The following is a 122,427-nucleotide window of genomic DNA, read 5'->3' on the forward strand; positions in this document are numbered from 1 at the left end:
CAGAGATGCCCACGCGGAGATTTGAACCCATGTCTTCCCAATCTCCTGACTGTACCTACATGCTAACCCCTCGGCCCCTGTCTTTTCTTATTTACTGTATGTGTATTCATATGTCTACTGTATTGTTATATAAAGGTGACTATATGGGTGTTATTTCATATCAACAGGGCTCTAATAATGGTTAATTGATCCTATTTAGAAGCTCATAAATAGGGTTTCTGAGCTCTCATTATGAAAATATTCCATTTATTAATATTGAATCCTACTTTACGGAAATTTGCTTATCTCGGTCAAGGGACAAGTGTATGTATAAATGCTAATGGAGTAAATCTCTTTTTGGTCGACATTTTGGAAATATGGTCCATAATTTTATTCAAAAAACAACCTACAGTTATAAATCCCACAGTTTTTGCATTTTTAAGTTGGTCCTTGAAGGTACCATCTCCCTCTCTTACGGTGCGCAGATAGACTACCGTACTGTAATTTCCTATTTTTCATTCACCTCATATTTGGTACAAAATGCTGATAATGTGTGTGAATGCATCAAGGTAAGATTTCATTACGTTATTATTATTATTATTATTATTATTTGTTTGGTGCACCTCACTGAAAAAAAAGTCCAGGCTCCTACTGGTGGATGATGGGTCTCTTAGTGCTTTTAATTTGACGTTGTTCCTGTCTTAGTTTGGCATTAGTTAAGCATAATTTGCATAATAAAAAAATACTGTATATAATAATATAAGTTGTTGTTTTCATGATATGAACCTTCTCCGTCTGTGTGTTGCCCTGCAGGGATGTCTTCACTGGTTCTTCACTATTTGATCAAAAGATGCCGCAGTTACTATTTCGGTACATATGAATTAGGGTGGGTTGTGTTTCAGTGTGTTGTTGTGTCTGCACATCCTTGGTGTTGCCCTAGAATCCCGACAAATGGAATGCTGGGACTTCTTGGCAATTTTTGTTGATGATGCCATTGTTTGGGTTACCTGTCTGACATGATGAACATGTGAGAAGTCTCACACAAAAAAGCCTGAAGGGAACCATCTCGGAACGGCACATAACACAAGCTTTAACAAGAAAATAAAATGTCTGGACATGACAAGGAGTGTCAATGAAACAGCGTGTGTTCTCTAATTGGGAGTATTACAAACAAGCATTGCATGCAGGTAGGTGTGATTTGCAGAAATATCGAAGTATCATACTGTAAGTATAGTGAAAGGAATGGCTCATACATGCAGTCTGGTAGAAGATCTGTAGCAGCTTCTTGTATATGTTGAAGGACGCCAGCCTTCTGAGGAGCATCCATGTTGGCCCAGTCTAGTTTATAATCCAGACTCCCAGGTATTTATAAGTTTGTCCAGACGGTCACCTTTAATTTTGTGTCTTGATCGTCCTTCTGGTCCGATGGCAGTTGTTGGCCAATGAACCACTCAGCTGGTACTAATGCATTATGGGTAGAGATTAAATTTGTTATTTAAAACTCAGATTTATTCTTGTTTTGTATATTTCCTAGCTACCTTTTCAGTGTTAAGTTGCTGTGTGATAATTGTAGCGTGTTCTTTGGAACATGACACCGTGAGTCAGACTGTTATGTTGAGTAATGACCTCCTGCAATTTCCAATGGGTTGATAAGCCTGTGGTGAGGTTTCTCATATCTCATGATGGGTTCCTGTCAAACAAAGAGCTGCCTGGTCCTCGCGGACTTGTGCCCATGACTATATGTCATTTTAGGGCTGGCAAGTGATTAAAATAATTAATCATTTTTTTAATCTAACTAACCATATTAATTGCCATTAACAGGCTGAGTGGTTAGTGCGCACTCCGGTTTCCTCCCACATTCCAAAAACATGCTAGGTTAATTGGCCACTCCAAATTGTCCATAGGTATGAATGTGCGTGTGAATGGTTGTTTGTCTATATGTGCCCTGTGATTGGCTGGCGACCAGTCCAAGGTGTACCCTGCCTCTTGCCCAAAGACAGCTGGGATAGGCTTCAGCACCCCCATGATCCTCGTGAGGATAAGAGAATGAATGAATGAATGAATTACCATTAACAATTATGTCTGGAATATGTTCATTTTTTAACTGTATTTAATGAATAGAAAGATAGATAATTATATGTATTTGTATGTATTAAGAGATCCAAATGAACTGAATATGTCAATCAAGCTAAAAGGATAGCACACAAGTCACCAAATATTTGTCTAACACTCGTCTGTTTAATTTTAGTAGAACACTTGAATCACACTTTAAACCATGTTATTATGAGCAATTAGGGGTTGCGTTCGCAGACATCACGTAATTTAAGGTTAATGTTCTTTCAATATAATTTCCAGCATACTTAAATGTAACAAATTGTACATCTGAGGCACTTGAGTTTCTTTCAAGAAGATATTCAGTTTCGGGGTGTCCAAAGATTTTCCACCAAGGGCAACATACAGAAAAAAATATATATATATTTGATAAACAATTACATTTTAGCTTTTTCCCTTTGCATTCTACCTTTTTGCTTTATTTTCTATTTTTGCTCAGATGTGTTTTTGGGGGGTAGAATATATGCCACAGACCACAAAAAAAAGGTTTCATCATAGCCCACGCAAAGGTACGCATTACTGGAGAGCATCCATTAGTAACCCTCTGACACACAACCAACCATGAGGTAATAATAATGACAACGTGAGCACACTTCCAGGAATGGCAAAACGGAACAGCGCTACAAATAGCACCGTGTGTCGAGTTAATGTTTACGTGTGATCATAGCTTCCATTTGCATAGAAAGCACCATGACACGCTTCATTTGGGGGCTTGTAAACGGCTCAGTGAGTCTGCATTAGATCCTAATTAGGCTATGTGGAGTACGATGCTGGTAGGCATTAACCTGAAACATGACGCTTAGCTTTGCATTATAATAACACATAATGTAAGGCCTCCAATGAATGCCCTTTTCAATGAACTGCTCAGTCTCCTGTAGTCACTGGGCGTGTGCTCTACAAGAGCAAATAACTGTCAGCGTCTCATATTAGGTCCAAAACATTTGCATTAATGACAACATTTGTATTTTTTCATTAGTAGCTGGATGTGAAGTATCAGTAGCTTTATCTATCTCTGCATGCGCTTTAAAATGTTGGTTGCACTACTCAGCTGTTGGTGTGAAAATCGTGTTATTATTGCCGCACTGTTGTTTACATTGTACTCATCAGTGTGCTGGTCAGTGAACTCAGCAGTTTGCCCCTTACCACTAGTACAACATTGGTTCTGTTGCTGCTGTGTTGTGCAATATACAATAATGGGGCATTTAAGGAACACACATTTTGAAAAGTATTAAGTAAATTTCCATTGTCAAAGTTATTTTACAGGCGGCATGGCGGTCTACTGGTTAGCGCGCAGACCTCACATCTAGGAGACCAGGGTTCAATTCCACCCTCTGCCATCTCTGTGTGGAGTTTGCATGTTCTCCCCGTGCATGCATGGGTTTCCTCCCACATTCCAAAAACATGCTAGATTAATTGGCGACTCCAAATTGTCCATAGGTATGAATGTGAGTGTGAATGGTTGTTTGTCTATATGTGCCCTGTGATTGGCTGGCGACCAGTCCAGGGTGTACCCCGCCTCTCGCCCGAAGACAGCTGGGATAGGCTCCAGCACCCCCGCGACCCTCGTGAGGATAAGCGGTAGAAAATGAATGAATGCATTAAGTTATTTTACTTGTGCTGACAAATAAAACATATTTTTCATTATATATATATTATATTGTGACAAAATTGTCCCTTTTATTATTATTTGAGCACAAATGAAGACACATTGAATTAGCCATTGAGAGACCTATTTAAAATAAAACAGAAATCAGTGCAGGAGTTCAACAACAAACTGCTTTTATTTCTTTGTGGCAATAGCAGAACTTCCAGTGTATACACAGAGGCAATCCTTTACAATAAATTATCCAACTCCTCGCTGACTAAACAAAATGACAATGACAATCATGGCTTTTGAGTTAAAAGTCATCCTGCTTAGAAAATGCAGACAATTATCAATAAATACGAGCTAAACCTCAAGAAATATTAAAGTGCCAGGTTTAAATAATAATAATAATGAAAAAAAAATACAGCAATAAAAGGGTTCTTGTTTGTCGTTGTCATTTTTCCAGCGTGGTGTCTCACTACATTGTCTGCACGCCTTTGTAGCCTTGCCGCTTCTGCCTGGGATTGCATTTATTCTTCTTATACCTGGAAAAACAAAACACATGCACATTGTTTATTCAAATGGCCCTTATAATTCTCAGCATAAAAATTGCTTTGAGGGCATCAGAGGACATGCAGGGGTATGATGGAGCCTATCCCCGGCTGTCGTAGGGCAATTAATCATTCGGAGAAAAAAAATTATTAAAAATACATTCATTCATACCCAATAACGAGGAGTCAAAGATCAAAATAGCCATTTTTTTCCTTCCCACATTGTATGCATGTTCAAATTAATTCAGCCATAACCAGAAGCATCTTCAGTATCCCAGAAAATACACAGGGTTGCTCAAGGCTATGATGACTGACGTTGTAGTCTCCATTAAAGTACAACACAGTTGCAGTATTATATATGTTATAGTCTGAAAAAGAAAGAATAATGGTAGCAGTATGATATTTACCACTTGCAGCACAAGTACAGAGCTCCAGCCAGGGCAACAAGCAGCATAGTCACACAGAAAATGGTGAAAACAATCTGCTTTTCTCCCATTGGCTTAAAGACCAGCTCCAGGTTGCTGCAGCGGGGACCATAGAAACCACTGTGACACCTGTGTCATGGGAGAGAGACAGCCGTCACACAATGTAACACACACACATAACTGTGTACAGTACAATATCCACACACTCACTTGCAGTGATGCTCATTGACTTCCACCAGAAGCATGCACTGACCACCGTTCATGCAGTAATGGTCGAAAGAGGAGTCACAGTTCTGTGTTGAGCGTCTCACCACCACATGAGGGCGCTGTTGTTCCTGCTCTGAAGAGGCAACAACAACATGTCATTACAGTGTTCATTCATTCATTCATTTTCTACCGCGCTTATCCTCACGAGGGTCGCGGGGGTGCTGGGGCCTATCCCAGCTGTCTTTGGGTGAGAAGCGAGTACACCCTGGACTGGTCGCCAACAAATCACAGGGCACATATAGACAAACAACCATTCACACTCACATTCATATCTATGGACAATTTGGAGTCGCCAATTAACCTAGCATGTTTTTGGAATGTGGGAGGAAACCGGAGTCCCCGGAGAAAACCCACGCATGCATGGGGAGAACACACAGAGAAATGGCCGAGGTTGGACTTGAACTCGGGTCTCCTAGCTGTGAGGCCTGTTTGCTTACGACTCATCCGCCGTGCAGCCCATCATTATAACAATATAACTAATTATAAACACTCATTCATTTTCTACCGCTTATCCTCACGAGGGTCGCGGGGGTGCTGCAGCCTATCCCAGGTATCTGCGGGCAAGAGGCGGGGTACACCCTGGACTGGTCGCCAACAAATCACAGGGCACATATAGACAAACAACCATTCACACTCACATTCATACCTATGGACAATTTGGAGTCGCCAATTAACCTAGCATGTTTTTGGAATGTGGGAGGAAACCGGAGTCCCCGGAGAAAACCCACGCATGCACGGGGAGAACATGCAAACTCCACACAGAGATGGCAGAGGATGGAATTGAACTGGGGTCTCCTAGCTGTGAGGCCTGTGCGCTAACCACTCGTCCACCTTGCAGCCTTCATAATAGTCATAGTAATAATGTCAAATTTAAAAAATTACATTAAAAGTTATGGTTTCTGTGGCAAAAAAAATGTTTGCCTACAATTATAGTAATACTTCATATAGTATTGTAATGTATGCATTACACTGCATTACACTGCATTGTACTGCGGTATCAGAAATTGAGAATCGGACAATATCAGCACATCGGTTTTCAGTAAAAAAGCCAATATGGGCCGGCCCTAATTCATCCATCCTATATAAAGATAAAATAAAACGTTACTCTGCGAAAACTATAAATTATATTTTTAAAAATGACTTAATCACAAAAAACATGACATGGTGCATTGGTGAATGAGGGAGAATACCTGCAGACATGAAGGCACCGTTTGCTGTTTGGAGTTTGGATGAAATGCTCTTCGTCAGGGCAAAAGGCCACAGCAGCATGACGCCTGTTAGACAGAAAATAGTCATTGTAAAAAAAAACTGCTTTACTGAAGCTAACAGACCCCATGTTGGTGACAATGATATCGGCGTGTTCAGTCTGACACGCTAACATAATGAGAGTACATTAAACGGAATCAAGGGAGAAAATAAAGCACTGTATTTGCATGTCTGTACTGGTCGTGTTCCTGCACGCAGGATAAAAAGTCACCAATTCCAAACGAGATGTGTTTGTATTTCATTCATCATGGTTGTTTTCCATGGCAAAATACTGACTGGTTGTTGGGTGTTTCTCATGCTTGAAGAAATGTTGTCTTTTTTCTGAAATATCTAATTATAATTATCTCATATATCATTATCAAATGAGTCATTCTCCTCTGACGTGGTCTCCGTTCTATCCATTCATTCATTCATTTTCTACCTCACGAGGGGGTGCTGGAGCCTATCCCGGCTGTCTTCAGGCGAAAGATACACCCTGGACTGGTCGCCAGCCAATCACAGGGCACATATAGACAAACAACCATTCACACTCACATTCATACCTATGGACAATTTGGAGTCGCCAATTAACCTAGCATGTTTTTGGAATGTGGGAGGAAACCGGAGTACCCGGAGAAAACCCATGCATGCACGGGGAGAACATGCAAATGCAAACTCTGTGAGGTCTGCGCACTAACCACTTGACCGCCGTGCAGCCCCGTTCTCTACAGTTGATAGCAATACTTTGTACCTGGATGGCTTTTTGCACCATAGGCTGCTATAAAAACGTGTTTTACAACATCCATTATGAGCGCTTACGTCAAAACTACACCACATATCATCAACATTAACGTTTATACTAATACCTGCATGACAACAACTACTACTATCAACACCAATACCACTATTACAACTATGACAACCACCAAAACTTGTACTACAACTACTGCTTCAATAACTGCAACAAATACTAATATTATGACATCTTCTGCTACAACTTCAGCTTTGACTACAATAACTATTATTAGTACTACCACTTCAGCTACTACTAGTTACCATTAGTACTTCAATTACCTAGTACTACAAGTAGAAGCACCTATCTATGATTATTATTATTACATCACAAGTAGATACTATTACCAGTGCATGAACTCGTACTAACACTACTACTACAACTGCTAGTATTACTTTAACTTCAACTGCTTATAATTGCTACAACTACAACCACTTAGTAAAACAACTACAAAAGCAACAAGTATTCCAATTACTATAATTATGTATACCAGGACTGCTATGTAGATGTTATGCAGATGAATCTACTACTACTACTACCACTCATGCTACAACAAGTACTTGGAACAACAAACTTCTATGACTAACACTACTATTACTAAAACAGTACTTACAACTATACCTTCACTAGTTACGATTACTACTACTACTATTACAGGTACTACTCATTCTACTACAATTACCTAGTATTACAACTTCAAACTCCTATTGCTACAAGTACCATTAATATTTGAACTAGAGTTATTATTACTACTACTACTATGACTGCAACCAACGTACACATAAATAGGGTAATTATTGAGGAAATAATGAGGACTAATAAGTTCTCACTCAAGACATAATGAGGAACTAACGACTAAGGCATCTAAATTTAGAGTAGTTACTGAGGAACTAATGAATAACTAATGAGAAACAAGTATCACTACAACTATTGCTACTACTGTTACTTCATATACTACTCGGACTATTACTTCAAAATTTTGTGCTACAAAAACTACAATTACAACTATTACTCAAAATACCTATTAATATTACTTCAACCACTCTACGTACGACTACTGACTACTACTACCTTACTACCCGTTCTAAAACGACTACTACTGTCACTACAACGGATACCAGACCGTTCTTAATTGTGAAGTCAATACAGGAACAACATCATGTGGGTTTTAGCGTCCTCTAGCGATGAATTGGTTGCATTGCAAGTGGGTCTTCCTCTTTCAAGCATGCCTGACTGCTAGCTGGCTTGCAACAGGTCAAATGATGACGACCAGAAAGACACATTTGACGTCAATGTGACAAAATATTGCCCTACATCCGTGTGGACCGTTCAAGTCTTATGTAAGACCTTCTCTCTTTACTGCTGCTCCACATTTCATTTTGCCGTTTCATGTTTTGACTTGTTTGACAAAGACTCACGCAGGCAAGACATTTGGCAATATCAGCAAATCACCAATTTTGCACTCACCAATACCAGAGGTTATAATGACCCATCAATGGAAAAATACATTTAATAATGATTGAAAATTCATATAATCGACATATAATGAAAAACTATCCATATCCATATTCCAATACCAAATCAGACACAGAAATAGTCCGTGCTTTTTAGTGCTTTTGCAAATACTTGGCAAGGTATACAACCAATAAATAACCAACAGTGATGTGTTTTCATCTTTTTAATCTTTATTTATGCACTTGTTATGATTATAGGTTGAAAAGGAAAGAGGTGTTTATTATTGTGGTTGTTGAAACAGACCTTTTTTTAAATGTATATTGAGTTAAGTTAAGAGGTTTCACGATGAGTTAATTCTGCCTTTTTTCCAATAATTAGCCAGAAAATGTGTCGAACATTTACAAACAATTTTTTCCCATCTTTGAATGCCTGTTCTTGTAAAAAATTATTTGTTTTACAGGTCGTATTACGAACGTTTTTATCTCACTTTGAATGGAAATATCCAGACTAATTCCTAATTTTGGTGTGAATAAAATAACAAAATAATAATCATTTTTAAATGTAACTGTAAATTATACACGACTTTGAATAATCCATTTGCGGTTTTGCTAAGCAACTTTGATTGTACAAGTTTGACGTTTGTGCTGCATTCAAGACTCAAAGTCAAGTACGGTAAATTTCAATGCAAATGGTTTGAGTTACTAGCATACCAAACAGGAAGGCATCAGCAGATTAGCAACGCACGTTGGTTTTGATTCAAACAACAGCCGACGAACAAGTTGTGCAGGCATTTTAAACACAACTTACCAACAAGTGAGAGAAGAGCGGACACTTTTCCGTTTGCCATTTGGGACGATGACGTGAAGCTCTTGCTAAAAAGCGTAAAAGTAAGTGTCGTGTCTTGTCTTGCGGAGGAACTATCTAACAGTGAGGTGAGAGTATCTGGGCGGTGTGGGCGTGGTCACCGTTAAGTCAAGATGTGCTCCCAGCCGAAAGACGGGCCCTGAAGGCATCATCTCATCGCAGGAACAATCGCGCTATTGTTCCTGTGGTTGTAATGATGGGACTGTGCTGCGCAGCGCAATCACATCATTTTTATGATTACTATCATCATCATTCGTTTTTTTTCTGTCATGATGGATGGCTTTAAACATCCTGGCGGAAGTCCACCCGCCACCCACCAGCCTCCAGGACTCTCTTATTATGGTTTTTTTCAATGACACCCTACCGTGGACTTTTAAACACCCACCGGCCACTTCATTAGGTACACTTGAACAGCTCCAATACACGAGTTGTATGAAAAATTGTGTCTTTTCAAAGACAATAATGTTTATTTTCACTGTCAGGAATATGGTAAATGAACAATACAGCTGTGGTTGTCACCAAAAATGATCAAATACATGCAGTTTTTAATGAAAGTTTTATTATTAAAAGAGAAAAAAGTCCAAACAGTGAAAAAGCCATTGTCCCCTAATAACTGTTCGTGCCACCCCTAGCAGCAACAACTGCAATCAAGTGTTTGCAATAACCTGCAAAAAGTCATGCAGACCATTTTTGTCCGATGTCTTTCTTATGTTGGAGTCATGAACACTGATCTTAACTGAGGCAAGTGAGGCCTGCAGGTCTTTGGATGTTGTTGTGGGGTCTTTTGTGACCTCTTGGATGAGTCGTCGCTGTGCTCTTGGGCTAATTTTGGTCAGCCGGCCACTCCTGCGAAGTTCCACTGTTTTATGTTTGTGGATAATGGCTCTCGCTGTGGTTCGCCGGAGTCCCAAAGCTTTAAAAATAGCTTTATGATCTTTTCCAGACTGATAGCTCTCAATCATTTCAAAATAATATTTTATGTTCAGTTGTGTTGTCATTGACTAATATTTGTAATTTTTTGATGATCTTAAATATTTAAGAGTGACAAAATCAACACCCGCAGGCCTCACAGCTAGTAGACCCGAGTTCAATCCCACCCGTGGGTTTTCTCCGGGTACTCTGGTTTCCTCCCACATTCCAAAAACATGCTAGGTTAATTGGTGACTCCAAATTGTCCATAGGTATGAATGTGAGTGTGAATGGTTGTTTGTCTATATGTGCCCTGTGATTGGCCGGTGACCAGTCCAGGCTCCAGCACCCCCGCGACCCTCGTGAGGATAAGTGTATTATAAGCTATAATTTATTTTGTTTTGTTTTTCTACTGGAAGAAAAGGACACAAAGGAGATTAAACGTTTAATTTATTATTTTAACCATAATAAATACAAAAAGCACAAAATAAGTTAGATTATACAAAATAATAAATAATCACATTGTGTTGTTTGAAGCATCATTGTTTTTCCGTTGATTGCTGTGTGCTTGGTAGAAAACATTTAAGGTGCAAAACAGCTTTTCTTCCTGCTGTACTGTAAAATAGTGGAAGGGGCGACGTAAAAAACGATAACGATGGTAGAAGACATTGTCAGGGGAAGATGTCACACCGTTATCTCAGATGGACTGGATTCGACTAGTTTTGTTGACGTCATACACCTGGAAATAAAATAACGATGAGCCATCTGAGAATCAATAATGTAACCCTGATCTGACTCACCTCTTTCGGACAATACAATAGATGAGAAAGGCCAGGCTGAAAACAAGTATGGCCGCCGCACAGCTGATGGCGATCAAATGCTCCGTAGAAAGGCGATAGCCATAACAAGAAAGCAAGGATTCCAGCTCACGGTCAAATTGGCAGCGATTCCCGCTGAAGCCGGCTGGGCAGCTAAGGAGCAAAGAGACAACGATCAGTGTGAGAGCATTCCAGGGTGGGGGTGGGGGGGCACGAACCAGCATGTGGACATGAAAGCAGTAACGTGTTCATACATGCGTGTCTTTTATATCTTACATGCAAAATGCTTTTGTGTTGTCTTGGGGGTAGATGCATGTGCCGCCATTGAGACAGTAGTGCTGGTCTGTACTTCCACATGGCCTGTGTGAACCCAGGAGCCGAGGGTCCTCCATGTTGCCTGCACAAAAGCCAACATTCTCAGCCAACTATAAAAGCATCTACTCCCATAAAACAGGAAAACTAATCTTTAAAGAATACTTTTGGGGCCTCCCCTACTGTTTCTGGAGCATATTTTGTGAATGAACATAACTCAAGTTGGCTTAGCAGGCTTGAAAGTTTTTCTTTATTTTTCTCAAGCTGCTGTGCAACAAAAACTCCCTTCACAAACATAACCATGCTATTGCTATGGTGATTACTTTCTGTCATGCTCCGATCCCTCAGTGCCACAAGGTTATTCATTCATTCATTGTGCTGGAGCCTATCCCAGCTGTCTTCGGGCGAGAGGCGGGGTACACCCTGGACTGGTCGCCAGCCAATCACAGGGCACATATAGACAAACAACCATTCACACTCACATTCATACCTATGGACAATTTGGAGTCGCCAATTAACCTAGCATGTATTTGGAATGTGGGAGGAAAAGCTGGAGAAAACACAGGGAGAACATGCTAACTCCACACAGAGATAGCCGAGGGTGTATTTGAACTCGGGTCTCCGAGCTGTGAGGCCTGTGCGCTAACCACTCATCCGCCACAAATTGAATTGCATGACTATCAAAATAGATGAATAAGAAAACATCTGTTTCCAAGATACTCATGCCCCCTTCCTGCCTCAATATTTGAGAAACACTAGCATACGGTAAATAAAAACCCAATATTGTATGATGCATGGCGATAAAATAATTCTAAATCATAGACAATTATTTTGTTGTACTTCTTAAAGTAAAAGCGAATGTAATCAATAGTTACTGTTTTCAAGCTGAGTGGTCAGTGATGAGTTGCTCAGAGTGGGATCTGTGGTTGGTTCTTGTGCCGATAGTCTCGATGCCGCCATTAGAAGAAGAATGGCTGAGAGGATGCCTGGAAAAGACCCAGTTATTCACTTCACACCAACCCAATAAAGCAAGAATGTGTATTTTGCGACCAAATCGAATGAATGACTTACCCATGTGGAGATTCTGCATGATCATTTTGTCAATCGTTGCTTCAATAAGGTGCTACTGAGATCCTCAGAACTTTATATAGAGCACTCTCCCAACCGCAGGGAATTCGTTATCGACCAATCAATGACACAGAGGCTTCCACAGAAACCAAGAGCAAAAAAAAAAAAAAGCATCACGTACTTAGTGCTTGCTCAGACAGGTCCTGATGGGCTGATGATAGGTGATGAGAGTGGTAGTGGCGCTGTTGTGGGTGGGTGTAATCAGCCGGAGGCTCATTGTTAAACGTGACTGCCTGAAAATCAAAGACCTTGAAACTCGGATTATTCATTCATTTTCTACTGTTATCCTCATGTGGGTCACAAGGGTGCTGGAGCGTATCCCAGCTGTCTTCGGGCGAGAGGCGGGGTACACCCTGGACTGGTCTCCAGCCAATCACAGGGCACATATAGACAAACAACCATTCACACTCACATTCATACCTATGGACAATTTGGAGTCGCCAATTAACCTAGCATGATTTTGGAATGTGGGAGGAAACCGGAGTACCCGGAGAAAACCCATGCATGCACGGGGAGAACATGCAAACTCCACACAGAGATGGCAGAGGATGGAATTGAACTGGGCTCCCCTAGCTGTGAGGCCTGCGCGCTAACCACTCGTCCGCCTTGCAGCCTTCATAATAGTCATAGTAATAATAATAATCAGACAATATCAGCACATCGGTTTTCAGCAAAAAAGCCAATATGGGCCGGTCCATATTACTCTAAACTAAACGTTACTCTGCGAAAACTACAGTAAACCTCGGATATATCGGACTCGGATATATCAGAAATTCGCTCACAACGGACAGATAAAAAAGAACCGATTTTTCTGTAATGCATTTCCAATAAAAATTCATTGCATATATTGTATTTTTTATAACGGATTTCGCCTATTTCGGACAAAATCTCCAGTCCCGTTCCAATGCATTTCCATAAAATTTCCCTCGCATATATCGGATGGCCGCATCGTTATGCTAATCTTGTTGATGGCTATTGTCTTTCTCCTGGCTCCAGATTTAGGACAAATATAAAAGTGAGTGACGTCAATAATACTAGCACAGCAGTGAATGAGATCTTAACCTCACTATTGGAAATAACGTAGGCCTGACGGGCGTAACAAGGCCTAGCTTAATTAACAATTTGTTATGCTCAGAGTCCAATAAAGTTAAATTCTCATTACCTTACGTCTCTTTTCATTGCCCAGTCCAGGTACATTGGAAACATAGTCAAGGAAGTGCCTTTTTATAACGGATAAAATCCGATTTACGCATATACTGGATATAAATCCGATATATGCGTAAAACGGACATTTTCCGGTATACGCATATAACGGATTTCGCTTATATCGGACAAAAGCAGTGGGAACAATTGAATCCGATATATCCGAGGTTTACTGTATAAATTATATTTTTAAAAATGACTTAAGCACAAAAAACATTAACACACAAGCACAATTAACCTAGCATGTTTTTGGAATGTAAACTCCACACAGAGATGGGAAACTCGGATTAGACGTGGTTTTATTTCATTTTTGGTTTCCAGTGAAATGTTCAACCAGGAATTGAAGTAGAAAAAATATGAATCTCAGAAATAAATACCAGCAAATAAAAACAACCATGGTATTATACAGTATAAACGTGTCAAGTAAACGTCCCAGCAGGTATGGAGTCTTGTAGTGAAATGTGTGCGTCTTTGTGTGTCGTATCATTCAAGTGACATGAGGCGGCTTTTTTTTCGGTCCGTGTTAATGCATCAGTGCGTTTCTGGCAGCGGTCACAGTGTTCTTCATCAACATGGCCACAGTCATCGGACCCACGCCTCCCGGAACGGGTGTGATGAAACTAGCTTTCTCTTTCACACCTGTGTCACAAACAAGACAATCGGTTCAGTTACCTGCCATAGGTGCTAAGGAATAAACACACTGATAAAATCGACCTACAGATAAATACATGTTACTCTGGTAAACGTGAGCACACCCTTCACATTTTTCCCTCCTTTGCAACGCTCTTTCCAGTGTGCAAGACAATCACAGGAATAATAGTAAACCATGGTTGTCTATTTTTTTTATGATCATTTTCATTTTTCTATATAAACGTTTTATTTTTGTATTTTATACACCCCAAATCGGCTTATACTAAAACTTGACTTACATTGTACTCCGTTATAGACAAAAGACTAAACCAGGGCTCTCATCCTAGAAGTCCCGGGGACAAGATCCAGTTTTCTTCTTATTTTTATTGTATTACCCTGTTTTTGTGAAGATTAACTATGATTAAATACTGTATATAATGCAGAACCAACGTTCGAAGCTAAAATAAGGAAAAAAAGAAGAGTCTTTAGACTCTACGACCAAAAAGATTTGCATTTTGCTTTTATTGCTGTCCGTTGTGCTAATTCACAGTTCTTATTCCTGAACCGGAGTGTCATTTACCCTCAAAGTCCACGTCCCCAATGAGCCTCAGTTTCCCCGTTTTAGGGTCCATGATGCGGTTGATGCCCACATCAATGACTGCTGCACTTTCTTTCACCATGTCTGCCGTGATCAGCCCGGGAACACCTGAACACAAGGAGGGGTGATAAGGAATTGTACCATGTGGGAATTTGTTTTCCCTCCGAAGAAACATTTGACGTTATTGCCAACATCTCCACTTCGAAGGAAGATGATGATACATGAGCTTATCTTTGTTTTCTTTCGACTAAACCTGGCTAAGGCTAACTTTCTCTCCACTGTGTTGTAGTAATGCCCGTGGCCAATAAATGTTATACTGGTTGATATATTTTGTAGATTATTCCCTTATTTGCAACTCATTCTCTTGTTTGGTGTTTCTGATACACTGGCTGACTTAAGTCTTATTAGTAACAAGGACCTAGACCAAGGCTAGGTTTGGAGTCATTTTAGTGGATAGTAATTCTATACAGCTGTACTTTACATATATACCAGTATATATTGAAAAAAAAACAGCATGCATCTTAGCTTAGCTTACCATAACAGACAAATAATCAACTATAATTACAGTACCTGCAGCAGCGACAATGATGTCTGCCAGGCTGGTTAGCTCCTTCAGTCGCTCCCTCGGCGTACATCTGTGAGTGATGGTCACTGTGGCATCACCTTTGACAGAAAAAACACATGCTGAATTACTAATGAAGGTATTTGCTCATATTTTGGCTAGCTAACAATAAAGTTAAAATTAAGCACATTGTTTATGAAGATGTTTTTTAGTACGCGATGGAGCTTATAGCTTAGACAAGCTTAGTGTGACCCTTGTCATCACACACACACACAGAAAAGAGAACTAGGGTGATGACCAAGGCAGGGGATATCTGGTATGTATGATATGGCTTGTTGACAGCATAAGAAATCGCAGAACGTTCCAGAACGTCCTGGCGCCGTCCTTGCTGACAAGAAAGACAGAGATGGGCCGGTGATGCTGAAACCAGGGCGACGGCGCGTGCTGATTGGTCTACGTCTTGCACAATCTTGAAATGTATAAAAAGCCGGGCAGGGAAAGAAAGGATGCTTTTTCCAGCTGCGCTGTACTAAGACCCAACTTACTGTTGGCATACAGGGAATGCAATTAAGCCCGGACATCTGTATTAGATATTGTTTGTATCAGAAATAAATACTCTGCTTTTTATATACTGGTTTGGTTATTTAGTCTTCCAATATCCTCAATTCGACACCCACGTACGGAGATTCCCGTCACTAAAAAACAACATTAGGTGCACCTGCGCTAATGTAATGCCTTAAGAAATATAATTCTCATTTTTGATTGACACTGTCAGACCGGTATTCATTTAAGTGGTTGTCGTATACAGTGGGCTTACAACCGCTAACATGCGGTAAAATGAACTCATTAGGTTTGATTAGGTTTTCAACTGTGTTACATAACATAACACACATTGTTATCAGCAGTTATTCCGAACACCATGTAAAGCACAACAAACCAAACATAAATCAACACAAATAAAAATACCTATGCATATATATATAAATGTACACATGTTCGAAAGGGAATGGGAAGAAGTCAAGACTTAGCAGTTAAATCGACATATGAAACTAAACAGGTATTTTCAGGTGAGAGAGGAGACTCAACCGGATTAATGTAAACAATAACCTATCAATAATGAGATGTCAAAGGGTTTGACTGACAGACACGCATTCCTATTGCTGTCTTCAGTCAGCAGCGGCAGTGAAAGTCGGGGGGGCTTAGTTACACATAAGACACAATATTGTCAGTGTTGTCATTATGGACCGAATCCTTCTTAAAACACTGATCCCTTCTTAAGTACACACGGATAAAGAAATGTTTACACAATTACACAATGGTAATGATAGCTGTGTGTTGTTTTTTCCCGCCTCCTGGTATGTATGCTTCCATCGGTCACAGCTGAGATGTTGTTACCCCTCTAGAGTTCAGGTGTTCAGCGAACGATAGACCACAAGGAACATTTGAATGGAGTAAGAATGTAGAGGAAGGAAGGGCAAGTCAGAGCACATCACTGCTACCATATTACATACCTGCGTGTGTGTGTGTGTGTCCTGATGCCACTAAAGTAATTTTGGCCCGCTGTTTAACCTCTGATTTGCTCTGACTTTGATGTAATATTCAATAGAAAATGATAAAAATACTAATAATCTGTTCCAGGGTGACAATGTCCTGATTAAAAACAATTTAATAATAATGTTTTAAGTAGCATTTTAACATTTTTACCATAAATGCTGTAATTATGGCCCAGGCGTTTCGCAACCAAAACCATCAATACGACAGGGCGTAAATTGGAAGCAAGTGACAAGGCTGGAATTTGAAAACTCATATATATCTACTTCATATTTAAACTATAATAATGATTCGGCTTGTGTGAGAAAGTCGAAAGGAGAACATAGCTCTCTCGACCACACGGTCATTTATTAAGAAGTATATTGCACAACATTGCAATAGCCGTAAGTAACAAACTACTCAGCTAGCATTAATACTGCTGATGAGTTTATTGTATACAATAGTACGGAAAGTAACAAACTGTGGTGAGACCACCGATGTTGTTTGGTCTAGAGACACTGCCACTGAGGAAAAGACAGGAAGTAAAACTGGAGGTAGCAGAGATGAGGATGCTGAGGTTCTCATTGGGAGTGACCAGGATGGATAGGATCAGGAAGGAGTACATCAGAGTGACATTACATGTTAGAGGCCTTGGAGATAAAGTCAGAGGGCCAGACAGAGATGGTTGGGACATGTCCAGAGGAGAGATGGTGAATATATTGGTAGAAGGATGATGTGTTTCGAGTTGCCAGGTAGACAGGGTTGGATGGAGGAGATTGATTTGCTGTGGCAGTCGGGGTGAGTCTTTTTATTTGCATTTTAGGTGGAGAAAGTTCACTCTGGCAAGGGATGCACATGAATATTTTACTTAATCCCATACGGATTTGTTTTATTAGTAAGATAAAATAAGATATTCCTGGCAGCAGGAATGTACACTTGTCTAAGCAGGATATTTATTGGACAATATCACTCACTTTCTGTCTGTAAGCTGCTCATGCCTTTGACTTAATGTTGCTGTTGCTTCATACTTAAAAGGAAATTCCAGTGAATGCCTCTCCAAATCCTCTTCCTACTTCCTACAGCCTTATAAGGTCAGTTGATCCGTTTATCCCCCCCGTCCCCGCCCCTTGACCCTCACACTCACAAATACACACCCTGGTGTTTCTTTCTTGCACGCAATAGGAAGTTTACGATGATGTAACATGTACTGGAACATGGAAGTGAAATGAACAAACAATGAAGAATGAAATGAATGAGTATGATTAATTGTGGTCAATTACACTGTTGCATCATCATGTACCCTCTCGAGTGCTCTTTCACGGTTGCTGAACGGTACGCTGATGTCTCGTGAGATGTACAGATTAGATCAGGGGTCGGCAAACTACGGCCCGGGGGCCACATGCGGCCTGCCAGTTCCTTTTTAAGTATTTCAACTTTTAACATACAATCTGGCAACATGACTTTCGAGTCGGATGTCTTATTTAGAAAAAAAAAAACAAAAAAAAAAAAGTAAAATTAAATGACATAGTTTGATGTGGTTTGATGTTTAAAGTGCTCCTGAAAAAAGGGACATGCGAACATACGGCTGATAGTATAGTATGTAACACTTTTACAGATAAAATGAGACAAATACTAAATTATAAGCATAAAAGATTGTGTGTTAAATATATGTTCTGGCCCCCCGGACAATTTTGTTAACTTAATGCGGCCCACAAGTCAAAATATTTGCCCACCCCTGGGTTAGATTCATGTTTTTCCTGAATAGTTTTTCAAAATGACCTTATTTTGGAGGTTACACCGTCATATAATGCTGACTCACTTGTGCTGACAATGATCACCACAACACCAATGATGATGGTTGATGTTATGGGAGCTTCCTCTCTGTCGGAGAGTGTAAACAAAAGCTACAGTATAAGCCTACAACGTGCACATTCATGACAAACACATACCCCCAGATCGTTCGTGGTTGCGATCGGTGTGCAGTAACATCGCGATAGGCATCCCAACATTTTTGGAGCGTCCAGCAACCAACACATTCTTTCCCACTGTCTCGATACCTGCAAGGGACATTTTCAAGGGGAAATAGTTGGAGAGAATTATGCTCGGCACCTCGGGGAAAAAGATAACTCAAAGCTTGTATGCGGATGGAATGAATGAATACATTTGTTAACATGAATTTTGCTGCATTGTTTCTCCTTCCTCAAGGTTGAAAAAGGAATGAGTGGTGGAAAATGGGTTATGTTAAGCATCCGACGACTGCAGCCTGATATCTAACTTGACGGTTTATTTCATCACATTTACACATATACATCATTTTACAGAATACCAAATTAACCTTATCATTAACCATCATTGTATACTCATTAAAATTAAGAAACTGAGAAATACCATCAATATAATGTACAGCTTTCACGACACAAAAATGTTAGAAATGGATGGCACTGTATAGTAATGACTGCAGGATACATAAAATTACAATTAAGCACCATCTAGTGGTCTTTAAGTGGAAAGACAACAGTAAACAAGTACCTAGGGGACATTACATAATACTGTTTACCGCTGTTTACTATTATGTATTATTCTATGGGTCATTGGAAGTGGATAGCTGAACTTTTTCATGCAAATACGGGAGCTACATTCATTTGCACCCATGTGATGAAAGAACAGAAATGCAATGCAAATGTTAGTTTTGGTGGTTTACCTGATCTTTTGATGATCTCCCACACAGCTGCAGGCGTGGCAGGCACCATGGATTTCTGGTCAAGACACAGCTTGCCGATATTCACAATATGGAAGCCGTCCACATCCTTCTCCGGAGCTATGGCATTACACACTGCTCTTTCGTTGATGTGGTCTATAAAAGTAGATGGATGCAATTTCAAGCCAATGTTAAGTACTGTAAGGCAACAAACATGGTGCAATAATGATAAATGTTCATCTTCAGGGTGATGTCGGCACACATTTGCATTTGTGTTTACCAGGAAGTGGCAGCTGCACCAACAGTCCGCTGACACGCCAGTCACGGTTCATCTTGTCAATTAGATCCAGCAGCTCCTCCTGGGAGACGGAGCTAGGTCGCAGCACTGTGTCACTGGAAATACCTGTGACGTGCATAAGCATTGCACAAAAAGATAGAAAAGAGATGTAGTCACGCACGTGTTAGTTGGATTAGTTTTGCTGTTTGTCTTTGTGTCAAACATCAATCACGTCCACGCATGCCTACAGATTCACAGAACAAGTCATAAAAAGTGTGTATATCTGACCCAAAGTGCTAGCAGCCCGTGTCTTGTTCCTAACGTAGGTCCGACTGGCTGGATCGTCCCCCACGAAGACCACTCCTAGATGAGGTCTCATGTTACCCTGAGCGACAAGCTCTTCCACGTCACGTTGGATTTCTCTGTGAAGTTGACGAGCCAACGCCGTCCCCGAAATCACCACAGCGGCATGTCTGGGGATGAAAATAGACATTTCAAAACTAATAAGTAGATCTAGTATAAATGGGGTGCACGGCGGAGGAATGGTTTGCGCAACTAGGAGACCCTAGAAGTTCAATTCCACCCTCGGCCATCTCTGTGTGGAGTTTGCATGTTCTCCCTGTGCATGCGCAGGATTTTTCCGGGTACTCCAGTTTCCTCCCACATTCCAAAAACACGCTTGGTTAATTGGCGACTCCAAATTGTCCATAGAACAGAGTGTGAATGGTTGTTTGTCTATATGTGCCCTGTGATTGGATGAGTGGTTGGTGCACAGGCCTCACAGCTAGGAGACCTGAGTTTAATTCCATCCTCAGCCATCTCTGTGTGGAGTTTGCATGTTCTCCCCGTGCATATGTGGGTTTTCTCCGGGTACTCCGGTTTCCTCCCACATTCCAAAAACATGCTAGGTTAATTGGCGACTCCAAATTGTCCATAGGTATGAATGTGAGTGTGAATGGTTGTTTGTCTATATGTGCCCTGTGATTGGCTGGCGACCAGTCCAGGGTGTCCCCCGCCTTTTGCCCAAAGACAGCTGGGATAAGCTCCAGCACCCCCCACGACCCTAGTGAGAGTAAGCGGTAGAACATGAATGAATGAATATAGTATAAATGTCATCACATGCTAAGATAAGCCAATCATGAAAATGTTATCATGCTAATATAACCAGAGTGTAAAATCTAATTCCAGATTTAGTGGACCCAGTACAAAACCTTGTGGCACACCAGCAATGATTATAACTCTTGTAGCTGACCGGGAGAAAACAGGTTTTCTATGGTCTAACTACGAAAATATTCAATTTACAAGTAAGGAATCCGACTTTGTGTGAATTCACTTATCAAGGTCTGGTATGAACTAACCACGATAAAAAAGGGATTACTGTATACCATATATGCGTCAATGTTGCACTAGAGGCGGTTACAATAGGAATATTAATGCATTTGGAGTCAGTCCACAAAAACCTGTACTAGACAGATGGGTAATGGTAAATTGAAAAAAAAAATGTTTTCCACCATAAGGTGCGTGTGTGGAGCTTAGCGGCAAATGTAGCCTTGAGAGTGTCAAGGCTGGAGTGTCAGAAAGTATTTGTACCCGCCACCACTGTATCTGATTACCATGAAATCCAATACGTGAGTTGGATTGGACAATTTGGTTTACTCCTCTGATGGAATTCACTTGAATGCCACCAAAATTTACTAGACCGGGGGTGGCAAACCTGCAACTCTCGAGCCACATGCGGCTCTTTTGAAGGCATGAAAGCATATCAAAGTTTAGTTCATTATGGTATTTGCTGCTTGAGTTAATTACGGTATTTTTGCTAGCATGTACATGCATTGAATGAAAATAGCTTGAAGTTTCCCAGTTGGATCACAATCTTTCCAGCAAATAATTTGTCACACTCGCGCTCAGAATGGCAGGGGAAAAAATGCCCAGTAAAATTACCACCATCAAAATTGACCCCTGTGGTCTATTACAGATGGGCGATGACAAATTGCTATATTTTAGTTTTGCCCGGATGGTGTTGATGGAGTTTGTTATTATGACCATGCCATTCCCTAATAGCAATCCCCCTATCGGCCACGAGACATCATCATCATCTTTGGAAGTGCTATTTTCTTCTGGATATGTAATATTTTGGCACAAAAAAATGCTTGAACTGAGAAAAAGAGACAACGTTTAGCATTTAGCATTGCAGGAAAGCATTAGAGTGATGACTTTTAATATGCACTCAAATGAGATACTTGGTAATGCTAACCTCACAACCTCAGGAAAAGTAGAGACGCAGCATACAGCGGTTGATCATTGGTCTGTCATTCATTTCTGACAGTGTAAGCAGCCATGCAACTGAGTGAATGCGGTCAGCGTGGTCTTTAACGTGTCAACCGGTCAGTGTACATGTTATTATGTGATGTTATGTTATGTTGTTATGTTGTCAAATGTGATTTAGTCACAAGCAAAGTGAGCAGCACCTGCAGTCTCCACGGTGAAGCCGCCTGTCATTCACCTCACTGGTCCATCCCCCAACTACAGTACAACCTCCCTCCGCCTCCCGGGTACTCGTGCGAATAGGCCAACTACAGCTGACCGTGTGAGTCGTTTACCTTGTCGCCGACTGGTGTACGTGTCTCCGGAGACTGTCGCATTTTCTGTGTATGCGCAATTTGGCCCGGCAGCAGTAGTGAGGGTGCGCTAACCTGCTACAAAGCGTGAAGGAGGAGCGTAGCGGTGAAACACAGGACGCCATGTTTGCGTGCGTGCGAGCGTGTGCGCGTAAGCGTTGTCATAGTGACAGTGTAGCTAATGTTAGCTGCTGAACAAGCTATGCTATAAGACAAGAAATGGCTAATTCTGGGAATATAAAACTGGAAACGAAGAATAAGAACAAGAAGAACATTTCTAAAATGGCAAATGTCAATTAATGTCAAGAAATGTCAACTATATTCATTCAATGTAATAATCTGAAATAACCTACATTTAATCATGATTTAATTGAATTAGCCTAAAACAGCGATGTTAGACAAAAAGCTACACATTTGTTCTTCGTGACAAAAAAACGTCCTAATTAAAATGCCATTTTGGATTGTTTGGAATGGTGTATATATATGTAAATGTATATGTTTGGCTTTATTTTTTTTTTGTTTGTTTTGCCTATCAGCTGGGATAGGCTCCAGCATACCCCCGCGGACAGACGGCATAGAAAATGGATTGATGGGTGTTATTTATTGTACTACTGTAAATAATGATAAACAATAGTACTGGACTTTCATACTTTTTGGCCACTAGATGGCGACAAATACGTTGTCACCAAGGAGGGCTAGCCAAGGTATCCCTGGAGCAACAATGCATGCCAACACTATCAGTTCAAATGGCCCAGAGGACATTTATTTACTGTTGGCTGTAATTACCCAGGAGAACAATAAGTGGATGTTAACATAATTAAATTGTCTGTGTGGACTACACTAATGGTTGAAAGAAAATGACCAGTGCACTGTGAGCATTGCCTTGTAAGAGCGTATGTTGTTTTAGAGCAGTAAGATATGAATGTAGCATGTTTTCTATGTTTCATATGTTTATGTCGTGAAAATTGTTGAGCAATAATAAAACTGTGTACAATATACTCAATAAAATGTGCTTTAAAACGGTTTGGTTGAGTTGTTTACAGTATGTGGCACTTTATTAGGTGTGTCTGAAGGGGTTGTTTTGTACAGATGGGTAAACACCCCACCCTACCAAGCTTGCCTAGACAGGAGACTTCATAAAGGATGCTGGCGGCATTTGCACTAAAGCATGCAATATTTAAGTACTCAGTCAACCGACAAAGTATAATAAATCCAAAAACATTCACATTTCCTTCGTAGAGAAAACTCAACCATGTTGCTGCTGATACAGCCCAGTGAGGGTATTCATTGCAATAAGTGAATCCATAGCGTTTCCTGGCAGGAAGACTGTGAAAATGAGAAACAAAAAAAAATCTATTTCCTGTATTTCCTGTGAAATACTGTAAGTTCATCGTAAGGTCAAGAATATGGCATTCCTAAGACAGACAGTGAAACCTTTGGGGTTGAACATGTGTTCCAGATCCCTACCTTATTTGTACATTGAAATGTATAGAAAAATGTGCATGCTAGGTTAATTGGCGACTCCAAATTGTCCATAGGTATGAATGTGAGTGTGAATGATTGTTGCTGACCGGTCCAGGGTGTACCCAAAGTCAGCTGGAATAGGCTCCAGCGTACCCCCGTGACCCTAGTGAGGATAAAATGGATGGATGGATGAAAAAAATGTTTTAGGGTCGCCCTATATAAAACTTTACAGGCAATTTTGTCTACAAATACACAAACTACTGCTAATATCAAAACCTTTTTTCTTTCTCAGATATTTATCTCTCATCTCCTTTTTAACCTTTTTTTCTTGTCACTACAGTGTAAAAACAAGTAAAACATCAAAGCAAAACTCCGCCTGAGTGATGACGCATAGAAGCTGCAAGCCAATGTCACAAAAAAATCCATAAAATGCATAGAATTAATTATTTTCTGAACTGAACTCTGAGTCACATACGACTTAAGGCATATTTGCCCCCCCCAAAAAACTCCAAATTGTTTCATCTTAGAGGCATCCCATTGTATTAAACCTTCAAACTAACTTAAACTGAACTCATCCTGGTGTTTTTCTGAAATAGGCCAATGTTGCCGCCATATTAGTTCAGGGAATCCTGCCCAGTGCACAAACCAAGTAAAGAGGGGGGCTGAGATTTGCCTGAATAGAATAAAAAAAAAATCTACTGTTTACATTTGTCAACCGCTTTGTTCACTCAAAGGGTGACTCACTTTTGCCTCTTGACAAGATGGTACAGGCTTAGCGGGAGCTTGTTTTCAAAGTTGGGAGGAACATGATCTCATGATATATCCTGCTTCTTCTTTGTTTCTGCACCACATGTTGATATAATTAAAAGAAAGGGCCCTATAATCTGAAATTGTTACTTGTTTTTAACTTACCAATGGGATTTCATGGGATTTCATCAGTGTCTTCACTAGGGGTGAGGTTCATATGAAAGTAGGTTGCACTGCTCAGAAGAAAAAAAGACAACAATGATCATAATACTGGAAGCGGATACTGTGAGCAGATAAAACAACATTGTGTAAAACAATGTGATAATTGATGTGATTTGTGGCAATATTTGTTTTGAAATATGACCACCACCCCTTTACTGTTTAACTTATTTTTACACTTGTGTATGCAGTATGTAGTAGTATAATGTAAGTAGCTAGACATCATGCATCCCTAACAACTGTTATGATATTTTTCAGTGTGCTGTGGCCGTAGCCTCGGCGCGTTGAACAAATTAGATGTCGCTTAAATCCACTGTGGAGTAAGGAAACTCCAACAGGCGTGGGTGAAATTCTTCATAGCAAGTAATATGTTCCACCCAACGACTGAACGGAACACTCATGTCTCAACTAGACACAGACTTTATGAAAGGGGAATTTGTTTCTCAAGAGTATCATTACTCATTTGTACAGGTTTTTAAGCTGATAATGATGCTCCTCCCGAGTAGAGTGGAACCTCTAAAGTTGAACATGAGGTTGATTCTTAATTTTATGCACATGCATCACAAGTTAAACAAATGTCAAGGTTCAAACCATTGCTATTCGTGACATCAGCATCGAATTAGACTTCAGCTCAGTGAACCACTGTAGCAGAGAGGACGTGTGATGATAACCGTACGACCATAAATGCAACTCTACTGGAACACTGTGTTTATCTAGCTGCTCGGAGTGGTCATTTCCTAACAAGTATGCTGTATTGTACAACACAGTCGAAACAGAACCAATGTTGTAACAGCAGTGAGGTGCAAACTGTTCAGCCAAAATTAATACTGCTGATGAGTTCATTGTAAACAACAGTATGGCAATACTTCAAACGCAGCTACTGTCATTTTGTTGCATTAATAAAAATGTTTTTTTGACCCAACACAAATGAGGTATTTGCTTTTGTAAATCATGCACACGGCTACTATTCTTTGAATAGTGGCGTCATTTAATGCAATTGCGGTAAGAGTAAATTTGCTGATATACGATAAAGTAACGGGCGGCACGGCGGACTCGTGGTTAGCGCGCAGACCTCACAGCTAGGGGGCCAGGGTTCAATTCCACCCTCGGCCATCTCTGTGTGGAGTTTGCATGTTCTCCCCGTGCATGCGTGGGTTTTCTCCAGGGTACTCCGGTTTCCTCCCACATTCCAAAAACATGCTAGGTTAAATGGCGACTCCAAATTGTCCATAGGTATGAATGTGAGTGTGAATGGTTGTTTGTCTATATGTGCCCTGTGATTGGCTGCCGATCAGTCCAGGGTGTACCCTGCCTCACGCCCGAAGACAGCTGGGATAGGCTCCAGCACCCCTGCGACCCTCGTGAGGAAAAGCGGTAGAAAATGAATGAATGAATGAACGATAAAGTAACCAACATTCCCGCAATACCTATAAAACTTCACTAGGGGTCAGCAACGCTCTGCAAACACGTTCGTTCTCCCTCCCCATTATACCGTACAGAACGACTTTTGGGTGAGTATTTTTAAAATGTATTATACCGTGTTTAAACTGTTTATGATCATATGACAGTTAGAAATGTTCAGTTTTAATTTAAAATGCCCTCTAAATGTAATAAAGTTTTATGACGAACCAGGAAGTAATTAAGTTACTCTGAATGGATTAGACATGATAATGGATACTGATGGAGATTCCACTGCTCCCCAAATGATCCTCCCTGCCTCCTTTCTTCCCTCCCCCCTTTCCCAAACGCCGTTGCTGACTGGTTGCGCTGCTTACGTAACACATATAGAACCCTGAGCACGTTGCTGCGACCACAATGCATAGCAACACGTAGTGGGATTAGACAGCATTATGGAGGCATTGATGGAACGACCACACACACGAATCCAAACAATCAATGAATTTATGAGGTTGACATGGATTCCTCTGCTTTGACGCGATGACTGTAAAATGTATCCCACAATGTACAATATACGCATGCTGTAGGTTGTTATTAAATCATGGGCAATATATGAATGTAGAATGCAAATCCAAATCATCTTGGATGTATATGTCTTTTATTTGTATAATTATGTCCTGTATCCCGAAGCAGATTGACCACAGCTCCCCGCCTCCCCCTCCTCTATCCCAAAAGCTGTCATCCCGAGCGTGCTCGCCTCGCAATCCCTAAACGCCCGGATGATAAGAAGAGCCAGGCGACGTGCGCGGCAACATGGTGGCGTGAGTGGCTTCCAGTGAGGGCAGACATCACTCTCCCAAGGCACGGAGACAGCCAGGGGCAGGGGGACGACGTCAGACGACCACTGGAATCTGTGACATATTCGACGCAGAGCAACCTCAGTGGGAACATACGGACGGAGACTTGGAGGCGACACACGGCGGTGTATTTCTCCCCCGCTTCCTCCTGGAGGTGTTTTGTCGGTAAGTACTCATTATTAAAGATACAACCGATGACCTTTAACCTTGCATTGGGCGCCATTGTTGTCTTATGGGCTAGTATTTATTAGTAGCTAGCTTGTTGTGTGAAGGAAGAACAGGCCTGTCGGGTGAACGCATACGTTTCAATCAGCTCCCGAGTCTGAAAGTCACGCTGCCTTCTCGCTGGTGAAATGACACTTAAGTGTTGCATTTCGCTGCCGAGTGGCGACATTTTTCTACCATCGTCCTGTGGCACGTTGCAAGCCGAGTGAATGGAAGCGTAGTTGCACGTGTGGGACTTCCCAGCCGAGTGTGCGCCCACAATAGCGCATATTTTTTTTTAACAAGAAAGCCTCTCTTCAAAGACTTGGACAGGTCGCCAGTCGTAACAAATGTGGTAAAGTGGACACGCCAAGCGAGGGAGAACGCTCGGTGGAGACGTTTTCACCAGGTGTCTGGCCATTTCACTGTGAATCACGCGAGTTCCTTTCACTCCGTTGGGCAGGGAAAGCCACTGGAGTGCTTGGCGTCGAGGCGGATTTGCGCATGCGCACTCTGCCTCATTGACCAATATTTTGGGGATTTGACACCACTTTTGGACACGCTACTAAAATATTGTACTCAAGTAAAAGTACAGATACTTTGCTTAAGTTTTACTCAAATGCAAGTAAAAGCACAGCTCTAAAAATCTACAAAGGCAAGGGGGTTAAGTCTTACAGTCTAAACAAATACTTAAAGAAGACACAAGATGGAGAAAGTACAAAATACTCAATCAAACAGCTGGGGATTGCAGTGATAAGTCTAGTAGCATGTTGTATCTTCTATTTAATTGAGCCATAGTTTCTCGGGTAAAGCCCAGCCAATTCAGATACAAACCTGATGCATGTGAGGAGCCAGACACTCATTATGCTTCTCCTACTGGGGGGTACCAATCCTATTGTCAACATGATACATTTCCACCACAACAGAGTGGGCATGCAGGGGGTGGAAAGAATAGCAGGAACACCCTGCAACACAATCCTTCTATTAGTGACATGAAAATCACAAAATGAAGAAATATTACAGTCAGAATGTATTTATAGCTAGGCTATTGTTCTTTATTTCAGGCAACTAGTAACACGGGACACTTTTCTGGTGCTGTAATGGCTTAAAAATAGCATTTATAGTGTAGTATAATTCAAAGCACACGCATACACTGTAGTGGTGTTTTGGGTTGGAGTGGTCTACAATTTAAAACAGAGGAAGTGATGGTCAAAAAGGAGTTTGTGAGTTAATAATCAATCCTCGTATAACGATAAGAGTGCAAGAAAGGACACAACTTTGTTTCTGTTGTTTGCAGTCAAAGAAAAAGGTGTGTCAGAGAAAACACTAGTGGTTTCGGGCAACTTGGAAAGTTTCAAAAACGAAAAAGACACAGATTGTCTGTCTTGTCAAGCCATAAAAGCAGACATAAAAACACATTCTGATAAGATAGGCAGATTAATGACTTCCGTCTTTTCACACATTCTGCCGGTGTGACTGAGACCTTGTTCATACTGAAATGCTCTTGGGATTTTTTTGGAGGGCGGTTTGGAAAAAAAAAATGTGTATCCACATTGTGCTGGATTAGTAAATATTGGCTTCCAGATGGGAACGGATCACTGGCTGACAACGATGTAAAACACTAGGTACACCTGCCTACGTGTGGACATGGGTCCATTGTCTTTGGCTTGTTTAGAGTTATGACGAAGTGGACTTACTTCTGTAAGTTATTTTTGAGTATAAAACAACAAAGTATGTCAACTATGGTGAGTCATGTCAGTCAAAATATTAAGTTATTATATTGGCTTGTCGACTTGTCATTTCTGGTCACCTGACTGCAAAGGGGCGGTGATGTCATTGTTTTCAGAAAGTAGCCACTTTGTTGTCTGAATGGGAACTACCAGCCAGAGTTTTTCAGATTTTCCAACTGTGGAAGTCGTTTTGGGGAAAACAAATCCACAGTTTCTGGGCACCCAGAACGCTGTTTGCAAGTGAATGAAAGGCTGAAATGGTACTTTGCCATTTTGACCTGAAAACGTTTCTGTGTGGACAGCTCCTGAGCTTCATATGATGAGGAACATGCCACTTCTGGCCTCTCCCTTACTTATACTTCAAATCATCCATCCGTCCATCCATCCATCCATCTTTCTAACAATAGGGAGCTAATAATGACTGTATTTGCATTTGCCCACACCCTTTCACCCATGTTTGTATTGCAGAACCAGCGAGTGAGACGTTTGTATACTGTTAAAAGGCGTGGCTTACCATGCTGTTTTTAATCCAAAGAACCATTTCATTTCAAGTTCAATATTTGTTTGCATTGGAAGCAGTCTAACTGGCTGGTTTGGACTTTGTTTTTTCTGTGAACTAACATGTCAAAACGAGGGCCTTAAACAGTGCTTTATTGTTCTCATCTGTAGTTTTTACACCTGTATGATCATTAAGAATGTTACAGCATTGCATAAAATATTGACTGTACAGTTAAAATATTTTAGAATGGAGATAGTTATTTCAGTTGATATTATTTCCTATGGCAAATATTGTCTTTAAAAAATATATAAATTGTCTAACATCCTGGAATGGATTATGGATTGTTTTTGACTTGAAAAGTTCCACCGTATTAGTCATTTCATTTCGTCTTCTTAGTCTGGCTTTGTGCTCCAACTAGGAAATAAAACTAAGAAATTCCCAAAGAAAGTGTGTATAGTGATTGTTTATATGTCAGAGGTATTACAGTTAAGTTGCTCTCTATTTGTTCTCTGCTCTCAGCACAAGCCCCCACCACACCCGTATGAATCTGAAATAGATGTTTTGCAGCCAGTTGTAGTCTTACTGATGGAATACCTGTAGACAGCGTGTTCACATCGACCATGATTCTTGTGGTGTTTCCTATATGAGAAGATCCCCTGTTGAAACACTGCTATTATAAATCAGTGGCAAAGGAAATGACGGCTTGTCTCTGTGGACAATTTCCTAAGGTTGGTTCACTGATGTGTTAAGGACAGTTTTGATTAATAAGTGGCTGTTCTTGGACCTTTTTGCCAAGAAAAAAAGGAAAAAAATTCTGTGGGTGCAGCCTCAGCTGAGACCACATCATCGTATTGACACAAATGCTTCATAGCAGACAGCAAATAGTTGTTATGTCATTTTTGGTAGTTTAGTGTTGGAGCTGTTGTCCAAGTGTCGAGGAACAGTGGTGGTGTTGGGCGGGTGTATATTGTGTAATGTTGTGTAACACAGAGTACAGAGTCAGACCAGTTTTCATGGAGCCGAGCTGCATGTTGACAGATCGGGGAGACTTTATGCCATTGAGGCATATTCTTTGCTCATTGGAGTGAGTTGAGAAAGTACTATATTGACCTGAATGCTGTATGTCACATTGTCTGCAGAGATATGTACAAGGAGCCTCTTTTATTCTGTGTATTTTGAAATTGTCAGTCGTAGATGAAATGTGTCTATAATCTAGGTACATTAATCCATTCCAATGCAGCGAGATCAACACAGACGTTGACCTCATATAACTCGCAAAACACAAAGGTGGTGTCTGTGTTGATCTCACTCCCACATTGTCTTATCTTTATCAGAAATCACAAACTTTAAATCAGGAGAGTTCAAACGAGGGCTGCATATTGAAGGGTGCACAGGATGCCTTGATGTTTGGATACTGTATGTTTAAAAAAAAAATGTAAAAAGCTTCAACTTAAAAAAAAAATACTACAAACATAATTGAAGACAAAGCTCTGTGTTGGTTAACAGTGTCAGTATTCAACCTTTTTCTTTTTACATAGTGCCTTTTATCTCTATTTTCCACATTTCTACGATGTGCCGCAAGCCCAATAAAAAATGAGCTGCAGACTGCCAATGGCTTCCAGACTGCACTAGGGACACCCCGCAAAAAAAAAAAACACAAAAACTGCCGGAGATCTGTTGCAGAGGTTGTTTGTCATGTCAAACTCTACAGACGCTTACGTTTTTTTCAGGTTTCAAGACCTGCTTCATCCGTACATTTTGCTGGTTTCAGTTTTGGGCAAAATTTTAAAAGTTTGGACACCCCTAAAGTGTTCATTTATCCTTTTCATTCATCATTTCGAATTATTACTTATGGGGAAAATGATTTGGCTTTTCAGTTTGAAACTAATTAAAGACGCTACCCAAGGTTCTGCTATATTTGGGTCAATACAATAATACTTGATGCCAGACGTTGCTCCACGTCTGATTTCTATATCCACTTTTTATCTGTAATTCATTCACTCGAGGCCAAGCAAACCACACCACCAGAGCAGTTGCACCACAGTATGTTAGTTAAACCAAACAACACAAACAAGAGTGAACACTGCCTCTCTTATCAATTTCTTGCCCTGGCAAGTCTCGCTCATCCTGTCAGACCTGCACCTTTTGAGACTTTTGCTGTTATTGTGAAACGGATAGGCTCAGGTGGGGTGGTGAAATGCTCATCACATATCTGTCACATTCAAACTGCATCATCATGTTGTAGTCTCTTTACGGCTCTCTCTACTATTATATTGTCTAAGAAATGTGTTTGTTAACATTCAGAGCTATGCGTTTGAAAAAGAATAAATGTATGGGTTGTAATGCCAGGAGGTTGACTTCACCCTTTGAGTTGTGGAAGTCTATTAGTGGTTTATACAAGTGGATACCTGCTGTTTGGTTATAATGATCATGCCACAAGTGTAACAATAGGTGACCATCTCATTAAAAAAACAGGACTTATGGAGCAAAAGCGTATTGGAGTTCTCTTTTGGTTTCCATGACAATACTGCAGGATGCCGGCGGGTTCTTGTTGCTCATGTCTGGCAGTGTCACAGTTGCAGTAACAGAACAGTCTGTCTCTCTGGTCGTCCCACCTCACCCTCGGAGCACAATCACACTGTTATGTCCAAGCTCATCATGGCGATGACAACATCACGTGACTGCGTAGGCAGAGAGGAAAGCATCATGCTGTGTGTATGTACAGTGGGGCAAAAAAGTATTTAGTCAGCCACCAATTGTGCAAGTTCTCCCACTTAAAAAGATGAGAGAGGCCTGTAATTTTCATCATAGGTACGCTTCAACTATGAGAGACAAAATGAGAAAAAAAAATCCAGATAATCACATTGTTTGATTTTTAAAGAATTTATTTGCAAATCATGGTGGAAAATAAGTATTTGGTCACCTACAAACAAGCAAGATTTGTGGCTCTCACAGACCTGTAAGTTCTTCTTTAAGAAGCTCCTCTGTCCTCCACTCGTTACCTGTATTGATGGCACCTGTTTGAACTGGTTATCAGTATAAAAGACACCTGTCCACAACCTCAGACAGTCACACTCCAAACTCCACTATGGCCAAGACCAAAGAGCTGTCAAAGGACATCAGAAACAAAATTGTAGACCTGCACCAGGCTGGGAAGACTGAATCTGCAATAGTTAAGCAGCTTGGTGTGAAGAAATCAACTGTGGGAGCAATTGTGAGAAAATGGAAGACCTACAAGACCACCGATAATCTCCCTCGATCTGGGGCTCCACGCAAGATCTCACCCCGTGGGGTCAAAATGATAACAAGAACGGTGAGCAAAAATCCCAGAACCACACGGGGGGACCTAGTGAAAGACCTGCAGAGAGCTGGGACCATATTAACGAAGGCTACCATAAGTAACACACTCCGCCGCCAGGGACTCAAATCCTGCAGTGCCAGACGTGTCCCCCTGCTGAAGCCAGTACATGTCCAAGCCCGTCTGAAGTTTGCTAGAGAGCATTTGGATGATCCAGAAGAGGATTGGGAGAATGTAATATGGTCAGATGAAACCAAAATAGAACTTTTTGGTATCAACTCAACTCGTCGTGTTTGGAGGAGAAAGAATGCTGAGTTGCATCCAAACAACACCACACCTACTGTGAAGCATGGGGGTGGAAACATCATGCTCTGGGGCTGTTTTTCTGCAAAGGGACCAGGACAACTGATCCGTGTAAATGGGAGAATGAATGGGGCCATGTATCGTGAGATTCTGAATGAAAACCTTCTTCCATCAGCAAGGGCACTGAAGATGAAACGTGGCTGGGTCTTTCAGCATGACAACGATCCCAAACACACCGCCCGGGCAACGAAGGAGTGGCTTCATAAGAAGCATTTCAAGGTCCTGGAGTGGCCTAGCCAGTCTCCAGATCTCAACCCCATAGAAAATCTTTGGAGGGAGTTGAAAATCCGTGTTGCCCAGCGACAGCCCCTAAACATCACTGCTCTAGAGGCGATCTGCATGGAGGAATGGGCCAAAATACCTACAACAGTGTGTGAAAATCTTGTGAAGAGTTACAGAAAACGTTTGATCTCTGTCATTGCCAACAAAGGGTATATCACAAAGTATTGAGATGAACTTTTGTTTTTGACCAAATACTTATTTTCCACCATGATTTGCAAATAAATTCTTTAAAAATCAAACAATATGATTATCTGGATTTTTTTTTCTCATTTTGTCTCTCATAGTTGAAGCGTACCTATGATGAAAATTACAGGCCTCTCTCATCTTTTTAAGTGGGAGAACTTGCACAATTGGTGGCTGACTAAATACTTTTTTGCCCCACTGTAAATATTTGAGTGAATGTGTGTGTATATTCTTAAAGGGGAACTGCGCTTTTTTGGAATTTTGCCCAAAAAACATGAATACATATTTCTTTCCCTTTTCTGTGTATTATAACATGAGAAAGCGAATTAATATGAGCTCGCTTACAATACACATCTATATTTCGACAATGAAGCCGTCTAAAAGGATTGTGAATGATGGGCAAAATTCCAAAAAAAGTACAGTTCCTCTTTAAGCCCGGGTTGCCAAAATAATGTTTTTTAAATGAAAAATTCGAATTTTGGAAAACACCAGTAGATTTACACAGACTGTCAAGCATGAGTCACCGCAACAAATGGCATTATAACCCCTAACAATGAGCTTGTTTTACCCACTCACAAGCCTGCCGAAATTCCCTTCTGGAAAAGCCAATATAGCAAGAGCAAATTGGACAATCATATGGGAAGAAATACTGAAAGCAACAGTTGCAAAGGAAGCGTGTAAAATGATGAAAATCAATAAGTGAAGAATCACGCAGGCACAAAAAAATGCTGATCGACCCCCCCACTCCACCAACTTCAATGTGAGTTTGAGTGTAGACAAAAGGTTATAGAGCATAGGATTTTATTGTGCTTGTGTGAACACGGCCGAAGGCATAGCAACAGATCAGATTCCGAAGCCTTTTTTTTTTTTAGCGTTTCACACCTCTGTATGCCTCGCCTACTTGCTGACCCTTACCAAAACCAAACCGGGTGTGAAACCTTTTGACAACTCCTCTCCACAGACTTACAAAAGTAATGTATTCATATGGTGGGACATCAGTTAAGGAAAGACCTATTTATTGATTGGTTAGTTGTTGACAGTGACAGTGTTGACAGAAAGAGGCTGAAAAGAAACTCTGACAACTTAGAGGTACTCTTTGCCACTGTACTGTCTTGACGGCATTAACTTTTAATGCAAGCCAAGCATTATGTACCGCCAATAAGTCCTATTGCTTCTCTGCGACTGCTTTTGTGTATGTGTGCGCGTCAAAGGCATGTGCATGTGTACGAGACAGCCATGAGTGACAACCATTAAAGGCAGTCATGCCATTTCGGCCGAATGGCAATTTCTGTTTTTTTGGCCAATTATAATATATATTTTTATTAATCTTTCCTTCTAAACCACTGATGGTAACATTCTAGCCAGTGGTGTTCTTATATATTTTTGTTAAAAAAAATTGTTGAGGCAGTTGGAGGGTAGTCCCTTTAAAACACAGTGTGACTCTGAGGGTCAGTCACCATTTAAATTAATCACAACTGTTTCAGAGTTTTAAAAGTGGCGGTTCAGCTTTGCCTCAGCATCACGGGGGGTATGCCATTGCTTTTGTAGCTGTGTATCTTTGGCTCGCTTTCACCCTCTCAGGCCTTGAGAGCTGCGTTAGTATTTTCTGGTGGGCTTCTGGGAGCTGCATGGTCACTATCAAAGTGTGGTAAACAGAGTGTCTCTTGTTTGGCTGCTGATGTGGCGTCAACTATGCTAATGACAAAGCTTGCTGTTAAACTGCAAGGCAATCCCCTTTTACATATGGAACACAGTGCCGACATTGTTTTTCCTGCTCTCCCCCTTTACAAAATGTTATGTTTGTTCAGGAGTGCCCAGGGCTTGTTTGACTTAATTGAGTCATGATTTTGCTGCTCCGGGACCGGGTCATTTTGGGTATTTGGGGAAAAATTAGTAACTCTCTACATGAAAAATGGGCAAAATTGTTTGCCTGGAGTCATGTCGGCGACATACATCACCACTATTTTCGTGTAATTTGCCTCAACATGTCTACTTCCCTGTAAAACATAGCATACATTGTAAGATTTTAAGGTGTTGTTTTTAAATCCAACAAAGCATCATCCTTATCTTATTTGTGCCTTGATTTGTATACATTTGTATAGCAGCAACCTTCACTCAGTTAACTATAGTTGCCAGGTTTATGGTCTACAAAAGCATATTACCCCCGAGGTCTCTAATTAGTCAAAAACATTGTCCACAGCTTGGCGGTAGCTTAATTTCATACACACCACCACTGAGGGAAACAGCCTGTAATAAATATACTAAACTGCTTCAATTGTATTTCCTTTTAAATGGATTTGTTGTCATTTGTGTGCCCGGTTCGGTTGAGTTGAGGTAATATCGTAACTAGTCATTTCACCTGATTTTTGATTTATTCAGAATTTATGTGCTTTTCATTTTATCCATTTTCATTTTATACCTGTCCAATTTCTATGTGACACTCTTGTGTCGTTGTTGTGTTGCGAGCAGCCTGTTTGCTTTGGTCCACACCGCCATGTCAGTAATGGTCTGGGTCAAAATTTGACTGTAGGGGCCAGGGCAGGGGCTCCATTTAAGGATGAGCAGCTGGCTCACTGGTCGCCGCTCATGTGACGCTGCTATTTCCAGCCAAATCATTCCCGCTTCCCGACGTCTTTAGCAACTAGGCCCGAGCGATAGACATGTGACACCTCAGGCAGCGAGGAGGAGGTTGAAAGTTGGGGCAGGTACCGGTAGTTTGTCTGAGGTGACATCCAGCCATCTGAGAAACTGGGAGGGTTGAACAATGGCATGCTGGTCGATTTAGTGCAGATGGCTGAAGATAAGGGAGGAATGAAGGTATGCAGTGTGGAAGACAATGACTGAAATTTAACCTCAGTCCTACAAACAAACATATGAAAGCAAATTACTTAGAACTTAGTTATTTAAAGGTTAGTTAAAAAGTACTTAGTTATAGTTACTAGTTACAAACTTGGAACAGATGATGGCAGTTTTTTGTGCTTTTTTACTGTTGCGCAATGGTGTTAAAACTCCCATGAGACACTCTATAGAGGGCCATAAAGATATGATAAAATGAGAATACTGCCTTGCAATTCTAAACAATAACACACTGGAGACAATGTACTGGAGCATTTGTTTTCCCTATCCATCTGTCTGCCAACCGGTTTAATTAACAAACTCCCATGCACCCTTGCGAGTGTCGAGATCTGGTCCAGTGTTTCGTGACCAGGACGAAAATCGTATTGAGCTTCTTGTAGCAGAGGTGCGACCAACAGCCATACCCTTCTCTCCAGCACCCTGGAACACCACCACCCCAGTCTGCCAATCCAAAGGTACTATTCCCGACTTCCACACAATGTTAAAGAGACTTGTCGGCCACGACAGTCCCTTAACATCCAGAGCCTTGAGGTATTCAGGGCAAAACTCGTCCACCCCGGAGCTTTGCCACCGGGGAACATTTTTGACCACCGCAGATACTTAAGCCACGGTGATGGAACTGTCCGCGTTCGTATTCTCTCACTCTGCTTCCTCTTTGGAATGTGTGTCAGTGGGATTGAGAAGGGCCTGAGGCGGGCCTGATGACGCGACGTTGCAGCATTTTGGCCCATCATTGATTTAGATGTTAGACGTGTGAAAATGGAAGAGACCGGGTTATTTGGGAAATTTGAGTCATTCATAGCATGTAAACTTGATATTGCTTTCAATTCTGATCAGAAACAGATTGAAAGCACCCAGATTTGGATACTTTTTTTTCCATCTACTTACTGGTTCACTGCCGAGAACATTATTGTGATCATATCCCGGTACTGAATCATGTGATTAAGATCCGATTAAGCTCAGTCTGTTATTTGCCAATTCTGTATTTCTCAAGAATAAAGGGTATTTATTTATACAGAGGGGAACTCTGTTTAGTAGTCTCGTACAGTTTCCCTTGTACTCCCCTCCTCAATTATTGATGTTAACTTGCATAATTTAACCTTCTTGGATGGATGATACTCCAAACATAGCCATGAAAACCAATTTGGAATGGAGCCTGGAAAATGCACTGATACCCAAAATACTGTACTTGTATTCTTTAAGTAACCCCAGGGAAGCACTGAGTGTGTGCAAGAATAAACAGGTCTTCTCCATATGTGACGGTGCTATTCTCGGGTAAAGTCAGGCCAGTCAAGTAGGAGAGCAAGATTGAATGTCGTTCAAGTTCTCAATGATTCCCTGACTCTGAACAGCTGATGACATCTTCATAATGTTTCACACGTTATAAGTATAGTTCTCCATGGGGAAACAACTGCAAGTATTAATGCTCAATAGGCGTCTGTGGCAAGTCTGTCAACATAATGTTTACACATGAGTAAGAAATGAAATTAAATCATGTTATTTTCCATTCACTCTGCTGTTTGTTTTGTTTCCTGTGGGGATTGTGGGTGAATCCACTTGACGATTCTTGCTGCACTGATTATGTCAATGAGTCATTATGAAGGACTGCTATTGTATTGTTCATTGGCAACTTTCTGTCCACAGTTTTTGAGATATCAACTAGGGGTATTATTCAAAGAGTTCAATTAGTATTCACTTATTGGTGACTTCATTTGTAAGATTTGCATATGTGAACATGGAAAATGATGCTAAATGAACAATGTATTTTTATTTTGCTTTGGTCCCAACCAGAGTACCAACATAGACCGCATTAGACCGTTAATGTGACTGCCACAAGTTCAAATTGTCTAATTCTGTCTGCACATTTGTGAGTGTCACTCTTAAGTTTTCACCTTAGCATAACAGACCGCTAATCCGCTGACTCACTGACTTGCGGACATAATCCGACGAGCCTCGTGCCTCTGCCGCCACCGCGGCTTCAAGAAGCCCTCGTGCGGCAAGGTTAAATGCATTGTTAATACGAATCGTGCGTCTACGTCCGAGTAGGAAGGAAGCCATTGCTTTAGAGTGGCAGCCAAGGAAGGACCTCATGTACCCCCACCCCGCCTCGTCTCGTCTCCCACTATGTGCTCACAGCAGCAGGCCTAATCAAAGAGCCCCCTAATACTGTTAGCTGGGTCATGTGCTGAAAGCCAGGATTAGGAGCAGGAGGGCACAGGCCAATAGATCCAGCTTCCAGTTTAGCAGGGAACCTTCTCTCTCACTCGCTTACTCTTACTTTACAGTGACTCTCTGTGTCTCTAAAAATATGCTCCACATACAGTAACAGTAGGTTTATTCCTTTCCCCTCAACTCTAAGAAGAGATATCTGAAAGATATGTGAGAAGTTGTACATATGTCTGATCTTTTTAAAGCATGCCTTATTGCTCTCAAGGATCATGACAGCCATATGTTAATTAGTTAATTAATTCATTGATTTTCTACCGCTTATCCTCATGTGGGTTGTGGGGGTGCTAGAGCATATCCCAGCTGTCTTCAGGCGAGAGGCGGGGTACACCCTGGACTGGTCGCCAGCCAATCACAGGGCACATACGTATAGACAAACAACCATTCTCACTCACATTCATACCTATGGACAATTTGGAGTTGCCAATTAACCTAGCATGTTTTTGGAATGTGGGAGGAAACCGGGGAGAAACAGAGGAGATTCACGCATTTCCATAAGCATTTTTCTGTTACTAATTAATGTTGCCCCTCACCGTCTATCCAAACCCTTGCGTCCTCAGCTACTCTCTAATAAAGTCCAGTTTGCCCCACTTCACATCGAGACTTGCCAACGCTAGATTACCAGTCTTGGCTGTGGAGAGCGAGGTCGGTATGTAGAACTTCCTGGTGCTCCTGTATTTGCAAGCTTCAAGCCAGATTAACATTTGTACAGTTTGCACACACAACCGTCAGAGAATTTAGAAATGGGGGGTGACAAGGTGCCAAGTTTTTGCCTCAGAACTTTATGGCTTCTTTTCTTCTTCTTTCTTTGTTAAACATTTAAATGAGCAAAAATCCAGAGTAATGCATCACATGTTTTTTTTGTCAGTTATTCAAGTTGAAGTGATGACAAGCCAAAGTGGAAATATGTTGTTAGCTAGCTCATATTAACTTGTTTTCTCTTGTTATAATGCACAGAAAATAATAACTAAAGCATTAAAGAATCAATAATTTGATTTGAGAATCGATTTTAGAAACTAAATAACTCGTATCTGCCGTATCGATAATGCATTATCGATATGTACATCCCTACCGACCTGAGCAACATAACAGGGTCTCTGTCCTGGATGTATACCATGAAGTAAGTCAAGGCAACTCAACTTTCAAGAAGTAATTCCATCTTTGCTCATGATCAAATGTTCGATCACATGATTCAGTACTGGGATTTGATCACAATAATGTTCTACATAATGTACATTTTAACCCATTCACTGCTAAAGACATTTGTAGACATCTTTTCAAAAAGTAGCACTGACTGCCAAAGACGTGTTTTGCTTTTTTTAACGGGAGCAATAGATCTCAATTGGGTTAAATAGACGCTATCTTTGCTATTGTGTATCGTTTGTATTTCTGCCATTTCTAACCAATTAAAAAGTTCAAAACTAAAGAGCTATAGCTAGCAGCGTACAGGTAATTTTTGCTATTCTTGATTGAGATTGGCACTCAGTGTCAAACTGTTTCATTTGCTACCGTTCACACATCGCTCCATTCTAGGTTCCACTCCAACTTGTTTTCGGCTGTCATGGTTTCGCTGTTATTCAGCGTCTAATTTTGGATAGTTTGAAACCAACAACACTCACTCACACAGTGTCAAGACAGCAGAGTGTTATTCAAAACAATCAAAAGTGAGGAGTCACTTTGCCATTTCAGAGCGGGTGAGTCAAAGCTGAGCCTCGGTGAAACCGAAGAGATCTGACCTTAAAACACAATTTTAACATAACTTACTCATCTCTCTAGGGCGGTGGGGTGGGGGGATGAATTGTTTGCTGTTGTAACATGGCTGGCATTGCTGGTTGTTGCTAAGGCCTCAGGCACTCGTGGATTGTTTGGAGCATGACACTTTTAATCTCTCCAAACTTTAATTTCCTTTTGTCTTTGGTTTGTATGTGTAACTGAACAATTTCATCCATCCATCCGTTTTCTATGCCTTCTATGCTTATCCTCTTTAGGGGCGCACAGGGGTATGCTGGAGCCTATCCGAGCTGAGCGTGCGGGAGGGTACACCCTGGACTGGTTACCAGCCAATTGCAGGGCACATATGAACAACCATTCACACTCACATTCATACCTATGGACAATTTAGAGTCCTCAATGAACCTAACATGCATGTTTTTGGAATGTGGGAGGAAACCAGAGTATCTGGAGAACACCCACGCACACACGGGGAGAACATACAAACTCCACACAGAGATGCCCAAGCAGAGATTTGAACTCAGGTCTTCCCAATCACCTGACCGTGTGGACAACATTAACTGCACAACTCAGTTAATGAAATCAACATTTGCTTGCCACTTCACAATACTGAACATGGTAACCATCTTGACTTTAATGGGCAAATGGATGTGTTGATGGAGGTAGACATGTGTGTCTGCATCAGCTTCTTGTTGGGATGGTGGGATTGTGCTGCAAGATGTTTTACTGTAGAGTGCTGACAAGAAGACAGCATGATGATGCTCTACATGTCATTTCCACAATCGTACATCAGACAAATTTCAATTTAATCTTTGTGATGGCCTTGGCTTTTTGGAAGGGACTTGATAGTAAAGATAACTGAGCATTTTACTTCCATAAAGATGCCAAGCAGCTTGTTGTTTTTTTTTTAAAGGTATATACGGTCCAATAGCAACAATAACATTGAGTTTGCTTAGATTGATACGATGGTCTGTCCAAATATAATCTATAATATATAATATAAACGGGAGACGGTGTTGATTTGGCTTAGTTTGCTTGTAGGTCTTGCATGAGTATGTCACAGTCAAAACAGTATAGTCGGAACATAATGATATAGTAATGTTTGTGCTTATAAAGGCCATTTCTGGTCATTTTTGGTGGTCAGTGACCATTTTCCAAATGTTTAATTTGACAATTGCAATGAAATATAGTGTCTGCAAAGGTCTTTACCATCCCTGAATTTGTTTTTGACTTGCATCTGCAAGAAAGCAGCAATACTATACATTTAATTGCTATTCGACCGATGCAGATAGGTCCTAATTATCTGTGCAGTCATCGCTCCCTACTCTATTGCAGCTTTTCAAAAATCTATCCATATTTAATTTGTGATCGCTGTTCCGTGGTTGACTACGGTCTATTATTAGTCCAAAAATATTCATATTTAAGCAAACTGTATGTAAATCTGGCAAAATTAGTCATTACCTAAATCTGCTAAAGTACAAATGCAGTATGACCTTAAGACCACCAACTTGTGAATGTAGTAGTCTAGATCAGTAACTGTTTGCGACCACCACTGAAACACCAGACTTGAACAACTTGCTTTTATTGCAGGTTTAAATTATCTTACAACAGGCACAATCATAATAATAACACAAAAACCATAATCATAATAACATGCATTACTGTTGTGGCGGCCACAACAAGCTAAAACCCCACTCTGAACCCCACACATCACTTCCTGTCCATCGATTCTACTCCCTATAATGTGAACTATCTTATAGTTATTTCATGTCTAGATAATAATAATGTTAAAATGTTGAAGTTTTCTATGTTGCAACTATGAAAATATTCAATTTCTAAAGAAGGAATCCTACTTTGTAGAAATTCACTTTTCACAGTCGGGTCTGGGATCAATTAACCTCGATAAAGGAGAAAATACTGTATAATCAAACATTGTAATGAGATGAATTATGTCAATGTCATAAAATTTAAATAATTCACACACAAGAAGCATGATGAAAGTGGAGTCGGTATAGATTGTGTACTGTACTAATAGACATACTGTACATAGAGAAATGCAAATAGTATGTCAAGTTAAGTTCACTGAGTCATCATGTGGTGCAGTTAAACGTGATGAGAGTTTGCAAATGCGAGGTTGTACAAATGTACAGATAACTCCTGTACCACTGTGCCATTGAAATGTTTTCAACGCTGTTGAAAAACTGTCAGTGGAGCACTGGCTATGTTGAGACACGTGAGAGATGTGAGAGACGGGTTGCATATTTCTGTGTACGCGTGCGCGTATGTGTGTTTGTATGTGAAGCCATTAGAGGTGGTGTTGAAACAGACTCAATGCAGTCATGCATGGTGTTGTTGTCATTCTTTAACACCCCCCACCTTCTCCTCTTGTACATGGAGCCTGACTGATCATAACAGTGTGTGTTTGTGCGTGTGCTGGGCTCGTCGAAGGCAACAGCGCCCCCCGCTGCGGAGCACAAAGTCAGAGGCAGCAGGTGCAGCTGACGCAAAGGCTTTCTAGCAGGCAGGGCCAGTTGGGGCACCGAGAGGGAGAGGAGCCACTGGAACTCCAGCAAACACTGAATCAGAATTCACAGACAGACTGGACAAATCAATGTGTGTTTAGAGAGGGAGAGAGCGAGAGAGAGAGGGAGACTGGACCGAAGCCAAACCACTCGACAATCAAAATACCTGCCTCAGTTATGAATGTAAGTAATATTTATGTTGCTTATGGTTGAGCTGCTACAGCATTTGTGTGGCAAGCTATGTCAAAGCAGTCATAAACTGTCAAATATTACCAAACCATTGTGCTAAAGATGTGGAAGGGGAAAGCAGCTTTGACAAGTTAGTTAATCATGTCTGCGGCTCTCACTGAGGCATTGAAGCATTCCTCTTGCAAGATTGTTAAGCATTAGTGAACCGGACTCTGCTTTTTTTGTCTTGAGATCAAAGATCCTGCTGTGACTTAGGACAAAGCTGGGAGAACCAAACACAGCAACATAACGGCACACTGTTTCCATTGTGTGATTGAAAGGAACAATTGTAGCAGGGATGGTGTGTGGTCATGTGCCAAGAGCCTCTGTAACCAAGACAATGTCTCTACGTGTCGCAGCATCAGCATCATTACCTCCTCCAAGGTTGCAAGGTCTTAATTACTGTTTGCTTGCAGGGTTATGGTAAAAAAATATTTTCCATGATGGCTCCGGGACCAATGTACGGTGGTGGGTCCAATTAGGAGGTCGTTGCGTGACTAACCTGCGATGTTATCTGTAGGCCTGAAGGAGTTGTGGCATTCTGTGACTGGATTGTTGCTTAACCCATAGCCTCTGACCGGATTCTCCTGTAAATGCCTTTATTAAGTTTGCTGATATGTATGTTATAGTCATCAGGTACGTAGTCTACAAAAGCAAATAACCAACAGCGTCTTTACCGTCGGGCAAACAAATGCAATTACAACAAATTAACTCTACAGATGGCAGTATTGACACTACTCTAGCTATGAATAGTCGGACATACGAACAGACTGTCGTATTAGCTTTAGCCTTCACGGTAATGTAGCAGCTAAACACTAACACTAACTCACTATCATACTATTCATACGCTATGTTGCCCAATTTGGATTTTTTTTTGTTGCTAAAATTTGATGTGGTTTTTCATGTTACCAAAAAAACTCCCCAAAACTCCCCAATGTGCTATACTATCACTTTTTTAAAAATAATTTTCGGATACCTACATTGATGAGTACCTTTTACACCTTTCGACGGTGTAGTATATGCAAGGCCTGAGTTGCATTTAAAAAAAAAAAAAAAGGTAATTGTTCTGGTCACACTGACATGAACATATCAGATGAACGACCCTCCTGCAGTCATGCCCAGTCTGTTGGTCCCACTCAGCTTGTACAGCTAACAGCTTATACAGCTTGTACCGGGGCACGCCCATATAAGGAAGTCCTGCTCACTGTGATGTCACAATGAGTCAGTGTTAGAAAAAATACCTGAAAACGAGTGTTCAGAGCCATCCCGAACCTCTTCCAGGGCTCACGTCCAAATGGGCAAACCTCAGGACTGAAACTTTGGCATCGTTTAACATGAGAAGACAACATTTCTAGGTCAGAAAAGTGGAAAAAACACAATATGTCCCCTCTAAAATGACAAAAAAAACTAAATTGTCATAAACGGTATGTAAAATGTTAAAATTTTATAAAAATGATGTATCTCCTGCTTCCAGGTAACAAACCATCCATTTTGCAGTTTTACTAAATTAACAGCCAAGCTGTGATTAGAGCATTCATGGTAGTTTCGGTTAACAGGGCCTTTGCTGGTTGCACCAAAGAGGTACACTGCATTCAGTTCAGATACCATCAACCATCGATTTCACACACTGGACTTCTCGCTAAGCCCATCCCTACTACTGAGTGCTATTATCGTATTTCATCAGTGGTTGTGTCGTATCAGATATTCAAAATGCATCCTTCAAATTGATCTTCCTTTTATTTCCTTTTTAAGAAGGAAAAGTTCTGGCTTTGAATGTCCTTGATGGACCGACTCCCACAAAAATCACCTGTCTTATTTCCGCTGCTCTGACATCATTGGCTGCCTCCTCCTCTCCCGTCCGTCCTCTTTGCACGCCGACAGCCACTCATTGGCCGGCGTGTGTTCTCAGGGTTGGATGTTATCATTTGAAGAGGCTGTCTAGACTCTCCTCTGTTCTGCTGTTCAGCTTCTCCTGCAACACCGTCACAACCTGCTGAAGTCCCACTCTGTCTGTCCTCCTCTGTCCTGCCTCCATTTACTCCTCCTGTCATCGGCCGTTCTCCACTCTCTACTCATCTCCTTTCCTGTCAATCAAGGCTCTGCCTCACATTTAATTTTCCTCTTGCTAGCTTACCCCTCCTGTCCCCTTCCCACCTCCCGCCCCCCTTTGGCTATCTTCCTCTAAAGTGCTGCTGCTGTTTTGTCTGTATCTGCGACACTTTCTCACAGATGTGTGGACACGTGAAGGTGAGTCGAGTTGACTTTTAGGATTCCTCACTTACTCTTGCTTTTCACCACATCGCTGTCGTAACTTAGTGAGACATTTGTATATACAGGTACAGCCCGTGGATATCAGGTGTGTCAGAATGTGTATCCCATGCATGTGACTTCCGCCTCTGGTCCTTTCAAAGTCAGAATGAGGGGAGGACGGTGCTGCTGCATGTCAATGCGGGACTGAGCTCGTGACACAGTGTTTTGTACCCGACTGTGGTGGTGGTGCTGCAGTGGCATCTCAGGCAGATTAATGAACATTGTGCTGCAAACAGTGAAAGGAGGGGAACACATTGTTTGCACATTGGTGGTGCACGCTTCTAGAGGCTGATGCTGTCGCTGCTTAACGTGATCGTCTGGCGTTGGGGAAAATGTTATGCTTGTCTGGTTTTTACCCTTATTATGTGTTTGCTCGCTGGCACATACAGAAAGAAACAGTCTCCACTAGAAATAATTTTTAAAAGCTCGTTGGCGCAAAGATTGTCGTGTTACAGTGTGTTTATTGTATTCAGGTCAGGGTAACAGGTTGTCTGGGCTTTTTTATACTCTTATGCACAAAATGCCCATTTGATTCCTCGTTCTTTCAGACTTGCGCTGTGCACAGGATGAAGACTACCTAGTACTTGTTTACATTCAAGCCACTTTCTATTTTATCTACTTACGCATTGTACACTATGGTTTGGTAACTTAGCATGGAAATGCTAAAAATAGCCATAACTAGTGTCGGCCAGAGTGTAATTGGAGGATTTACCCTGCAAAATCTCTGACGTTACAATTGTTGTCTAGATTGCCTCCAGAAAGCACAGATAGAGGCTACATTTTCTGCAAATGACTATGAACTCTAAACAAACTCTGTACTGATTATGCACCACAGAGATCTAAGAGATTGCAGGATAATCTTCTTTGCAGTTTTTGGGGAAATTTATGTTGTGTAAACATGAACTTTGTCAGGGTCAGCACCTCGGACAGAGGTTGTCCAGGTAGGTTATAGAAGATATTGACACGTGGGTATACATTATACAGTAGGCTTATCACTGTGTTTATAGTTAGCTGTAGTGCAGAACTGCACTGCATCATACTGAGATCTCAAGATTTTTCATGTGTGCCTTATGTTTTGGCTTGGCTATTCTGCTAATTATATTTTTATTTTTCAGTTGCTTAATGATTGCTTAAGTATTCATCTTCTGTTTGATTTTTAGCATCAGTGCTTGCATGTGCCTTCTTAAACAGGTCTTGGCTGTTTGAAGAAATGCCCAATTCTTTTGTTTTTGAGGATTTTGAAGATATTTTGTTGGCTTGTTTCTCAGTTTTTCATGGAATTTTTTAAATTAAATGTATCTGCTTTCTACCCGCCTTATTTTTTGTCATCCATACTGAGAAGTTGAAACACTATATAAAAACAAAAACGGCACCTTCGAAAAATAAAATACACATTCTATGGGATGTGCCAAAAGGTGCTGAAAGCGATGCAGTGTAAATCCAGACAAGAGACAAGGAAAACAGACAGGCATGCACATTGCAATACAGATTCAGAATTTGGATAATAGCAGTTTTGCATGCCACTTGAGACGCCATCAGCCACTTGTCGCTGATGGCTTCTGCCTGTGGGAATTTCACATTAGCGAATCAGGAGGGGACTTCGATGTCCACCACCTGATGTCATCTGACGTCTACGGGGTGATGTCTGTGACTTGAATTACAGAATTGTTTGAGCCATAGTGCGTATCAACTCGAGACAACTGTATCGGATGTTTCAACATAGGCCCAATACTGTATTATTGCACCCCTAGTGTTCATGTATCGTAACACATATCACAGGCAATCAGCTGGCCATGGTTTCATTTTGGAGGAATGCCAAGTAGCAGGTGTATTTGTTAATATATGGTAGTCTGGTTAATATCCCTGGGTTTTGGCGAGTAGCTGACAGTTTTTAGTGAATGGCGAACCAAAGTATTGAACTCCTTTATCTCTATCTTATCAAAGGCTGTGTAGACCATAGTAAATTACAGGAAAAAAGCAACAGATTGTGCACAGGAGGGATGGATTTAGAGTCTCAGCAATGACCAACTAAAGCCTTTCTGTGTGACCTCTGGTTGTCATTTGTTCTCACTGTAAACACGCGCATTTTTAGACCCATTTTCTCAAGCTCTTAGCCTACAACAACTCAATAGTTAGAATACCATGGAGGCCGTTTCCATTCTTGGATTAACATAACTTTTCCCAAAATGTGCTCATTATAATGGCTTACCCATCTAATACTGCTACAAATTTGTTTTCTTGTGCACAACAATTTGAAATGCACAGATTTTGAGCTGTAGATGAAAGGTAAATTAATAGCCAATAATTAGGACACCCCCTACTTGTGTGGGCTGTGCTATTATTTTTCTGACAAAGGTGGCATGGTGGCATTATAGTAAATACTCCAAGACACCTACTGTAACTTTAGGCACCAAATCACCATGAAATTGCCAGTACTGACAATCACAAGTTGGTAAAATTAGTGCAAAATTGTTTGGAAAACATGGCTGCCTCAACCAAAACATTGTTGCACGGTGGGGTTTTGTTACTGATTGCCCATAAGTCTCATCCTTATGAAACTTTGAGCCTATCTGTATTACATTTACAGTATGGCACCATGTCTTCCAACACACACAGAGGTCTGCATAACCCAATAGAGGTAGAAATGTGACAGAAGTCTGGTATTTCCCTGCCCGGTGGGAGCGACAAGATTCCGTCCTTTTATGACCATTTAGTAGGAAGTGCTGTAACTTTGCAATGGGAGCTCAGGGCTATTTTACTTTGTTGTGAATTATTAACTTGATGTGGTAACCATTTAGTGGCTATCATCTTGGCAGACAAGCATCTTATGGCCCAACACAGCAGACTGTTACTTGTTGCTGATCCCTCGGTGGAAAAGGTGATAATAGTTATCTTTTCACAGGGATAAGTAGCACATCATATAATTTGCTGCCTTTTTAGAGACATGACAGCAAAGCCCGAGTTCCCTTTATAGCCGACTGCTCCGCGGGAGGCGAATTTAACTAAGGAATTAAATAACAGTTGTGCATCACTCCAAGATGACACATAACGATCCAGTGTGGTTTGACCATGACCTAATCAAAAACAATTAAGCTTTTTATGTGCCTATTGTGGTCCAACGAGGAATAAAGAATAGTGTGTGACCTCAGTATTTCCAGATGGAGCTCTCCTATGAGGAAGAGGGTAACTGCCTGGCCCCCTGCTTGTGATGAGCACAGCTCATGCTGAGCTAATCGACGTGTTTATATGGAAGTCTGCCTGTGAACAATTGGCATAACCATCGAAGGCAATGGTGCATTCGCCTCCTGATGCAAGCGACAATATGTTTGTTTCTAGTTATACCTCACAATAACAGTATTAAAATCAGTTGGCTGTTATGTCTGCTAAGAACACCATCTATGGCATTAGCTAAGAATGGCCATAGTAATCGTTTTGCCAAAGAATTGTGTGGAATTAATGGTCAGTAACGGCATCTTGAAACAATTGAGACACACGACTTGGTCAACAAGCACTTTTAAATCAGTCTCGACTAGTTTGTGGTTCAAAGAAGAACATGACTTTCACCATGCAGAGCTCCACTACAGTAAAAATAATCTCAGGAAATCACAAGGCATTGTTGATATTTGCGGGCTGATGCTGTTGAAAAAGAAGTCATGATTCACTCATTCCGATAATCTGTTTCTTCTTATTCTCCTGCAGGTTAGGGAACGTGCAGACAACCTGCCTCATATTAAACTATGGAATGCTCCCTGAACTCACCATCACTAGTCTCCAATCTTTGGACTCAACTCCAAGAGTTTAGTTAGCAGCTGTGTTCCTCCCCTCCAACTCTTTCCGACCAGGGGACGAAGAAAAGGAGTGGGGCTACCTAAGTCCTCCGCAAAAACACAGCGCAGATCACTTTTTTTTTATTTCACTTTGTTGTCGTGTGTTTGTGTGTGAGGGAAAACCATATCAACATGGATCTGGAATCGTACCTGTGGATGGTCATTTTTGGCTTCATCATCGCCTTTGTTTTGGCTTTTTCCGTGGGTGCCAACGATGTGGCCAATTCCTTTGGCACGGCGGTGGGGTCCGGCGTGGTCACACTGAAGCAGGCCTGCATCCTCGCCTCCATCTTTGAGACACTGGGCTCTATGCTGCTGGGAGCCAAAGTGGGCGAGACCATCCGCAAAGGCATTATCGATGTCAGCTTGTACAATGACACGGTGCCTGTGCTCATGGCGGGGGAGGTCAGCGCCATGGTTGGTAAGTTACATCAGGTGCACAATTAATAATTTGGCTCCAGTCTGCAGGCTCTTTACTGTAGAGGTTTTTGTGAGTGTGCTGCAATCAATATAAACTGAACTCTTAATATCACACGTACGCTTTGGGTCGCTACACTACACGAGTGAAACAAACTTTCATTTTGGGTATTACAATGTACATCCAGTGTTGGTTGAGGCATATGTACAAACACTCACATCACCATGACACACGTGCAAAAGCACAGGCAAAGAGGCTACGCAACTGAATACAATATAAGTGAAATGTACATATCAATTTAGGATATGACAAAATTGTGAATATTTAATCCTAAAATGGATTATGGATACTTTCTTGCCGTGTATCGTTTTAAAACAATGCTTAAAATACAGCCCTTATAAACTTCTCCCACTGTTCCGACATTTTGCATGTCATTTGCGAGGAGAGAATGCTGCCCATTGTTGTGTATATGTTCCACGGTGTTTACATGCGTCTCGCATCACAGCAGTCTTCTTCCACAGTGGAACACATACACAACAATGGACAGGCGACAGCATGTAGTGATACGATGGGAGAGAAAGTAACGCCAAATGATTCAGCGGTCAGATTTTTTTGAAGAGGCATTTTTGTGATCTAAATACATTACTCTTTTGAACGCATATTGTTTTGAGAAACCAAACTCTTTACATAAGTGGCCCCATTAACTATCTTAAATCCGAACTATCTCTTTAAAATAGCTCCACTGATCGTCAGATACCTAAAATAAACATCCTGTTAACTATTATGTTGCACTGAAACAGTGTTTGCTTTTTCACACTTGCTGGTTGTGTACTAGTTAAAATATGTAAAATATCTACCTATTTTCTATACCCCTTGAACTCATTAGTGTCATTGGTAAGTTGGAGCCTATCCCTGCTGAAGGCTGCAAAATAAAAACTATGAAATTGAAATTAAGTTAGTTTTCTTTCACCGTATCATCATATTGAGGTATTATTGTAATCGTATTGTCGTACCCTGAGAGTCCAGCCTTAATATAAATTACAACGGTTACATTGTTGTTCAATGGATTAGGTATTCTCAAATTAAATTGAATGCTTTTTTCCCCTTCAGATTTCAATGGCATCCACAAGCGTTAGAGTACATGTTTCATGATTTTCAGACATCACGAATGAATGACGTCACGGCAGTCTGCCTCATTTGTCAATGTATCACATAAGCCCGCTTTCAGTGTCTCAGGTGTCTGGATTCTCCAATTCAGTCAGTTATTTGTGTGGTCACGGATAAGGAACTAGCCTGAGTCAAGGGTCTACCTGTCACACTGTATTTTGTGTCACAAACTGATGCACACAAACTGATGAATGGCTTTTTGTGTCTAAAAATAGTGGAGGAGTAAATGTGTCCATTTGCTGTGGTATGTGCTGTGATCATAAATTCATGTAAGATGACATGTTTTGTTTACAGGCTCGGCAGTGTGGCAGCTCATCGCCTCCTTCCTCAAACTGCCCATTTCCGGAACGCATTGTATTGTGGGCGCCACCATCGGCTTCTCCATGGTTGCCATCGGCACCAAGGGTGTCCAGTGGATGCAGCTGGTTAAGATTGGTAATGCTGTGAAACTCAGTTGAAAGAGAAGAACGTTGCTTGCATAGTTAGTTGACCCAGGTTCACATGGGCTGACTGGAGACGCTAATACAAGTTGCTATGATATAAAAAGCTTATTAGTTGCCTTCCACTTGTCTGATCATTTTCTTTCTGCAGTGTCGTCGTGGTTCATCTCTCCCTTGCTATCTGGACTTATGTCTGGAATCCTCTTCATTCTCATCAGGAACACCATCCTGAATAAGGTGGGTTTGTGTCATTGGACCTGATATGATATGATATGATAATTGACAAAATAGGAGGGGTTATGGCATAGATGAGGTTGGGATTGCCAAGTAATGCAGCAGCCATTTTGTGTCATTGCTTCATTTTGCGATGAATTGACAATTTTACTCAACGCAACTGTATGAATATGCCACCATAGTCTTTGCTTATTGAGTTGGATTGCCTTAGGTTAGAAGCTGTTATTTTCAAAAAAGTTGCAATGTTTGTAGTTTTGAGATACTTTAAACTGTCAACATGTGGAGGTACTTGGTGGTAAGATTGGGGAGAAAAAGTGAAGACACAGACACACACACACACACACACACACACACGTGTCCACACAGACTTGTCTAAAAAGCTTCAGCACTGATAAAATCCATTTGATTTGGCAACACCGCCGCATCTCATCTTACATAACAGGCAATCTCTGGCGGAGACAGAAGGAGAACGTGTGGTGGATCATCGTAAGGTCACAAACGCAAAATTGATGACTCACAGGAGGTGTCGTCCAATCGGAGCAGGGCTGTGTTTCGGCACAGTCCTGTGTGGGTCATCTAAAAGGGAAAACGTTTGATTATTAATATTTAAGGCTTATATTTGACTTGCGGGTCATTTATCAGACTTCTCAAACATGCACACACATCTTGCAAGAGTGAATAGTTTGACGTCATTACCTGTTATCACAATTTCACAACTTGAATATAAGATCTGTAAGAACACCAAGCACAGTGGTACAGTACTTCTTGCATAAAATAACTGGTAGCTTACTGTAGCAAAACTGATGATGTCATTGTGTTTGTGAAGCTATCTCTATCCTGCAATGCACTAGATTAGGATTTACCAATTCTGTGTCATGATGATGTGATTTGAACTGTACTGCTAAATGGAAATATGGCTTAACATTATAGGGGGCTCAACCCTTATTACTGTTTTGTAAAATATAGTATCTCCTTGTATCATTTAAATAACAGACAGGAATTGGTGCATTCTGTGCATGTCATGGTGCGCCACAACATTGCTGTGTTTGCATGTGACTGTACATACAGAGACAGAACAACAGCTCTGTGTTTCAACAATAACGGTGTGAGCTAAAATAGTCTAACCGGCAGCAATATCACGCGACTGTTTGCTAAACAACACTGACATCGGAGAAGCTTCTCATCAGCTGATCTGACTCAGCAGGGGTAGAGTTCAGCGGCTATTGCCATGGTGATGCCATAGCTTTCACATAGGGTTTCAGACTTGTCCGCTAGAGGGCTCATTTACAGGTTATATAATTGTGAATGCTAGCATATGAAATTCTGAACCACTTTTTCATCCATTTCTTAATATTATTACACCCTTTTTTGTCCGCTAACTACTCCCACAGTTTCCAACCGATTTCTCAACATTGATACATCAAAACGTCCGGCTCATTTGGGAAAGAGGAGCTACAAAAAAATACCCTTATTTTGCATAATTCCACATTTTCTAGGACATTTTTCCCATGAAGATGAATTCTCACATTCCTCAACTGATTCATCCAAGACAGACTGCTTATATAATAAGGGACAGCAAACAGTTTTGGTCTGCGCCATATGGTGTGGGAATTTTCTTCGCGGGGTCACTCTGGTGTGAACTCCATAGCTGTAATTCAGGGTGCATGCAGCCTAGAGCAGTAATGCTTGTTGAGAGCCAGTAATGTGAGTGAAAAGGAAGATGTTCCAAGGTTTCCACATAGATTAAATCCCTACATAAATACAGAATAAATGTTCATTTTTGAACTAAATATGTTGATACGGCGGTGGAAAAACGCCTTTTATGGAGTGTGAATGGAAGCTAGCTGGGTTTGTCTAGTTTAGCAGAGCATGCTAGTAGAGTAGTGTGTTTGGGACTCAGGCTTTTTCAGTGTGTTTACACAGTGTTTTCTTTCGCCTTCTTAATGTAAGCGAGCATTTTACAACGCATGCAGACATTGTGAAAGTTATTAGTGGCCGTTAACAAATCACAAAAACACACACTTTGTCATGTTACACTGTTGCTGTGCCTGAGCTGTGGAGACAATTCAATATCATGCAGTTCTACAGTCTCCACTTTGCTGCAACTGCCTGTTTTCATGTTGCCCTCAGTCTCCACTTGGATACAATGCCCCATGTTGAGATGTGTGTCTTGTTCGCCTTCATTGTTGCATGTCAATGCAGTTTGTTTTTCTTTTTACCTATGTAGGAAGACTCTGTTCCCAATGGCCTGCGAGCGCTGCCGCTGTTCTACGCTTCCACCATTGGGATCAACACTTTCTCCATCATGTACACTGGAGCACCATGTAAGAATTGCATGATGCATGTAGTCTCACACCAATGTATGATCAAATTATCATGTCAGTCATAAGAGGTGCTGATGCCACTGTAAAATTCCTACTGCAGGTGTGACAAAAGTATTGATAGATTAAGATACTTGTATGTTGATATTTTCTTTTCCTCGTCATCATGTTGCAGTGCTTGGCTTAGAGATGCTCCCGGTGTGGGCAATCTTTCTCATCACACTTGCCGGATCACTGGTGTGTGCGGCTGTGGTTTGGATCGTCGTCTGTCCATGGATGAGAAGGAAAATAGCAAGTAGGTATCCCAACACACCATCATGACTCATGCCACCTTAATGGTGAGCAATGGCTTAGTGGGAGTTGCTGTGATTATCAACCTGCTACAATAATTGATCTAAAGAGCAGAGCCTGTGCACTTAAAGTTCAGAATTTGTGACTAGTCATGAACCCTGCACATGAGGCCAAGTGGACCTGTTGCCAAACACATTGTGACCTGCATACCCGGATGGATTATAGGTGTTGTTAACACTCTTAGCTCGCTCATTATTACATCCGTCTAAAACAAAGTGGTTAATGGCTGAAGTTGTGTTTGGATTGGGGGATGTTTTTGAACTAGACTGGGTGAGGGTAGGGGTCGGGGTGGGGGCTAGCTCTAACGGAATTCTTTGGCTTTGAACCAGCTGGTGGCTGAAGTTGTGTTTTGTTTCTTCAGCGGAATGTCGTTCCGTAGTTTTCAAAAGTCCAGCTACAGTAAAATCTGACAGAGAAGCATCTGCCATGTCTAGTTTTACATTTGTTGAGAAAAAAACCCTCTTTAATGGAGTCTTAAAGAGGACCTAATGTGCTCATTTTTGTGACCTTTGTATTGAGTTGTGAATTCCTGTAGAGCAGATACACACATTAACTCATACATCAAGCTTTATAGATCTTACAGAATCTGCGCCTATTCCAGCTGTATTTCCTTGGCTTTCCAAAACAGTCTGTTTTAATTTATTCTACCCACGGCGCGTCTTTGAGCACGCCCACTGATTGGTCACACTCCCAAGCGGACTTCCGGACTACCGCTGAACCCCATTTTCTAATTTTGTCAGTATAGTAGTTGAGAATAAATGAATAAAGCCTTTGAGGAGGTACTTGAAAAGTGGTTAGGAGCTACTGGTAGCTCATTAATAACAGGTTGGAGACCCATGACTTAACGTGTATGAACCCAAAGAGTGGTAACGTAGCGTTAATTGAGTGCAGACAATCTTGGCACAACATTGGTATTGGTAATGTGGTCATTACACATTTGGCGGACGGTCAAGCTCCACCCACGTCCACAGAACAGTGCCATATTTTTCTCTGGTCGGCAACCTGCAACTCCAACCACTTCTACCTTATATTTTCCACTTTAGGCAAGTTAGCATTCCCTCAAATCTGAAAAGATATTTCCTGGAAGCCATTGCTCTGTGCTAACACAGTGAAATCTTCGACAAACAGCAGGATGTTGTACCCAGGAACATAAGGAAGTCCGCCTCACTGTGATGTAGGAAACCCCCCCCCCCTCCCCGCCCCCCCCCACACACACAAACACATCACACTGACACAATTTAGTACGATATATAAAACATTTCTCTCATCATTAAAGTTTGTGTTGTGCACGCTAAAGACAGAAGCTAAAGCAGACACGGCAGCTCCAATCCGTTCTGTGTGTGTGCACGTGCTAGGAGAGAGCGCACACACATTTAACCTCAGCCCGGCGTTCGCTGAATGAAACTCCTACAAACACCATGGGACTGAATTGCCAGCGTTGACATTAAAGCGGTGTTCGCAGTACATATTAGCCTCCAACGACATCAACGGCTCCCTAATTACAACTGTAGGCACTTTTAAAGATGAAGCGTTCAGCAGCATTCCTGGTTTTCAGACCCACAAACAAAACTATATTTTCAAGCACGTATATTGCATGCACTTGTTTCATGTTTCCTATTTCAAAGCAGGTGGCAATATTTCAACTAAGTTTAACTGTTAGAGGCTAATTAAAAGTTGAACACGTATCCTTGTTGTGATTCACCACTCTTGCAGTGTGGGAGGGGTACCGCGACTGCATGTGTTGCAGGGTCCTCCGGCAACACAAAGCTGCCCGGCAGATGCCTGTCTGTAAATCTTGCGGCGAATACACACGCGTATCAGCCGATACCGATTCAAGTAAAGAACGCAAATATCGGCCCGATATATCGGCCGGCCGATGTATCGGTCGATCCTTAATTCTAACTACATTTATAGGTCAGAAAAGTGGAAAAAGCATTATTGGTCCCCTTTATGTGAAAAATGTCTTTTCAGCCTTTTAACTCTCCTCCCATTTTACAGGTCGTCTAAAGCAGGAGCAGGCCTTGTCCAGGATTTCTGACGAAAGCCTGGACAAGATTCCCGAGGAGGAAGAGGAAGGCCCTGTCTTTAAAGAGCTGCCCGGGGCGAAGGGCACAGACGAAGCTGTGCTGCCGCTCACTGGAGGCAGCAGTGAAAGGAACCCTCGTACCTCCAACAGCGAGCTCACCAACTTGGCCAACGGAGGCGCTGTCATGCCCAACGGCCGAGTTTATGGTAAAGCATTTATTTTAGTAGCTTTGCTGCTACGTGTTGCCATGTAGGTGCAAATACATCATCTTGGGAAAAATACAACACAATAATGCTAAGCCAACTTAATTTGTGTCAAATGGCAGTGGCAAAATGAGGTTGTTTGCTAAAATGCATCTCTTGGAATACAGCCCCCGGCTGAGATGTACTGATGTAAACACATCTCATAATTGAATTGATTTTGAGTTTCTACAGTGTGAGAGTAAATTGAGTTTGAGGTGACCACAAAACTGAAGAAGAAAAGTAGTGGAGGCCCAATTACATTGTACATTGATGGATAATGGAGGCTCACAGTGACACACTTTGAAAACTGCCTCTAACTCCATAACTGGATTTACCTGTTATTGCTTCTTTAATCGACCAGTCCAGGGTGTACCCCGCCTCGCCCGAAGTCAGCTGGGATAAGTTCCAGCATACCCCCGTGACCCTAGTGAGGGTGGATGGATGGATGCCTCTTTAATTTCTCCTTCCACCTACTTCTCTTGCTTGCAGGTCGCACCCACTCAATGACCAACGGCTGCCTCAAGTCACCAGTTTCCAATGGCAGTTTTAGCTTTGATGGCCATATGCGCAGCGATGGCCAGGTATACCACACTGTGCACAAGGACTCAGGTCTGTATAAAGACCTCCTACATAAAATACACCTGGGCCGCATGGACGACAACGAACGGCCAGGCGCCAGTGCAGCCCAGCCCGACAACAACTACCGCCTGCTGCGTCGTAACAACAGCTACACTTGCTATACAGCCGCCATCTGCGGCATGCCTGTCCAGCCGCTCATGCGCACAGAGTCGCGGGATGACAGCGAAAAGCTGGTCGGGGAGGGCGGCGGCGGCGGCCGTAGCAACAGCGTGTCGTACTCCAAGAAGCGTGTACGCTACGACAGCTACTCGTCATACTGCAACGCCGTGGCAGAGGCGGAGATAGAGGCAGAGGAGGGTGGTGTGGAGATGAAGCTGGCCACCGAGCTGGAGGGGGTGGAGGAAGAAGGGGCGCCCGCTCCTGTGCCTCTGGATGACTTGGCTGAGGAGGATCACGAGGAGAAGGACAAGCCTGAGGTTTTCCAGCTTTTCCACTTCCTGCAGATTCTCACAGCCTGTTTTGGCTCCTTTGCACATGGAGGCAACGATGTCAGGTGTTCACCTCACACAGCACCCCTAATGACCAATTAATTACAGCCTCTTTCCCAGCAAATGATAAACTTTTTTGGAAATATTCCTTCTTTTCAGTAATGCCATTGGACCCCTGGTGGCGCTGTGGATGATCTACGACCAGGGTGGCGTGATGCAGGATGCCGCCACTCCCATCTGGCTGCTGTTTTACGGCGGCATAGGCATCTGTGCTGGCTTGTGGGTGTGGGGCCGCCGGGTCATCCAGACCATGGGGAAAGACTTGACGCCCATCACACCATCAAGGTGAGAAAGCACACTCAGTGTGAGGTTGACCAGCATGTGTATGGTGTGTGTGTGTGTGTTTGGATGGATTGCCGACATGCAATTGTTGCAGGTTTTACCATAAAGCTTGGCAATGTCCAATTGTGTTTTGTAAAACTTGGCTAGTAGGTGTTTACATGTACATATCAGGACTTACTGTAACGCACAATTGCCTCAGAATTTTAATACGCTGAGTGGCGGATAAACTACTGTAATTAACTCATGTTATCCCATGAAATACACAAACGGTACTGATTATCAAGTTATTGGTAGTTATTAGTATGTTATGATTTTATATTGGAAAAATTTAATAGAAAAAAAAAGGATGACATTTACACATGATGCTTTATGGTTCTGGCGACCAGTCCAGGGTGTACTCTCTCTCGCCTAAAAGTCAGCTAGGATAGGCTCCAGCAGGATAAGCGCAATAGAAAAAGGATGGATGTATGACTATGGTTCTGAACTAACTTGGAAATGGCCTTTAATACATATTAGACCTTTACACAGAGAAAGAGCAACGTGTTTGTTGTTGTTTTTCTGCCTTTCCACTTGTTACATAATCATGAATAAATCAGAAAGGATGCAACACATAAAGCCCAAGGGCTCACTTTGTCCTGAGACCTTAACAGCTGCCAGCGTGCATCCTTGACCATGGATGACCAGATCGATCTCTGGCTTGCCGTTTCCTTGCTAATATTCAGGGACGTTCTTGTTCATCAGCTCTATGCTTGTTGGTGCACGTTTAGTAAAAATTAATGCTTCTGCTTCTATCGCAGCCCCAAATTTTCTAGAATGATTTGATTTAAAAGGTTATGTTTGCGGTCGCTACCTCTTTAAGCAATGCAGGCTTTCATTACTTAATAAGGCAAAATTCAGGCCCAAATAGTTTGCTGCCAAATTGAAACGGGAACAGAGTGAATTTGACAAATGTTGGCTGTACATTTGGACTAGTGGAAAGTGAATGGAGTTTGGTTCCACAAACATGTGAATATAGACTGTTTTTGCCAACTTCAGATTACATGTATTTTGCTGGAAGGACAGTTTTAGGTTGTTTTAACATGCGTTCATTCATATTTGTGAACAACAATCAGTAAGTTGGAAATAATTTAAGTTTTGCTTGGGGCCTTAACTTCTGCTGCATTTTTTTGAGCACCTGGCAAGAGGTCTGCTATTGATAGTAGAGTTGCAAAGTATTTTGGTTCTTTCCTGACTACACTTTGGGAACACAAGATCAGAACAGATTGCTGAACCTCAACTTGAACTTGGACAGGCGAGAGATACATATTCATTGAAATAAACTGGTTACAAGTACTGACAGCTGGCCAAGCTAACTGGCTAACTGCTGCTGAAAGTGGTTGCCTACCAACAATGCCAAAAAAAAAGCAAAATGATACTAGTCCTGGAAATCCCTGTCCAAAATCAGAAACTGAGTTGTTCTGGCTGACAGATAAATTATATTTTACATTAGAGGGCATTTTGAAGAATGTAAATCTGGGTTAGAGCACAGCATAGCACAAGGATACCAAGGCACTACGAGATGATATCATCAAGGTACTACAAGATGATAATTCCGGATAATAATTAGATGAATATTAAAGATCACATAATCATGACAACAAGGAACATGGAGCATAAATTCTTTTGATACCAAAAACTATAAGAACATGACTGCTGGCTCGTACGCTAGCAATATTCATTAATTCATTTTCTACCGCTTATCCTCATGAGGGTCGCCGGGGCGCTGGAGCCTATCCCAGCTGTCTTCGGGCGAGAGGCTGGGTACACCCTGGACTGGTCGCCAGCCAATCACAGGGCACATATAGACAAACAACCATTCACACTCACATTCATACCTATGGACAATTTGGAGTCGCCAGTGTTATTTTGTGCAAAAAAGGTCTATATTGTTCACAGTTGTGAATTAAACTGTATTGTTGTAAAATTTTTGTTCAGCAGGAATAAAATAACTGTTGTTGTTGGCTATTTGCATACTTGTCTGCTATAGGCTATACATAATAGCTAACGTTAGTAGCTAAACTTGGACAAATTGCTAATATTAGCTGACAACAAGCATAACTAGTGTGCATTTGTGTGTTATGTCGGCCTATTCAAAGCAGCAAGGATATAATGCTAACAAGCCCCTAATTTTTCATTTCTTTGATGGTTGATTGTTCTTACTTGGTGTGTGTGTCGTCAGTTGCCTGGCAGAGGCGTTCCACAGGGCTACAGGAAGTAGATTTGGTAGTGTAGAAGGGGGCTTTGGTCACAGTCACACTGAGAACACTGGTGCTGATGAAGGATGTCAACCTGACTCGTCCTTTTGTGCTTTCATTCCTTCATGCCCTCCCTCCTAAACCTGGTAGTCTGTGCTTAATGCTCTTCTTCATTACATCCCCTTTCTTTCTCATCTTTGTCTTGTTTTGTTTTCCTCATGTCTCACCTCTAAATCTTGTTCCTTCCCACATGGTCATTCTCACGGTCTCACTGTCTCATGATTTTACCCTCTTTCTTCATTTCTCCTCTTTCCTTGGCACCGTCCTTCCTTCCTTTTCTTTGCTAATCTCCCCTGTTTCCATCACTGCCTCAGAGCTTGCCAGCACTCAAAGACAAATTTGCTCTGCTTCTGTGTTCTAAAGGATCTCTTTTCCTCCTTGCGTCTGTTTCCATGCCACAGTGTGACAAAGTAGTGTGTGTGTGGGAGCAAGGACAGGCCAGTGTCTTAATGTGCTTGAATGGTTGTGCGTCTATTATGCGGTTTCACATTTGTTTCTGCGGGCACTGGAGATGCACATTGCAGCTTGATAAACAGTTTTAGTCGTTTGAGACATTTATGTCCTTCTCTCAGCAACCACTCCCACATAGCTTTGCCTGCCAGCCACTGAGAGAACGCTCCAAGCGGATGAACAAACCTTTTACAACCTAAGAAGTGGTGGACTGTATTGTAGAATTGTTATTTACCATTTAAATCATGATATACGTATTACAATCAGCTGTGCAAGCTAGGAGCTGTAAGTCTTCTTCTAATGGGGACAGTCCATTTAGTGTCCAAGTGTGTCAGAGGATCTGCAACCTGGCAGTATGTGTGTTTTGTGTGTGTAGGTGCGGGAGGATGCAGAGAGGACAGTTGTCTGCTGATGTTGTTTTGCCGTGGTTTAGCCGACGGTTGCCTGTTGTTTTTACAATAAAGAGATTGTTGATCATCCACCTCCCCGCCATACTTCCAACATCCGGGAAGATCCTATAATACGATCTTTATCCCTAAGGATAGTCCAACAGTCGAACGATTGAGACAAGTGCAGCCAATATTCAGCATGTGTATTCTTCATAGCGAATTCCTCTCCAGCCAGTCTCATGTTTTTAGACAATAATTAAGTTTTAAAATAATGTATGGGAGCACACACGTAATCAGAAGATGCTGTAACACGGCACCAGCACCGATGTTGTAATACCTGCAAGGACAAAACTGTTTAGCCAACATTAATACTCTAATGACTTAAACTTTTTACAGCTAAGGAGTGCAACCAATATTTTAAAATGAATGCAGAGGTAGATAAAGCTGCTGGATTCTGACTGTTGATACTGCTAAATGTGGCTACTGCCATCTTATGGTATCTTATGGTATGGGCTTGAATTGAGAATTCAAGCCCATGTGGATTCATTTTGCCTCTCTGCCTATAAGCAAGAAGTTGCAATGGATTATGGGTTTCTTCTAATCTAGCGGCGTCCAAGTATTTTTTGTTTGTTCAGGTTTCACGTAGTATGCAGTGGAAACACAACCCCCCACCTGTGAGACCTGATGGAAACATGTTTGTGTGCGTGAGTAAGGTGGAGCTGATCATGTTTTCCATTATTGTGTGTGTGTGTGTTTTCAGCATGTTTTAAAGCTGTTTTAAGCTATTGCGTGACTTGCTGTGTTAAACATGGTTGCCGGAATGTGGTCAGTCAGTGCTATCGGCAGCACCCCCCCAACAACACTACTCATATCCCCCCAGCCTGCCGACATTACAGTGAAAAAATGTCTTTGCTCCTCTTCCTCTGTCCTCCCCCCTCCACAGTGGATTCACTATTGAACTGGCGTCCGCACTCACTGTCGTGTTGGCTTCCAATATCGGAATCCCTGTCAGTACCACACACTGCAAGGTATGGCAACCAAGCGGGGCCCCACGCTGGCCCCCCAACAACTCACCCTTTCCTCCTTCAGCTGGCTTCTTCAGGGGAAAGGGCGCACAAACACGTCTGACCAGGCCCCACCAGTCATTAGGCTCAAAAGCATATGTTTATACCAAAGAGTTTAGATATCACTTTTAGACCATACACGGTGGAGCCTCTACATTTTTTACATTTTCCCATAGGGAGTAGTGGAATAGAACAACTTTCAGGGCCAGACAAGTGGTAAACACGTCATCTATTAATGTTAAAAAAACAGAAGTTAGCCACTGTAAAACGATTTACAAAAAACTTTCTTTCAATAATGTTGATATTAAGTAAACGATGCTGGAGTCTTACTGTTGTCAATATGATCTTCTAGTCATGCTCTTCTTCTCTCACACTTGTCCTTTTATTGTAAAAGACAAGGAAAAAGCAAAAAATGCTACTCCTTTGATGCTGTAGTGAAGTTTGTGCAGGTTTAGAGGTTCCCTTGTATTTAAAAATGACTTATTAGATAATGAGTGTTTAAAGGACAATCAGAATGACTTTAATTGGGGATTTCTCATTTTGGGAATCAGTGGCTCCAAGCTTGATGCACTTGTCAGATTAGCGCTGGAACAAGACAAAAATGTTCCAAATTAGCAGAAACCTGTACAATCCTTTTCATCCAAAGTGCATCCAAAGCCAGCCAGCCAGATTGTATGTGCAGCCAGATACTGGTCGCCCCATGCAGCCGAGTGTGTGCCCCCTTTCCTCTGCCTCCTTACAGGAACGTCGGCTCCAAACCAGACCATACAGCAGGACAACTCCCACTCTTGATATCCCCCTTTCAAAACAGCATGGTGTCTCATCCTGTCTCATTCCTTTTTTCCCATTTCTCCTCGTCAGCACTGGCATGGTTTGGCGTGTGGGCCCTCCACCCTCCTGTGCTTGGCTGCAAAAGCAGACCCTCCCCACCACCACCAATACCCACAGCAACAGAACCCTCCCCCCATACCCATCCATCCACACCTGTCACAACTTGTTTTCCACTTTTATTTTATCTCTACCCTCTCTCCATCTTTCTGTGTCTCCCTCTGTCTCTCTCTCTCTCTCTCTCTGTCTGTCTCTCTCTACCCATCTGTCTTCACAGCGGATTTTGCATTGAAGTAATGAGTGCGCTAACAGTGCTTGTTGCATCAAATGTGGGCATCCCAATAAGCTCCACCCACTGCAAGGTATCCCAGCTTCTGGTCGTGAAGCCGTGCATAAAGAGATGCCCCCTGGGCTCGGCGTCATGGCTTCACACGTAGATGTCACTCGCCAATCACAACTCCACAGTTGCGGTTTTGAGCCTTTCTGTAGTTTCCCTGCAACTCTGTACGAATGCCAATTAACTGGAACCGATAGTGTATACTGTATGTCTTCCAGTTGGTCTGTGCAGATAGACATTTAATGTTGTTAGTGGCACAGGGCAGGAAGCAATAAAACCCTACATCTTTTTCCATCTATGCCAATTGAAGACAGTCGGAATGATACAAACCAATGAGTTGTCTAATGGGGAGACTACAAAAGCCTCAAAACTGGTATTTACAGTAATTCCTCACCACTAATTGTAGGGTTGGGTGTCATTTACATATCTGATACCGGTGCCAAAGCGGTAGTTTTCCAACGATTCCGGTGCTTAAAGATAACATATGCCTTAATTAGTCCCACAAGGGGAATAGTGTACTGTAACATGTATTTCAAAAGTTACTAAATATCAATAATATATGTACAAATATTTTTTTCTCTTTAAATTTAGACAGTGTGGCTTACATACCTGTGCGCTCTACAATCCAGAGATAATTGATACAAAGTTGTGGCAACATGCGAGGCTATCCACTGTGGATATCGTTTCAGCCTCTCATCCACACTGAAATGGCATTCTGGGTGTCCTTAAATGGTATTTTTCGAAAACGCCTTCGTCTTTTCCATATTGACGAGCAATCCGCTTCTTTAAAACGATGTCAGCGACCCGTCGCCGTCATGATGTGACCAGAAGTGAGCTTTGACGACAAGCCAACACCTGAATATTTCAAGTGTCATGACACGGTCCTGGTATTTTCTTGTCTTATATTGTAAAAATGATGCACATGTAATTCCTCTTTGTCATAATTAATCTTTGACTTATTCGATATTATGTCACGTGGTGCCGCCTGCGTGTCAGTTCACAGCGCCACACTTAGGTGTGATCCGTTCCCGTCTGGATACAAATATTTGCTAATCAAGGGCAGTTTGGATGCAATTTTTTTTCAACCCGCCAAAAAAAATTCTCTGAAGCATTCCTGTGTGGACAGGGCCTTATACTACCGTTATAAGAGTGTTTGCTAGTTAATCCTACATGAGAGTCGTATATTAATTGAACAAAATTAAGTTACTGTAACAACATCCTTTCGTTGTGTGCATTAATTCAGCAGCGAAATAAGGCACCAATATCTACTCAATACGCCTTTACTTCTGTTCACGTTGGCACCGGTGCCACAACGATACCAACTTCCGGTACACATCCCTACTAATTTGTCACGGCCCTCACATTAATATTCTTGTCTCACCCCCCAAATACACACTTACGGCAAAATGCTTGAATCTTCTGATGCTTAGAGTTATATTACAGTGATTTCTTTGATTGAATGATTGCATCTGGGGGACCCACTGAAGGTGTCAGATTTCAGATGCCGTAAAAATGCAATTATTTTATCTCAACTCAAACATTAATAAGGAGTAATTCCAAAAAGGAGCCGACAACTTCAGTGAACGTTCCCCAGGTGACGGAAGAGGTTCAGCCGGATTGATGAGGAGCCTTGAGCTGCTCCATGCTGTGATTATGTGCAATGACCGACTGTCTCCAATCTGCAGGCATGTCAGCAGCAGAGAGGTCACGTAAAGTTCAGGTTTCATCTTGGCCTTGGCCTCAACACACTGACAAAAATGATCCAAAACACGTCTTACACACTCTTTGATTTGATTTCATTGCGGTCATTGCACATACTCGTCATGTGACCTGTCAGAAATGTGAATTTTACACAAATTTCTCTGATTGATTGAGCTGAATAAAGGTGAGTCCAGATTACCTTAGTGGAAGTCTGACATGAGCAAATAGATGAACCAGATCAAATGTTTTTACAAATAAGACTATTGCATAAGATGCTGATTTCAGACTTCCTCATGTTTCATGTTAAAAATGTGGCAAATTGTTTAACAAGCTTGCTCCAACTAACCAACATGAACGAAGTTTGGACATAGAGTCTGCAGGTTGTTTTTGTACTTTTGTTTAATGAGTAAACAAGTTGAAACAACCTATGAGATGAATAAACGATTACAAAGCAGCCTGCAGCTCTTTGGTGTGTCTTTGGCTGTGTGACATGTTTACTTCCTCCAGAATGTGGGGTCTGATCCTGTTCTCCCCCCACCCGCTGACCCCCCTCCTCCAGGTGGGCTCCGTGGTGGCTGTTGGCTGGATCCGCTCCAAGAAGGCGGTGGACTGGCGCCTCTTCAGGAACATCTTCCTTGCGTGGTTCGTCACTGTGCCCGTGGCGGGCCTGTTCAGCGCTGCTGTCATGGCCGTCTTCGTCTACGGCATCCTGCCCTTTGTGTGAGGGGATGTGGCCGGGAGGGAGGGAGAACCACGGAGGACCTAACAGTCAGAGAGAGAGGAAAGGACTGGGTGTTGAGAGTGGGGGTGTAGTAAGACGGGATGACGAAGGGTCAAAGGTGAAGAGAAGCAGAAACAACGGGATGTGAGGAGGGTTGGTTCACATGCTGGCTGGCTCAAATTAGCACCCTTCAATCTTGTGTACATATGGCTAAATTCCACACTACAAAAAACATGGCTGGCATGCGTCGACATGACAACCGCAGCTCAGTGAATCAGTTATTCCAATATGCCAGAAAGCGACTGTACATATTGCTATCAGCATCATACAGGAATTTGTCATCTTGATTTAAAGTGGAAAAAGAACTATATCTGTGTGTGGTCAACCAACCCATCTCACCTTCCCCTCATGCTAGCCAGGTACAAGTGAGAGGGGAGATGATGGAGCCTCAATGAGGGCTGATGAAACTGTCGCTCTGCATTTTTTTTTGTTTTTATCACTTGATACCGTACAAAAACCTGATTCACTACAGAGTTGATTTGTTTGTATGGATGGCCTGTTTTTAAAAGATGTACTATACCATAATCTGTACTGTAAATACTCACCTTCAAGAGGGTGAAAGTGGGGTGATCATATTTTGTTGTTTTTAAACTGTTGGGAAGGATGTGCACCTTGTCATCATGATGTCATATTTTGTTTTTATCACGCTATTTTTCTGACAAATTAGACAATATGTATACAAGGAGAGGCCCTCCTTGGTGTAATACTGTAATGCCCTGGCGCTCCGCTAGGTGGCGGCAATGCTTTTCTTAGCTGGTTTGCCGGATGCCACGCAAATGAAAAGAAGAGGACTATGTTGGCGGCTTTTGTCTGAAGAACATGGCGGCTCTTTCGAGACACTCACCATGCCAAAGTAAGCTAATCTCGTCGCCACGCCAACGTTTAAAAGAATTATTAAGTTTTAGGTGCAGCGAAAAGCCAAAACACACACATACGCACACACACCAAAAAATATCATGCCTTTTTGTTGGTATTTTCCCCGTTTGGTGTCGTGCTACGTGATCTCAAGATGCCTCAAACCTCTAGATTGTGTCATATCAAGAACTACCGTTGTATTATTCATATTATTAAGTCATGCAGAGCTAAGAGGGTTTCAATCTTATCTTATCTTGGTGTGTAGCTCCTCCAAACCTGCTCTTTGAAACCTAGAAAGTAAAATATCACCTTATTAATGTTAGATGGTACCTGATGGGAATTACTGATCATCACCAGCGCTCTAACAAGGTCACGTGACATGACCTGTAGACGAACAAGCTTTTTTTTGGGGAGGGGAGAGAAATTATCAGAACAAAATCAAGTTGCTTGTGGTGTGTGTTTTCCTATATTTTAATTTCTCATGAACAAACTATGCTTACGTAGCCACTTGCCTTTGTAACATTGTGTGTTTTCTTTGTGCAGATGATAAGTACTGTGGTGTTTACATTGTAACCATATCATGTAGATGACCTGGAAACAAAAGTACAGTTGCCTCACAATGCCAGTGAAAGCGAAACACATGAATTAACTGGAGTAAGTTTAAAAAATATATATATATAACCAGAAGTGTCTCGAGAGCGAGAGTACGATAAAAGTGCAGCGTGATGAGTTGTTTTATTTTTGTAGCTGTAGCGCTAATCACCATGCCGCCACTTTACACTGCAAAGAGTTTATCTAGAGACATTTCATCAAAACTATATATTTTTCTACAATATTTTAACGGAGGGGATGAGTGGACACGCTGCAGAACATGCTACTGTGGCTGATGCTAAGCTTGTCTAAGTAAAAACCCATTAAAGTGCGTCGTCTGCCAATAGGTCGAGGTTTGGGAACTTCAAATTTTATTTTCTATTAGTTGTCATTGCAAACACTTTGTCATTTTGTTACCCTGCTGCTTCAATGGGTATGCCATTGAGGGAGCGTTAACCGCCAAAATGGATAAAATTGACAGCTACACTGTTAAAAAAAAAACAAGTAGCTGTGACTTTGGGGAGGTGCTTGTACCATTTTAGTGATTAACCTTGAGGGGGGTGCACAGAGGGCAAGGGAGCCTGAGGTAGAGCCTGAAGTATGACGCTTCTTGATGGAATTAGTTTGCATGCATAAGACCTGATGCTGTAAATGGGCCATTGTTAGCTACTCAAAAGCATGGGCAATTATAAAAAATGCCCCCTCCCCCCTTCCTGGCTAACTCCCACTGCCATCGTTTTTGTCATCATGCATTTGCAGCCCTCAGAGGCCAGAAAGGACACACTGTGCAAACACAGAGCAAAAGACATAGGGTGGCAAAACGCCCTCTAGTGGCAGCGTTTGAGACACAAATTATTTCATCTAAAGATTAAGATTAACCCTTCCAGCTGTGTATTTCCAAATAGATCATAAAGCGCTTGTTTGGGTTTTAAATTCCTCATTACAAATTCAGTGGAACCTCCATAAGTCATTCTTTGCGATGCTAGTTGACTCCTAGGCCTGCCATGGTAATTGATACATTGTTTAATCAAACAGGTCGATAACGTCCTTGATAAATTGACATGGGCATTTATGTGTCTTTCCTCAACTTCTAAATTGTTATAATTTTAAGTACAGTGATTGATTCAGTTTCAGGCATGCATGGTAAAAACCTCATGTCCAGTTTTATCAGTCTTAGAAGTATTAAAAGAATGTAACTACTGTATAATAAAAGAAAAGTAAAGTAAAACTACTCACAAGCATAATGGACGGGGAACAAGAATGTGTCTACAAAGCAACACTGTAGAAATTGCAGCAATTAATACATGCTGTGTAGCATAGAAGTATATTTACATCAGCTTGCTGATGTAAATAAAAAGGGTCCATGGTTATCCTTGTCTTCTATTCTTGTCATCTGTCTTCACTGGTACTGTAGGGCTGGGCGATACCGACCAAAACTTATATCCTGATATGTTTAGGTTGAATATCGATATACGTTATATATCCCAATATTTCTTCCACAAACTGAAGTCAACGCCAAATATGCAATTTATTGAAATGTAAACAATCTTATAGAACCAGAGCTGCTGAAATAAAATAACAGACATAGGATAGGCGGACAATAATATTGTTTTCTCTTTAATAAATCTAGAAAATGTTAAATCTTCAGCGCAATCATCTTTATACAGCAACCTTTATACTGTCTTTTTCTCTATTTACTCTCACTATGCGGCCTCTCCTCTGTATCTCTGTGGAGGATCTACAATCGCTCCGTCTAGCGAAAGGGTGCTCAAAGCTAGCAGCTGCTCCTGAGTGTAAACAATTTACAAACGTAACAAGATGAACATCCATAGCTGCACACTTGCTTAGGGGGTCCGGTATGACATCAAAAACAATAAAGTCATAAATAAGGCACTATTAAACACTAAAAACATCACAGAAGATACGGACTCATGAGACCTCCACATCCAATCTAGTCGATATCGATATGAACAATATGCTTGTTTTTGAAATTGCGCTTAAAAATATTGATATATCACCCAGCCCCAACTGGTACCCTCCTATGGTTGGCCTTACTTTTTTTTATTTTTTTTAAGCAAAATGCTTTTATGGTGTTAATCCTTTGAAGTTTTTCGGCATATTTTTGCAGAAAATGTTTGAGCGTTCATCTCTGGAGGTTCTACTGCAATGGAAGTCATTTTAGCATCGTTTGTCATGTGCAAATGCACAAAGCCCTTACACGAGTAACTTATTTGTATAATGTCATAAAATAAAATGAGAAATATACACAAAGAGTAACCAAAGGAAACATAATTTTTTAATATTTTATTTTTGCCTTTTAGGCCAAATTCCAGGTTGTTCCACCAACAAACTATCTGGCTGGCCGTATTGACAAAGAACATCTACGTACGGTATGAAATTTCATATTATTCCAAACTAGCAATCGTCCCACGTTATGATGTAGTGTTTATACATTGCCACTAGATGGTGTTATTTCCTCTGCATATCGACTAGCGTGGTCACTTCTGTCCAACTTGAATGGTTTTACATATTATGGAGCAACTAAAAGAACACGATGTGCCATTTTTCTTCTGCCTGACGTCGCTATCGCTCCTTGACGTGTAGCTCTACCCACCCCGCTCTGATAGCGCCCTTTAGTGTGTGTGTGTGTTGCCAGAGGGTCAGGTCAGCATGGCGTGCTCAGTCAGTCTGTCTCCAGTTTGGTGGTAGAAACACGTGTGTCTCCTCTTCCTCCTTCTCGCGGGCTTTTACAGCTCTGTGTTGTCTTTTTAATGTTTACTGCTACGTAGCCGTCTGCTCTAACGACAAATACAATACATGGATTTCAAACAAAAAAGAAAGAAAACTGTAGCCTGCTTTGACGACATCTTAACACCTCTGCTGATTTGCTTCAATCGTACTGTAATGTTTTATTTAAGATTTTAGTGAGGAAAACAATGTCTGCATTTTAACTAAATTATGGGGATTAAAATGACAAAGAACACCCACTTGTCACTGACTTGTCTCTTTTTTCTTTGGGACTTAAACGTGATGTTTACATTGGACACCATAATGCAGTGTGATTTCATCCCAGCCGATCAGCATAGAACTATCACAATTACAATAAATATCTTTAATGAAATTGAATACTAACAATGTAAAATGTTGAGTAGATATAGCTATTTAAAAAAAAAAACGATTTAATAAAGAAATTTTTAGTTCAATAAACGTAACATGTTTTAAATGATTAGTTTAATTAGTTTTAAACTTATAAACATCAAATGTTTAATACATGTATGTACTTTAATTTAAAAAACAAGTTTTGTTTCATAAATATTCAAATGTGTAAACATGTATTTTGCACTCAAATTAGTTTTATTAAAATTAAAAAAATGAATAGCTTTATCAAGTACCAATGTTTAATAAATATTAAATAAAATGTAATATAGCTACATTCATGATGTAAATATTTTGAAGATAAGAAGAAAAAAACAGAAGGCGAGACCATGGGACACCGGGGACCAACCCTGAAACTAGGCTTAACCTGAGAAAGCAGATCCCCAATGTAGACCTCCACTTATAGTCCCAAGATCATGGTATACAAGCAACCAAAATGAGTTTCCTCTGTAGGGTGACTGGATTCACCCTAAGTGATCTGGGAGTTGTGAGTAGAGCCACTGCTCCTCTGGGAAAGGAGCCAGTTGAGGTGGCTCCGGCATCTAGTCTGGATGCCTCCCTGCTGAGATTTTCCTAGGTGTGCCCAGTCAGGAGGACACCCTAGGGCTGACCTAGTGGATTAGGTCTCTTGGCTGGCCTGGGAATGCCTCAGTGGAACTGGAAGAGGTTGCCACAGACTGAGAAGAAAACAGTATATATTTTGTTCTTGTGGCTCTAAGCACTGAGTGTTTTGTTAGTTTTTATCTCACTGCATGGATTTTGGTTACCTGTAGCAACACACCACAAGGCTGTTATTTGTGATTTAGCGCTCACATAATTCAGCCACTTGACACATACTTTAAATTGTACTTTAGTCCCCACACATTCAAATGGCTACAGAAACTGAAGGATTTTGCTTGGCTGCAGGGGCACCAGTGAATTTAAACCTTATATAACTGAACATACTATATTTAACAGCATTATTATCAATGGAACCCAGGAAACCACTTAGTCTTCAGAAAGCATTGATATTGAATTAAATATTCGATATCATTCCTCAAGTGATATTTCAAGATTTACAGAAAATATTAATAGTATAGCTTAATTTGAACTTGCCAAATTTTCTGGAGTTTTTCAATTACAAAGCATCATATTTAATACACAGAGACCAGTTTTGTTAGTTGATTTCAATCCAAAACAATGTACTGTCCTCCACACTGAAAAGGTTTATTACACCTGCACTTTGCATACATTGCATTTCTTTATGGTTTATCCGTGGAGGCTGAGAGAAGTTACTGGAAAGAGCGTACAGGGTTTCCCTCCAAGTCATGTGATGAGACAGGATTGTGATCTGAACAGATGTGGTCTTTCAAACAAACAAAAAAAAGCCCCCCAAAAACCCCAAAACAAAAATCAAGAGTCAATGTTTGTGCATCATAAAAAGGCCCAAAAAATGGTCCGAGTGAAGAGATCCAAGTAAAGCATCATCTCTTGGTTGTGTGCACTGGCACTGCCATTGAAAGTGTCCAAAGTCTTATAAACCGTGACCTGCAAGAAGGGAAAGGGTTTGAGTGGACATTGAGTGTATGGTGTTGGGAAGGACCGCCCCCTTGTGGCAACTGGATGACGTTTGAAGCTCATGCTTGTTAGCGAGGATGACTATTAATATGTAACAGCACTGTGCAGCCAGCAGGGGGACACACTGCACCTCTGCTCCGTGGCTTGAGGGAAGTAATGGAGTTACATGGAACTGATTATCAACTGATTTCATATAGATTTTTTTTAATAATATATTTATATAGCTCTCTTTCTCGCTTGCGTTCCCATTCTCACTACTTTTATTCAACGTACACAACATGGGTGGTAGGAGCGCAAAGCTGAATTAACAATCACTGAGGAATAAAAACAAAAATAAAACCAAGAAGCCAAAAAAGAACTGCAGTCTTGGTTGTCGTCCACTGGCAGTTGGCCGGTGTGACTGATGCTTCCAGGAAAGGGAGTGGTGTTGGGTGGGGCCGTGTCATCAAAGAGGCGGGGCAGGCGGCTCTTTTTTTGCCTGCGTTGTTTTCGTGGCTGTTTTGGTGGTCTTAGCGGGTGGGGCGGTCTCTTTGAGGTTGAGGTTCTCCAGGGCCACGTCCAGGGTCATGACCTCCACACAGCCCATGGACTGGAAGTCGGCGAAGCTCCGCAACGAGCCGGGACAGTCGTCCTCATCCTCAGAGGACGAGGCTGAGGCGTCGCCGTCGGGCAGCAGCGTAGACAGCAGCAGCTCTGTCACAAACAAGCTTCTGTCGGCCCACTGGGCCTCACATAGCTGGCGTTCGGCCTCTGACAGCCGCGGTTCGCTGAGCCTGCGGGAAAACACGTTAAAAATCAATATTTTAACATGTGTTCCATGGTGGAAAAAGCTGCATGAGAAAGCTACATCAGAAGGTTGCCTACGGCCACAGCTGTTGGTGCCAGTGTTTTTTGACACAGCACTGGATACCCCAAAGTTCTTTGCTTTTGCAGGCCACGTACCCGGGGGCTGTATAAATGTAATTCCTAAGTGCCACAAATATGTGTACTTGGTAGTACACATAGTAGTCTGAGTATCAATGGAGTTCTCTGAGAACATACACCAACATATTGAACATTTTACCAACCTGCTGAGTAGAAACTGAGAGCTATGCGCCGTGTGCTGCGTGTGGCTCTCCAATTGGCCCGGGTTGGGGCTGGGGTTGCTGTTGTGGTTGGCGCTCAGGTTGGGGTTGGCCGCGGCAGAGTTGGCATTGAGTATGGCGTTGGCGCGGCTGCCCCCTCGCGTGGCATTCCGGGCCGTCTCCAGCTGCTGCCGTGCCGCCTGCGCCTGCTGGCGTTCGAGCTGTAGTTGCATCTGGAGCTGCTGCAGCTGTGACGCTGAGGGGCCCGAGCTGAGCTGGCCGCCTGCTGAGCGACGTACGCCCGAAAGCTGGGATAAAAGCTCTACATGGAGAAGGAAGTTCTGTGTCATTGTGATAGTCTTGGGCATGCATGTCATATTAAATGTGGGACCATAGTGATTTATTTCAACCGGTCTTTTACCAGGTAGTATTGCTGATACCGTAGATCTTGGCTTTATGTAGTTGTTACATGGTACACCTACCAGCGAATGACAAAAATCGATATAATAATTATGCGCAAATTTCTATTTTAAACACCCAGCTAGCTCCTACCCGCTAAATCCACCTGATTAACGGTCTCCTCTGATTTTGGATGAACATTTGCAATAAAAGTGACTGCTGGAAATATTATAATCAGTCCCAGAACTTCAATTTCAATTGACAGAAGCTAAATATGCCTCAAACACATATGAAACACATTTTAAATTGTAAAATGTATAGCTACTTAGGATATATATTTATAATACATATGTTCACTATTGGGGCGGCACGGGCATCATTGTTGCTATTGTTGATAGACACAATAGTGAACATTCATTCATTCATTCATTCATTCATTCATTTTCTACCGCTTTTCCTCACGAGGGTCGCGGGGGTGCTGGAGCCTATCCCAGCTGTCTTCGGGCATAAGGCGGGGTACACCCTAGACCAGAGGTAGGGAACCTATGGCTCGGGAGCCAGGTAGGGCTCTTTTGATGACTGTATCTGGCTCTCAAGCGTTTCTTACCACAATAAAAATGTATGTTTGCTAACATTTTAAAGTAAACATCACAGAAATCACTGTTAAAAATAATATTCAAAATCAAAACTTTCTTATGCATTTTAATTCGTCCATCTATTTTCTACTGCAATATGGCCGACCACATCCATCTTTCTTGATAATATTTTCCAGGTCAAACACCAAAACTTGATTATTACTGGGTAATGCGGTAGTCTACCTCGGTCATTGAGATGTCAAAAAAACATGTAAATGTAAACTTTCCTCCTTTAGTCAAATAGTCACCTAGCTAAAGCTGCGGAACCAAGCCTTTTGACGAAGATGGACAAAAGAATGAAATACGTGTACTGAATACAGTTCAAAACTATGCAGCAGCAGAAGTTGCATTAATGGCAGCAAGTGTTTGATTTATTATTGGACACTGCGCTGCTCATGAAAGTGTGCTGGCCACACCCCATTGGCGTGGGGTAGTGTGCCTGGTCTACGTAATTAGAGCCCATTATATCTAAAACTGTTGGTCTTACATACAAATGCACACATTTTATTGCATTCAATGTTTAAAAAATGTATATGGCTCTCACAGATACACATTTTAAAATATCTGGCCTTCATGGCTCTCTTAGCCAAAAAGGTTCCCGACCCCTGCCCTAGACTGGTCGCCAGCCAATCACAGGGCACATCACATATAGACAAACAACCATTCACACTCACATTCATACCTATGGACAATTTGGAGTCGCCAATTAACCTAGCATGTTTTTGGAATGTGGGAGGAAACCGGAGTACCCGGAGAAAACCCACGCATGCACGGGGAGAACATGCAAACTCCACACAGAGATGGCCGAGGGTGGAATTGAACCCTGGTCTCCTAGCTGTGAGGTCTGTGCGCTGACCCCTAGACCCCTTCAAGGACCACTGAACAAAGTGCAAACTCACAATCCTTGACGAAAAACATTATCCGTGAAGCATAAAGACATACACATGTAAAAAAAAAAAACGTGGGCTTTTCTACCAGTGGTATATTTGACCTGTTTTGTCATGTATTTAAAACTTATTAGAGACTTAGCAGGGTTTCCGCTACATTGACTGTGGCACACAAATAATAATAACTTAAAAAATCACGTTTAACTTTGTTTTTTAAAGTGTCACTTAAGCTTGCCCTCTTGTTATCATAAATAATACTCATGGCTTGTCAAAGACAATGAAAATTGGAAGCCTCAGCACCACTTATTGAATTATTTAGGTGATTATATGTATATACTGAACATCTATGTAGAATGACCCCGCGTCAGCTGGGATAGGCTCCAGCACCCCCGCGACCCTCGTGATGAAAAAGTGGTAGAAAATGAATGAATGAATTTATGTAGAATGGTGACCCTAACTAAATTACGCAAAGTCCAAAATAAATAAAAAATGTTTGTATTTTTAAAAAGTACCATGGAAAAAGCACGGTTTAAATAATTATGGTCACAAAATAAATGCCAATGATGCTCATGATGAATGTGAACCTCTGACTGCAACTCTGTTAAATGTGTTGTGTCGCAAACTCAAAACATATTCTACTTGACGGCCCAGTGGGTGGGGGTGGATCATGAGGGGAGGGGCTCATAACTGACCCAAATAAGAAGCCTCGTTATGACACAGCTGGAGCTGACAGGGCAAATTCCAGCCAGAAAACCAGATTAAAAGTGGGCGGGGCTGCGCAAACTGTTGGTTGATGTGACCCACCTGCGATGGGGTCCATGGCCTCCCGGCTGTAGTTGGAGCTCTGTGAGGAGTTCTGACTGGTCGAGAGCCCCCCGGTGGTGTTGCTGGTGAAGTGCATGTTGGACCGGCGGGCCCGAGGACCTCCCAGTCCACGTCCGGGGTGGAACATTCTCCGCACGTGCCGCACCCCACTTGACTCGTCGTGAAGCTCAGTGTTAAGGAAGGGACTCTACAGCTGTGGAACCCGAAATTTTAACAGATCAGATACCCTTCAGACATAAGACTGGAAGTCATGTAGCCCCTGATGAAAGTGTTAAACACTTTTAATGACCTTGTCATCATGTAACTCGTTTGATAAACATTAATAAATGTTACAAAAATGAGTAAAACCAAACCTCGGTGACGCCTAATATAGCCAGTAGTACATTTAAAGATTTACACTGCATGTATTGTATGTGATCGGTATTGGTATCGGCTAATTTCACTTATGGATTATCGGTATCGGCAGCATAAAATCCTGATCGGAACATCCCTAGTTCTAGCATATTATGTAAATCTCAGTGTTCAGAGCAAATGTAGTCAGGCTGCTTCTAGGTTTTATTCACATATCCTTTGTGTGTGTGCTACTTCTGCAGACACTGTTGTGTTCGAGCTATTTGCATAGAACGACACAGTGGCTTGACTATTCTTGCTTGTTCTTTTGGTTATTCACCACAGTTCAAGTCAGTTTTTTTTTTCAAATTCAAAGTGCTTCTATAAACAGACTGTCACGCTGCAGTCCCCAGAGTGAAGTTCTGTGTGGATAACAATGCCAACACATGCAAGGCAATTGTACTACACGGTGATACACAGAATTGGGACGTGTCAATGACAAAGCATTTCCTCTAATTGGCCTTGAGCCATAACAGAGGTTGAGAAAACTACCACTGCAGGCTTTAAATTACAGCCAAAATGGCATTTGCTGACATTTAGCTCATAATGATGCCCTGCTGCTGCAATGTTTGGATATGATGCAACAATTTTAAACAAACAGAAATACAGACAACAGGAAGTTATGATGCAATTACATCAAACGTTCTAGAATGAAAAGGATATCAAGTCTCTGGGTGCTCTGTGTTCAAGTGTGAGATGAGCAGCAAAGTCGTCTGTCACATGATTAGGGTCGCCGCCTGGCAGTGCTGCACAAATGGGGCATATCTGCAAGGCAAGAAGAGAGGGGGAAGTGAATGGAGTGTGGTTCCCCATGCTGGTAATGTTAACAAGTCAACCTTTGGAGGAGGTTTTAAACGACTGGACTGACATTCAGTAGGACATACCACAGAATCAAGAGACTGGAGGTACAGCGGTACCTTGGTCTTTGTTATTAATTCGTTCTAAGCGGTTCGGTGAAAACCAAAAGGTACGAAAAGCGTGAACATCAACGATACAAATGCTGTATTCCAAAATGACTAGAAAGACGATTTGCACACAGCACATTTGCATTTACAGCGTAGGAGTATGAAAATGAGTCAGTTTGACTTTCAAAGGGTCATCAGCCATAGTTTGTAGTGGGTCATTTACAAGATGGTGGATGATGTATTGTCATTTCATACGCTATGAGGTACATATGAAGCAGTTAACATCAGTAATATTGGCTAACATGTCGATGGTACTGTGTAACTAATAATATATTGAATAGTCTGAGGCTGCACGGCGGACGAGTGGTTAGCGCACAGACCTCACAGTTAGTTGAGACCCGAGTTCAATCCCACCCTCGGCCATCTCTTTGTGGAGTTTGCATGTTCTCCCTGTGTATGCGTGGGTTTTCTCCAGGTACTCCGGTTTCCTCCCACATTCCAAAAACATGCTAGGTTAATTGGCGACTCTAAATTGTCCATAGGTATGAATGTGAGTGTGAATGGTTGTTTGTCTACATGTGCCCTGTTATTGGCTGGCGACTAGTCCAGGGTGTACCCCGCCTCTAGCCCGAAGACAGCTGGGATAGGCTCCAGCACCCCCGCGACCCTCGTGAGGATAAGCGGTAGAAAATGAATGAATGAATTAATAGTCTGAAACTGAAATCAGAAAAGAAATGTGACCAATTACGTCATGACTGTGCGAGTAAGAAAGTGTTAGCAGGTAAACTATGTCAGACACATACCACTTCGGTGGAGGTTTCTGTGTGCTCTGCAGCCACGTGCTCCTGCAGGGACATCTCAGTGTAGCCCATCCTGCCACAGTAGGGACACGTGAAGGCCTGTGGCTGCTCCACCGAGAACGCTTCTCCACCGTAATACAAGTCTGCAACCAAGAGAGGACAAGGTGTTCGGGCTCACTACAGTTTTAGGGTCCCCATGCATATCGGATATCAATCAGATGTCAGCAACACATACTTTTATGACTTATTTTGTAGTTTGGACACAAAATGGTGGAAAAGGCTTGCTGAAGTGATTCATTAAACAGAGAACAATGATCAGCACCAGCAGGTATGAGAAAAACTGACCCATTTACTTCTTTATGCATGTGGGGTATAGTTTTTATCCACAATGTAGTGGCAGCTGGGCATAATATAACAAGGTTCAACTCAACTTTACTCAGTACTCAACTAAAGACTTCTCCCATGGGAGTTTCCCTTGTGACGCTACTTCAAAAGAGCAGTGAGTATCATAGTAGTTTAGTTTTATGGGAAACAACTGCAAAGTACTGTATTTTTCAAACCACGGCTGACATCACTCCTACGCCATGCATAAAATGAAAACTGCACTTTTTGGGGGAATTTTGCCCATCATCTCACATAATGATGTGTATAAATTAGTCAACTAAAAGCCGACCAATCACAGCCACAGAATCGCCACAGCTCTACAAATTTTTCAAACATGCATGTCATGCTTGCACAGAGACCAAAGGCTTCATTATGCTCCAATGTCACGGCACTGGCCCAAATGACGCCGGCTGGCTGCACAAGGAAACTGAACCCGGTGGAATGCAACAAAATGCGTACTTGAGGGCAGCAAAGTGTACAAGTTTATTTCAGGTTGAAAACGGGTACCGTGTACAAAAAATGTCTACATGTTGTACAGTTGATCTTCTTAGCCTTTATAGGCTATAATAACAAATAAGGACCTTCACTGCGGACTTGCACCTTGCCGTGTATTCACATGACCCAATCAGATGCCAGATCAACAAGACTTTACAGCGATGTCACCACAAAGCATTCAAGGACTGAATCAAAAGGTCCAAATATTAAACTTCATAAATAACTGTGTTAAACATGTGTAACACAGGCAACATAGATGGAAACAATTTACCAGATTGCAGTGGCACACTGCACATTCTCCATTTTTCTGCAACAGTCCTTTTTCTTGCTGCCCTCAGTTTTTTCTTGAGTCATATAAGTATGTCATTGCTCTTATTTCCTATATCAAATGATTATATATTGGTTATCTGCTTTTTTCCGCCCCCAAAATCAGTATTGGCCCCCAAAATCTCATATTGGTCAGGCTCTACTCTACTAAAACAGTTACATGCTGCCCTTGTTCAACTTAAGTGTTATTGTTTGTTAGCTCAAAACTAAACTATTTCTGACGAGACCAAACAATCTACCGTGCAGCCTAACATACAAGCGTGTAACACAGGACCCCTTCAAGTACACACATGAGCAGCATCAGTGTCGAGCCGAGACAAAGCTCATGCTTCTGCATTCTGTCAAAGCCTAATCAGGCATCCACGTTCAATAGTTTGGGGGACGAAGTAAGCTGTACTCACCAAAGTCGACACGGGTTAATATACACTGCATGGGATGTTCCGTGGTGTGTCTGGTGGTGGTGGCACCACTCTCGTAGCACGATGCGCACAGGTCGTAGTCGTAGCAGATCAAACATTTGTAGCGTCGCCCTCGGAAGTTGCCTTTTAAACACGCATCACAGCTCACGCCTGAAGGTGCACAAACAATGGATTATCCGTGTGAGGGGATACATTTTAAAAAGCAATGTGTATGTTTGACAACTACTTGTCTGATAATTCAACATTTCAACTTTTTGTCTAAACATATTTTATATTTTAAATGTTTAGTGTGGGCTGCACAGCCGTTGAGTGGTTAGCGCACAGCCCTCACAGCTAGGAGACCCGAGTTCAAGCCCACCCTCAGCTATCTCTGTGGAGTTTGCATGTTCTCCCCGTGCATGTGTGGGTTTTCTCCGGGTACTCCCGTTTCCTCCCACATTGCAAAAACATGCTAGGTTAATTGGCGACTCCAAATTGTCCATAGGTACGAATGTGAGTGTGAATGTTTGTTTGTCTATATGTGCCCTGGCGACCAGTCCAGCCTCACGCTCGAAGACAGCTGGGATAGTGGAGCCTATCCCAGATGTCCCCGCGACCCTTGTGAGGATAAGCGGTAGAAAATGAATGAATGTTTAGTGTTGCCATAGTATCAAATCCAATGTGATGTTCTGATGCAGGCTGTGATTAATTTTATTTTCAGAATAAGCCATGGGCCAATTTAAAAAATGGTGAAATGGCCCCTGGGCTGGACTTTGGATACCACTGGACAACAGTACTGGGCCATAGCATTAGGTACACAACACAGTCCAACAAAGTCTGTATCAAAATTGAAAATACGTATTAGTTTAACACAATGCTTATTATTGAGGTATTATTGTACTTGTGTACAACTGCACTGGATCATAGTTAAAGATGTTTCTCATAGTTGGGATTACTTCTAGAAACAGGCTCCCAGGATGATGAAATGAACAGCAAACAACAACCATCATAATAAGCATATTGTTAAATCAACACCTCTTTGACAGTGTCAATATATTTTGTATTGTTCACAGCTCATGTGTTAGATCTCATTAGAATGTGCAGTGTACATTCTGAAGAGCCCGCTACTACAATGCTCTCATGCCGCTCTTGGGATTCTTTTCAGAGGTTACATTATCATTGGTTATCATGCAACAGGCTGTTTTGACAGTTCACGAAAGCTACTGTGATTACAATTACCATATGTACCGATGTTTATCCAGCTGTCACTTAATAGTGTCCATGTCCTTGCAAGTAAACAGTGTATACACAAGTGTCAACAGCCTATAGTGTCAGTCAGTGTCAGTGGAGTTGCTGACTAGCTTCTCATGTTGACATCTGAGGGTCTTTATATTATGAGGGAAGTTTAAGTTGACGTAGAAGATAAAGGCCGCCTGGGCCCGATTCACCTGCCTTTCTGACTAACCTTTAAACGACTAAACCGGCTGCTGTTAGCCATCTTGTGGGGACAAGCAAGCAGCTATGACCTGTGCAACTTTTCTAACTCTAAAATCCTCACTGTGTCACCAACAATTTGACACACACAAAAAGGTTTGTCGCAAGGGCATGCTGTATATGTTGCTTTGCTACATATTAGCTCGCCAAACTAGAATGGAGGAAGGCAGGGCCAACTTTTAGCATAGGAAAGCGGCTAAAGCTAGTGAGCAGCCTCGCCCCCTACCCTCCCAATGCCAGCTGCAAGTTGCACCCCTCGTAGCCTATTCTTGGCACACCCCCACCCCACCCCATCAAGTCAGCAAGGTAACCAGCAAGAGCCAGGCTTGAGTTAGCTCCAAGCTAACAAGAGCATTAGTCCCACTTAGCGAGACCTTGTCTTGCTTCTTCCGCTTATTTGACAGCGTCGTCTCCGGGTCGAATCAAGCTTACAGTGATTCATGGAAACATGACCATTAGACCATTATGTGTGCCGTCGTTCGTATTTACTGGTCGCCATTATGCTTCTCACACAAGCGACTAAATAACAAGACATTCTCCGTTAGCTTCGTTTAGCTTCAGGCTAGCAGCCGGTGCTACCCCTGTCAAAACGTTTATGATGACAAACACCGATCCTGCTCTCTGAAGTGTGCCCGTATTCTTACCTTCATGACGGGACATCCTACGAAACCAAAAGCGGTCCCTAACTCGGGCCTGACTAGCAAAAGGAAAATAATATTAGCAAAGAGAGGAGAAGCCGGGGCTGGCTGGCTGTCCCTGGCCTCTTCCCTCATGAAGGATCCGGTGTGCTGCCCCCCTTCGCCTCCTGCTGCTGTGTCACTGCTCGGCTCATTGGTCAGCCGGCCACGAGATGGCGCTGTTGTCATAGCGATGGAACAGTGAACACGGACGAGGGTGTCAAATGAAACAACACAATACAATATCATTTAAAAAACATAAAATCAAGTCATATAAAGTCAAATGAAATACAATACAACATACAAAATAAATACATTGAATACAATTAAAGAAATATAATAGCATAAAATGAGGTGTTAAAAATGTATAATAAATACATTAAAAATGTAATATAATAATACCAAAATAATATAATTATTAATACTTTTATGCAGACATTGGAAGCCTTTATTTTGTAGTGCACATAAGAGGTGATAAGCAGGTGCCTCAGTTGTGCTAGTTTACTGTCTTAACAATGTTTCATTGTTGGGTCCAACCAGAAAATAATAATTCAATGTGTTACTCAGTTTGGCGGATGGAAAAAATAACAACCATTTCAATTCGAAGCCAATGAAAGTCTGACATCAGCTCAGCATCAGACCAAAAAAAAGCTTTCTTTTTTAACAATGTGGGAAGTCAGTACTGTACTGTACTTTCCAAAGAACTGGCATGAGGATGTTCAGAGTAGTGACTTTTATGCTTCTTGCAGCATCGCATTGTGTGATGTCATTATTTGAACTCTGCTCCACAGATACAGTTGCATGCCCCTTCTACTGTCCTCTCAAACTTGATGGGGCTATTAATACAGAAGCGTACGGCCCGGGTGCTAAAAATAGGATGTTATTCTGGAATCTCCTCCCAGCTTGTTGCCACTTTGATTAGGTTACAATGCATCATTTCTAGTCAAGAATGGAGCTGGTGATGATTGGTATATTGCTTTTATGAGCTTGATACCTCATTAGCCCTGGCTGTTACTACAAATGTGTCATATAGAAAACTTTTTCTTTTCTGAGAGGATGTATGATATGTTAAAAATTGAGAGCGATGTGAGATGTTTCACACAAAGATGCTGCAGAATTGACGCTTCAAAGCTACAAGAGTCGGTGCCACATTTATTCGCCTGAGTTTTTCCACATAGAACCCAACATGGCATGCCAAGTGTGCCGCAAACATTAAACGTCACCTATCCTGTCACACAGCTGTCATCCCGCCTCTGTTACATCACTGACACTACTTGACCTTGCAAAATGGGCACACCCAAAATCATAACAGAAGATCAGTTTGATTTGCTTCTCATTTTCACACAGAACCCAGCAAATCAAGGGATATTACCGCAACTGTGTGCACTTTCACACAGTTAACAGGCAACATCCAGCAATCAGTTACAGCATTTGCACCACCGGGCGCTGCCCTGCCTCTGTTACGCCTCCGCTTTTTACACTGACCATGGACGTGGTCCAAAAAAAAAAAATGTTGCATAAAAGCCATCTTTGATTTCTCACAAGGGCAAACTGTATGCACTTTCACACAGATAATTAGATGCGTGACAACGTCAGCATCGACCTCTCCATTCTGGACTAGCGACATGGGAAAAAGTTGCAACATTATTACTTTACGATAGACAGAGTGAAAGGGGCTAAAAAGTCCAACACGCGACACACATCATAATTTATTTGCGACATATCTTGCAGATCTTGCCTCTTTCACACAGAGTTCAAGATAAGATATGCCTACAAGGTAATACAAATCAAGAAGTTATATACACGACATGTTGATCGCGTCATAAGTTTATTGCGTGGTTTATTGCACGGTTATTGCACGGTTATTGCACAGGATTTTTGGATTTTTGCACATTTTTTGCCCACATGTATGACTATGAGTGTGAATGACTATGAGTTTGTCTATATGTGCCCTGTGATTGACTGCGACCGGCCCAACGACTAAGTCAGCTGACCCGCGACCCTAATCAGGATATTCGAGATGAATGGATGAATTTTGCACAGAACTATAGTGAATTATAGTAGGACAGCAAGTTTTCTTCAGAAATTGTAACCATAAGCCTAGAGGTCAAGTAAGTGAACCACTATATGGCTGACGCTCCCTTTGACGTTTTATGACATAAGCATTGCGTTTATGTTGTCAAATTATAGCTCTTCACTGACCCACTACAAATCAGGACAAGAATCGGACCATGTTAAAATGGTCTAAGTGGAAGATAAACCGAGGGTCCGCCATGATGGTGGCGGGTGACCCTTCTCCAGCATGCACACACAATGTGCACACTGGTGTTATTGTAGCACTCATCAATTGAAAGTGAACTAAGCTGATGGTTGGGCAAAGCGCCAAGCAAAGAAAGGGGAGTATGGGGGGTGGGGGATGCTTTCAATGAGAGAGGGTGCACCCCCCCACCCACCCCTTTCCCTTCCATATGAGCCCCTTTTTAAGACATTCCAGAGAAAGTGGAGACTGCTATTGTAACTGGAATTTTTATTTCAATTCCCAATTGGGACCGATGCTCCTCCTCCTTTTTGTGTTAATTCTACACTTTACTACACGTAGATAAGCCATGTGACCTTCATACTACACTAGTGCACGTTTATTTTTGTTGTTTGTGGGTTTTTTTATGGGGGCTTGCGTCAGTTGCGCACACCCCACCAAGACGCAACGTGAGAAGCTTTTACTACGACTTCATTCAACTTAACCACGCCCCTCAACGTAAACAAATGGGGGCTTGACCAATCAGATGCGCGACAGATCAGCCGATGATCAGATGACTGAAAGGGGGAAACTATTTAAAACTCTAATGAGCGCATTGGTGCAAGTTGGTACATTTTTCTGGAGCGAAGCGCATCAAGGCAGGGCGCACCGATCGTGAGGCACAGCTGCCGCCCGGCTTCCTTCATTGTTCTCTTCTTTTTTATCACTACACACACACACAGCAACATCAGGAAAAACGCTTTTAAAATATACTAGCCTGAAATGAATCAGAAAGACTATTTGTTGCGGACGCTTCTGCTGCTGCTGTTGTGTGCTGCTGCATTTACCCTCGGACAAAACAGCTTTGGAGGTAAGAAACGTGCTTTTTTCATTCATTTAATCATTAATGGAGTTTCTTTATAGTAGCACACTTCCAATATGTCCTGGTTAGTTGATTAGATATGGTGAGCAGATAAACTGGGAATGGATCCAATTATGTTTAAGAAAGCGACGTGTCCTTTTTAGGGAGAGCGGTCGTCAAGTGCAGTGTGTCAGAAGAGACACGCCACGTTTGACACACAATTAGTTTGGGAGAGGAATGAACGTCTTTTACCTTGAAATGATTTTATGTATTTATGGCCCATTTATTTACTCTGCAAAGGGCCGTCGAGTTCATTGGTTCAATTCAAACATGCCCTTTCACTATTGGCCTGAAACGTAGCATTTGGAATATTGTCATAGTTCTAACAACCTGCTTCTGCTGGCATACGGATATTCAACTCTATTATGTAGCAAACAAACCATATTATAACAAACCATAACCCGAGGAGTGTGATAGTGAGATATAATGCAAGAGCAAGGTGAACTTCAAACTGCCTTTACCTTCATTTGAAATGAGGCCTATCCCTTTTAATTTGATGGCGGCCATGTTTTTCAACCAATTTCAGCACACTACAGACGTGTCCCAAATTTTTGGGTGCATCACTCTATACAGGTGCATGTTTTTACACACTTGACCTTTTGGTTTTTTCAGTAATTGAAGACTTGTAATGGTGTGTAAATATTAACCACATCTGGGGCTTCCACTCAGGTGGAGCTGGAGGATCGGATGAGTTTGCAAATGAAAGCGGCTCTCTGGATGGCACCATCAAGTATAACATGAGGAAGAGTTTAGATCTGGACCAGGAGGGCTGCTATCTGCAGGCTGGCAAGAAGGAGTGTCTGCAGGAGTGTGGCTTCAACGCCACAGCCAAGACCATCTTCATCATCCATGGCTGGACGGTAGGCTATATCCAGTAGACACTTTTACAACTACATGTTTGCTAGATGTTTCTTCTGGAACCGCAGCATCGTTGGAATGCGTCATACATGTGTGACCTATAGTGTTAAAAGGGGTTTTGTGTGTGCAGATGAGCGGCATGTTTGAAAGCTGGATGCAGAAGCTGGTGTCTGCTGTCATGCAGCGAGAAAGCGAGGCTAACGTGGTAGTAGTGGATTGGATATCCATGGCGCAGCAGTTGTACCCTGATGCGGTCAACCACACACACACCGTCGGCCTGGACATCGCGGCCATGCTGGACTGGCTTCAGGTACATGCTTCCCCTGCTTGATAGTTCCCTTTTTTAAACTTTGAATAGAAACCGGACCTGAAACTTTGCTAAATGCTACTGAAACTGAATGCTATTATATTAGCCAGGACATCAGGTACGGTACATATGTCTGTACACTCTTGCAGGGTTTCACACATCTTCAGGTTACACAAGCTAATGATAAAGTCCATAACAGACATTCATGAACCAAAGAGGCCTTAACAAAGTATACGTAAATCTTAACAATTGGTGACACATTTATAAATGACTCCATTTGACCTCAAGTTGGGGCACAGGTAGCCTCCCTGCAGAATTTAAAATATAGGTGGGCCTTCTACTGCCTGAAAAAAGAATTTGGGTCAATGCATAACACCTTATGCTATATTTATATGGCCATTTTCTGTCGCCACTAGATTATCCAGTATCAATTTTATAGATAATATGGATTTCCTCAATGCAGTACCTTTTTTTGAGAAGTTTTAAAATGATTTTTTCATCTTAAAATGTGACAAGATATCTCCTTCAGAAAAACCTTTCGTTCTGCTAATAAATAATCGCATAATAAATGAAAATTAAGTTGATGATTTTGCTGCCCTAAATATATTGCCATGTGCATTTTTGTGTTTTTGGTAAACGGGCAGGAAAAGAGTGCCCTTGGTGCCTTAGTTTCAGCACTTTGGCATGTTTGTTCCATAAAACAATGGATTGAATGGAGTGAGCCCCTTTGTTAGTCATAGAGTCCCTTTTTCTTTATGGGGGGAAGGCGGGGCTGCTAGCATACACACAGAGTGCAGAAGATGGAATATATAATTTTTTCACTGTACTTTTACTTCATGTTAAAATCCCGTCTTTGGTAAAATGGGATATATACGAGTAGCCATTGTACACCTTGCACAGATGAACTATTAACAGAAATGTACTCTGCACAGAACCATTGTATATAGTAAGAAAATGGTTTCTGAAATATGAGTGCTGTATGATACCGTTTTGGTCAGAGCGTGTGTAAAATGTTCCTGGAGCTGCTACCATGCGTTTAAAATTGGATCAGCCCACAAAATGTCCAGCCAGAAGAGCCGCTCGGCTGCTTTCATGCTGCAAAGTGGGACAAAAGAGTGTTCTAGTGAGACAGATGGTAGAGGCGGTGTAGCAGGAAATCCTTGTCCAAGTTAGCAGAGCGTGGCTCAAATGGAGGCAGGCTAGCCAACAACTAGCATTTGTTCACTACAGCAGGTGCTGATGTGTTTTTTTTTTTTTAAATATTTTACCAGGATGAGCTACATTTGCCTCTGGAGAATGTGCACCTGATCGGCTACAGCTTAGGTGCCCACGTAGCAGGCTACGCTGGAACCCACGTTCGAGGGTCCGTCGGGAGAATCACCGGTACGTTAAGTCCAATGCGGGTCTCTTAAGACACATGTCCTTGAACTCAACTAACAGATTGTGGTGTCTGGACCAGGTTTGGACCCGGCAGGGCCGATGTTTGAGGGTGTGGAGGAGGACAAGCGCCTCTCTCCGGATGATGCAGACTTTGTAGATGTTCTTCACACCTACACCCGGGAAGCTTTAGGGGTGAGCATCGGTATTCAACAGCCAATCGGTGATATCGATATCTACCCCAACGGCGGTGACGTCCAACCCGGGTGCGCACTTGGCGATGTGTTGGCAGTCGCTGGAAGTAAGTCACGGACAAAGTCTGATTCCGGTTATTGCTTCCCATTTAATTGACACCAATTCTCTCCGCTCCAGATTTCATGGAGGTGATGAAATGTGAACACGAACGAGCCGTGCACCTGTTTGTGGACTCCTTGATGAACAAGGACCACGTCAGCTTTGCCTTCCAGTGCACAGACTCGGACCGCTTCAAGAAGGGCATTTGTCTGAGCTGCCGCAAGAACCGCTGCAATAACATTGGCTACAACACCCGTAAGATGCGCAAGAGGCGGAACAGCAAAATGTACCTGAAGACGCGTGCAGACATGCCCTTTGGAGGTGAGTCACCATGTTATGATATTGTGCTTATTTGAATGAGACTGATAAGAATATAATCAGTGGATGAATCATGAACCCATTTTATTTTGAAGGCTACCACTACCAGATGAAGATGCACGTGTTCAACAGGAAGCAGTCTGATAACGCAGACCCAACGTTCCATGTCAAGTTGTTCGGCGCCCATCATGACACTGAAGACATTTTTGTTGACGTGTGAGTACAACATAGAGTATACCTCATCACCTTACCTCACAGCAGCTTCCCTAATTCCATTCTCCTCACGCAGCCATGACGAAACAGTCGGCCTGAACCTGACAAACACCTTCCTGGTGTTTACCGAGCAGGACATCGGCGATTTGCTGAAGATCCACCTGAGCTGGGAAGGCGACGCCGACTCCTTGAGCTCTGTCTGGAAAAACATCAAAAAGACGTTCTGGGCCTGGAATACGACACCTCCGACACCTGTCCTGGAAGTCCGACGGATTCGTGTGAAATCTGGAGAAACTCAGAAGAAGTAAGCTGGCATTGATTAAACCAATTATGTCGAACTTGTAATCTGAGTCTTGTGTTGTCATTTCAGGTATACGTTCTGTGCCCAAGACCAATCCAAAACGGAAATCTCTCCAGGTGAAACAATCGTTTTCGTCAAGTGTCGTGATGGCTGGGAAGTGAAGCCAAGGAAACGGTAGGTTTGAGTACCTACAGGCGCTAAATGGGCACCAAAGTCGCACACTAGTGAAGTAAACCATGCACCCATAGACTCTGCAGTTCATTGAATAGAGGCATCAACAGGAACATTTCTGGTCACTTTTTATCCCAGAACACGTTAGACCAGGGGTCTCAAACTCAATTTACCTGGGAGCCACTGGAGCTAGGGTCTGGGCAAGGCTGGGCCGCATCAGGTTTTCCAAAAAAAACAACGCATTTATTAAAAACAGAAAAATATACAAACTTTTTCAGTGCTTTGGTTCCGACTTTCTACAATAAAAGCTCTGATAAAACATTCCACTGTTCTCAAATATCTTAATTTTTATTTTTCTGCACAAAATAAGATGAAAAATAAACAAATCAAGAATAAAGAAAGTCAATCAATCAGTAATAAATAAATAAATATAATAATAATAATAAAACGGCAAATAATAAACTTAAGAAACCACATATAGTTGGTGGGTAGACACATTATTTTTTTCAGATTAAAATTAACAAAGCATTATTAGAACATGACAAAACACAACTATAGTCACATTTATACTCTTTTTATTTACAACATATTGCGCAACTGCAGGGTCTTGAGACACATGCTAACTCGCAAACTAGAGAGCTAGCGACCTAAACGGTAGCCTTCAAGTTATTTCCTTTAAACTTAAATAGCCAAAAACTTACCACTTCCACACGGATTGGGATGATAACTATTAAGTTCTTTAACATGAACATTAATCAAACGTAATAATTTTTTTCTGGGTACATGATACCATACAGCATCCATATCAAACTTGCGCGGGCCGCACTAACATTAAACTTTCATATCAAGGCGGGGGCCTCAAACTAGTGTCCTGTTCTTGTATCCAGAGTGCCCATGTAACGACGCAACGCCTGATGCAGTGTCATCACCACGGGGACCCAACACGTCGAAAAGCGAGAAGCACTGCCTTTGCTTTATCTGAGCACTTTTTCATGGGAGGAGAAGTAGGTGGATGGATCGACGCACGGTGGGAGGAGCTTAAGGTCTCGGACATTGAAACTAACTGCACCTGCATGGTTGGTTCCTGAAAATCGGGGACTCTGAGGGAGTCGGTCCAGCGGTAAGAAGTAAAGCTGGATCGGAGGCCACTGCTCGAGTTACAGAATGTTTCTTCATAAAGTGGGCTAGCGGCCATACACCAGCTATTGTAGTCTCTATACTGTACATTTTTAAGTGTTTGTTTTTTTTTTAATTTATGAAACAAAATTGAAGCACTGCAAGACCAATGTTATTTATCATAGCACATCCCATAAATGAAATGTTGAATGGCTTCCTAGATGCAGTAATTGTGTATGTGTGGGTGATTGTGACCAACAAGTGTGCCTTTCTGCTGAGTGAGATTACTGATACACTGTATACCTGGAAGAGATGCCCATCTCATTGCACATGGTTTGTTTTTGTGCTTCGTGTTACTGTATGTACTGTGGGGTGTGTTTATGTACATAATGTAAATAACCTTTTGGAAAAATTAATAAATTCACCTGTTTGTATTTTGTCTCGCTGCTTCTTTATACTGATTTTACATTATATTTGCCAAATCTGGTGTACAAAAACAAAATTGTGCATGATCGTACGGCATACAAGAAAAACGGCAACACACAATCTTTGAAAGTTTAAGCAGTACAGAAGCGCATCTAGCGGGCCTAGAACCTCTCATTCTTCAAGTGATTTTATTAGTTGCCTTGCACGTTTGCACTTGTCGTGATAATCATCTTTCAGCACGTACATAAGAGAGATGGACTTGTCAGACTTTGCAAAGGAATGAATAAAATTCATTCAGAAAAACTGCCTCGTAAAAAGGTTTTCTCCTTTTTTTTTTAACACACTAACCAAATCACACTCAAATAGATGAGTAACAGAATGACTTTGTTTTGAAAGTGTGGGACCCACAATAGTTGGGCTTGTTAATTGTTCATAAAGGCATCTTGGACAGTATGGGGGTCCTCTAGAACCCGAAACGCTTGCCATGGAGGGCCGAGACACTGCAGATTTTCTTTCCAGCCGGTCACTAAAACAGGTGATTTTAATAATCAGCACCTCCTTCCATTTGAGGGAAGGAGCTTGTCAATTAAATCACCTGCTGGAGAGAAAACCTGCAGTGTCTCAGGCCTCCATTGATACATGTGCAGGTATTATCATTGCATATGCCATAAGAGTTGATGTGCTGTGTGTTACAGGTAGGAAAAGCAATGCTTAACTTACTATGTTGGTGGTAAACATGTTAGTAATGTGAATATAGTATAGTTCTGGTTTTGAAACATATTTAGAAACCTGTAGGAATACTATATGGTGTTGCAGTAAAAAAGATCACTGTTCGCCTGGATTTCTTTATGTCCAAGTGTGCGACAAAAGTCAATTAGCCAAATGTGTGATGGTAACCATAGAACCTCCAGTACATTTCTCTGGGGACACAGAGGACCAAATGGTACTTTGAAACAAAGTTACCATTTCGGCTTTCCTATTGCATTTTTTTAGTAAATGCTGTCACAGATTTTCAGTGTCTGCTTTTCTATTTCAAGAGTGGTTAGCACCACAGGCAATAGAAGTCATCGTCTTCTTTTACTGTTGCTTCATTTTGAAGGGTATGCCTTGTTGTTGCCCCCTGCAGAGTGGAGGAAGTACTGCATGAATGAGCACTTCTCTTGTGCTCTCTGAATGGTTAGCATCAGCTCCCTAAAACAGACACCGAAACAAAACAATCAATTCAATTCTGTTCTTTTTGGATTACGATAGCAGCCCATATTCCCCCAAATTGATGTGTGCTACTATAAAAGTGAGCAGGAAAAACTAAACTACAAGAACAAAAGACACTTCTGCCACCTAGTGGCCAGTTTTATGGCATTAAAATTGCTCTAAAGTTCAAACCATTAGTGAGGAGTTGCCTCAGCACTTCATTTACTTTCTTGTGCAAAATAAATACGTTATTGGGATGAGGCGTTCAGGTTTATAAAAATGTCTAATTCAGGCTGCATTTCCACCATGTGACCCACTACCTGGAGTAACCTCACAGCGTGTGGCCATGAAGTTGTTGGTTTGGTGACTCCATCGTCCAACTCCCATGTACCACACTGCACTGACTCTTTAGTCACTGTCTGCACTTTGAAATGGAACTTTTATGTGTCATGCTTGGTTGGACAGACAAATACACAGTACTGCCTGGAAACACTTGGATGCCACTGCAGTTTTTCCTTTAATGTTCGACTTTTTTGTGTTGCAAAATGTACTCAATTTGCTGACCACATGTCCACTTGGATCTACAGTGAGTCAGTTCAAAATCACCTCTGCTGAACAATGAGCAGTAATGGGTCGAATAGTTGATTCTCAGCTGTATGGATGGACACTGTCTGTCCGCTGCTGTCTCGCCAGCTCATAATGAAGTGTTGCAATGGAATGGAACAATGTCTTTTTGTTTTGCTGCCTACACACAACTTGATGGAAGAGCCAGGAAAAAAAAAAGATTCTCGAGCTTGTGTTACAATGTGGCTTCTCTTGAAGCATCCATACTATTAGCACAAATCCTCTCAAGCCAAAAAGCACATGATCCCAAGGGATTTTGGATCATTTTAGAGCAACAGTAAAATCTGACAGTTCTTTCGTGTGTTTAACCCTCCTATTCACATTTTACCCATGGGTCAATTTGACCCTATGGATATTTGTCTCCAGAAAATAATTAACAGACAATTGTTGACCGAGTTTTTGTGTCAGGCTCTTTATTTGTTGAATACTTGATGATGAAACCCTGACGTGTCCTTCAGCACCACCATCAGGACACGTTTTTAAAATTAAAATGAATTTACACTCAAATATTTACATTTACTGACAACATTAATGACCTGAAGATTATGTACGTTATTTATTTTTATTTTTTTTTGGGCAAATATATGAAACATTACAGTGCATTTCTTACATCAATTGCTTCAGGACTATAGAACGCACTTGTTCACATCTTAATACGGTACACAAAAACACCATACCCCGAATGATTTTTTTAAACTTTTGATTGAAAGTACATTTTTTGTCCAAGCAGCTTGTAAGATGACTAAGTTAAACAACCATCTTCATTCCCCTCCTGGGATTTCAAACTATGAAAGCTGTTGAAGTTATATAATTCCTTCATCACACACTTTGTCAGTCTCTCTCTTTCTCTCTCTCCGTTGTCACTTTCTAAGTCAATTCCGTCTCACTGTAAATTAGCTCTTTAGCTTTTTAGTTGTCTTCATCATGCAGTAGTCCAGTCTTTCAAAACCCACTTGTGATTTTTGACACACTATAAAGACAGACACACTATAAACCTTGCAATCATATTGCAGCGTCAGTCGAAATAGGAACTATTCAACAGTTTCCCTTTGTCTGTTCAGTGTGTTTGCAGTATGTTTCCGTGTGTCCGCCAGTGACGGCACCCTCTCAGGACACTGATCCATTTACTTCTCAGTGTGAGGTTATAGGACACTGTAAGGAGATACATTTTATCCGAGAGGAGACTGAGGGCAGCATAAAAGTGGGCCATTGCAGAAAAGTGGAAACTGTGGAGCATAGTACTGCAACGTCCAGTTTATTTTTGTACAATCTTGCTGTGATGATGAGGTAATGACCAATGAGTGACCCCCCCCCCCCCCCCCCCCCCAGTGTTTTCTCACCCATTTGGTATTGGCTCAGCATGTACTTCTCGCATTGTTGGCACATGTTGGCCCAACTGCCACATCAGCTGGTGGTGGCTCGTGGTCTCATGATGCCAAAATTCCATGCACACACACTGATGGAAGACCTCCATGTCGGTGAGAAGCCACTTGGAGGAAGTCCCTTCTAAATAGTTAATGACATGACGGGAGTCGCAGTGGAAAAACTGCTGCACTCAACTCAGCATCTGCTGGCCCCCAGTCTGGCCAGAGTTGAAAGCACTCCGGTCACATGGATGGTCTAGCTTTCCAAGTAAGACATCCCGCAGAATTTTCTAGGAATCTGGGGTGAGAAAAAGGGAATATCTTACTTGAACAAATAGGTTGTATAACTGAGGGGAGGGGTGAGTTTTTGATGGGGGAGAAAAAATAAAATTTTAGCCAATTGCTTTTACCTGACAGCAAGTGTCCCAACCTTTCCCAGCCGGGGCCACTTACGGTCAAATCATAGGATATGGGACATGTTACATAGGACATGAACATAGGACATGTTTTAACTGTGTATTAACGAATGAATATTGTATTTTAATGTATCTTCTACTCTGTTTACTTGCTTTTATTCAACTCCATTCTTCTGTAAAGTGTCTTTGAGTATTTTGAAAAAGTTATACAAATAAAATGTATTATTATTATTATTATGTGGGGGCAGTTTGATATTTTATATTTATTAAACCAACCCGTGTAGATATGCTAACAGTTATATATAATTAAACTTCGTAATAATCAAGTTATATACAATTAATTATAATTAATAATAACAAGTTATATGTGATTGGCTGGTGACCAGTCCAGGGTGTACCCCGCCTCTCGCCAGAATACAGCTGGGATAGGCTCCAGCACCCCCCACGACCCTTGTGAGGATAAGTTAAATGAATAAATGATTGAATGAATATAATTAGACTTCATAATAATCCCAACAGGTGACAGTGTACTATTTGTTTTTTCTCCACTGCTTTTTCTGTAGTTTTACAAATATTTTATCATATATTGTCATTTTTTCACAACACTGACTTTATTCTTAATATAATATAATATGACTTTTTAAATACCCTTTACCTTTTAAATATGACTTCTTAATAACCTTTTCCAAAAATTGCAACACTATTTTTCGTTTATTTGTGGAAATTATTTTGAAAATTAAGTCATTTTTTCCTCATAATGTTACAAAGAAAATGTTTTATGACTATTTCTACTTTACTCTCATAAAACTACTGCTGTTTTAATTTTCTTTACATTTTTTGGGGGTATTTGTCCTGACTAGTTAAAACTTATTCTTGTAATTATGACTTTATTCCCATTATATTTTGACTTTATTCTCGTAATATCACTTTTTCAGCAACCTAATTCTAAAAAAATGACGTGCTTGGTTTTCATATTACAACTTGAAGGGTCTTTTTTTTCTTTAATATTTCAACTTGATGCTACTAAAATGACATGATTTTTCCGCATACTGTTATGATGTTCTTGGGAAATTTCTTACTAGCTAACAACTAAACTAAATAGAGGAGAATGAGGGTGTTACCGCTCATCATATACAGTCGCTGTTGGCCAGGGTAAGGATACAGATTTCATCCATGAGGAGACTGAGGGCAGCAAGCAAACAATGCCATGTTCACACAGCTATAGCAACACAAATAGAGTTAGCTAATGTTAGCATGTTTGTTCATTTCATGTAATTTATCTCTGTAACCTTCAATTCAAAAGTCTAAGATGATACGTCATCACAATGCTCCCTATGGCTGTCCTGGTACTCTATGGTTTTCCCAATGGAAAATCAACAATAGCAAGTCCGGCCATGTGTCACAGTGTTCTTGTTGCCATGTTTGCTCTAATGCCCTTGTACACAGTGACCTCTTACGTGTCATGGGAATGTCGTGACGCCATGAGAGCACAGTACATTGCTGAAGGTGAGTCTTATTATTAGCAAGGAATCAACCGCTGACCGCCCAATTCGGGGCTTGTGTTTGGGGAGAGAGAGGGAGAGAGGGCACCTTGTTTGTTTACTTGAATCACACGCGTGAGAGCAGGTGACATCGAAACATGGCTTGACGTCACTGTTGTGCTGTCACATTGGTTTCCTTTAGTTTTATGACCGGCCGCTGAAGTCTTCTTTGAACAGCAACCAAAACAAAATACTTACTATAGCCGGGGTCGGTCACCACGTGTAGCTCTTCGGACCACGTTTTGGAGGTGTTTGGTGCTTTAATGCCACCTAGAGGACTTCAGTGGAAGAGCATGGTCACCAATGTGATGTGGGCGTGGTCAAGTCGACTTAGGTGATTCAAGTTCTTGTACATGGCCAGGTTATGCCCCTGTTCCACTGCTTGGTCTTGATGTAGTTCTAAAGCAAGGTAAAAAAAAAACAAGGTAAAAATAATACACATACTAAACACCAATCAATACAATGCAGCGTGCTGTTGCAAAGTTATTATAACTGTAAAAATAAGTCAAACCCGCACTTAAGAGTGCTATAGTATACTATATTTTCCCGATTTAGAGTAGTGCAGTTATTTTATAGTTAAATAGTCTAAGACTTGCAGCTCCCATGTCTGCAGCTGAATGGCGGATAACTGGGAGTGCTCCAGGCTTTATTTTAGGATGTGTAGCGAAGCCTGACTTTTTACAAAGGTGTCCTTTGTGAAGTGGTAGGGGTATAAATTGGGCAGCATCATCTAGCTAGCAGCAGAGGCGCCAAATCTGAGGTGGTATGGACACAATTTAACATTTTTGTCATGATAATTAAAAAACCAGGACTTTTCTTTGCAGTCAGAAGTCACCTGACTTACACAGAAATGGATATATATTTTAAGACCAAAACCTATTACCAAAATGCAACAAGGAAACTGGGAGGTGGCGGTGTGCTGTGTTGCAGGTGTCAAATGTAGCTACAGTCAGAGGGGAAGCAGATCATATAGCGAGTAGGGGCGGCATTGGGGAACCACTGTGGAGGCGTCTTTGGAAATTTTCTGTCATGAACAACCGAAAGAGACTGAAGTGTGCCACCACAATATTAGACACATCTGCAGCGCTAACAGTAGATATTGTTTTGACGCTGTCGAAACGGTGTTATTTCTCATGACTATGGATGTAGCTTGCAGTAGTTTTGTGAATAATGTTGGTAACAACCGAACATGTGTAGAAGGAAGGAAGATTTAGAATATGACCAGCAAGTCGTTTACATTCCTGGCAGGCCTGTCTATCCAGATAGGCCAACCAATTTCCTTGTTCAATACGAGGTCACAATAGTGTTTATTACCTTCTGTTGTCATTCTTAAATATGCATCATCATTTTTCACCAGAACTGAGAGGTAGTATGGCGTTAAACACTCAGTGTAGTAGTCACTATTCCTACTGTAGTGGCATATCTCACTCCTGAAACGCTGGATGACAAGTTGAGTTTTTCAAGCTTGAGTTTTTAGCTTGTGGGCTAGTGCTGCTGGGATCTGCAGAACAGCATGCGTCACACTAGCATCAGGTTCCGCCACCACGCCTGGTGCTGATGCGCTTATTTTTTTTTTTAGAATGGCAGTTCACATACGCTCCTTTATGCAAAACAGTGCATGATATGCTGATTGTTACGAAGCCTCACTGAAATCTTCAAGGATAAAGAAAAAAAGCTTAAGTATAAGTCAGTTGATAATATAATAAACAACATATCAATATATTCAATCAACATATCACATCTGGTGGAATCGTGTAATTTTAGATGGTTGTGCCACTCACATACAGTGCACAGAAATATGTACACCTGGAGGCACTTTTTGTGTTATCCTTGTCCAGCCTGTTCTGCATGGCTTGCACACCTGTAGAGAAAAAACCTGTTTCCGTCACTGCATCCTCTCATTACATGAACACAACTAATACTTACAGTAGATGTTGAATTTGCGCATACCTGTATGACTGGATTTGGTCTTGATGCCCAATTTTTGCCCGATTTTTCAGGAAATGGTACTGTTGCCAATCATGAGCTGTGAATTTTTTGTAATCATCACACAGCAATTTAACACTTAAAAGCTGTATACACTAGACGAGTACCAATACGAGGTTAAAATAAAAAAAAACGAGCTATTGCAACTATTGCATTTTGTCCCAGCAAAGCATTTCATTGGTTATTGCTGCTGCAAGGACGTCAGCCTCCCTCTGGGTTCCTTTGGCTCCCTCATTTTACAAAGAATGCAAAAATCATCACACAACAACTTGACACTTAAAAGCTGTATATACAAGATGAGTACCAATAGGAGCTTAAAATAAAAAAAAAAACAAGAGCTATTTTAATGTTTTGTCCCAGCAAAGCATTTCATTGGTTATTGCTGCTGGGGTGCTGCAAGGACGTCAGCCCCCCTCTAGGTTTCCCTGGCTCCCTCTGGTGGACAGAGACAGCTTTTGCAGTAGTAAAGAAGTATAGGAGATCAGGAGATTGTTACTCAACATAACACGGTGTCATTTTACAAAGAATGCAAAAATCATCACACAACAACTTGACACTTAAAAGCTGTACATACAAGACGAGTACCAATAGGAGCTTAAAATAAAACAAAAAAACAAGAGCTATTTTAATGTTTCGTCCCAGCAAAGCATTTCACTGGTTATTGCTGCTGGGGTGCTGCAAGGACGTCAGCCCCCCTCTAGCTTCCTCTGGTTCCCTCTGGTGGACAGAGACAGCATTTGTCGTAGTTCTTAAGTAAAGAAAATGCTACAAGATTAGAACACAGCCACATATCACCCACACGGCTGTAGAAGCCGCAGGGTTCAAAGTTTTTAAGAAAAAGGCTCAACGTTTCCTCGTCATCATTCATTTTATTATGTGGAGAAACTACCAGCTGTGGTCAATCATGATAAGAGAAGTAACTAGAGCTTTGTCTTGACGAGTTAAAAGACAGCCTGGACCCCCCAGCACAGCTTGTTAAAACATTTGGGTGACTGTATGTATTTGAGCCAGTATATGTAATGTTGACCCAATGAATTCCAACTTATGCACCCAAAATGAATACCGTATGACATTCATGCCCATGAATACATGTCAACTTCTGACCCCAACTGCATCCTGGTTTCATTTATAAAACTATCTTAAATATGTGGAAAATGACTCTTAGTGCCTGAGTGAATGTAGAAAGACCACTTATGTTGAATTAGTCAGAGATAGATCAAGTTTCTTTACACAAAACAGTGCAGGGGCAGTTAAATACACTTCTGTGTGCCATGACCTTGGGCCACGCGCTAACATTTATATCATATTTACTCTGTTAATGATATGTTTATGCAAAAAGGTTTTCCCTCCAAGTGTGGACTTTCTTTTCACTGACGCAAGCGTGGCATTCATGGATCGGCTCTCTGTCACACTGCCAAGATTACACTTAGACACTTCTGTCTTTGCAACATTGACCTAAGCCATGTCAACCTTCACTTTGGAATGTGGATATTTGTCAATATCAACCAAATGACTTAAATATCATGCAGATTTCTATAAACATTCATGCAAAAAGAATCTGTCTATCTAGTAGTCAGAATTTGTAGTGGCTTCCTGACATCTGATTGGTGAGAAATGGTGGGATGATGTGTACCAGGTGACAAGGGCGTGTGTGTGTGTGTGTGTGTGTGTATGGGGTTGTGTGAGTTTGTGTTGTGGTGTAATATGGAAGGGCGGAGCAGTATAGGGTAGTCCCCCCTGGGCAAATTTGGAGTGAACAGCAATTCAAAGGAAATATAGTAGGAGTACTTGTAAAACTAGTACAAAAGTGGTTATCATTTTAATTGAATTTGAATTTCTCCCTCCTGTCTGCCGTGGCGCCGCCAGCTAAGATGACTACCAGATCTGCAACATAAGTGAAATAATAATGCTAGGCCTATTTACTGATGAAAAACAGGATCTTTATTTTAAGATCGTCAACATTCGCATGTGGAGAAACACAAGCACTCCAAATATGAGAACTTAAAAGTCTTATATTCTACTATTTCATCACTATTTATAGTAGTATTTTCGTAAATATTTGATATGTAAGTAGTGTTTCGTGTGTCTGTAGCTTTAATGCTAATGTCTCTGACAGAATGTCCATCTCCAAGAAGTGCTACTGTGCACTTTATCCACTTTTTATACAGTATATACACTGTCACTCTAATAGATCACATTTAATAGTGTGACGTTAAGGAACGGGGATAGGAGGACACAAACACTGAGCTACTGTGAGCTACTGTACATTACTGTCACATTTATTTGGAACTGGTTATCAACCCAGTTTTCAACCTAATTCATGGCAAAATGATAAGATACTTTATTAATCTCCAGGAGAAATTTGCATCATGACTGATGACTTAAATATCATGTAGGTTTCAATAAACAAGGGATGTTTATTGGCCCGATATCAGCACAAAAAAAAGATTTTTTCACGATCATGAACACCAATATTTAAAAAATGCTGTATACGACATATCGGTATCGGCTGATATCGGTATTGGAAATTGAGAGTTGGACAATATCCATTTTTGGCAAAAAAGTCAATATCGGACATCCCTACATTAAACATTAATGCAATCCATATATTGTAGGAATGGATATCCATCCATCCATACATTTTCTATTCCGCTTATCCTCACGAGGGTCACAGGGGTGCTGGAGCCTATCCCAGCTGTCTTCCTGCGAGAGACGGTGTACACCCTGGACTGGTCGGCAGCCAATCACAGGGCACGTATAGACAAACAACCATTCACACTCACATTCATACCTATGGACAATTTGGAGTCACCAATTAACCTAGCATGTTTTTGGAATGTGGGAGGAACCCGGAGTACCCGGAGAAAACCCACGCATGCACGGGGAGAACATGCAAACTCCACACAGAGATGGTTGAGGGTATATACTGTATATGTTATATAATTTAGATGCATACATAGTTTATTATTTACACATATTAGCCACAATTAGTTTGAAAACAATTGAATTTATCATCAAAATACTTCATTGTGCTTTATTTTGATAAACGTGCACCAGAATGGCCTATCTGCCCTGTTGGCACAAGACAAAAGTACAGTGTGCATATTACTCTAAAACTGGCATTAAAGTCAATTTAGGTTTGTGTCAAATTGCACATAATTTTGTACTTTTGTAATAATCATGTACTCCTATTGGACTAAATAGGTCAGGTAACAAAAGGAGGTTTTTTGGTTTAGTTATCTGTTCAAGTTCTGCTGGTTGTTGATAAATGTTAAGTTAATAACTAAATAAATAAGTACAAAAAATGATTTGTCATCACAAAAAAGCAGCAGTGACACGACATCGCAGCTTCAGGAAAACCTGTCTATATTGTAGTCACAATTCCTAGCGATCCCTGACTTCTGATTGGTGAGAAATGATGGGAGGATGTGTACAATGTGACTAGGGTGTGTGTGTTTGTTTGTGTTGTGGTGGAAAGTGGCGGGTGGGGCAATGTACTGTAAGGTAGTTTAATTTGGTAATTAAAAAGAAGTAACATCGTAACATTATCTTATTTTAAGATGAGTATCGAAGCCTATGTTTTGTTTTGTTTTTTTTGTGGGGGGTATATACACATGATCATGAGGATGGAGATTTTTTTTCTTCATAATGCCACGAAAAGCGGAACTTCTAGGATTTTTTTTTTCCACATTTGGTGGGATAATGCTGTTAAAAAGTATGTTTTCATCAAGTCTTTGCAGAATATGTACATATGGATTTAATGGATTCACAAGTAAATTGAGTCAGTCAGTAATTACAGGAATATCAGGTAAGTACGAACAGACCTGTTCTCTATTGATACACAACACCATAGTGTGTGTGTGTGTGTGTGTGTTGGAGAGGGCTTACAAAATGACGTGATGCCCAGATGATGTGACACGGAGCCCTTTCTTTCAGATGGCTGAACAGTGAACACATTAGCAACTGATCAACTGATGGGAACTTCCTTCTGCAGCCAAACCTTTTTTTTGTCCCTCAACAAATTTGGTCTGATGTGATGAGAACATTCCTTTCCACTGCTGATATTTCCTTCATTATGTAACCACGCAGATAATGCCACATGTGTTAGCGTTGTTAGCATTTGTCGCTAGTTCAGCACAATGGTGATGTAGGATACAAACTGTACTCGCAATAAGCGTTCACATCCATCAGTTCATACACACTTTCAGTGTTTTAAGAGACATTTTAAAAATTATTTAAATATCTGATATATACCAGCGGTATCAGCGGTAGAACATATAGGTAAGTTCCAGCAAAATATCAGTTCTCAACAAAAAATGGACCAATTTGTGGCATTTTTTTTTCAGCTTAAAGCTGCACCAACATGCTCTATTGTATTGTGGAGTTGCATCATCACCTCTTTGTGCCTCTCACACAAAAAAAAACCCAAAAACGTAAAAGACGTCTAAACATGTGGTAGCAAATGAGTGAATATAACAATTTAATATACATTTATTCCATGGTATTTAAGTTACAGTTTTTAGCATTTTCGTACATATATATTCTTCTTGCATTGATTTATCTGAAAGAAGGTATGTGGTTCTATTGCCTTATAGCAGGGATCCCCAAACTTGTTCCAGCGAGGACATACACAGAATCATGAACTATGAAAAACTCACGATGAGCTTGTGAACCCATTGGAAATGGTCTCACTCACGGTGTCATCTTACAAAGAACACTAAAATCATCACACAGTAACTTAACACTCAAAATGTAAGGCATCAACAATCCAAGTACCAAATAATTGAGTTTTAAATAAACTTTAACTTGTGTTGGTATCTACCTTTTCAATGTTAAGTCACTGTGTGATGATTTTAGCTTTCTTTGTAAGATGACACAGTTAGCCAAATTGTTATGTCGATGAGAAATGACCTCCTGAGAGTTCCAGTTGTTGACAAGTTCACTTATGGCTTATGATTGGCTCCTGCCAAAGAAAGAGCTACCGTTTCTTCACTGACTCGTGAGCGGCACAGTATTTAAATTATTAATAGCAGTTCAGAAGTAAAGAAGATGTCACAAGATTGGAACATAGCCATAAATTATAAAGAGTAAAGTCATGATATTATGCAAATTCCTCTGCTGTTGGTCGGGTGTCCATGCAGTATAAAACATTGCATGTCTGCAGAAAATTCAAAACCAAAGGCATTCTTTTAGTATTTTTTTTTTTGCAGCAATCCAATGCCTTGAAGGTCATTCCTTGAGGCACATACAAGTACAAGTAGATGGTGGTTGCTATGTAATTATTGTCAAATGTGCCTCTGACTCATTACAGTGCTGCCGTGCAGAGGCTTTGCAGCACGGTCGTGTGGGTTTCAATGCACACATATTGGTGTGTGAGCAAACAGCCATCCATCATCTGGCGCAGCTCTGCACACTATCTCATCATTGATAACTTTTTTCATGTTACAGTTTACCATAAACATGTCCACTACAGCAAATATCTTTTTTAACATTTTTGCTATGAAGTGGGCATTTCCCCTCAAGAGGATGTAATTGTGACGGTTAAGTTTCAGTATTATGTACTGTAGTTTTGAAATGACTCCTGTCCAACTAACAGGATGTGAAACAAATTGAATCATAACAGTAAAACCACAAATAAGTATCAAGGCCACAAAAGAATGGAAAAAAGTTTTTCAAGAATTCACTTGCAGTATTTAAAAAAAAAAAGAACTACTTTTCAGAAGAACATTTCCGAAAATAAATTGCAAGAAATTATTAGAATAATCGAGCAATTTTATGACAAAGTTGTAATATGAGAGGAAAAAAGTATTTTTTAAATTTTAAAATAAAGTCAAAATATTACAGGACAAACATTTTACATAAATAAAGTTAGAATTTTGTGGGAAAAAAATAGTGTAATAACAAAGGAAAAGTCAAAAGAAGAAAAAACAGATGAGAATGAAGAATTAAAATAAATCATACTAAGACAACGAAATACAGAAGGTAGAGATTGATCGATTGGCTACTGATCAGTATTGGCTGATTTCTGTAAAAAAAAAACCCTGTCATCTGCTTTTGCCAATAAATGCCTTTCAAAGCTGACACCAGTATTGAGCCGAGAATTTACACACTTTTTCCCGTATTGCTGCAAAATCTTTGGTGGCTGCACGGTGGTGGTTAGTGGTTAGCGCGCAGGCCACACAGCGAGGAGACCTGAGTTCGATTCCACCCTCTGGCATCTCTATGTGGAGTTTGCATGTTCTCCCCGTGCATGCGTGGGTTTTCTCCGGGTACTCCGGTTTCCTCCCACATTCCAAAAACATGCTAGGTTAATTGGTGACTCCAAATTGTCCATAGGTATGAATGTGAGTGTGAATGGTTGTTTGTCTATATGTGTCCTGTGTACCGCATGGCTTACTGTATAATTCATTTCCCAAACAGCTGCACAAACGGCTGTGTTGCTTTACGCTGTCATTTCACTAAAATGTACATAAGTTGGCCAAAATCTCCCCGAAGCCAAACACCGTCTCATCGCTGAAAATCTCCAATACTCACTCCACTCGCATGTACAGTGTGTGCTGACATCCCAACAGAGGTGGCAGCTGCAGGCGCATGTGTTTTCCAGCTGTCCTTTCATAGCCCTGCACAGCCCTCATCCTTTCCTCTTCATGGGCTCATCTTCACACACTGGAAAATACATATCTACAAAGGTACCTCTGGTTTCATTATCAATTTGTTCCAACTTCTAGCATTTTTGTAGTTATTTCATGAATTCAAGAATGTTTTCCTAGCACTTGCAAGTTTCTTTGGCCCCATGGTGGGTTATTTGGCAGTCACACTCTATAAAAAAGGCACTGAGACAGAATCACCAATGCATAAGGTGCTTTGTTTGCGCACCCAATACTGGCTAGTTTGTTAAATGAAATATCGTACAAGAGCCTGGACAAAGTTTGAGTGAAAATGTGTGTCAAAAAATGGAACATTCGAAAACCGAGGTTTGACTGTAATGTGTATGTGTCTTGCCGATCAAATCCGCTACCCATCCTATTGTCACAAACATGAATTTGTGGAATTCAATATGGTTACAAAATAATGCAACCAAAGTAGTTCTGAACTACTTTTACTCTTACACAGCCTTTGTAACTTATTTGGCCTTTGTAACAAAACTGAGTCAGCTCCCTAATACAATAGAAGATCCACATATGTCCATCCAATAAAAGATAAGATTGGAAAAAATTGGCATGCAAAATACGTTTAGGGTAGGACAATAATCATTTGATATGGTTATAGGTCAAACTGAACAACCAGCGGTTAGAGTGGCAGTTCCCTTGTGAGCTCCTCACACAATGACACAGCAGTTCGAGCACAGTGAGGGGGAACTACCCTTGCAGCTATGGAGCCAAATATGCAACTTCCCAACTAACTCCGCCACAGTATACCGAGTACATTTCTCTTGGAGATTAATAAAGTATCTATCTGTCTCTATCTATCTAGAAAATACCTTTCACAAAAATCCTAGGTTGCCCTTTTTCCTACTGAGAAGACACATGAAAAATTTGTACCAGGATGGATGTACTGTTTAACAGCAGAGCCTTGAAAGGTGCATGAAAAAAAACGCAAGAAATATGACGACTGAAACTGAGAACACAGTTGAAACACATGGCAATTAAAAAAAAAAAAAGAAAATAATGAAAATGTAAATGTACAAATGTCAATATCATAAAATGTTTATTACTATACAGGCAAATGTAACATTCTTAACCGAAATTAAGACAAAAAAACAAATATATATATATAATTTTTTAATATATATATATATATATATTTTTTTTAAATATATATAAATATATTTTAAAAATTATATTATTATATGTAATTTAAAAATATATATATATATATATTTTTTAAAATTTGTATATATATATTTGTTTTTTGTCATTCACGAGGATGAGGATTGCTTATATATATATATATATATATATATATTTTTTTTTTTTTTTCTTTTTTTTGTAAAATGTTCAGGAAATATTCTTGATTTTCACCTTCAGCTTCCTCAGTAATACAACCGTCATCTTGAAAACACAGCCAGTACATTTACATGCACTAAAAAAACCAATTATTGCAACAAAACACTGACTTGACATACACATGTATGTATACACAGTATGCGTGTAAAACATACTGAATGTTACAGTGCATGCTGGAACTCTTATTTCCCCTCCGTGAACCGCTGCTCTCTTGTCGCGTGAGACCTACCACTATACCTGAGATACAATAATCTTGCTACACACTCGTGTAGCTAGTGGCTATTTAGTCAGAAATAACTATGTGTTGAGTCAGTAGACAGTAAAGCTATACTACTAGGCTGCTAAGCTCTATATTTACTGTTCTGAAGTACAACTGTTTCATGTTTAACAGAGGTGGGCAAACTTTTTGACTTGCGGGCCACATTGGCTTCAAAAAATTGTCAGATGGTCCATCTACAGTATGTATAGGTGGTCATCAAACAAAACAACATACTTAATCATGCTGCATGCATGTTAATAACGTAACTTATTACAAGACTGGGTAGTCCTGTGACGAATGGTAAAACATTAAGATCTCAAGAGTATGTCAATGTTTAACAATCAAGAAAAAAATGCAAGACACAGTGACTTGTCGGGAGAGAGTATCGCGAGCTACCCAGCATGCCTTGCGGCTGCATCTGCATTTCTGATTTTCATTTTTGCCAGCTACAGTTTTGATGTTATTATTTTTTTTTTTTTTTAAGCAATTTTGTCCATATGTCCCTGAGAAACGCCTGGGGACATATGGCGGGCCTGATGCGGGCCACAGTTTGCCCACCCCTGATATATAGTATGGTCCCTTTTGGAAAAACTAGCAGCACTGTTATAAATGTAGTATCTACAAATGAAATAAGAGTTCCCCTTATGGGACTAATAGAGGCATATCGTCTCTTAAATGTCCAAAAACTGGCTATGGTCATGATAAAATGATGTAAATATGCCCCAGGTGAAGCCAAGATTTGGCGGTTGTGTACATCCGATCAAACGTGAGCATATTCAGGAAGCAACTCATCATTTTCCCATCAACGTGACACAAAGTCCCTTTTGTTTGGCTGAGTGCCACACATTCATTGGCTAATATTCAAAGAGAGCACGAGGTCACAGTGCAGAGATTAGGGTCAGCCCCCTGAAGGCTTGTTAGAGGAAAGTGAAGAGGGGGCAGGGAGGTGTCAGGGTTAAGGTTGTCATGGGTGGGGGGGGGGGGGGGGTTATGAGCTCCACTACACAGAGGAAATGTGTCCATGCCAACAAATGAATCTTGTTTGAATGTCGATTTTATGGCCCTCCATTACTTTCCTTGCCAGTGCAATAATTACGTTGACACACCGCCTTGCATCTTTGGGCTTGTAAATGCTTCTGTTCAAAATCATATGGACCCTAATTAGTCTGTTACCTGTCAATGCTTTCATTGACATTAGGTCCTAAAAGCCATTGGATCTGGACAGCATCTAAAATCAATCTAGTATGTATTTTGCTACAGTACCTAAAAATAAGATTGGTTGAAATTGTGACTGGTCAACACCTGAAATGAACATTAAACATTCATTCATTCATTTTCTACCGCTTTTTCCTCACGAGGGTCGCGGGGGGTGCTGGAGCCTATCCCAGCTGTCTTCGGGCGAGAGGCGGGGTACACCCTGGCACATATAGACAAACAACCATTCACACTACATTCATACCTATGGACAATTTGGAGTCGCCAATTAACCAAGCATGTTTTTGGAATGTGGGAGGAAACCGGAGTACCTGGAGAAAACCCACATATGCACGGGGAGAACATGCAAACTCCACACAGAGATGGCCGAGGCGACCACTAGATGACCACTAGACCGCCGTGCCGCCCCAACATTAAACATTTAATGCAAAATTTGGCAAAATCAGAAAATCTTTTGAAGATTTGGAAAAATGTTGAGTAAAAAGTATCAATATTTGTATTGACAATTTGTGAGCCTGGTATCAGATCGATACCAAAATTTGCAGGGTGATGTCTGATAATAATAATAATAACAATAATAATAATAGTCCCTCATTCTTTTCATCAACCGTGGACTTGCCACACATTTACAAATCAGTAATGATGTGAATGCGGTGGGGGGGATGATGAATGTTCACACACTCACACACGGAAATCTCCATGTCACTGAACTGCAGTAACCCTCAGTTAAGGTGAGGCCATGTCTCTCAGCCAATCACAATGGGCCAAGAATCAGGCATCCTACCCTCAGCCAATCATCTCTTTTGTGATTTTTTTCCCCCCTTCTTCCTCCGCTCTCTTTCAGTTTCCCAGCTCCTTTCCATTCTTTATGACACACGCTTTTACACACCCGCAGGCGGAAGTGAGGTTACCGTTTGTTGTTGGTGTGTCGCCACTCACTCGGCTTTTGTGCTTGTATCTCTTCTAAGCTTGTCTGCCACACCATTATATGGCGCTCATTCATTCACATAATAGCAGGGCAAATCCCCCCATCTCTTCTCCTAGCCCAGGGTGCCGCTACACTGTGTCCAACTGTTGGCCTCCAACCACAGGGACGACCATTTATGATCACCACTGAACTTGGAAAAGTATAAACTTAGACGCAGATGTCCGCTGGCGAGTGTAATTTGAGGTGCCGGGGCTGTCATCTGCCGATGTGGGTTACATAATGCATGTCATTCAAAGACAGGATTGGGTCTGTTTCTTCCTCAACGCGCATTCCCACAGAATTCCATCACACAGAGTTAGGAACTCAGGTGGTCCGTTCCCATACATCTGTGAGATGGATAGGTTGAAATATTAGCTCTTCAAAACATTCTTTGTTTGATTTGGAGGCAGGAAAGTAACGAAAAACGCTCTCAAACAAAAGGTAGTGGTGAGAAAAGAATTTGTTGGACGTGACACAAAGAATTTAATCAAGAAATGTATATCGCCATTCATTTGTATTTGTTAGAACTCGATAAAAGTGCATTTCAAGCATTTATTTTGGTAATGTCTAGCTGCGTGGGGGACAAGTGGGGCAGTGACCCACTGGATTCAGCAGGTAGCATTGTGGTGACTGTGATTGGCTGGCGACCAGTCCAGGGTGTTCCCGCCTCTCACCCAAAAGTCACCTGGCATAGGCTCCAGCATACCTCAGTGACCCTAGTGAGGATAACCGGCATAGAAGATGGCATAGAAAACTATGGGGGCTGTTTAGGTGGTGACATGGCTCAGGCGGTAATGTGATTGTCTCCCAACCTGAAGGTTGCAGGTTTGATTCTCCGTCCTCCCCCATCCTCAAAGTGCTTTGAGCACCTTGGAAGTTGGAAAAGCAGTATACAAGTGAAGACCATGCACCATATATCCATGCATGCCCAAGTTGCCGTCGCCACCTACAGGACTGGCACAATTGTTTATTCATTCATTCATTCATTTTCTACCGCTTTTTCCTCACAAGGGTCGAGAGGCGGGGTACACCCTGGACTGGTCGCCAGCCAATCACAGGGCACATATAGACAAACAACCATTCACACTACATTCATACCTATGGACAATTTGGAGTCGCCAATTAACCTAGCATGTTTTTGGAATGTGGGAGGAAACCGGAGTACCTGGAGAAAACCCACGCATGCACGGGGAGAACATGTAAACTCCACACAGAGATGACTGAGGGTGGAATTGAACCCTGGTCTCCTAGCTGTGAGGTCTGCGCGCTAACCACTAGACCGCCGTGCCGCCCACAATTGTTTACGTATATGATTTAGAAATGCTGCTGATTGGTGGAGGTCTACTGTCTTCTACTGATAACCATCCTAGCTTGGATGGATCTTGTTTAAAGTATTTGACCTTAAACTAACAGCTCCAAAATCCTACACACACTTGTGATAACAGGAATTACGGCTCTGTCGTTACCATAGCAACTCCAAATCTCCTACTTTAGGATTTATAAATCTGGTGGACCAGGCAGGACACCATTCATGTCATGTTATTGCATATTTGTTTCACTACATGCTATTATAACTGGTAGTGTTATTATTTAGCAATGATTAAAATACTAGAATTTCTGACCTGTGATTGGCTTGTGACCAGCCCTCCTCTCACTCAAAGTCAGCTGGGTAGGCTCCAGCTCACCCATGCTTGAAAAGCGTGGAGACTAGGTTAAGCACTGTTTGTTTACTATAAATTAGGCACTTGGCAGGCAATTTGTGACTGAAAATAGTGTGCAGTGGCATAATTTCCTCTGTTACAAGATGTTGAACTCTCGAAAAAAAAAACAAAAAGGTACAAGTTTATAGCATTTCCGCTGCAGCAAAAGTAGGAAGGAGGCATGAATTGAAGAGCTTGCAACCAAAAGGCGCTAAATCCAATTTTCACCCATTCGCATGTTTTTCATGAGTTTAATAGACCATGTGTATCCAAATCACATATTTTGGTCTTGAAATCATTTTTAAAAATATGAAAAAAAGTGATATGAAATTTATGCTTTCAACCAAAAGGCGCTATTTCCATTTCAGATTTCAACCAAAAGGAGCTAAATCCCTTTCTTTATTCTTTATTCTGATTGGCCCAAGTTTCCCATCTATTGATAATCTGACCAATCAGAGAGAAGAATACAATTGGCAATGCACATACAGAAAGCCAGTATCAGTGCACATCCTGTTTTGTTTGTGTACATTTTGATCGAATACGAAGTCGCAAAAATACTGCAATTTATACAATCATAGTGCAGTTTTACCATGAATGAGCTAGCTGATATAACAAATAACCCAAGGAAAAGACAGAAGAATGAAGGAGAATGGAAGAAAAACAAGGCTAAAAGGAAATCAAATAGCGGTGAAGGTGAGTTGAAATTTTGTGTTTGATTCAGTCCCATATGTGCCATTTGGTGTTAGGGAATTGATGTGCGTGTGGCTCTTTACAATGTAAAGAGTTTGTAATGAGATGATTTTTGTCACTGTCACCTTCATGGTGCAGTCAAATATGAGCACTGCTTTTAATAACATTTTTATTATTGTCTGCAAATTGTTATTTTTCATGTGTCGCTCTACTGCAGCCTACAGGTTGAATGCACCTGCAATGTATGACATGTCTTGTACCATTGTCTTGTATAATTGGGTATGTTGAGTTGTGTTAAAGCTGATCATCATGGAATGTGGATGATGTTAATGTGTGCAATAATATCTTAACAAAATTTTATCAGTAACAGTGTACTAGTGGTAGGTTATAACATTTTGTTTCTGTGTGAAGGTGAACGAGTGCATGTGTGTGTGGGGGGGGGGTGTTGTATATTGAGAATGGCTTCTGTGTTGTAATTATTTTATTAGCATAGCACATTAAAGCACCTTACATTCTTTTACAACAATGCCATTGAAGAAGTTAAAGGTGACTTCAAATTTATTTCAGCCAAAAGGCGCTAAATCCATCATTTCAGCCAAAAGGCGCTAAATCCGAGAAAAAAAAATAATTTAAAAATATATATAAAATACATGGTGTGTGCAGGATTTTTATAGCATGCATTTTTATGACCTATATTGATAGCTCTTTCATTTGCAATATAGACTTGATGACCAAATAGATTGATATGTGCGTAATTAAAAATCATTGATTTTCTCGAAATCAGTCAAAATTGATTTAGCGCCTTATGGTTGCAAGCTCTTCAATTATAAAATAGGAGGAACGGACAGTATGGGAGAGGGAATTGCGGATTAGAAGACATTGCTTTGGTCATTATGATCACTTATTTGAGCCGTGCAGCCCATTCATAACAAAAAATGGAAAATTAAGATTTTCTCAAAGGCTGCACGGCGGTCGAGCGGTTAGCACGCAGGCCTCACGGCTAGGAGACCCGAGTTCAATTCCACCTTCGGCCATCTCTGTGTGGAGTTTGCATGTTCTCCCCGTGCGTGCGTGGGTTTTTTCCGGGTACTCCGGCTTCCTCCCACATTCCAAAAACATGCTAGGTTAATTGGTGACTCCAAATTGTCCATAGGTATGAATGTGAGTGTGAATGGTTGTTTGTCTATATGTGCCCTGTGATTGGCTGGCGACCAGTCCAGGGTGTACCCCGCCTCTCGCCCGAAGACAGCTGGGATAGGCTCCAGCACCGCCGCGAGGATAAGCGGTAGAAGATGATTTGTTCCTGCTGTTGGTTATAGGGACTACATGTTCCTCAGCTTGAGGACACTGGTTGTTTTGACATCTGTAAAGCACCTGCTGGTTGAAATCATGGAGTTACAACTCAATAGTTGCACTAATTCGATTAACTGTCCTTTTATCTAATCTAATCTAGCACGAACAGTCAGGCCAAATACAACATGTACACATCTGTTCCTCTCCTTTTCCTATTGTTTTAATGCGTGTCATCTCAGACGAGAATTGCTTGTTACTCTTTTGGATTGCGGGGTATTGTTCTTGGATTCGGAGGTCTCTGTGAACCTTCTTGTTGCTGCACACTCACGTTTCAGAAAGTGTGTTTGCGCCAGTACGATTGCATGCACGTGTTGTCACCAATATGCGTGATCATTGCCAAATATGAACACGGAATAATTCAATGAAATGAAGCAGTATGATATAGTTGACATTTGATGTAATAATAATGTAATATAATGTACTAATAATGTGTGACAATTTCCCACTTCACAAAAAACAAGTGAAAATCAGGTAGTTTGGGTACCTGTTATGTTTATTCCTTTGCTTGTAAGACTCTTTTCGGGGTTTTTTTGTATTTTACAGTGGTTAATTTTATTTTTATTTCAAGTCCATTTGGCTGTGTTGAATTAATATCGTTTTTTTGAATGATTCCTTTAATCCATCCATCCATTTTCTCATCCATTATCCTTACTAGGGTCATGGGAGGTTGCCAGCCAATCACAGGGCACATGTAGACAAACAACCAGTCACACTCACATTCATACCTATGGACAATTTGGAGTCGCCAATTAACCTAGCATGTTTTTGGAATGTGGGAGGAAACCGGAGTACCTGGAGAAAACCCACGCATGCACGGGGAGAACATGCAAACTCCACACAGAGATGGCAAGCGGAGAATTGAACCCAGGTGTTCCCGATCTCCTGACTGTGGTGATTTCTTTAAATTAGCTTAAAATGGCAAAGCTACACTAAAAAAAACAATTGCAAAAAACAGAAAATGCCATTTTTTTATCCCATGTTTATCTTGACACATATTTTACACTTATGATTTTGTCCATCAGGTGGTGCTACATTACATTACCATTACATTATACATCGTAACCTCTTTGGCTGCAAATGTATCCCAGCATGAGAAACTATCCCGACCACATTCAAGGTCTCAGATGACCTGGAGCACCACCATGCACTGTCTTGCTCTGCCTACAGTACCAACGACCACAGAACATGAGTTAGCATTAAAAGATTAACAGTAAATCCTCTACTGTAGTCCTGATGAGGGGTGAAGTTTGCTTTGAGGTGGGATCTGTCTGTCGTGTTTTCATCTTCACATCTTATGAATCCAAACATGTGACTCCACAGGCCAAATACCTTCTACTGTATAGACTTGATGGGAAAAAGCCATCGCCTGAACTCAATCCACAACATCGGTGCTGATCGGTGTACAAAAGCGGTCCAGAAATACACAGATTAGACAGAGTTAAAACCACTGTGCTATACTGTATGTTTATTGGTCATAAAGCAGATTATAGCATTATATGCACGTGGATGCGTGCCTTCGGAGCACAAATGTTTTATTTTCAGATGGGAAAGCATGAATACCAGAATACTTGATCTTTTATTCTGGCTTGAATATACACACAGTTCATTATTATTGTGATTAGGATTATGATTACATTGGGCGAGAAGTGAGTACACTTGAACTGGTCGCCAGCCAATCACAGGGCATATAATGTTTATATATGATTAATTTTTAACAATTTCACAATTTTTGCCATAATTTGTATTTATTTGGTTTACAACATAAAGTTACCAAATATTCAGAAACATTGATTTTAAGAAGCTGTCCAAAACTGTACTAAGCTAGCATTCCGAGATTCCTATTTGTAACTAAGCCCATCATGTGCCCACCCACTTAAATGGGTGGCATAAAAAATGACTGTACATAAAACTTTTTTTTCTCAGCAGCGGCTTTCTTTTTTTTTGGCAGCTTAAACTGACATTTTGTTGCATTCCTCATATTTGTTCCCATGAGAAAGTCCCAGCCTACTCTTCAGAGACCCCAACAGCAGCAAAGGAGCAAAATGATAATGCTGCAGCCAACATCTTTTCATGTGTGTGTGTGCCTGTTTCAATACAGCATTGTCTGATTGACGGTGATGGTCATATTTCTTGCTTTGGGGATTTAGGTTTATTTTTGGGCAAACTCAGGGATAAATATATCCTAGCTTTTCATTTGTATGCAAAATTGGTCAAGTGAATTGAAATATATTAGGATTTTATAATTGTATTTAGTTTGATAGAAGAAAATGACATTTCTCACGCTTAAAAAGTCACATTTGCACATTCCGTTTAATCTGTATTTTTCTATCATGTCAAATAGGGCCCTATTAAATTACCACTACAGATTATTAGCATGTTGCCAGGTAACCGTAAGGTGAAAACAAGAATTCAGGTGGAAGCTAATTCACCTCTTTAGCACATTTTAGCAAGATTATTTGTTTTGAAGATGTTTGAAGACATCAAACATGCAACCCGATGGTATAGTATATATTAGTTATTATAATTATTGTAAATAATATTTTTCTGTCTTTGGCAACAGCAACTCAATTTGACGCAGTGCCAAGGTTTAGTTTAGGGTCCTACTAAGGATCTGTTAAATACCATTTCTACTTCAGGTTAGGTTCATACAGAAACATTTAATTATCCAATTTGAAATTTTCTGCATTTACTGCATACTATGCAAAGTTTTGTGCCACCATTAGACTCAAAAGAGTCCTATCTCACAATGTTAAAAAAGCCTTTGAAACGTTCCTGGATCCAAACGGTGATCCGGATCACCCTCAAAATTTAATCAGTTCTTCCATAGCCCATTTCCGCCAATTCCTGAAAATTTTATCCAAATCCATTCAGAACTTTTAAACTGATTTTGACCACAAACAAACAAATAACGATCGGCAAAAACATAACCTGTACTGCGTTTGCGTTGTGCTTTGAGTTGCGTTTGGTGGAGGTAAATATACAATAGGATTATATAATACGTTAAGAGGGCTGCACTGCGGTCGTGTGGTTACCGCACAGACCTCACAGCTAGGAGACCTGGGTTCAATTCCACCCTCTGCCATCTCTGTGTGGAGTTTGCATGTTCTCCCCGTGCATGCGTGGGTTTCTCCGGGTTTCTCCGGGTACTCCGGTTTCCTCCCACATTCCAAAAACATGCTAGGTTAATTGGCGACTCCAAATTGTCCATAGGTATGAATGTGAGTGTGAATGGTTGTTTGTCTATATGTGCCCTGTGATTGACTGGCGACCAGTCCAGGGTGTACCCCGCCTCTCGCCCGAAGACAGCTGGGATAGGCTCCAGCACCCCCGCGACCCTCGTGAGGATAAGCGGTAGAAAATGAATGAATGAATACTTTAAGCAAAGCTGTTTCACATCAATTACAATGCATTTGTTTATTTCCTGCATTCCAAACGTACTCTTAGTACATAAGGAAATGATAAGGCAGTGTAACAATGTGGTTGCCTTTTTTCTTCTAGCTCTCATTGTTGGATGTTTCAACCATATTTAAAACCAAATTGTTGAGACAACAAGGATGTCTCTGTGTGAAACAGATCATTTACACACCCGCTCCAAGGCCTTCTGCCCTCAGACCCTCCAGCACAGTACCTTCTGACTCCGCGTGCAAAAACAGGGTAGGGGTGGGGGCCCATCTCAGATGTGGTGTCATCACAAGCTCCGGAGAGAACCTGGAAGAAGAATATGGGAGACGTTTTTCTGGCACTGAGCTAAAGGGATGGAAGGAAGAGGGAGCTAGAGGGGCACAAGCGTGAGAGAGAGATGGATGAGATGAAGGGTGAAGGGTGGGCACACTGTGCTGGGAGGTTGCCAGGTGATTAGAAGCATTTCTTCTCACACCTCTCAACAGTGAATGAAACCCTGCCAAATGTCTATCTCTATCTCTGTCACACACACACATTACAATTAATGTTGGTATTTTAGATGAGTCAGTTCCGAGTAGAATATTTTTCTCCCATAGGAAATAACGGAGTCACACTGTAACCATGTAAAAACCTGTATTAACTGTACAAAATGTACATTTATTTGACATTTTGACATGCTTAACTGTCATTCAAGTGTAAAAAAAAAAGTTAACAACTGTATAACAAAACTAAAATGAAACAAAACTACTCAACTGTAGATGTGTAACGTATATAGAAGTGAAGAGAGCAAGGCTCCCCGAAGGCTTTTTAGCATTCAGAACTGTAATTCAAGTGTAAAAAGAAGTTAGCCTTCAAAGAAATACACACAGAAGGAGTTGGTGTCGGATGGGCCGCATTAAAACTAAAATCGCCTTGTTGACCATTCAGTTTTCAGTCATTACCAGGAGTCATATTGTACTAAGCAGCCAGGACAGAGACGTGTTTAGAGCTTTTGTCACTAGTGTTACATTGCAAAAAGTTACATTTCCAGTTTTTTGGATGTCTTATGGGACTTACATGAGGGGGTTTTGAACTCTGAATATTTGCGTGACTTGAGAAACATTTTCCAAACTGTACGACTTCAAGGTTATTCATCTTCAGAAAGATGAATCCCGCAATTGTAAAAAGATGGATCGTTATATCGTACAGTACATGATGGATCTTCCATTGTTAAGATGCTGATATTCTCCTGTGGCTAAATGAAGCAACCATAATATATTAGGAAGGAATAAGAAAAATTAAGATGCAGTGTCAGGTGAGGTGTTGCTGGATTATCCTTATAGTGTACAATAGTCCTCTGTGTGATCTTGTGTAAACGTGTTTATTTCCTCCTGGATAAAATACCAAAGTGGTGAGAAATGTCCAGAACGTGTGTCATAATGAACTGAATCAACTAGCTACCTGTGTTTTAAAGGTTTTGTAACATTCTTAAAGAGGATTGTGTTAATCTCTGTGTGGAAAAAAACAAGTTTTGAAACAGAGGCTTGCTTTCGTCATGCATGACTTTATGAGAAAAACACAGTCACTGAATTAACAAAGCTAATTTTGGTGCTTCTGATGCAGAACAAAAGTCATTCATTCATTCATTCATTTTCTACCGCTTATCCTCACAAGGGTCGCGGGGGTGCTGGAGCCTATCCCAGCTGGTTTCGGACGAGAGGCGGGGTACACCCTGGACTGGTCGCTAGCCAATCACAGGGCACATATAGACAAACAACCATTCACACTCACATTCATACCTATGGACAATTTGGAGTCGCCAATTAACCTAGCATGTTTTTGGAATGTGGGAGGAAACCGGAGTACCCAGAGAAAACCCACGTATGCACGGGGAGAACATGCAACTCCACACAGAGATGGCCGAGGGTGGAATTGAACTCGGGTCTCCTAGCTGTGAGGACTGCGTGCTAACCACTCGTCCACCATGCAGTCCTAAAGTCATACAATTATGCTATTTATACTGCGCCATTAGTATTACTCTGCATGAATGCCACTTCTAGTTTTGAAGGACATCCAACTCAAGATAAATATTGAGGAAATTAAAACTAATTAATTCCACCACTGTATCCCTACTCTGTATTAATTATAAAAGAAAAACAGTGCCACCTTCTGGACCTGCATTCATTCAACGTATTCTGAGAATGTAGTCAAGTTTATGTAATACCCATTGCTAGGAAACCCTGTTGAATATTCTACTCTGTTGTGGTTAGACTTCCTGTCACCTGAGCTCCACACCTACGTACCCACTTGTTCACAAGTTAGCCCACACCTGTTTCTCACCAGCCAACCCCACCCATCCCCCAATCCCCTAAACACCCTTCTAATAACTCAAACCTGTTCCTCGAGCTCTCGTCACAAAAACCTTGACCCTGCACCTAAATGTCATTTTCTCAGTCCAAAGTGTCTCTCATTGTTTGCCTTTTATGGTGCATATCAGTGTATATCAAAGGGTACAGTGCTGGAGTCATTATCCACCCATCCAGCTCTCTATTTGTTTCCATGGGGTTTTGTTAAGAATCCAGACAGTGGACAAAGGAAGAGCTGGGTCCAGCCTTCAATATTCTCCATGAGTCAGCATAAAAGGCCAAGCCAGAATACTTCGGTGAAGGTTTGACCATTATTTGTGCTGGAGTTACACACACATTTTCCTGTAAGAATCTATAAACTATATTAGCTTTTGCACATTTCCAAATGCCAAAAAAAAAAGAAAGTTTATGTGTGCCAGATATAGTATTTGATATGGCTAAACTGTGGAAAGAATGTTCACTTTGAACACTGTATGCTCAGAGCTGGCTGCAAAGCAAACAAAAGGTGCTGAATTAAAAAAAAATACCATGCCAAGAAGAGTGTGAAAAATATTCTATTTGTTTTACGGACACATGTGATGGACACATGTGTACCCAAAAGCATCCAACTGTTGCCATTGTGAATCTTTTCTTAGTAGTGCAGCCAGTGTTTTAAGGGTTTTAAGTGTACATAAAAGGAAGTTACTCTTAATGACGATGCATGCAAAGGTGATTCATATTTTGCACAAGTTCCTCACACACATTTTTTCCATACCTTCCAAATTATGAAGTTATTACAATTAGTATCCGGGTATGGTGATTGATATTTTTTTACTCTGATAATAATTGGAGGAGGGCGGCACGGTGGTCTAGCGGTTAGCGCGCAGACCTCACAGCGAGGAGACCAGGGTTCAATTCCACCCTCGGCCATCTCTGTGTGGAGTTTGCATGTTCTCCCCGTGCATACGTGGGTTTTCTCCGGGTACTCCGGTTTCCTCCCACATTCCAAAAACATGCTAGGTTAATTGGCAACTCCAAATTGTCCATAGGTATGAATTTAAGTGTGAATGGTTGTTTGTCTATACATATGTGCCCTGTGATTGGCTGGCGACCAGTCCAGAGTGTACCCCGCCTCTCGCCCAAAGACAGCTGGGATAGGCTCCAGCACCTCCCCGCAACCCTCGTGAGGAAAAAGCGGTAGAAAATGAATGAATGAATGAATAATTGGAGGAGAACATAACCATTTTTGTAATAGCGGCAAGGAGAAAACTGCTGAGCAAGCATTGATATCACTGATGAGTTCATAGTACAAAAAAACAGGATGGAGAGTGTAACACGCATGAGTTTCAGATGAGTACTACGACCAACATTTTAAAGCGCATGCAGAGGTAGATAAATCTGAACACACGACTTCAAATGCAGCTACTGCCATCTTGTGGCGTTAGCAACAGCCACAGTTGAATGTTTTTTGCCCAGATGCTAATTAGAGAGTTATTTCCTTTTCTATACAAAGTTTATGTAATACCCATTTTCTTACAAATTTCCCCACTGAGGGACGAATAAAGGCATATCTTAATCTTAATCTTAATCTTATACCACACACCCAACAACTATAGGAGACTCGGTTGTTACTTGAATGGAGGCGTTAATAGGCGCATTTATTGCTTATCATAACAAAAAGTAGAGTGAGCAGTAAACTACATTACACAGGCTTGACAGGATACCAGCATCTGTTGCTGAAGTCAGTTAGTGGCCTTCACTCAAACCAGACCTTCCGGTAACTTCCAGGAATTTCCAAGCGACATCCGTTTGATGGATTTAGAGATTACAAAGCGGTATTCTTGCTAATCCAGCAGTCTCACGAGAGAATGATAACAATCAGATGTTGTATTTGTACTGTCATTTGTTAGACACTGACACAGAGCATCTTGACAGAAAGATAAACACAAAGAAGTTGAGGAAGAGTGTTGCTTGCGGGGTAGAGATGTTCGCAAATGTCTACAAATGCCAAGTCCAGGTTATGCCAACCTGTCTGCTTACTGCTCCCATGTGGTCGGTCTCCAAGTCAATGCACAAAGAGAGGAAATAACGTCCAAGATGAGGTGATTCATGAGAATGAACAAGCTTTCTTACAAAGTGGCCTCTTTGTGTTGAATATTCATAAAATCCTGAAGAGGCAGGATTACCAACTTGTTCCTCAACGTCAGTGTGTCAGGAAGAGCAGAAAGAAACGTGTCTGAGTAAGGGGCTGGGATCCTGGATATGTTATACTCACATAAGACGTGTCAGTCTTATTCTATTTATATGCTGTTACATTAGCCTCTTAAATCAGAGTCGGGGTTCTTTGCAATAAATGGAGCAGGCTGATGTCAAGTGCACCTCTTAGGGGTAATAATATTTGTATTATCTCATGTTAGGGATGCATGCAGTATCACGGGGGTGCACAGCTATTAGGTAACTGTGTTGTCTTGCGTGATCAGTAAATGTCTTTCAAGAAGGGACGCTCATACCTTCTGTTGACATAGTCTGAGCTGGAAAGAGACGTGACGCACTGAAACTTGATGCCTCGCTCACCGAAAAGGACTCGAACTATATAAAGACGTAACTGTTGCGTGGCAAAGTCCATCCCAGCCTCTCCGACATGTGAATTCACACTCTTGCCACCACACACATCTGCTACCTATCGTTTATTTGCTCGCCTCTTTTTCCCACCGACTCTCTTATCTACAGTTCTCCAACCCTCTCGCATGCTTGAGCATCCTCACCGGCTTGTTGGTATTCGTGTTGTACATTTCAATAGCATCTCTGTCTCTCTCTAATCAATCACAGGACCCCCATGAAAAACCGCATTACCCTCAGAACACCTCTGTCAGGGTGTGGATTCCGGGCACTGGGATGCCTAGAAACTGGGCCTTGCGGTCAATGCCAGTTTCCATGGTTCCCCTCCAAATCAAAGGGAGGTCCTCTCTGGGTCTGGTGTGTTTGTGAAACTCGCGTGAAAAGATGGCTCTGTATCCTGAGATCTCGGGCCAACTAACAGCAGAATTACTCTAGCGACTCTGTGCAGTGTGGAAGGGAGAAGAGACAAGCAAGATGTCTCAGTCCTGGTTCAGCGCGCTAAACACTCGTCCGCCGTGCCGCCCCCATTCAATTGAATTCACTTTAATTCTTCAGTTGTCATAGAAGTAATAACAAAATGTTGTTGGAGCAACATATACTGCATCTGTGTTGTTAATAATGGTAAATATAGCTGAATATGAAAATAACTAACCCAGCAAAGGCGTTTTGATTTGGAATATTTGAGTTAGGTGACATACTGTGTAATATCATGAAAGTTGCCCAATCAAGTCCTTGCTTTATGCATGTTCTTTGATCTAATGACAAAAAAAAACAGTATGAATGCCATGTTAACCACACTAAAGGGCACTTTTTTAAATTTTAGTTCTGGACCAGCATACCAAGCCATTTATTCTGAATTGTCCACATTGGTTGGTTGTTGAACTATTCTTTGTTAATGACTGGAGACCAGTGCTGGGTGCACCCAAGTCAGCTGGGATAGGCATCCAAGAAAATGGATGGATGGTTTTAGGGAGGACAGACAATCATTCACACCTCAGGTCATGGGGCGGACGGGTGTAAGTTAGCCATGTAAACCACTAATGCCAACAATGTATTTTCAAACTGTGGGGTCCTGGAGAAGATGACTGCTAATGTTTACATATGACTCATCTCTTTGCTATTGGCACTCCTTATGTGTTCTTTATCCAATCTAACACACCTTCGAAGGAGCTCCCGTTTAATGACTCACCAGTGGGAAATTCAACGATAAGTCTTTTAAACCTGATCAGATCAGTGTGATGAATTTAGATACCTTATTTCTTGAAACACCCAGGACATGTCTGAACATAAGACATGTAGTCATTGAGCATTTTTCAACTTGACATCACTGGTTTTGAATAGTGGCCAGACTGCGGAGGGACATTTCCAGAGTGACGACAACCAGTACCGCTAGTGTTTCCAGTTGACATCTTGTCCATAATTCAAGTGCAGGGTGTTAGTATTTGAGGCAGCTGCTCTCTTCTTTCTTGATCTCCTTGACAAAGTCAAGTTGAAGTGTAAGGAGTCAGTCTTCCCAGCTGTGTCTAATTACCACCGCCCCCCATTTTTATTATTCCTCGTTCTCTGAAATGTTCTTAAATTGTGCCCACTTTTTTCCACCGCATGACATGTTTCAAGGGCTCCCCTGTACCGACACACAATGCCGGTTTGTTCACTGTTATTATCTTAACACCACTACGAATACAATAATTCCGCTCGGGAGAATATCATTTCTAAACATGCACTGTTGTGAATTCTTACCACTGAACTCAAAAAGGGGCTGACTCCACTCCTACACTGTCAGGCAAAAGCCTGACTTTGCACTACAGCGAACAGCTTCATTTCTATTGTGGCATTTAAAATAGCACCTGGGACTCCCCACATCGTGGCAGATGTAGAGGCAACCACACACCAACTCGGTTTGGAGGCTCCGCTATGAGGGCGCCAAACATAACAATATACTTTGGACTTGGGTTTCGCTCCAGGTTTTGCTTTTCATGAATTTACAGTACAAGAACTGAGATTTTCCATGTTCCAAGGGCAATGAAAACCGGACAGAACCGCATTATAAAGTTTGGCATTTAAAGATATCAATTAGTTTAAGACATCTCTGTGTGGAGTTTGCATGTTCTCCCCGTGCATGCGTGGGTTTTCTCCGGGTACTCCGGTTTCCTCCCACATTCCAAAAACATGCTAGGTTAATTGGCGACTCTAAATTGTCCATAGGTATGAATGTGAATGAATGTTTGTCTATATGTGCCCTGTGATTGGCTGGCAATCAGTCCAGGGTGTACCCCGCCTCTTGCCCAAAGACAGCTGGGATAGGCTCCCCCTGCGACGCTCCTGAGGAAAAAGCGGTAGAAAATGAATGAATGAATGAATGAATGAATGAATTAGTTTAAGATGGGCGCTGATAGATTGTGCAAATAAATGAGCTGTAGTCACTCACTCATGCCAA

General features: G+C 41.4%; 6 protein-coding genes across 13 annotated transcripts; 2 read left to right on the plus strand and 4 right to left on the minus strand.

Annotated features, from left to right (window-relative positions):
* Positions 1-3,853: 3,853 nt before the first annotated feature.
* On the minus strand, positions 3,854-9,446 carry LOC131128678 (proepiregulin-like). The gene is made up of 5 exons (XM_058071763.1): positions 9,220-9,446; positions 6,110-6,193; positions 4,863-4,992; positions 4,635-4,781; positions 3,854-4,221 (listed from the first exon to the last, which is right to left on the minus strand). The coding sequence occupies exons 1-5, from the start codon at positions 9,257-9,259 to the stop codon at positions 4,155-4,157; spliced, it is 468 nt and encodes a 155-aa protein (XP_057927746.1). The 5' UTR covers positions 9,260-9,446; the 3' UTR covers positions 3,854-4,154.
* Positions 9,447-10,618: 1,172 nt separating this feature from the next.
* On the minus strand, positions 10,619-12,474 carry epgn (epithelial mitogen homolog (mouse)). Its single transcript, XM_058071762.1, has 5 exons — positions 12,387-12,474; positions 12,191-12,301; positions 11,280-11,400; positions 10,986-11,156; positions 10,619-10,924 (listed from the first exon to the last, which is right to left on the minus strand). The coding sequence occupies exons 1-5, from the start codon at positions 12,409-12,411 to the stop codon at positions 10,870-10,872; spliced, it is 483 nt and encodes a 160-aa protein (XP_057927745.1). The 5' UTR covers positions 12,412-12,474; the 3' UTR covers positions 10,619-10,869.
* Positions 12,475-13,972: 1,498 nt separating this feature from the next.
* mthfd2l (methylenetetrahydrofolate dehydrogenase (NADP+ dependent) 2 like) lies at positions 13,973-22,690 on the minus strand. Of its 2 annotated transcripts, none has more exons than XM_058071761.1 (8): positions 22,542-22,690; positions 20,230-20,414; positions 19,945-20,067; positions 19,668-19,820; positions 18,916-19,023; positions 15,445-15,537; positions 14,857-14,982; positions 13,973-14,285 (listed from the first exon to the last, which is right to left on the minus strand). In XM_058071761.1, exons 1-8 carry the CDS (start codon positions 22,682-22,684, stop codon positions 14,170-14,172), a joined length of 1,047 nt encoding a protein of 348 aa, XP_057927744.1. In that variant the 5' UTR covers positions 22,685-22,690; the 3' UTR covers positions 13,973-14,169. The 2 variants fall into 2 exon arrangements, with proteins under 2 accessions (XP_057927744.1, XP_057927743.1); XM_058071760.1 differs by lacking the exon at positions 22,542-22,690 and adding an exon at positions 22,410-22,486.
* Positions 22,691-26,816: 4,126 nt separating this feature from the next.
* Positions 26,817-70,388, plus strand: slc20a2 (solute carrier family 20 member 2). 7 transcript variants are annotated; one of them, XM_058069559.1, is made up of 11 exons: positions 26,817-26,898; positions 27,081-27,409; positions 51,383-51,523; positions 51,680-51,765; positions 53,990-54,086; positions 54,259-54,378; positions 56,433-56,666; positions 57,192-57,834; positions 57,929-58,114; positions 62,188-62,272; positions 65,734-66,059. In XM_058069559.1, exons 1-11 carry the CDS (start codon positions 26,840-26,842, stop codon positions 65,896-65,898), a joined length of 2,145 nt encoding a protein of 714 aa, XP_057925542.1. In that variant the 5' UTR covers positions 26,817-26,839; the 3' UTR covers positions 65,899-66,059. The 7 variants fall into 7 exon arrangements, with proteins under 7 accessions (XP_057925542.1, XP_057925541.1, XP_057925544.1 ...); XM_058069564.1 differs by lacking the exons at positions 26,817-26,898; positions 27,081-27,409; positions 62,188-62,272 and adding exons at positions 40,697-43,321; positions 49,376-49,924; positions 63,414-63,498; XM_058069563.1 differs by lacking the exons at positions 26,817-26,898; positions 27,081-27,409 and adding exons at positions 40,702-43,321; positions 49,376-49,924.
* Positions 70,389-71,742: 1,354 nt separating this feature from the next.
* LOC131127560 (E3 ubiquitin-protein ligase KCMF1-like) lies at positions 71,743-81,933 on the minus strand. Its single transcript, XM_058069565.1, has 7 exons — positions 81,762-81,933; positions 79,627-79,794; positions 78,023-78,162; positions 76,978-77,079; positions 75,904-76,084; positions 73,182-73,500; positions 71,743-72,887 (listed from the first exon to the last, which is right to left on the minus strand). Exons 1-7 carry the CDS (start codon positions 81,775-81,777, stop codon positions 72,560-72,562), a joined length of 1,254 nt encoding a protein of 417 aa, XP_057925548.1. The 5' UTR covers positions 81,778-81,933; the 3' UTR covers positions 71,743-72,559.
* A 2,693-nt stretch (positions 81,934-84,626) lies between these two features.
* Positions 84,627-90,341, plus strand: lipg (lipase, endothelial). Its single transcript, XM_058071359.1, has 10 exons — positions 84,627-84,901; positions 85,622-85,812; positions 85,941-86,120; positions 87,389-87,500; positions 87,577-87,795; positions 87,867-88,109; positions 88,202-88,322; positions 88,396-88,623; positions 88,690-88,794; positions 89,679-90,341. Exons 1-10 carry the CDS (start codon positions 84,814-84,816, stop codon positions 89,689-89,691), a joined length of 1,500 nt encoding a protein of 499 aa, XP_057927342.1. The 5' UTR covers positions 84,627-84,813; the 3' UTR covers positions 89,692-90,341.
* Positions 90,342-122,427: the final 32,086 nt, after the last annotated feature.

This window comes from Doryrhamphus excisus, chromosome 4 (genome assembly GCF_030265055.1).
Source record: "Doryrhamphus excisus isolate RoL2022-K1 chromosome 4, RoL_Dexc_1.0, whole genome shotgun sequence".
Taxonomy (NCBI): domain Eukaryota; kingdom Metazoa; phylum Chordata; class Actinopteri; order Syngnathiformes; family Syngnathidae; genus Doryrhamphus; species Doryrhamphus excisus.

Excerpts from the sequence above, each read along its gene's own strand:
- LOC131128678 (XM_058071763.1), bottom strand. The coding sequence starts at position 9,259 with ATGGCAAACGGAAAAGTGTCCGCTCTTCTCTCACTTGTTG. Across the intron at positions 4,993-6,109 it reads CGGTGCCTTCATGTCTGCAG|AGCAGGAACAACAGCGCCCT; the intron begins GTATTCTCCCTC and ends TTGCCTCTTCAG. Across the intron at positions 4,782-4,862 it reads GTCAATGAGCATCACTGCAA|GTGTCACAGTGGTTTCTATG; the intron begins GTGAGTGTGTGG and ends CCCATGACACAG.
- epgn (XM_058071762.1), bottom strand. The coding sequence starts at position 12,411 with ATGATCATGCAGAATCTCCACATGG. Across the intron at positions 12,302-12,386 it reads CATGCAGAATCTCCACATGG|GCATCCTCTCAGCCATTCTT; the intron begins GTAAGTCATTCA and ends GGTCTTTTCCAG. Across the intron at positions 11,157-11,279 it reads AACACAAAAGCATTTTGCAT|CTGCCCAGCCGGCTTCAGCG; the intron begins GTAAGATATAAA and ends TTTGCTCCTTAG.
- mthfd2l (XM_058071761.1), bottom strand. The coding sequence starts at position 22,684 with ATGGCGTCCTGTGTTTCACCGCTACGCTCCTCCTTCACGCTTTGTAGC. Across the intron at positions 20,415-22,541 it reads GTACACCAGTCGGCGACAAG|ACATGCCGCTGTGGTGATTT; the intron begins GTAAACGACTCA and ends TTTCATCCCCAG. Across the intron at positions 14,983-15,444 it reads CATCATTGTCGCTGCTGCAG|GTGTTCCCGGGCTGATCACG; the intron begins GTACTGTAATTA and ends CCTTGTGTTCAG.
- slc20a2 (XM_058069558.1), top strand. The coding sequence starts at position 26,939 with ATGTATCCCACAATGTACAATATACGCATGCT. Across the intron at positions 27,410-51,382 it reads CTCCTGGAGGTGTTTTGTCG|GCTCGGCAGTGTGGCAGCTC; the intron begins GTAAGTACTCAT and ends TTTTGTTTACAG. Across the intron at positions 58,115-65,733 it reads ACGCCCATCACACCATCAAG|GTGGGCTCCGTGGTGGCTGT; the intron begins GTGAGAAAGCAC and ends CCCCTCCTCCAG.
- LOC131127560 (XM_058069565.1), bottom strand. Across the intron at positions 76,085-76,977 it reads ACAGAGCACCCAGAGACTTG|GACGAGTCAAGTGGGGTGCG; the intron begins ATATCCTTTTCA and ends ACTGAGCTTCAC. Across the intron at positions 72,888-73,181 it reads TCTCAGTTTCTACTCAGCAG|GCTCAGCGAACCGCGGCTGT; the intron begins GTTGGTAAAATG and ends GTTTTCCCGCAG.
- lipg (XM_058071359.1), top strand. The coding sequence starts at position 84,814 with ATGAATCAGAAAGACTATTTGTTGCGGACGCTTCTGCTGCTGCTGTTG. Across the intron at positions 85,813-85,940 it reads TCATCATCCATGGCTGGACG|ATGAGCGGCATGTTTGAAAG; the intron begins GTAGGCTATATC and ends TTGTGTGTGCAG. Across the intron at positions 88,624-88,689 it reads TCTGGAGAAACTCAGAAGAA|GTATACGTTCTGTGCCCAAG; the intron begins GTAAGCTGGCAT and ends TTGTCATTTCAG.